This window comes from Vipera berus, assembly GCF_964194415.1.
Source record: "Vipera berus genome assembly, chromosome: 4".
In the NCBI taxonomy this organism is placed as follows: Eukaryota; Metazoa; Chordata; class Lepidosauria; order Squamata; family Viperidae; genus Vipera; species Vipera berus.
Genome location: NC_138206.1, coordinates 19,155,434 through 19,299,612, shown reverse-complemented (window position 1 = coordinate 19,299,612; position 144,179 = coordinate 19,155,434). Strand labels below are relative to the sequence as shown.

Below are 144,179 nucleotides of genomic sequence, written 5' to 3'. Positions count from 1 at the left end.
TGATCTTGTTAGAGGTACGAGATTCACTTTACGAGTTTTCGAGTTACGAGTGGAATGGGCTGTACTGGTTTTACGAGAGGACTACCTGTACTGGTTTTAGTGATGTGACACACGTTTGATCACCAGGTAAGAGACATTAAATGGGACTTTATTCAGTTTGATTCTGCCATGGGTAGAACTTGATCTAAGGGATATTTTTTCACAAATTACTGGGAGATAACAATGAGGCCAGGGATGTTCTCAGAAGCATCAGTACAATCAGAATGTATGCTCTGATACATTCAGTAGATACATACAAAATCCTGAGGAGATATGCAATGATTTTTAAACAATTCTCACCTGTCATTCAATAAATCTTCAGCTGGAAGTTGTGCAAAGTGCTGGTTATAACATCATAGGAACAAACCAACCACCTTTCCTTCAGATTAATTTTGCAGCATTACAAAACATACTTAAAAAGCAATAGACAACCAATGAGCACTTAATTTCAATAAATATATGTGGGCTGATTCAAGAGAGGAAAGTAGGAAGTAGAAAGCTTCCCAGAATCTCCCAATTTTCCCTTGTTCTAATAATTGTTACCCAGGCTATGTTTCTACTGACTCTGTTATTAGTATGCCTTGTCTTCATCTGAGATAAAACCCTGCAAATGGAGCCTATGAATTCGCTCAAGGTAAATACATGAGCTGCTTCTGTCCAGGTTTTAAATAGTTCGCGTGTCTTTCTCATGGCCTTCCCATACTTGTTAAATAGAAAGCAGCCTGATGAAAAGTTTCCAAAAATGTCATAGCAATAATGCCTCAGAAATGTTTCTCTGAAGGTGTTACTTGGACAATGAATATGATTCTAATGTGACAGAACAATTTATCTGCTGCAGCTGCCTTTGCTCTTCTTCCACAGTTATTCCAAAGATGCTGTGAACACTAAGTTCATAGAAACAAACAAAAAAATGTAAACTTGGAAGGGATCTTAAAATCACCTAGTCAACCTTCAGCACTGTGCAGGAAAGAATCCATGAGAGTCCAGCCCTTTCTTAAAAACCTCAAGAAAAGGAGAATGCAGACCCTCTATACAGTGTTTGTCAACCTCAGCAACAATAAGATGTGTGGACTTCCAACTCCCAGAATTCCTCAGCCAGTATGCTAGCTGAGGGATTCTGGAAGTTGAAGTCCACACACCTCAATGGTATCTCTTTGCCCAGCATAACCTAAAAGGATTGTTGTGGGAATAACATTGCAAAAAATATTCCTAATCAAGAAAAAACTGGAAAATGCCACCTTTCCAGCTGCACAGTCTGAACTTTTTACTATGTCCCTAGTTACTAAAAGATTGTCCACTTCATAGCATTATGAGCAATTGCATTGCAATCACATAAGATTACTAGTAAGGCCGATGTGATCCTTGAGGGGTGGTCTAAAATGAAATTGACACATGTATGTTGATGATAAATATAGACTGGTGTCTTAAATTACGCTATAAACATGAGAAAGGAATTTAAACCAGATTTTTTAAAAAGGTTAGAGGATTTAAACTGATTTTAGAAACAATTATAATTTGCAGAGTCTGATAATGTAGCAAAAGTATATAATTCCCCCAAGAATCTGGGGTATCTAAGCTTTGTTTTAAAGAAACTTTGGTAGCCATTGGTAAGCAGATCCTACCAAGACCTAGAATCCCCAAAGGTTCCATGTCATCAAGCAAATATATGACTTTGTTTCTTGGTGTTGGATAACAAGGCCAAGCTACTATATCTGTAATAGTGGTTGGGCTTGAAATTTCAAATGTGAGCTTATTACAAACATGCAGAAAGTTTGCAAGTATGCACAGAAAGCCTAATGACCACAGCTATTAGAGCTGGAGGACAAAAATCTGGAGAAATGCTAGATGGTAGCAAAGAGATGCAAAACAGCCTTGAATGTTTTGTTACCATCAAATGAATGTGTGGGGTTCTAAGCCCAGAATTATTAGCTCTGCACTGTATATATATATATATATATATATATATATATATATATATATATATATATATATATATATATATATATATATATATATATATATATATATATATATGTATGTATGTATGTATGTATGTGTGTGTGTGTGTGTGTGTGTGTGTGTGTGTGTGTGTGTGTGTGTGTGTGTGTTTTCTGAGGTTTTCGCGGGTGTTTGTATGTGGATCTTTGGTTATTCGGGTTTTTCCCCGCGTAGAACTAAAGGTGTAGGCGCAACGTTTCGACGGAATCCCATCCGTCATCATCAGGCTGGTGGCTTTAGCTTCCCTCTTCTGGGAGAAGCATGTGGCTGTTTGTTCCTCTTTTTTAAACTGCCAGAGAGGGTGTGTTCTGTGGGTGGAGGTGTGCTCTGATTGGGTGGGGGACCAAGTGTGTTCTGATTGGGTGGGAGTGTGTTTTGAATGGTGGGTGTGTTCTGATTGGGTGGGGGTGTGTTCTGAGTGGATGGGCTGGTCTCAGCTGCCAGCCCCAGACCTGAGCTGGTGAGTTGTGCTGCTTTTGTTCGGCTTCGTGTTTGTGGTGGTGCCATTTTTTTATAGTGGGTGTCAGTTTGCTTATTGTGTAGTTTGGAGGGGTTTAAAGTGGCTGATGTTGCAGCTGTAGTTAGGTTTCTGTTCTGTGGTTGTGCCTCGTTATCATTGTGGGTTCGGATTTGCTTTTTGAATGGTTGTGTGGTGGTGATGTCATGTGATGTTATCATGAGTTTGGGTCTGGTATCATTCTTGGTGGTTGGGCCTCGTCTGTCATATATATACATATACATATATATACAATTATATATATATATATATATATAATTAATTTTACTATACACTATTTTTTTCAACTAGCATTAAATGATGCAGACTTTATGTATTACATTATATAAAGGAATTAATAAAAATGGATATCAATAATTCCCTTTGAAACTAAACTTCTGCAGAGTGAGATGGGCAGCATCTTAACAAATAAAAAACAAATAAATAGAATCTTGCTTCTGCACGTCTCTTCTTTCTCAACCAAGAAAATTTGCTAACTAGGGTAAGATGAAGAAGAACAGGTGGCAGGAAGGTGAGGAGTTAGCATCAGCCTCCCCATTCACACATTAAACCACACCCTCATGCCATGCTGGACATAGTGGATCATGGGGCAATTCCTCATTCACATATAGCAACAGCAATGGCATTGAGGCTTATATACAGCCCCATAGCATTTTATAGCACTCTCTTGTTTGTTTACAATGAAGAAGCATTATTTGCTTATTGCCCCTAACAATCTGGGTCCTTCTTTTACTGACTTTGGAAGGATGAAAGACTGAGTCAGCCTTGACCCTTGTCAGGATTGAACTCCAGGCTGTGGACAGTTAGCCCACAATACTGCATTCTAAGCACTGCACCACCAGGGCTCCCATACAAACCTTCTAGCATTTATAATATTACCTAGTTGGGTAATGAAATGTCTGCAAGAAAACAACCAAGCTCAGAGAACATCAAGGACCCAAAACTAATTAACTTTGGCACTGAAACACAGGATAAAATAATCTTGTTGCATACATTGATGACCTTTCAGTTATATTTATCTTTAATATTTTTGTTCTTCTTCTAGGCTTGCCGTTAATGCTTAGTTGGCCAGAGTGGGAATTAGATGCCCTATTGTCTTGATTTAACATGGCTCTCCTTCAATGTGTATTTTCATTTCATCTTATGCAAGCTTTCTCTCTATCCAACATTGATTTAGTATTTCTGGCAGGTTTTTATCTCTCAGCACAACACACCTCAGAACTGTTGCCAACAGAAATTAGAATAGCCACCTGCTCTTTTTTTGGATGAAGGATCAAAAGATATCCGTATGGTATGAGATTTAGCAAATAGGGTGGCTGTTTCAAATACTTGTGTAATAGCAACAGTAATTAATACATCCCATATTTCAAAGAGCTCAGATACTTTCTTAGCATTATTAAGTTGTTATCAAAGTAATGGATGAAACCATTCCATTTGAAATTGGTTTGAACCCCCCCCCCCGGCTTTGAAAATTCCATTTTGCACTTAACAGGAGTTTTCTGAGGCACATTTTTGACATTTCAATTCAGTTTCTACACAATTCCCAATTCCAGAAGAGAATATTTTTTATATACAGTCATCCAATTTTATTTGCCTTCCCTGGGAAGACTAATATGTAGGCATGTCCACATGGGAAAAAGGAGTAGAATGCAGAGTTCTAGTCTTCTCTATTAAACAACTTTCTGCAACATCATTCTTTACATTCCACATTCTTTATGTTCTACAGAGCACTGAGGAAATGGCAGCCAGTATACACATGGATTCCTCTACAGCAGACATGTCAAACACAAGGCCCGGGGGCCGGATCTGGCCCGTGAAGTGGTTTCATGTGGCCTGCGAAGCCATCCTGAAAACAGTGAGGGAATGGCCCCCACTGCCTTGGCCCTGGCCCAGAGACCCTCCTTCTGCCAGAGACCCTCAGATCTGTCCCACTCCTGCCCAGGCCCCCATAGGCACCCTTGATGTGAACGATGTAGAGCTGGCCACGCCCACCCAGTAGGCCATAAGCACTCTAGCCACGCCCACCCAGTAGGCCACACCCACCCGGGCCATACCCACCTGGGCCCCTGAGGGCAACGGCAATGCTGATGCGGCCCTCAATGAAATTGAGTTTGACACCCCTGCTCTACAGAATGGAAACTTCATTGACACAGAGCTACTAGTCAAGTGGAAGAACATGTTTCTGGTTTCACCAAAGATGCAGAGATGAGAACCAGCTAGGAAAGTGACATTGGTGTGGAATAAAAAGGTGCCAGATATATTCTAAGTCAGTATCCATATTAGCTGGAAGAGAGGTTATCCAGCACATTCTGTCTTAACCATGTTGATACTCAATGACAAAATGTGCATCATGTCATGATGTGAATGCTACTCCTTTGAGTGTTGCAACATTGGATGCAAGTATCGAAGAGGTGTAATTTGAGTAGCAATGACATGATACACATTTTTCCACATTCCTACCCCCATGTGGATGCTTGTTGGAATAGCCACCCAACAAGCTCCTTGCACTTATTTTGGCATCCTGCAGAGCCCCCTCTGATTCAGAAGATAAATGTTAGTGCCTCCTCTTTTGGTATACAGTCTAACTGTAATAAACATGTAATACATAATGCCCCCCCCAAAAAAAGACCCACAAAAAACCCCCAATACCACCTTCCAGGAAAGATAGCAGAAAATCTTGGCCCAACCACATCAGGACTTGGTCCTTCTCAGTTTACTTCATTTTTCCAATTCCTTACCCCAAAGTAGCTGTCGGAATTTTTAAAGTTACTCTTTCAGGATTTCACACCATTTTCAGTAAGTGGTCTAACTGTAAAGTCCTTTCTAAGCTTGATTGCTTTCTTGCAGATGTTTCATTATCCAACTCAGTAACATCAATGGCCTAACTCTGTAAGACAGATTTGATAGCCATCATCTTTTTTATGAACAGTCTCTTGAAAACCCCTTTCTTCTGCATGGAACTCTGCACATATTGGTAGCCAGAGAGGTCCATGAGAAGTTCCGTTGTACTTGATGTGCAATGTTGTCAGCTTTCAAATGTGAAAAAGGAACCTTCATGTTAAATTAAAAACAGAAGCACCATTTTCTTGTCTTTCTGCTTGTACAAATACTATGAGATGGCTTACAACAGTGAAACAAAATACTAAACATAAACTCAATACAGATAAAATCAATTAAGAATTTAAAGCTTGCCAAAATTGCTAAAGGGATCCCACCAGGAGTCTTGTTATTAGGAATTTAACACCAAAGGCACTATATTTATGAATGAATTTATATTCCAATAAACTTCTTGAGAAAATGAATTAGGAGATGAAAGCATAGGGTAAACTTATGAATAACTAAGTCCATATGACTGTCAAAATTGGAATCTCTTGGTCTTCAGTTTATAACACTTTAGCTAGTAATACAAAGAAGGGTTTGGCACCTGCTGTTCTTTCTATCTTGGACTCAACCTATAGGAATATGAGAAGCGAAGAGATTACTCTAATAAGAATGTGGGACAGGACTGGAACAGGTGGCTGCGCTTGTCAAACAATTTGCACAGAACCTGGAATTTGGAAGCTCATTTGTCAAAAGATTAAGACTTCTTGAGCCTAAATAACATTGAGAATTCCAGGCAATTACGGTACTTGCCTTTCTTTCTCTTTGCATTGCAGACCACTATATAGCGTATATTTAGAAGCAGAATCAACTTTCTGAAAAATATATATAGAACTCTCCTCCCTGATTCAGAATTCTTGGGCATTCTTATAGCCAATTCAGATCAGGATCTGAAAATATGTAAATCTAAACATATTCTTGCCTCCCTACTCCCAATACCTAAATAACCTCAACTGAATTCTGCTCATCGGCTTAACCCCACTTAAATAGGAAGCCTGTGACATCATGCTTCTGTTGCCAATGCTCTCCTCCCTCAGACTACTTTAGTTCCAGCAGAAGAATTCTCGCCCAGACAGCACTGGACGATGAGAAGAAGCTGAGAAACTCCGGTCATCACACTCTGGGGCTCCGTCCACCTTCTCCAGGTAGAGCAACAGATGCATTTGAGATGCGTAGATCTTATTTCTTCTTCAAAAAAATTAAAAAGAAAACTAACATTCCAAAGCGGGAAAAAGCTGAGGTTTAAAGTTATAGCAACTTCTAACTTTTCCATTGTTTTTGTGTAGCCAGAAACCTTTTAATGATGTCTAGTATTGACTTGCTTTGCTTCTTATTGTGGTACCGTTACTAATTGTTGGACATAATGCTTGATAATAAGGACACAGGATTATCCTTATGTACATGTTTGGAATGGGGGTTCAGGGAAGCTGAATCGATCAGGGACAGGGTCACTAGAATTCTAATATTGCAGGGCTGTGCGGATTTACCTTTCACAGAATTAGCTTAACATAGAAGCTGAATAATAACCCGCATGTCCTAAGGAACCTGAATGCAATCTCAGCTTGTTGGTGAACCAGTTCAGGAGCTTTAGGCAAGCTACCATTTCTCAAACCAAGACTTTGATAGAACAGAGAACATTAGTTAGCGTTATATCGATGAAGATCCTCAGACATCCAAGTAGAGTTAGAGGGAAACCAACTAACTTGCTCAGACTGTAGAAGCTACTTCGATGAGCAGCGAAAAGTTTCAAACCAACAAGAAAGAAGTCCAGTTGCCACAACTCAACTTTCAAACATTAGTTAGTGATGTCCCTTGTAAGAATCTCAAACATTACTATAGAAATTAGACCTTGCAAATGTTTATTGTGTTTACAGCTTTGCGCTTTGTTATATTGCTCCCCACTTAATAGTACTAACGTAAAAATCCTATTATAACATTTTGTCACGTTAACCTATACCTGGGAGATACCCTCTTTGTGTATCCTTTCCTGGATACATGGATCAGTCCCTGTGAAATCAGGGTAGGGATTCTGCGGAACTTAGTCTCATTTATGGATCATGTAGAAAGTTTGAAAATTACATAAATCAAGCTCAAGACCACCAAACAAAATGAAAGCATTTGATGCTCAGATCATTTTGCAAGATGTAGCCTGTAGCCTCTTAATATTCTTTAGTTCCCAAAATGAATGTACTAAACTAGTATTAGGGCAAGAAAGTATGGAAAAAAGAATTGCAGAATATCTAACAAGTTTCTCTTAAACCTGTTTTTCTGAATGTGGCACTAAGAATTCCTTGCTTCCTGCAGATATAGAGCTATAGTCCTGCACACAGAAAACAAATACAATACATAAATATAATATATAATATAATACATAAATGCAAAAAATAATAAATAACTTGTGGTCTTCAAACATCAGAAAAACTCCAGGTCAGGAATGCTATTTACAGGGTATTAATCAGGGAGAATAAAAATGGTTAGTGAATCTTGAATAATAGCTATACTATTTTTTGAGAATTGTTCTTTTATCTGTCTTTATATGGCCTAGAGCATATCTCAAAATGAACAAAGGAGAGGGAGAGAGAAAGAATATAAAATTCTTTTTTAACTACATGAAATATTGCAACTTTTCCAAACAATGGCCACTGACAGTTCTTTCCAAGATAGATTTCTAACCCAAATTTATGAAGAGAAACAAAAGAGAGTATGCAATCACTGCACTAATTTACATCCAATCAAGAAATCTATATGAACGATGGCATGAAATTTAATGCTGTCTATTTTGCCTTGATTAAAGTCCTTTGCAGACACAGCTATGCATATCAAATATTCACTGTCCTATATACCTAAAAGGCTTAGTAATATGTGCTGTAAATTTGGACAAAAAAAATATAAAAGGCAAGGTTACCGTTCGATCATCTACCATTTAACTATACCTTAAAACAAAACCGACATGTAATAAGATGATAAAATCAGCACTTATAGGATATCTGTAGGAGAACCAACAAGGATCCTCTAATTTAAAGACGATCTTGTTGCAAGACTGCTGGCTTTTTCTAATATTAATTTCTATATTAACTGAGCGGATCTCTTTAGACCAAGATGAGACCAAGATGCTTGGAAAAACCCCAATATGCATGGAATTCTCTTACATCAGGAGGGTGGTGGGATTATTATCCATTTCATTCTTTATTCTACGAGGGGGTCACAACAGCAATTTGATCAAAGTAGGGAAGGATCAGAATTACTGTTTCTTTTTTTCATTTGGGAGTTATTTTTATATTTTGGCTCATGTCAACAGTGCAGTGGGTGGAGGCATCGTCTTTGAAGACCATTTTTCCTCCCCAGTTGTCCTTCCTTAGGAAGGAAGGGAGGGAGGGAGGGAGGGAGGGAGGGAGGGAGGAAGGAAGGGAGGGAGGGAGGGAGGGAGGGAGGGAGGAAGTCCTGGCTATACCTAGCAAGACCTAGCCCAAGAGTCCTAGCCATGACATTGCCAATGTTCTGCCAATGTCCTTTGGAGGATATCACATAGGGGAAGATGGCTTTAAGATTTCAGGTGCAGGACCTTCACAGCTTTGACACTTATTCTAAGAAATTAACTTGAGATATGTAAATCTCCAGTTGAACTGCCGCAGCATCTGCATGTACATTTGTGGTCAAGATTATTAGTCATAAATCCAAACCTAGATTTATACTGTTGCTAAGAAAAATGACTTTGGGAAGAAAATCTTTTTTTGTCTTATGAAATGTCTGTTTATCACCTTGTAGGCTTTTAAAAGTAGTGCTATGTTTGCTTAAGAATAAGTTACATTTAAGTGCAATGAGACTTATTCTTAGGCAAGTGAGTATTAGGTTGCAGCCTAATATTTCCAGTAGATACTTAAACATGCTTGCTCAAAAATAAGGTCCTTTGAATTCAAGCAGTTATGAACTGTAGTCTTATTAGAAACATCCTGTTAGTTTCCTTGGAGGGGACCTTCAATAATATATGCTCTCATCCTCTCCAATTTAATTAATTGGAGTGTCTGCAACTTCCACATTTGAGGAGAGAAAAAATGGCCAGATCTCAGTAAATCTTAAATCTCATGAGAGTTTTGCATTCCCATGCAGCTGTTGTGATGCACTGAAATGATATGTAATTTTGGTGTACTCAAGAGTTCACATGAGATTTTGGGGTTGAGACTGATCGGGAAGGATTTGCACAGGAAAAGAATGATGCAATAGTTAAGACTTCTGTGCAGAAGTAAGATCCCCCTTCTACAAAACCATACATCGTTTTATTATAAAGCTCATTTGGCTCAGTGGAAGAAAGGCTACTATATTTTCAAATATAGTTGCCCCACAGTTTGGTGATGGATTATATTTTCATTTTGCATGGACCTCGCACTAATACAGGATTCACATCCTTGAAAAAAACTGGCCTTACAGAAAGGTGATGAAGGAAAGAAATGTTTATCTTCAGATTCCTCTCTCCTCTCTTACAATAAAGAATAAAATTCAATCAATAACTGCTCAGTGTCTCTAGGTGCTCAGCTTTAGTATCCTTATTGTCAATATCTTTATCTGAATTACTGTTTTTGATTGCTGTTTTGTGTTCGGTTATGCTTGTGTATTGGTTTCATTATATTCTATTTGTGTGCATAGCTTTATTTGGATTTTTCTCCCCTCCACTGCCCTGGAGTCCTCTAGATAAAGGGTGACTAAGAAATATTTTTAATTACTCCAGTGCAAACCATTTATAGCCCTGAACATGCATACAGATGGATTAAATGTCTAGGTAATTTCATCTTGGCAGTCTCTATGCAGGGTTCATTTGTTCAAATCAGATCCTATCACAATACATTTGATACAACGACCTTTTTAATCACCCTGTTTATCACAGGAAATCTGAGAGTCTAAATCCATTAATACAATGGGCAACAGGTTGGAGATGGTAGGTCCAAATATAGAGAGAGATACTCGCAACTTTCTGCCATGTGTCAGAATTAACATAATAACAGAATGACAGAGTTGGAAGGGACCTTGGAGGTCTTCTAGTTCAACCCTCTGCTCAGACATGAAACCCTATGGTATTCCAGACAAATGGTTGTCTAATCTCTTTGGCACACTTATAATTTCTGGAGTCAAGTCGTTCCACTGTTAATTGTTCTAACTGTCTGGAAATTTCTCCTTAGTTCTAGGTTGGTTCTCTCCTTGATTACCGTAATTTCCATCCATTGCTTCTTGTCCTGCCTTCAGGCGCTTTGGAGAATAGGTTGGCCCCCTCTTCTTTGTGCTGTTTTCTCTATTTTCCAAAATGTTTCAGGAAAAATTGCAATTATTGCCCAGATGAATAGACAGTAACACTTTGCTACCATATCAACGAAGTATTTAAAGGTGATACATTGTGGATCTTAAGTATATTAAACCTTCGAGTTACAGTATCAATCCTATTACCTGAAAAATCACTGTCTTTTCATTTGACAAATATTTACATGCAGTTGGAATCCATTTTGTTCTTAAAAAAAAATCAAAATTGAGGAAATAAGTGGCATGGGATTATAACATGCCTTGTCATCTTTCTAATCTCAAGGAAGAGGCAGGACAAGTTTTCATGCCTTCTATATGGTTCACTTGATTTCTTATTTGAAATTTCACCAATTTGATGTAATGTCACTCCTTTCAAAAACACTTCAGTAGTGCAATAAGATAATATGAAATGAGACTGACATCCATGTTGTTTTCTTGGCAACAATACAGAAATGATTTTCAAACACTCAATCTATTAGATTTTCTGCTGGTCTCTCATTCATTAGATTTGGCATTGCCTTGCTGTTTGAAGTTAGCCAAGGTCAATTAGGTATTTCAATTTAATTATGTTTTTATGAAATTTTTCAAAAAAAGGAGAAAAGAGACAAGTACGAACAGTTAAACACTAAACAAATAGAGAATTTACAGGTATCATGGAATTGGGTAAGCACCCAATTTCATAGGTTTAAAGAAATATACTGCATTGCAAAAATTGCACCTAATTATTAAAAGAGCCTTGGTGGAGCAGTGGGCTAATGCCTCCTTAAGTAACACCAGCTGCCTGCAATTAGTGCAGGTTCGCATCCCACCAGGCTCAAGGTTGACTCAGCCTTCCATCCTTCCGAGGTAGGTAAAATGAGGACCCAGATTGTTGGGGGCAATAAGCTGACTTTGTAATAATGCCACTTGGGGTGGGGCCAAAAGCCCTAATAAGCAGGCATATACATAGAATGAAGGCTATTGCTAAGCACATTGATTTGTGCTTTAGATTGTAAGCCGCCCTGAGTCTTCGGAGAAGGGCGGGATATAAATTAAATTAAATTAATAATAACAATATAAAAATATATCCAAATTTCAATGATCTTCTTCCAAGCAGGATTCAATTGGAAAGTGGACATGTCCACATCTCAATAGAAATCACATTAAAGGTAAACTAGTTCTAGTATTTGCTTGTTGAGAACCAGTTTCATGCAGTAGTTAGGGCACCCAGCTAAACCTGGAGACTGTGAGTTCTAGTCCCATTTTAGGGACAAAGCCAGCACAGTAATTTGGGCCAGTCACTCTCTCAGCCCTAAGAACAAGGAAATGGCAAACTACTTCTGAAATCTTGCCAAGGAAACTGCTGTTACTTATCCAGGCAGTCGCCAAGAGCCAACAATGACTTGAAGGCATGCACACACAGACAGATACACAGATACACAGATACACAGACACACATACATTCTAGCTTTTGGATAAGCAAGGCATTAACCATAATATACTTACACTTTTGAAACGGCTGATCTCAAAATGCATGGAAGGAAGCCTGTACTTCCCTTTTGTTTTAATGTTGACAAGCATGTAGGCACCAGTAACTTTCCCACAAAATACAATATGTTTACAAAACCATCATCATCATCATCATAGCAAATCTAAATAGCATTCTCATGAAGGACCTCTTTGTTGGGGCAGTTGGGTGATGTTGACAAGAAGGCTTGGGGCTTGATAGAAACTGAAGAAGGTGATAAGCTGTTAGAGATATCTTCTGCCTTTTTTAATATCTGTTGCTTGCACAAAGGTTAGCAATAGAAATAATATTTACTTATGCTAGTTGTGTTATAAATAGGCCTGGAAAATGCTTGTGATCCTCACACATCTAGTTTTGTTGGGATCTTTCTTGTTCTTTAGGTGAGGACAAGGTCGACCACAAGGACAATTGAAACAGGAGCTTCCACGTCCTATTCATCCCACAAAGTTTCTCCTTTTCGTTGATTCCTCCTGACCATGGATAGATCCGCTCAAGAGCTTTTCCTCAACTTTATGATAGTCCTGATAACAGTACTCCTCATGTGGCTTCTGGTGAAGTCTTATCAAGACTGAAAGACTCATATTCCTGGAATCATGGAAGGATCTGCTTCTGGTGAAGGATAAGAATGCTGTTCCTCAGAAGTGCTTCTCTGTGTGCTCCAAGTTTTAATGTAGAAAAAATGTAATGCATTTTTTTTAAAAAATCAAAATACCTCATTTATATGTATCTAACAATTCAAATGGATCTAATAAGGTGTACGTTAATTTCTCTTCAAAGCATGGCTTAAGATCCGTGATGGTGCAGTGGTTAGAATGTAGTATAGCAGGCTACTACTGCTGACTGCCAGCTGCCAGCAATTTGGCAGTTCGAGTCTCACTGGCTAAAACTTGACTCAGCCTTCTGTCCTTCTGAGGTCAGTAAAATGAGGACCCAGATTGTTGGGGGCAGTGTACTGACTCTGTAAACTGCTTAGAGAGGGCTGTAAAGCATTGTGAAGGGGTATATAAGTCTAAGTGCTATTGCTATTGCTATAAACACTTTTTCTTTTTGTAAATGACAGTTATAATGATAGTAGCTACAAACATGACAAACCCATTAATACATCAGCTTATTGTGACTTAGACACTCATGAAGTCTTCATTATTTCAGTTTTATGTAATCAACTAATGGAAATATGCTGCTCTACCATTGTTATCATCTGGATAAATAATAACATTTGATGCACTTCCTGTTCTTTTTAATTGTCTTCTTGATGTTGCAAGCCTTTTCTTACAGGATAACAGAATGTTATTGTATTGCAAGAACACTAAACTCAGATCTTTAATATTGTTGTATGCATTCTAATTCAGCAGTATATAAAAGTAGGAATTGGGCAAAACAACAATTTTACTGAAACACCTGGATCAGGAATGGGCCAAGATACAGAGTTTTGATAGGACAACAGGTTGAAACATGAATCTTCAATGCCTGGAGGTACCATGAATCCATGGCCTTCAACCATACAGATCCTTTATCAGTGAGCTATGTCACTTTCCCCACAAACATAAACATAAAAATCTTGCATTTCTGGAGTTCCAGAATAGAATCTGGACAAGGATCTTACAAAGGCAGAAGAAGGGTATTAGATTAAATTCCCTGTAGACCTTTTTCTAGACTACACTAGAAATAGTCTGCTCATTTCTCCTGTTGTACCGAAATGGACTTCATCTTTTAAAACCCTGTTTAATGAAACTTAAAACAAATATGATGAGTACTATTAATCCTCAAATCCTCACCGTTTTCTTGCTTTTGTCACATTGGATACTGTAGTTTTTAAGTCTTGAGGGGTCTCATTCAAAGCTTTCAGGGCTGGTCTTAGGGCTGTCCAAATGCAGGTCACTAAATCAACTTCCGCCCCTACTGTTAGAGGACCCATTGCATCAGATCTTCTTGCACCCTCTCAGGCTTCTTGTTGCATATATATTGCCAAGCATTAATGCATACCACACCTTCCATTCCAGTAAGGTAACCTTAGAAGCTGGTCAATGAAATTGACTTATGCTGAAATAAATATTATACATAGCTTTGACATTTAGCATCTTCAATCAAAAGAAGCACCAACTGTTTCACTAATTTGTACATTTCTATTCCACTTCATGGCTAGAAACACCAAACAAAGAACACGTAATCTGTATTTTTTAAAAAAGCTGTGAATTTCCTGCCATTGGATACATAGGCATCTCAGTTTTATATACCATGCCTCTCCTGGTATCCTACTTGAGTATGTGTGTCATCACATATTCTCAGATCTCCACCCCAGTTTAAAAATATCCCCTCCCCCTTGGGAATATACATATGAAACCAATGCTTTAGAGCTTCAACAGCTGTTGGGCCAAATTTCTCCCCTTTGCTCAAGTGTACTTGAGAGATACTTCTCATTAATTCAAAGGCCATGTTTAAAGGTAAGCAGAAAATGTGATTCAGCTGCTTGGCACACATCTCAGAAGCCAAGGGAAATCCTGTCCCGTGGTATTTTTTTCAATTAATGAAGAGTCACAGGACACTTTAGGCTTAAGCAAAAAAGCTAGTGAGAAGCAGAAATACTTTTTTTCCTCTAGCTAATTTTTCTCTCTCTCTCTAATAGTGAAAAGACATGACACCTTTCAAGATGTGCATATTTAGTTTTTTTTAAAAGATATTTTTCTTATCCTATCTTTATTATATCGTTTCTAATATTTAAGGTGGTGAACATATGTAATACTCTTTCCTCCTATTCTTCCTCAACCATCCTGTGATTTGGATTGGGCTGAGACAGAAGACAGGCCCAAAGTCACCCAGCAGACTTCCATGCCTAAGGTGAGACTAGAACTCACTGTCTCCTGGTTTCTAGGCTGGCCAGCACCTTAAGCACTTCACCAGATTGGTTCCCTATATAAAATATATCTTTTTGCACCCTCTATATTTTATCTTTTAAAAGGTCCCTTTAGAACAGGAGTTGGCAATTCTTGGTGAATGGTAAAATAATATGTACACTGGAGATGACCTCTTTTGCTCTATAAAAATTTCCTTGGTAATGGAATGCCTTTTTCTGGGATTTCTTTTCTTTCCTACTGGGAAGACATGAAGCTACATCGGCCAGTCGAGATCAACTACAAGGAGTCTGTCATTTTACCATGTCCCATACATTTTGAAATTCCAACTTGGTTCCCCATCCAAGTTCTAACCAGGAACTTTGCTGGGCAGTGGCTAAATGGGCTGGGTGGGGTTACTCCAACATCACAACCCCTTTCATGGACAGACCACTACCTCCTGCGGTTGGGCCTCCGTCACGTCACCCCCCGATGTCAGGAAGCGGAACCGACCAGGTGGTTCCGCCCCAGGCGCCTGATGGACCCAGATAAATTCCAGATGGCGCTTGGACCGATTCCCTCCTCCCTCTCCCACAACCCGGTCGAGTCCTTAGTTAATGCCTGGCAACAGGCTGCTTCGGAGGCGCTCGACCGCGTTGTCCCTTTGCGGCCTCTGACCCGGCGCAAGTCCCGACTCGCTCCTTGGTTCTCCAAGGACCTGCGGGAGATGAAGCGCCAGAGAAGGGGCCTAGAGAGCATTTGGAGAGCCAGTCGGTCCGAGTCTGACCGAACACAGTTAAGATCCTTTTCTAGATCCTATCTTGTGGCAATGAGGGTGGCAAAGCGCGCCTACTTCACCACCCTCATTGCGTCCGCAGATAATCGCCCGGCCGCCCTATTTAGAGTGGTCCGCTCCCTTTTAAGTCAAGAGACGGGAGAGGACCCCCTACATGGACGGGCTGAGGAATTTAGTAAATATCTGGTGGACAAAATTGCTCAGATTCGGGCTGGTCTGGACTCTGACTGGGCAGTATCGAACGAGAGGAAAACGATGAAGTTGGCCAAGTACATTTGGGAAGAGTTCGATCCTGTGACTCCGGATGAAGTGGACAAGATCATGGGGAAACTAAGTGCCGCCACATGTTTGTTGGACCCGTGTCCCTCCTGGCTAGTCTATGCTTCTCGGGAGGTTACACGAGGCTGGCTCCTAGCAGTTATCAATGCCTCACTGAGTGAAGGGTACTTCCCCGCTGCCTTGAAAGAGGCGGTGGTAAGGCCCCTCCTCAAGAAACCGGCACTGGACCCAGCTGTTTTAAACAACTTCCGTCCTGTCTCCAACCTTCGCTTCCTTGCGAAGGTCGTTGAGAGCGTGGTGGCACGACAGCTCCCTCTGAACCTGGAGGAAGCTGAATATCTAGATCTGTACCAATCGGGTTTCAGACCGGGGCACAGCACGGAGACGGCATTGGTCGCGCTGGTGAATGATCTCTGGCGGGCCCGAGATAGAGGTTACTCTTCTGTCCTGGTCCTATTAGATCTATCAGCAGCTTTTGATACCATCGACCATGGTATCTTACTGCGTCGTCTTGAGGGGCTGGGAGTGGGAGGCACCGTTCTGCGTTGGTTCTCCTCCTACCTCTCGGACCGTTCGCAGACGGTGTTGGCAGGAGGGCAGAGGTCAAGCCCTAGGCCTCTTAATTGTGGAGTGCCTCAGGGTTCGGTACTCTCGCCCCTCCTGTTCAACATCTATATGAAGCCGCTGGGAGAGATCATCCGTAGCTTCGGGGTGAAATATCATCAATATGCTGATGATACCCAGCTATTCATCTCCACCCCGAACCAACCCAGTGATGCCCTCGACGTGATGTCCCGTTGTCTGGAAGCGGTACAGATTTGGATGGGAGAAAACAGGCTTCGACTCAACCCGGCCAAGACTGAGTGGCTGTACATACCGCCATCTCGTTTAGTCCAAGAGGTTCCATCTCTGACTATAGGAGGAGAGATGTTACCTCCCATTGATAAAGCACGCAATCTGGGCGTCCTCCTAGATTCACGACTCAGTTTTGAAGATCACATTGGAACCGTGGCTAGGGGGGCATTTGCCCAGATTCGTCTTATATACCAATTACGCCCCTTTTTGGACCGAGATGCCCTACGTACAGTCACCCACGCACTCGTTACCTCCCGTATTGATTACTGTAATGCTCTCTACATGGGGCTGCCCTTAAAGACCACCCGGAGGCTTCAGCTGGTGCAGAATGCAGCTGCGCGGGTTGTGATGGGAGCTTCCCGATACTCCCATATTACACCCCTCCTACGGGAGCTGCATTGGCTACCAGTTGCCCTCCGGGTGAGATTTAAGGTGCTGGTACTTACCTTTAAAGCCCTACATGGCTTAGGTCCGGGATACTTGCAGGACCATCTGCTGCCGGGAACAAATTCCCATCGTCCAGTACGCTCACACAGAGAAGGCCTCCTCAGGGTACCGTCAGCTAGGCAATGTCGGCTGGCGACCCCCAGGGGGAGGGCCTTCTCTGTGGGAGCACCAACCCTATGGAATCAGCTCCCCCCTGAGCTTCGGATAGCCCAAAACCTCCAATCCTTTCGCCGCGGCCTCAAAACACACCTGTTCCACCAAGCTGACCTAGACTGACAGGCATCTTAATTAATTTATATTTAGTATTTTTAATTCATTTTTAAATTCTCTAATTTTTTATTGCACTGATGTTCTCAATTTCATTTATCTTGATTTATGCACTTATTATATGTTTTATTGTGAGCCGCCCTGAGTCCTTCAGGAGATAGGGCGGGATATAAATCCCATCAATAAATAAATAAATAAATAAAGTCAGCTAGATGCTACCTCCTACAGATGACACCCTGTTTAATATATTGGGGGAGGGCTGCATTATTTCTTTTAAAACAATGCCAATCCTTATTCTTTTAAGCAACATCATTGGTGGGTGTTTTTCCCTCTGAAATGATGGGAAAATCAGCTATTCAACTTTAATTGCTGTGATTGGAAGAGGTGCAGTGGACATGCCAACTGGCCTCAGTGCTCAAACTGCCTATAGTGCCTTAGAATTTCTGCAATTCAATATTGCAATGATAAAGCAGGCATACATGAAATGGACACTCTCTCTACAGCAGTGCTTGGTAATCCTTAAAGATAACAAAATCCCATCCATTCCCAATAAGGAAAGACTGAAAGGGCTTTGTAAGGTATGACTTGGTTTTACCATAAAAGGTCAGTGAAAGAGATGAAATTTGACAAATAATTACATCTCCAAAATGTGTCCCTTGAAGAATCAATAAATCATTCTTCACTTTAGCAGCTGTGATTGGTCAGCTTCGCCTTAGGTTAACTTTAGTATGCTTTGCAGAGCCATTCATCCCAGGGCAGGGATAGAAGCCAATCAGCTCTTTCTCCATAGCTTTTATCTTCAGGAATTTCAGGAGGTAAAAATCTTCACACAGGCTTCGTTTGTCTTCCTCAGCATTTATTCATTCTAATCATCTCTACTGAGAAATAAGTCACAAAAGGGTTGAGTTCTAAGTAAATATGGCATGTTGTAACTGGAAGGAGCTGGTTGGGCTGAAGACATGCACAATTATCACTTGATGATTCATAGATGAATGAATGGCCTCTGCAAGAGCATATCATAGTTGAGGTGATCTTGGTGATGTGGAAGTTCTTCCTATGGACCTGTAATTCTTCAACATTCATTTCCAGGTTGTTGTAATTGTCAAAGTCCATCTAGGATTCTTAGTTTAGAGGAGGGGGTCTTCAAACATGGCTCTTTTATGACTTGTGGACTTCAACTCCCAGAATTCCTGGCTGAGGAATTCTGGGAGTTGAAGTCCACAAGTCACAAAAGGGCCAGGTTTGAAGACCCCTGGTTTAGAGAATGGTTCACATTGAAGAGGCAAGAACTTCAAAGAAGGGATGATGTAAATAGTCATTGTTAGGATTTTCCTTTATTCATTTTTTTGAGGGGGGGATTTGTTTTCTTTTTTAACTCTGCTAAATGAACAATTTTCACGTGTTTCTTGCAAAACAGCAAATAAACCAGAATTAGGCCATGCAAATAGATTTTCAGCATGTTTGTGCTGAACCATCTTGATGGTTCCCATACCATTAAGTTTCTCCATGGGTTTCAAGATCTTTCAGCCATATTTTTTTCAGTTTTGCAATGCAGGGCAGGCATTATGTAAGTTAACTTTCTTCTTACCTTGTGAGGAACGGAACTACTTGAGCACTATGGGTTATAGCAAAAGATCAAGATGTTATTTGGAAAAAAATACCTGGGATATCCCTAAAAACATTGCATAAATTATGACTTTTCTGCCTTAGAGGTCTTACTTATTCTACATGTCAGTCCAGTGCTTTGAATCTGTCCTTCAATGCTTAGCATCAATTATGCTATTTATGCTGATGTCTGAACCACTCTACTGCCACTTAAATCCTAAGGATACAAAAGGCTGTGCTTTAACAAGTGCTCTAACAACCTGCTAGTGCCTATAAGAGGGTGTTTCCAGACATTTAATCCTTAACAGAGAACTCTGGGATCATCTCCCTGTATCAGACTCTATTCCAGTTGGACGAAGGACCCTCAAGAGAGGAGTATGGGTGTTTCAGAAGAATCAATCTTCATCTCATTGATGTTTGCGCCGAGTTTTAAAAAATGGCAATGGAAAATGTGGCAGGAAGATTTATTTATTTGATCCACTGCACTCAAGGGAATATAGGTCCGCTATACCACATACGAGCTACTAAAATGGGACAAGCATTAGATGGGAGGACAAAAGAGAGAACTCTCTTTGTTGTCTTTCAAAGCTGATCCTTTTGCCTTTATGAATTTCCTACACACTCTGAAATGAGCCATGTTAAAGTGGGTTCCCCAAATTTGGGGGTGGTTTTAAAATCAGCTAAATCTGGATTCTACCATATCGTTAGGAAAGAAATTATACACCATTTCTCCTTAGTGGACAGAATTGATTAAGATGGTATCATTCTTCTTCCAAATCTTTATCTTGGAAATACCTGAGCAGCAACACTTAACACTGCTTCATTTTAAATAATGAGCCCCACACACTTTTCCTGTTTGGAATGATGTCATTTATTCATATAATCCACAAATAATTAGGCAATACCTCAAATTCAATCTTGCTATGTAAGCAATTTCATAACCTACCCTATAACAGTCAGAAGGTAAAAAAGAAAAATCATGTTACTATGACATACCATGGTAAATACAACTGAGTGTAGATTATCCAGGGTGTCAAAGGGAACTGACGACAACCAAAATGAATTTGTTCCTCTGAAATTCCATTTTTTTTTAAAAAATGAATATTTGCATGAGCTTCATGGAAAAGGTAATGCATCTACCAGTCATTTCAGCACAATTTTATGAGAATGTTCTATACAGAATGTGCACATTTCTTCCCTTAAATCCCTTTAATTGCTTAATAACCAGTTACCGTATGTTTACTCCTTTCACACCTCTTTGTTAATTCCTTTCAGCTAGGAACAAAGCTGATAACCCAAGCCCAAAATTCAGTAATTGAAAAATGAAGAAAATATAGCTTTGTCCCCTTAAAGCAATCAAAAACACACTCTCTCACAATCAAATTGCATTCAGACATGCAGAAATACAACCAGTGAATTCTGCATTTTCAAAGTTTAGCTGTATACTGAGACCATACTCCAGTATAAACCATTAATGAGATAAACCTCCTCTGCTCCTCCTCTTGAAAAGGATATTTTTTTTATAATCATGGAGGTTGGAGATGAGAAGAACATCTAATGAGAAGAGCAGTCCGGCACGTATGAAGGTAACCAAGTTATATAAAGTTGCTGGAGACTTGCTTACATCCATGAATTCTTATCAATTTAATTCATTCCCTCACATTCATTCAAACTCCCTGCCATCATAGCCTCATTATAAATTCTTTATGTATGATAAAATTATTCACACATTTTTATTACAAATCTTACTATTTTTTTTCCACGAAGCATGCATGTCTGCATGAGGGAGAAATTGTTACATTTAATGTCTTTTGTCAAGTTTAGGCTTTATAAATGATATTCAAAAGCAGGAGACCAGTTGAATGCTAGCATTTCTCAGTTCCCTTCACTTCAGTCCCATTGAGTTAAACAGAACCAGTGGCGTAGCGTGGGTTGTCAGCACCCGGGGCAAGGCAAGTAATTTGCGCCCCCTAACCCGTGGATTTTAGCACTCGAGTCTCTTCCACTAGATTAGTTAAAGAAACCCTGACCCCCTAAGCACATGTATTGTTTGTTATGAAAATACTGATGTAATTAAAGTAAAATGCATCTAATGCGCCCCCCCAGATGTTGCGCCCGGTGCGGCTGGCCCCCCTGCACCCCCCACGCTACGCCACTGAACAGAACTGAAAAAAGTTAACTTACAACTGGATCGTGCCCAGTTTTTAAAGAAAACAGTTATCATAAAACAAAATGAATACGTTAAAAAGTCCTCACAGTACAAGTTTCCAACTAAACTATTCTGTGTATATAAACAACAACAACAAAAAAATCCCCCGCCCAGCTACAGAAATACAGTTCTTTAATTAAATGAAATATACAGTAGCAAAGGGAAGAGATAAGAACCTAAAAAATGTTTTCCAATCATGGCAGCTTTCAGATGTGTGGACTCCAACTCCCAGAATTCCGCAGGCAGCAAGGGCTGGCTGGGGAATTCTGGGAGCTGAAGTCTGCACATTTGAAAGCTGCCAAAGTTGAGAAACATTGGCCTTAAAAGGAAGGGAAAGAAACACAGGACATCAATTCAAAATGTTTTTAACACTGCAAAATATTGCAATATGAGCTCTCTTGGACAGTGACCAAACTCTCCATTGGAGCTGTGGGAGGCGGTTGCTGAAAGAGAGCGCAAGAAATGAATACTGCATCAAGAAGCAGGCATGCACTTGCCGTGATCATTCAATACATCAGCAATTTATCTCTAGATGGTGGTGTAACACAAGAACCAGGCAGTGTTTCCAAATCAAACCAGGGGGATGGCTACAGGTTGATTAAGCTTTCCGAGGCAGCAAAGTGAGGGCATAATGCCATATTCGGATTCTGCAGCTGCCTGATAATCCGTTTGTGAAATTTCTCTCGCACCCGATTGAACTCCATTATGTCCAGGGGATCCTCTTCAATCCAGAATTTATGAAATTCATGCATCAAGTAGCCTACGGGGGCAAAAAGTCAAAGGAGTTGAATTCAAATGAATCGGGTTTTCCTTCGATGCATAAACAGTTTTACTATTCCTCTTCTACATGTAACCTAATCCAAATGTCATTTAATGCTATGACTTTCTTTGGCAATAGTATGGATGTGGGATAATACGAACCGCACGGAGAGAAGGAAGTGCTGCTGAAGGCAGGAACAGCCCAGATGGGTTCTCATAAATCTCTGCCATCGTGCATGCAAGACAGGTAAAAAGGACTAGTTTGGAAAAAGCCACTTTTTTTTTAAAGCAGACAGAATTAGAGACATTTTAATGTTGCAGTATTTTAGTGCACATGATTACTTTTTCAACTTTTCCAAGTGCCCTTTCTTTTTAATCAAAGGTATTTTGCTTCATCCCAAGAAATATGTTTTTCCCCCCTTATCATTCTTATTATCAGTATCTCTTCAAAAGGCCTTGTGTTGCCTCTTCAGTTCAATCTTTCTAGGTAAGAACAAAACCAAAACTAAACAGCTAAGTTACCTGTTTTAAACAATCATTTCAAACTGTGCATATGAATACTGCAATTGCACTAACCTTTAATCCAAGCATATAAACTTGGAAAAGTGAAGTATAAGTCTGTGGCTGGCATGCTGGTAGGGCAAAAGCTCAGAAGGTACAAGGATAATTTAGAAAATTAGTTTCTGGTAAAATGAGGCTAGGAAAAAAAACAAAGCCTTTCCCCCCACCCCTCAAAGTATGTTTGCAAAGGTATTCCCCAGTTTTACCCAAACAGCCTTTAAAGAACCTATATCGAACTAACAATGTAGGAAGCCTTCAAAAGCAAAGCAGAAGAACCATCTTTTGGGTAAACTATATAAAACCGACGTTCCACATGGCAATTTTCAGTTCAGATATTGCAGCCATATATGTGTGTGTGTGTGTGTGTGTGTGAGTGAGAAAATTTTTTGGCTTGCTAACAAAGAATAAAGGGAGACCGATATTCTTTGTTAGCAAGCCAAAAAAAATTTACACAAATATGAGCTGCCACTGCTGTGGCTACTGCCTGTAGATGGCCTTTGGCTAGGCTGAAACAGGAAATAAGATTTGTCCCATGTCTGGGACTAAGCAAGTGTATTCTGAATCCTTAAACATTTAACACACACACACACACACACACACACACACACACACACACACACACACACACACATATAAGCAAGTGTATTCTGAATGCTTAACAAACATTTAACATATACATACATACATATATATATATATATTCTTTGTTAGCAAGGCAAAAAATTTACACACACACACATACACACACACACACACACACACACACACACACACACACACACACACACACACACACATATATATATATATATATATATATATATATATATATATATATATATATATATATATATATATATATATATATATATATATATATATATATATATATATATATATATATAGTTTCTCAACCTTGGTAACTTGAACTTCAACTTCCAGAATTCCCCAGCCATTACTGACATTCAGTGCTCACTCACTCTCACATACACACACAATTTTTGACAGGTTTATTTATAATTAGCTATAAGTATTCTTTGACTTATGATCCATCACTTAGTGACTATTTGAAATACTGTCAGATCCCGAAAAATCTACTTACAACCCAGATTCAAAATTCTGATAGCCAGCCCCGCCTCTCAGAACCCTTAAACCCTTCTTTCCATTAACCCCCTTTTTGGGTTCTGCCATTCTATGGCAGGGAGGGGGCATATGGGGTTTCTGCAGTGTATTTCCTTTGCTTTGTTCTTTCTCTTTGAAATGTCCCATCTCTTTCTTGGGGTGAGAAAGGAATGTGCCTCTGGCCCCTCTGTCTTATCTTCGGATGGAGGGAAGACGGTATGAAGAGACTTGACAACCTTGAGAGTGGCACCTTATTGGTTCGTTCCCACAACAATTTGACACCTTTGGATTGGCTCTATTTGAACGGACCAGATGGACAGTTGAGGTGGGGTTTTGGTTTTCTACTTTGAATGTAACCAAGGAGCAGAATTAGAAGACAAAGTTAAAAATGAGTGTTTGATGATGGCAGAAATAAAACAGCACCATCTGCTGGCCTTGCAAATCATAACAACGTGTTGTCCTGAATAATGTTAAAAATTATCCAATGCTCATAAAGGATTTAATCATCAAAAAATACACAGAAGAGTGGAATCTGGGGGACGTTTCAAAACTGTTTTCCTTTGGAGACAAGTTTACTTTAGCCAACATGGGGAAAATGTTCGTTTATTATGAGATTTTGCATAAAACAGACTGGCTTATTTTTCCTGAAACGGATCTATTACTGCCAAATATAGATCATTCTAAGAACCTAATATTTTAATATAAAGCATATATTTAGTCAATGGAATGCAACAACATTTTGTATAATTGATCCCTTGTGATTTCAAGAAATTACATAAATGCAGTCATTCTCTCTTACACAGAGAAATCCTCTCTCTCTCTCTCTCTCTCTCTCTCTCTCTCTCTCTCTCTCACACACACACACACACACACACACACACACACACACACACACTAATACTCACAAAATGTTTGCTGGAAATGGGCTAATGTTGGAGCTTCTGGAGCAACATTGTAGCAATGTGTCTTCAGAGCACCACTCACAAGCAGGTTGTATGCAAGTTCTGTTATGTTGATGCCAACAATAGCAAAGGAAAATCTGCAAGAAATACAGAAATGAGATTACAAAGAATAAAACTAAAGCTGAAGGAACTATTACATCTAGAAAATTCACAGTCATTTCTGTTTCCAAAAAGTCATGTTAAACAGTTTGATTTCTGTGTTTCTTTTTTCAGTTGCACTTGCATGCCATTATGAAAGTCTGAATTTGCCATCTTTTGTTGAATGTCTACATCCTGTCTCATGCTTTTTTCCAATATCACCGCATGACTGACAAAAGAGTATACAGGTAGTCCTCAACTTAAGACCATTCATTTACCAACTGCAGTTATGACACTGCTGAAAAATGGACTTACAACCTGTCCTCTCATTTACGAACACTTCAGCATCTCTGCAGTCCCACGATCAAAATTTGGGAGCTTGGCAACCAACATGAATTTATAATGGTTGCAGCATCCCAAGCTCATGTGATCACCATCTGCATCCTTTTTTTGGGGGTTTTGACAAGCAAAGTCAATGGGGGTGGGTGGGATTCACTTAACAACCATGCTGATTCACTTAATGACCATGGCAAAAAAGGTAGTAAAATTGGGTGAAACTTGCTTAAAGCTGCCTTACTTAATGGGAGACGTTCTGAGCCCAAACGTGGTTGTACATCAAGAGCTACTTGTACTTGTTAAAAGTAGAAAGAAATACACCTTAAAGGAAGGTGAATAATGCATGGGTAATGAATGATTAGGGACGCGGTGGCTCAGTGGGTTAGGACGCTGAGCTTGTCGATCAGAAGGTCGGCAGTTTAGCGGGTCGAATCCCGAGTGCCGCGTAACAGAGTGAGCGCCTGTTACTCGTCCCAGCTTCTGCCAACGTGCAGTTCGAAAGCACGTAAAAATGCAAGTAGAAAAATAGGTATCACTACGGTGGGAAGGTAATAGTGTTCCGTGCGCCTTTGGCGTCTAGACATGCCGGCCACATGACCATGGAGACGTCCTCGGACAAGCGCTGGCTCTTCGGCTTTGAAACGGAGATGAGCACCGCCCCCTAGAGTTGGAAATGACTGGCACGCATGTGCGGGGGAACCTTTACATTTACCTTTTTAATGAATGATTGTAACAGTTTTCTTTTGCTCAGTTTATTCAATTGCAACTTTTACAAGAGTTGTTTAATATGGGACTATATCCCATAAGAATACTGCAGACAGCCAAGAAAACAAATAGATTGTCAGACAAATCAAGCCAGAGTTCTCACGTCAGGCAAAAATGACCACACTTAAATTATCCAACTTTGGATGTATTATACAAAGACTTAACTCTTTGGAAGAGGCTCTAATTTGTAGGAAAGGTGGAAGGAAAGTGAAGAGATTGACCAGCAAGAAGGTGCATGAACTCAGCTACAGTGGTGATGAGGGCACTATTAGAAGACCTCAATGACCTTCCAGGTCATCATGAAAAGATATAATCACGGAGGAATATTTACGCAGATCCGAAGGCTCAACAACTTGATGGCACACCATCAACCAACCTACTACCAACCCACCAATCCTGAAGAACTATAATAAATCTATTTCCATTACTGGACTGAAACAAACCTAGTAAGTGATTCCTATTGAAATAACAACAGTTGTACTAATGGACATGCCTCTATTGAAAGTTTTCTTGGTAACAACTAATCCTTATTGAACAAATGTTTCTCCCAAGTCATAAATAAGGAGAAGAAGTCTGATTTCAAAGAAGGGATAGGTGAGAAACCCACGCCATCAAAATATATGGGCAAATATATACTAACAGACTCGAACACTGGGTGCTATCTAAAAAATGAAATTCAATGGTGAAAAAAGTAAGGTTCTACATTTAGGCAGGAAAAATCAAATGCACAGGTATAGTATAGGGGGTACCTTGCTCAATAGTAGTAACTGTGAGAGGGATCTCGGAGTCCTAGTAGACAATCACTTCAATATGAGCCAGCAGTGTGCTGCAGCTGCCAAAACAGCCAACACAGTGCTAGGCTGCATTAACAGAGGGATAGAATCAAGATCAAGTGAAGTACTAATACTACTTTACAATGCTTTGGTAAGGCCACACCTGGAACACTGCATCCAGTTTTGGTTACCATGATGTAAAAAAGATGTTGAGACTCTAGAAAGGGTACAGAGAAGGGCAACAAAGATGATTGGGGGACTGGAGGCTAAAACATATAGGGAATGGTTGCTGGAATTGGGTATGTGTAGTTTAATGAAAAGGGACGCGGTGGCTCAGTGGGTTAGGACGCTGAGCTTGTCGATCAGGTCGGCAGTTTGGCGGGTTGAATCCCGAGTGCCGCGTAACAGAGTGAGCGCCTGTTACTCGTCCCAGCTTCTGCCAACGTGCAGTTCGAAAGCACGTAAAAATGCAAGTAGAAAAATAGGGACCACTACGGTGGGAAGGTAACAGCGTTCCGTGCGCCTTTGGTGTCTAGTCATGCTGGCCACATGACCACGGAGACGTCCTTGGACAAGCGCTGGCTCTTCGGCTTTGAAACGGAGATGAGCACCGGCCCCTAGAGTCGGAAATGACTAGCACGCATGTGCGGGGGAACCTTTACCTTTAGTTTAACGAAGAGAAGCGTGAGGGGTGACATGATAGCAGTGTTCCAATATCTAGGGGCTGCCACAAAGAAGAGGGAGTCAAGCTATTCTCCAAAGCACCTGAAAGCAGGACAAGAAGCAACGGATGGAAACTAGTCAAGGAGAGAAGCAACCTCAACCTAGAACTAAGGAGAAACTTCCTGACAGTTAGAACAATTAACCAGTGGAACAACCTGACTCCAGAAGTGGTGAATGCTCCAACACTGGAAGTTTTTAAGAAGAGAATGGACAGCCATTTGCCTGAAATGGTATAGGGTTTCCTGCCTGAGCAGGGGATTGGACTAGATGACCTCCAAGGTCCCTTCCAACTACTTCTTCTTCTTCTTCTTCTTCTTCTTCTTCTTCTTCTTCTTCTTCTTCTTCTTCTTCATTATTATTATTATTATTATTATTATTATTATTATTATTATTATTATTATTATTATTATTATTATTATTATTATTATTATTATTATTATTATTATTATTATTATTATTATTATTAGTCATGTTCCCTGACTTCTGCCCTTCCGTGAGTGTCACAATGCAGGGGACTTTGGTGCTCTCTGAGCTTGGTTGTTTCCTTGCAGATGTTTCATTACCCAAACTAGGTAACATCAGAGAGCACCAAGGACCCCTCATTTCAACCCTGAGCTACAAATATTCTCCTTTATTTGTAATGTCACAATGGAATTTCTACAATGCAATGTACAATGCAATTTTCCTGAAATATTATCAGGAAAGAGGTGTGTGAATTATATGTACTCTGGCAATTACGGTAGTTCCCCTTTCCAAATTCCGTGCCTCTAGCCCATGCCACGTATTTCAGGATCAACGATCAAGGAAGCCACATGTTGGTGGCATTTGCATCCTTTCCCTCAAACCTCAGAATAAAGATGAAGTTGCTTTCAAGCTGAATCTGACTCCAGGAGACGGGGCTGAATCCAGAATCTCATAAATGGTTTGCTGTGGCCCTTTTCCAGTTTAACAATTCTAGGAGCCTCAGAGACTTCCCAGCAGGCAGCACAGGATTCTTCAACAAACACTGGTTTATTTACAGGTGGTCCTCAACTTACATTTAGTGACCCTTCAAAGTTACAACAGCACTGAGAAAAAAAATGAGTTACGACCATTACAACCATTGCACCATCCCCATGGTCACGTGATCTAAACTGGGATGCTTAGCAACTGATTCATATTTATGATGCTTGCAGTGGCCCAGGGTCATGTGATCACTTTTGTGACAAGCAAAGTCAATGGGAAAGCAAAATTCACTTAACAACGTGCTACTAATTTAACAGCTGTAGTGATTTACTTAACAACTGTGGCAAAAATGGCATAAAATGGGGCAAAATTCACTTAACAACTATCTTGCTTAGCCATAGAAATTTTGGGCTCAATTGTGGCCATAAGTCGACGACTATCTGCATTAGATTTGCACGCTAATCTTTTAACCTGGAGGTAGTGTTTTCCTTCATTGTAAACCTCCCACAACTGTGCAGTGGGCTGAGAGTGAGCAACTAACCCAAAGTCATCTAATGAATTTCCTTTGCAGAGGGTGGACTTATATTTGTTCCAGTCCACCATGATAACCACTATAACCATTTCCCAATAGATGACAGCATGGAGCTTATTAAAATCAACAGCTAAGCAGAGCGTTCTTACCACATCGCACATCTTGTCTCATCAATGCCTTCAAAAAATAAAAATAAAAACAAAGCAGAGGTATTTCTGAAAGATAAGACATCTCCTTCTACAATTCTATGACAAGCAGAGTGAGCAGGGAGCAGGGATTTAATTACAAAATTATCAGCAAACGAGGATGACTCTAATGGGATTTCTGGTTTGGAATGCTGCACTTACCCAATAGCTTTATCAAACTTTTTCTTCTCCCATTCAGTCTTGCTATATTTGCTGAAAAAGTTAAATAAAAGGATGGTTTACAAATGAAAAATGTTTTTCCCCTTCCCTATAGTATGTCACCTCAATGGAAAAGCTAATCAATCTGATAGCATTTTATTCTGTCTTTTGAGATGGGCTTTTAAATTGTTTAGGGAGGAACCCTTGCAGGGTCGAGCCGAGGAGTTTAGTCGATTTCTGTCGGACAAAATCGCTCGGATCCGGACCGGTTTGGACTCCGACTGGGCAGAGTCTGACGAAGAGGATACGGGCGGTCTTGTCGATTTAATCTGGGAAGAGTTCGATCCTGTGACCCCTGAAGTAGTGGACAAGATCATGGGGAAGCTGAGCTCCACCACGTGTTTGTTGGACCCGTGCCCCTCCTGGCTGACTTATGCAGCCCGGGATGGGACACGAGGCTGGCTCCAGGCAGTGATTACTGCTTCTTTGAGTCAGGGTAGTTTTCCCGCCGCCTTGAAGGAGGCGGTGGTGAGACCCCTTCTCAAGAAGCCTGCCTTGGACCCAGCAATTTTAAACAACTATCGTCCGGTCTCCAACCTTCGCTTTTTGGCGAAGGTTGTTGAGAGCGTGGTGGCGCATCAGCTCCCTTTGTTCTTGGAGGAAGCTGACTACCTAGACCCGTACCAATCGGGTTTCAGGCCCGGGTACAGCACGGAGACGGCATTGGTCGCGCTGGTGAATGATCTCTGGCGGGCTCGGGACAGGGGTTGTTCCTCTGTCCTAGTCCTTTTAGACCTCTCAGCGGCTTTTGATACCATCGACCATGGTATCCTGCTGCGACGTCTCAGGGGGTTAGGAGTGGGAGGCACGGTTCTCCAGTGGTTCTCCTCTTACCTCCTGGGACGTTCGCAGTCGGTGTTAGCAGGGGGGCAGAGATCGACCCTGAGACCTCTCATTTGTGGAGTTCCTCAGGGATCGGTTCTCTCGCCTCTCCTGTTTAACATCTATATGAAGCCGCTGGGTGAGATCATTCGTGGTTTTGGAGTTGGGTATCACCAATATGCTGATGATACCCAACTTTTTATTTCTACCCCAAACCACCCCAGCGATGCCCTCGACGTGATGTCCCGTTGCCTGGAGGCGGTCCGGGTCTGGATGGGGAGGAACAGGCTTCGACTCAACCCTGACAAGACTGAGTGGCTGTTCGTGCCGGCATCCCGGGAAATTCCGATTATCCCATCATTGGCCATGGGGGGTGAGCTATTACCCCCCGTAGATAGGGCCCGCAACCTGGGGGTCCTTCTAGATTCACAGCTCTCCTTGGAAGAGCATATTGGAGCTGTGACTAGGGGGGCCTTTGCCCAGGTTCGCCTGGTGCGCCAGTTGCGGCCCTATCTAGACCGGGATGCCTTGCGCACAGTCACTCATGCGCTCGTGACCTCTCGTCTAGACTACTGTAATGCTCTCTACATGGGGCTGCCCTTGAGGTCCACCCGGAGACTCCAGCTGGTGCAGAATGCAGCCGCGCGAGTCGTCTTGGGAGTTTCCCGATACTCCCATGTTACACCTCTGCTCCGCGAGCTGCATTGGCTACCGGTTGCTCTCCGGGTGAGGTTCAAGGTGTTAGTTATGACGTACAAAGCCCTTCATGGCATGGGTCCGGATTACCTACGGCAACACCTGCGACCGGCGTCAACGTCCCTCCGTCCAGTGCGCTCCCACAGAGAGGGCCTCCTCAGGGTGCCGCCGATCAAAGAATGCCGATTGGTGACCCCCAGGGGGAGAGCGTTCTCTGTGGGCGTGCCAGACCTCTGGAACAGCTTACCGGTTGAGCTCCGGACGGCCCCCGACCTTCGCTCCTTCCGGCGCGATCTTAAAACATTCTTTTTCGAACAAGCTGGCCTGGTCTGACGGGATGGGGTTGGGTTTTTAAAATTAGTTCTTAACTTAATTATGTATTGATTTTATGGGCATGATGTTTAATTGGTTTTTAATGGTTTTTTAATTTTTGTATCTGGTTTTTTATTGTGTATTGCCCTGTTCACCGCCCTGAGTCCTTCGGGAGAAGGGCGGTATAGAAATCAAATTATTAAATTAAATTAAATTAAGTTTATCTCTGAAGCCAATTTAACTTGTTTGGCTATCAGTGTAACATACTTCTCCTTGTTAAAATATTTCTGAGACTGATCCCTCTTGTGTCAGAGACCCTGACTCTCCAGGCAGTACACTGAGAGAGAGAGAGAAAAAAATCCGTGTTCTATATTTCTTTCGCATTTTTACAAGTCTGACTGCAGCCTAAGGCAGGTAAGACAAATCACTTGAAAAAGTAAGAGAAAATAACATTACTTATTGGAAGGAGAAAAGAAGAAAATGAATTGCCTTTATCTGAAAACTAGTGTACCTGTGATGCCCCACATTCCTGACAATGTATTCATTTGATTTTGACAAGCGAGTTCCCTAAATCTGGATGGAAAATGGCAGCTCTCAGTATCATTAAAAATAAACAAAGGGACAAATAGCCTATCATCCCTTAAGCCTTCAAGCAAGACAGGTTGTGTCTCAGGAGAGTTCTTATGTGAGAAGGTTGATAAAAGAGAAAGGAGTGATTTTGGATCTATTTTCCTCCCCTCTCCCCCATCTTAACTTGCTTCTGTACAGTATGTACAATATGTATGTATGTACACTATGTAATTTAATCACTTTCTCTGGATTACTGGAGGAAAGGGGGGGACACTAAGATGGAGAATGGTGATTATATTAATTGCATGACAATTATTCAACACCTTCCTGGAAGAAAAAGTAACCGGGAGTGAAGAAGGAAAAGCCTGACATTGGTGAAATGGTAGCAACTACACTAAGACATTTTGGATAGTTAGAGTTAATATTAGAAAAGCTCAGCGGTGCTTCAGCAGGGGGTTGGGCTCCAAGGTCCCTTCCAACTCTGTTATTCTGTTTCTAGATTACTAAAATTTCAGTTAGAGGAGATGCATTATACCATTTCCTTTAACTTTTAAACACCAACAATCCCCAAGAATATTTGCAACTCAGGATTGAACTGTGAGGTTCTTGGTGCCCTCTGAAGTTGGTTATTTTCTTGCAGACATTTCATTAGCTCTGATGATATTCCCTAGTTTGGTAATGAAATGTCTGCAAGAAAACCATCAAGCTCAGAGAGCACTAAGGACCTCACAATTCACTCCTGAGCTGCAAATATTCTCTTCTGTCAGTTTGATTTTAAGTCATGAGATGCCCATAATCAACTAGAGTTAGGTGCTCTGCCTAGCTTCTCTCTCTCTCTCTCTCTCTCTCTCTCTCTCTCTCTCTCTCCCTCTCCCTCTCCCTCCCTCTCCCTCCTTCTCACTCTCCCTCCCTCCTTCATGGATGCTTTTTATTGGAGAATTACATGCATGGCTATAAAACTAATTCTGAATTAAAATATCTAGGACAGAGTCATTTAGACAGAATAATAGGAAGATGTGAAACTCCTGTTTGTCATTTGGAAGATGGAATATGACTTTGTCTTGCTATGTGGAAAGGACTATATTCTGATTTCTAATAAAATCTAATTTATCCTCTAAAATAGATAAATAGGCCAGCATCGTCCCTTAAAAGCAAAGTTGACAAGTCACATTCAATATTCAATATATTTCTCCAATATAATTTCTATATATTCTATATAGTAGGATTACTAATTGGTATATTAAGAGCCTTGGTGGAGCAGTGGGCTAATGCCTCCTTAAACACCAGCTGCCTGCAATTAGTGCAGGTTCGCATCCCACCAGGCTCAAGGTTGACTCAGCCTTCCATCCTTCCGAGGTAGGTAAAATGAGGACCCAGATTGTTGGGGGCAATTAAGCTGACTTTGTAATAATGCCGCTTGGGTGTGTGTGAAAACCCTAATAAGCAGGCATATACATAGAATGAAGGCTACTGCTAAGCTTGTAAGCAGCCCTGAGTCTTCGGAGAAGGGCGGGATATAAATGGAATTAAAATTAAAAAAATATTACAATGCAATGTAGTAGTTGTGGGGATATCTAAGATAGATATTCTGAGGAATCCTCTCTCCTGCTATGAACCTGCTTGATTATTTCTACCAATAAGAAAGATCCTTTTGAAGATGTCGCTGCTGCCCAAAGCTTGCTGATCTAGCACATGGAGAAGAGGGCCTTCTCCTGTTTAGCTCTCATCTGGTCCTCAGGAAGTGCCCCAGAAATCAATCCAACTCTGGGATTCGAAAAATGTACCCTCCCCACCAGGGGACTTATGAACAGTTGTGAGAGAAGACCATGGAATCTACTCAAATCTCATAGATGAACAAAATCCTGAAAGAGAAGGATGTTGAGACTGTTGAGACTTCTGTTAAGAAGTTTCTCATATGATTAAGACAAAATCTAGCTTCCTATAACTGAAGTCTATTAGATGAAGACCTGCCCTCTTGGAAATACGACTTTGCATTTTTTAAAAATCTGGGAGATCTTCAGAATATTTACACTTTTACACTTGCTTCTGTACAGTATGTACACTATGTATGTATGTACACTATGTAATTTAATCACTTTCTCTGGATGACTGGAGGAAAGGGGGGACACTAAGATGGAGAATGGTGATTACATTAATTGCATGACAATTATTCAACACTCTCCTGGAAGAAAAAGTAACTGGGAGTGAAGAAGGAAAAGCTTGACATTGGTGAAATGGTAGAAACTACACTAAGACATTTTGGATAGTTAGAGTTAATATTAGAAAAACTCAGCGGTGCTTCAGCAGTGGGTTGGGCTCCAAGGTCCCTTCCAACTCTGTTACTCGGTTTCTAGATTACTAGATTACATGTCATCACCTCAGTCTTATCTGTGGTCAACATGCCCATTTCTTTCAATCTTTGTTTCTTGGTTCTTTGTATTGCCTGCCTTTCTTCTTTGTCCTCATATGCAATCACTCCTTGCTCCTTCACCAGGATCTTCTTGCAACGAAGCCTTCACAGTCTTTAATAATATTAACAATAGGCACCTTGGGTGCAATTCCAAAACACACAGAGAACCACCTGAACACCATCAGCATTGACAAAATCACCATTAGTCAATTGCAAAAGCAGATTTACTTGGAACAGCTTACATCCTGGGACAATACTTTTTACATTATTAAACAAAATGGGAGTGACTCGATAGGTGAACAAAAATGCCAAATCCAATCTAAACACCTTGTTGGCTACGTGACCACCGCCACTATCACCAATAGCGATTAATTTATATGATGTCTGAATCCAAATGACTCTAGGAGCCAACTTCTCAGATTTTGTTTTAATTTATCCCTCTGGATCTCCTTTATGTCAGTTTCCAAACTTTAGTGCAAAGCTTATAAAATAGAAAAGGAATATATGTATATATACCTTATTTCCTCTTTAGTGATTTCCCTTGATTGTGAAAGATGAAAAAAGAAAGGAAAATAAGTAAAAAAAGTCTAAATGTGGATTAATGTTCATGATTTGTTAATGAAATAAATATGTAAAAGCAAGGCATTTTATCCCATCCTCACCCCAACCCCCAAGTAAAAGAATGCAAGAAAAATGCAAGAGCATTTTACATCAAGAATAAAAGGGATGCAAACTGATATTTCAAATGATTTATTAGATGCTGCTGCTAATTCCAGCTTCAAACATTACCTATATCTTGGCTGAAGAGAGTCTAAGAGAATTTGCTGAGCTGCAGGACCATCATGCTCAGCAAAGTATCTAGAAGGGAGAGAGAAAAACACACAATATGTGTCAATATTGAATGACATCATTACATCACTTCAGGTATATTTTTCAACATCTGGAACATCTGGTTATTCTTATAATGAACAGACAAACCACTGTGTGTAAGAAACGGAGACCTATTTTTTCCGCTGCACCACACATAATGGAATAAGTGAGGTATACACACCTGTTAAAAATGATCTAACTTAGTAGTTCTCAACCTGTGTTCTGCAGGTCCCTGGGGAGCCATGATGTCATCATAGAGGGTCCGCAAAGGCTTGAAGAAATGTTATGATTTACATCTTGAATTAAGTCTTGGGGGGGTGTCCGTGGCCACAAAAGGTGTTAAGGGGTCCATGGTGAAGAAAAGGTTGAGAACCAGTCGTCTAACCAAATGCATACTGGGAAATATTCTTAATTTGCCCAAAACATATACCAACTGAAGAATCAAAGCATGATATATGACCACCACAGGTGGAAAAGACAAGAGATCTGATACTCCTATTGAAAACTTGCTGACATTGTAATTGATGTATTAAACAATTTAAACCCTGTTTTCTTCCATTGTAGGCACTGTAGTGTTGATTTAAAGAAATTATTGTCTACGGGGACAGATAGTTGCAATGAACCCAATTCTGAATACCCAAGTGTTTGAAGAATAATTTTCTTGACAAAGGTTGGATATTTTTTTAAAAAAACAACAATTTGTGCTTTTAAATTCATTACGTGAAAGAAAGAAAAATATACTTACAGCAAGTTATACAACCCCAGGAGCCCCATTCCTCTAAAATCTGTTTTAGGATCATCACCTTGGAAACCAATTTCACACCACTGCTTGGAAATCCGAGCTTCCAAAGGAGAATCAGGTTTCAAGCATTTCCATAGCTTTGGAAGTAAAAGAAAATCACAGGTCTATTATAACACAGGGCATGTGTGCAATGATTTTTTTTAAAAAAAATCGGTCCTTCTTGGCTTTGCCTTTATTGTTATGCGTGGTGTTGAAGGATCCTGGGGCAAATGTGCCAACTAAAAATCAGCAAGGCTTTCTCCTTGACACTGCATACATTTCAAACATGGCCCCTGGGAAATCTGATTTGCTTTAATACAGAAATGATGCAAGAATCCCGATCAGGCCTCCATAGTTATTTTCTTTAGCTTGGCACAAACCTCTAGGCAAAGCTGCAAACCATAGAATGGCTGTAAACACCATTAGCCATAAAGGGATTTTTTCTCCTTTATACTAATTTTGTAAGAGCATATCAGGGCTTGTCATACTGGAGACTCTTCTGCTCAAAAAAATGGATATCATGCCTCAGCCAGGGCTTAAGATTCAGATCCACAATGTTGCTAGAATACCAGGCAAGCAAATGGCTATAATGATTTCAGTTTCAGAGAACTATTATGAAAAAATATTTGGTAAGTTTTCATTTACTTTGGAACTTTGCTGAAGCTATTAATTACTAGCATTTGAATTGTGTCCAGGAGCTTGTGGCAACAAGTGGACTGGCTGCAAAATAGGCGTTAATCTGCTAAACCAATTAAAGGCAGGCAGGCAGCCACAATCTGTGCCAATGGGAACCTCTGAGTCATCTTCAAGTCAATCCAGTGTTAGTGGAATTGTAGTTATCTAATTGTGAGATGACAAGAGTCTATGTCATCATCATCTTCCATGCCTATTTTTACTTATTTGAAAATTGCCCCAATTAACTGAGACTCCGAGTAATGTAAAACAAAGTAAGAATAAAACAGAGAAAACTATAGAACAAAATTAGAATATCATAATAATGGTTCTCTACAGTTGTTCAAGGTCAAAGATCCAGTGGCATAAAGGAGATGTTGGAGATGACTAGGCTGAGCCTGAGGGCAGGGTCAAATGCATCATCAGTTTGGAATCTCTATGCCCCTATTAAGAGACGTATGTCCAGCTCCCCCTTGAGGTCCATTGATTTTTATCTGGCACCAATTTGCCCTGACCATTAGTAAATCAGAATTTTGTGTCTAGGTAGCATGAAATAAACTTGTAGTACTTTTGAACTCTATCCTGGTTCTGACTTCTTGCACCTGACAAAAACTCTTAATGGCCTTAAGAAATTCAAGAAGGGATGGAGCCAAATGTACCTGTGCGGTAGCATGTTCCAAACTGTGGGGGTTACTAATGAAAAGGCCTGCCAATTGACTGTTGCCCTCTCAAAGAGGTGGACCCATGGATGGTCATCTCTGGAAGTTTGGACTGGTCAGAGCTAGAGTCAATTCTGGCACAGAATATATTCTGATCAGCACTTTGAATTCAGTCAGTAAGTCTACTGGCATTTGAGCAATGACTTTAACATTGGTGTTCTTCTGCAAAAGCAGATTTGGCCCATATTCATAAATTAAAATAATTTATATATTGCTCTCTTTAAGAGAAAACTTTGTTTTCAGTGAAATTTTCAGTTTTCAGTAAAAGTTGATCAGTTGTGGAGTCTCTTTACTATGAAAAGTTGTGGTCCTTGGAGAGACTTTTAAATAGAGGAAGCCATATAGAATAGAATAGAATAGAGTAGAGCAGAGCAGAGCAGTGCAGAGCAGAGCAGAGCAGAGCAGAGCAGAGCAGAACAGAATATTTGTATTGGCCAAGTGTGATTGGACACATAAGGAAGGAATTTAATGTAGGATTCTATATTAAAGATCTTACATTGGGGAAAGAAGCAGGTTTAGCTCATGGGTGGATAAGTCACAGCATATGCAGTTCCAGAGCCCAATTTACAGAACTCAGTGTACCTCAGTGTTGATAAGGTCCATTTTTTCAAACATTCGTGGTTGATTCAGAGATTTAGGACACCATACTAATGCTCCCAAAACTCAGGTTTTCCCATTTTATCCTTTGTTTCCCTATTGCTCATAATATCAGATTGAAAATCTTGGTTATACTAATTTTAAAGATACCACATTGTTGCCTGCAGTTTTTGGAAGCTAAAGAAATAAGCAAAAAGCTATACCTTCCCACTCAGTTTAGCAGCTTTCCAATCACTCTATGAGTTTAGGAAGTTTAAATCTTTTTATCAGTACTCTAAGCATGTAACTTTATTCATGGCCTTCTTAAGAGACAAAGCTCAATTGTAAACACAGGTCTAGCAGGTACCTTCAGAAGCATTTCTTCGTGCCGACCCTCTTCAGAATCATATGGCTCTCGACGCAGCTTTTCCACCTCAGCAATCAGATTTCTGTATCCGACAATCTGCAAAAGGCAGGCTTGCAGGGAGACACTTAGCCTAGAATGAAAAGATCACAGCAAACTCAACAATTCAGCTTTGTAGGACTGATATTACCTTAGTATAGAATGGTGGCCTATTTCCTTTTTTTTTTCTTCTAGATGATCAGCATTTTTTTGAGACAGTGTGTATTGCTCAAAAAACTGACTTTCTAGGCATTCTACATCAAACTGCCTGCTTACTTCAGCAGAAAAGAAACTTTCTGTAAGGAACTTGTGGACATACCATCTTTACTGATTTCCTTGATGTTTGTCCTTACAGCTGATTTGCATCCTTCTTGTTTAAGAGGTGGCTGAAAAGAAATTTTTTTTTTCCCTCTTTTGCTGGGGGCAAAAGAATATTTTGACTGATTAAAATAAAAACGTTGCTTTTTAAAAGCATTGCTTTGCTTCGTGAATAATTAAGAACTGAATGTGCATGTCAAGCATTATATATGGAATGATCATTGGATAATAAAGCAGATTGAGATGGTAAAGAATTGATTCCAGGGAAAGAGGCATCTCTGCCCACTGTCCATCAACAGCTTTAGTAGAGAAATTATTTACCCAAATTTGTGGCCCTGGCACTCATGTGGGATCATGTCAAAGGATTACAGGCAGCTCCAGTTTTAAGTTGTTGCAGTCACAAGTTGAAGGAACCTTGTGAAGGACCACTTTTATGACATTTTCTGTGGTAGGCATTAAGCAAATCACTACTGTGGTCATTAAGTGAATAATGCAGCACTTAAGCGAATGGTAGAGTTGTTAAGGAAACTTCTGAATGGGATTTTTTTTTCATGGAAACTGGCCAAACTTGCACGATGCCGCAACCGGTCATAAAGGTAACCGTTGCCAAAAACACAAAATGCAACCACATGACCATGGTCAATTTGCAGGCCATAAAGCACCTGTTCTGAGGCTGTCTTAACTCAGAACAATGGTAAGTCGAGGAATACTTGTATCTTTCACAAAACGTTTGCCAAAACCTGCACTATACTGGGAAATGTGTGGTAAAATCAACTTTAAAAGAAATACAAAACAAAGTCTGAAACATTCTCTCCCCCAATGCCACATATTTAAAACTTACTGAGGGTTTACATCTGGATTAATCTTTTTGAGTTCTATGATGGCATCTACCGTTTTTTCAATTGCATCAGGAGGAACGCTAACGGAATTTTGGAGGAACTGAAACAAAAGAATGATCACATATCAGTTTTCCCAAATACACTGGAAATAAATTATTGAAACAATTATGAGATGTCCTAAGAGGGATATTATCCTGATTTACTTAACTCTGATTAACTCTGCACTGAGACATTTCTGGGCCTATTTTGGGCGGGGGGGGGGCGAGGAACGAGACAGGCAAGGGAAGTTTCAAAAAATCAAGATGAGAGCTGTACCACACAATCAAGGCTTCACCGCTTTTTAAGTCATGCATGATGCATGTTATAAAAAGGCAGCCTTCATCTTCTTTTGAAAACCTCCTCCTATATAGACACTTCTGCATCATGGTGTCTAATAACAATGATCATCTGTATTATCTTTAACTGAATAACAATAAAAAAGAATAGCAATGAAAATGCACAAGGAAGTTTCAAATTTCCATCTCATGAATATTCAACAGTTGTCAAAAGGATAAGGGTGAAAGACCCCTATTTGTTAAGGTGAATCAATGAGCATTGATATTACCAGGCAATCAATTCCTGAACCTCTAAATATGTCAGGTAAGTATCTCAAAGCCAGAAAGATATAGAGGTTATATTTCAATTCCTTCCTTTTTACAGTATCGTAAATTTCAGGTATCTGAAGATCTTGTTTCCAATGCTGCTGTTGCAGTATAGATCGCAGAGCTAACATTGTTGCGCCTCTTTTTGGACTGAGATGCCCTATGCACGGTCACCCATGCCCTTGTCACTTCTCGCCTGGATTACTGTAACGCTCTCTACATGGGGCTGCCCTTGAAGTACACCCAGAGGCTTCAGCTGGTGCAAAATGCGGCTGCGCGGGTACTTATGGGAGTTCCTCGATACTCCCATGTTACTCCACTCCTGCGTGAGCTTCATTGGCTTCCGGTTGTCCTCCGGGTGCAATTCAAGGTGCTAGTAATTACCTTTAAAGCCCTACATGGCTTAGGCCTGGGGTATTTGCGAGACCACCTGCTGCCATTGTCAACCTCCCATCGCCCGGTTCGCTCCCACAGAGTCGGCCTCCTCAGAGTTCCGTCGGTTAAGCAATGCTGTCTGGCGACCCCTAGGGGGAGAGCCTTCTCTGTGGGCGCGCCGACCCTCTGGAATGAGTTGCCTCCGGAGCTGCGGATGGCCCCCGACCTTCGGTCCTTTCGCCGTGACCTGAAGACATGGATGTTTCAACAATCGGGCCTGGACTGACTATGGTTTTAAATTTGGTTTTATGGGGTTAAATTACTATGTATTGAACATATCTACTGTTTAATTCTTTTTTAAATTTTGTATTTTCATGTTCTTTTTTAGTTTTTATTGTTGTGAGCCGCCCTGAGTCCTTAGGGAGAAGGGCGGCATATAAATATAATCAATCAATCAATCAATCAATCAATCAATCCATCAATGAAATGAACACAATACAGAGAAACTTTTTACCCACCTTGTTTTTTGAATTCTTCAATGATGTCTCTGTTGGGAAAAATATTTTTGAAATTTAAATTTTTTTATTACATGTTAGCATTTTTAACAATGTGGCCAATAAAACCATGTAATATTTTATCAATGGGCTTTCACCAGTGAGGTAAGGTGAAAAAGGAGGGATTTTATTAGGAAACAAAGTGGATTGAATTTTTATATGTATGCAAAATATTTCGGGGGAAGTTAAAGATTAATAAAATAAGTTTTTTTTTAAAAAAAGCTGTCTCAGTAACATAAAATATATTTTTATTTAGCAGGACAATCTGTCTAATCTAGAATTTCTAAAGTCTTGAGGTAGGATGGCGAATCGGGACCCCTAAATCACCAAACATTAGAAAATACAACCAAAGTCATATTTAGGGTGAACATCAGAACAAGCCAGAAGCTATCGCAGTTATCTTCAACTTACCACCAGAACTGCGACGGAATTTCCATTGTAAGTTGATACAGTTGTAAAACATAATATCATGTGAATAGACTCGATTTTACGACCAATTTTACTGGGGTTGTTAAGCAAAGCACATGTCCATTAAGAAAATTAAATGGTCATTAAGCAAATCCAATTGAGGTTGCTTGCTGGAAATTGGCTGGAAAGATTTTAAATGGCAGATACTACAACTTGGTTGTAAATGCAAAGTGGTTGCCGACTGCCCAAATTGTGATCATGTAACTGTGGGGATGGTGTGACAGTTGTAAATGTGAAGATAGGTTGTAAATTGCTTTTTCCCAGGCTGTCATCATTTTGAACCATCCTTAAATGGAGGATTGTAAGTTGAGGTCTGCCTGTATTAGATCACGTACTATGAAGGAAGAGAACTAATGATACGAAGCTACACGCTACGCCAGAAAAGAGAACAAGCGGCTTTTGTTTCATTTGCCATCTAGTTAAATTCTGCAGGAAACCACCCCCCCCTACTATGTGTAAGTCCAAGGAAAATTTGTTTTTTTTCCCTATATCAACCACTGTTGACTCCTAATAAGGAAACTGGTGTAGTACAATAAATGAAACCCAACTTGATAAAATGTTTTCTTGCTTGCTAACTTTTGTCTTCTGTTGACAACTGTCTTCTTGCCACAGATAATCAGAACTTTATGAGACTCTTCAGTGGCAAATTTCATTGCCTTTAATTGTGATTAAGGAGGCAACATTTTCTTAAACCAATACCTCAGGAAGACAGCAGGATGGGGACGTCTAGGTCAGAAAAACATGCTTTCCAATAAAACACAGGTAGTCCTCAACTTGCGACCACCATTGAGCCCCAAATTTATGTTGTTAAGTGAAATGTTTGTTAAGTGAGTTTTGCTCCATTTTACGACCTTTCTTGTTTAACAGTGGTTAAGTGAATAATTGTAGTTGTTAAGTTAGTAACACGGTTGTCAAATGAATCTGGGCTCCCCTTTGACTTTGTTTCTCAGAAGGTCACAAAAGCTGATCACATGACACACATACACACACCAGGGATGCTGCAATAGTCATATATATGAGTCAGTTGCCAAGCATCTGAATTTTCATAGTGTGACCACGGGAATGCTGCAACGGTCGTGTGAAAAACGTTTTTTTTCTTTTTTCCATGCTGTTGTAACTACTAACAATCACTAAATGAACTGTTGTAAGTTGAGGACTGCCTGTATTCTGAAACGTCAGTTTTCATGATGATGTATAATAAATCACTTTAAATTAGATTCATATACAATAAATCAGTCTAATCAAGGCTTGAGCCAATTCATGAACTGTCAACCAACCAACCAAATAAGTCAACCATTTTATGATTATCACAATGAATAAAAATAAATGTTAAGAGTTGCCCTAAAGGTGCTTACCAATTTTCAAGGTTCTTTCAGCTCCAGACTTGATATTATAGCAGATCCTTTGCAGCTCACATCGTCCGGTCAGTTTCCGCACCACAAATTTCAGGCAGCGCCATAAGCATTTGCAATAGAAGTACAGGCAAACCTGGACAAGCATTCTGTCAAAAGAATCCTTAAAATGAGAAACCAGGAAAGCCTTTTTTTTAATCAGCAAAATGATCCTTGGTGAAAACAACATGCCTGAACTTTGCTGAATTTAAGAACAATATTTTTACGACACAGCTCTAGATAAGACTTTTTTTAAAAAAAGTTTAGCATGGTAAACAATGAACCACTAACACGAAATAATAATTCTTGGGAATTGCTAGGGCTACAGAGTCTAAACAAGATAGGGGCACTAATTGCATTGTTTATCACACCCATGACTTAATTTCTGCAGCAGTGCAATTGCTCTATATTATGGAGGAAAACTCTTAGCACATTCATTTATATTTTAGAGCAGAATGGGTAACTCATGAGCTATATGCCGTTCCTAAAATTCCAAGAACTCAAAAAATAATATTTTTGCTAAAACGAAGAGAAAAATAAGATTGTTAAATCTTCAAAAGGCTATAAATAAAACCAGCCCCCTAAAAGCTTCTGCCAAAGCTTGAGCCTTATCTCTTCTGTTTGTTTCATCAAGCACTCTTATAAAATTGTACAACTTTAGGGACTTAAAAGGTCACCAAGTCCAACTTCTTGCATGCTGCAGGATTCTCTACACTGATCTGTCTGACCTTGGAAACTTTAAGACTTGAGGCCCCTGACCTAGACCAGAGATCCCCAACCTTTTGGGCACCAGGGACTGGTTCTGTGGAGAAAGGTTTTTCCACAGACCGGAGAGTGTGTGGTTTTGTGTGCTGCCTGCATCCCACAGATGGGGCTTTGCTTGTTTGTGAGGACTGGTTGCTGGCATGTCGCAGCCCGGTACCGGTCCATGGACCGGGGGCTGGAGACTCCTGATCTAGACTACAGAATGACACTATTTCCCAGCTATATTTGTATAAAGGTAAAGGTAAAGGTTCCCCCGCACATGCGTGCTAGTCGTTTCCAACTCTAGGGGCCGGTGCTCATCTCCGTTTCAAAGCCGAAGAACCAGTGCTTGTCCGAGGACGTGTCTGTGGTCATGTGGCCGGCATGACTAGACGCCAAAGGCGCACGGAACGCTGTTACCTTCCCACCGGAGTGGTCCCTATTTTTCTACTTGCATTTTTACGTGCTTTCGAACTGCTAGGTTGGCAGAAGCTGGGACGAGTAACAGGCGCTCACTCTGTTACATGGCACTTGGGATTTGACCTGCCAAACTGCCAACCTTCTGATCGACAAGCTCAGTGTCCTAAGCATGCTTAATTTAACCACTGTCTTTTCAACTCATTGTTCACATGGTACAATGGATTATGTAATTAGTGGGCTGTAGAAACACAGTTCCAGTAAGGGAACTGACCTCAATTACCCTACTATGCACCCATATTGGATGTGTTCATATCACATACTAATTCAGAAGTCCCCAAGCCCTGGTCCGCAACCTGGCACCGGTCCGCAGCTTGCCAGAAGCCGGGCAAACAAGTGAAGCCCCATCTGTGCATGTGTGGGATGTATGAAACCACACCCCCTCCGGTCCCAGGAAAAGCCTCTCTCCACTGAACTGGTCCCTGGCACCCAAAAGGTTGGGGGCCACTGTACTAACCAACCAATAGTTTGCCTAAGTACATTATAGTGATTAAACCAGAATGAAAGGGGTTCATTAAGCTATAATTACACTATAAGTGAGTTTGTCAAAATCCTAAACCTCACAAGGGAGTTCCATTTTGTCTTAGTATATTGTAAGGGTATTATGGTTTGAATAGAGGAGGAAAGGAGCATTGTGCCTTAATCAAATGACACTTATCGCAAGTGTTACGTTTGATGTATTCAGTTAATGCTATTTAAAAAATGCTGAGTACATAATTTATGGTTTCATATTGACTTTTTTTTCAAACAAACCACAGTCAAGTCTAATTGTTTATTGGTTTCAGACACACAGTGCATGTAGCCAATCCTTACCCTCATGGTCTTCTGTGTTCTCTGGGTGTGTGCACAATGTGTGAACTTAAGATTTCTTTGGTTCAGGGTTTGCAGGCTCAGATGAATTACAGTTTGACAAATGAACACAAGATCTGGGCATATGGAGATGCTGTACATGCAGCTTTCCCCTTTGTTACATCTTTCACTGCATATTGCTTCCACATGCTGTCCTTTATAAACATTAAGTGGCCTCTGTCATTTAAAGACGTTATGAAGCTTGCTTACATAGGAACTCCATGGACTTTAGAAAATAAGCTTGAGGCAAGGATCCATCATGTTCTATTACTGCACTATATTTACTACACTACTTATGAACTACACAATCCTTTTCTCACAAGTCTCAGTCTTTGTTTATACAACATATTAGGTTAAAAAAATGGTTTGGATCATGTATATTCTTTGGGTGAAACCAGACAGAGTGGTTAATTTATGGATCAGCATACTGGGCATAGAGATAATGAGCTACATTCAGTATTGTATGAACATTGCCCTACAGTATTTACTGAGGCTGACGCCCTGGTAAAGTGCTCAAAGGGTTGCAGTCTACATAAATTAAAATAATGTGTACACTTTAAAAGGCATGTGCCAACAAGGAATTCGTTTATTCTTTCTATCTACATCCTCTTCTATGGAAGTAGAAAAACGAACGTTGCTTAGTTCTTAAGCATGTGATTCTCAGGGGACATATATGTTTACCGCAATTATCAAGAACACATTCATGTGAATTGATCTGTCTGCAGTGGGTTAAGAAACCTATGTGATCAGTGGTTGTGTTTTTAAAAGAACCCGGTACAAGCAATCTGCACCCTGTAATTATTATTCCTCAAGATACACATTCCACTATATATCCAATCACATTTCCTAAGACCATTTTCTTTCAAAGCTAACATCCGAAGGACTGATATTTTTGACCTTAGTCAAACTGCAAATTAAACTAAACAGAATTAGTAGGAAAGACCACATCACAGCTGTAACACCAAAATTGATGGTGGAACATATAACTTTATCACAGTGGGATACTACAAAGGAAATGCTACGTCTTAGAAAGGTTAACTACAGGAAAGTGAACATTCATTTGATGGGTACCTTTAAATGATACACTACTCCTCCATCTTAAACTTATGGCATTGGAGATCTTCTTTAGGAGCAAAATGGTATTGACCTAAATACAATTAAGGCTGTTATCATTTCAATGGTTTATTTATATACAGTGTAAATTCTTGCTTGTAGAAATCCTGTAATAAAAGCACACTATGAAATGGATTAGGTTTTTAAGATGATCTGACTTTCCTAATTTTACCAAGATAACAAGATAATGTCCCTCTCTTAAAAAACAAAAACAAAAAACAGGAGTACAAGTTTAGTGCCAAATAATTATATTTGGAAAGGGACTCCTACACCATATGTGTATGGTGTTGTTTTAACCATTTAGTTGTGTCTGACTCTGGGCAACTTTATAGACAGGTTCTCTCCATGCTACCCTGTCAAGCACAGCTTCTTTCAACTGTACGTTCATGTTTGTGGCAGATGTGATGTTATCAAGCCAGCGTGTTCTTTGATTGTCCTTTTGATTGCCAGCCTAATTCTACTTCTTCTACTAACTACATTTGAATAGTTAAGACTGATAAGTCCCGTCCCCCCCATCAATATTGAGTTCTTTTTGCCTGGATGCCACTTCCTAGGAAAAGAATAGCTCTCTCTCTTTTTTTTATTGCAGCAAATAAAACTTCAACCTTACTATTTGAGGAACTTTTTAACTTGGGGTGGAAGGAGCAATGTGGTTGTTTCTTTGCATGTTAAAAATGGATTTCACTAAGTATATAAGTAGTCACGCTGCAAATAACGCAACTTAATTTATTAAGGCCCTGAAAAACATTCTCTGAATATGTAAATGCTGAGCATGGAGACATCACGGTGCTTTGGAAATGGATCCATTTGTCTCGGAAATATCTCTAGGACTCAGGCTTGACTCAGATTTTTTTTAACCTTTTATGTATCTGTTATGACGTTATTCTGATTGGTCCTGATAAAGATATTATCCAGCAATAGATTCTGGATTTTTCCACCTTCCCTATTTAATTTAGAGGAGGTCTACCTACAGAAAGAAGCATCTGCTTAGTGTCTAAAGCAGGGGTGTCAAACTCAATTTCCTTGAGGGCGCATCAGCATTGCAGTTGCCCTCAGGGGGCCGGGTGGGTCTGGCCTACTGGGTGGGCGTGGCTAGAGTGCGTATGGCCTACTGGGTGAGCGTGGCCAGCTCTACATCGTTCGCATCAAGGGTGCCTATAGGGACCCGGGCAGGAGTGGGACAGATCTGAGGGTCTCTGGCAGAAGGAGGGTCTCTGGGCCAGGGCCAAGGCAGTGGGTGCCGTTCCCTCACTGTTTCCAGGATGGCTTTGCGGGCCACATGAAACCACTTCGCGGGCCGCATCCGGCCCCCGGGCCTTGTGTTTGACATGCCTGGTCTAAAGCATAAGTGAAGGTAATCTCTAGCGACATAATGATGGACTCTGGACTGAATGCAAAGGCACCTGTTAACTCAATACACCAGGGGTGGGCAACTATGGTAACTTTACAACCAGCTGGCTTAGGAATTCTAGGAGTTGAAGTCTACAGGTCATAAAGTTGCCATAGTTGCCCACCCCTGGATTACACCCAGCCTTATGGAATACTAACAACAGTTGCTTTTCACAGTTACCAAAATGCAACATATAAATGCAAACTTATTGCCTGCTAATAGAACCACACATGGGCAGAGACTAGAAACAAGAAAAGTTACCAAGGAAGAGATAAGGGGCCTGAACATTTGTTCAGCTTGGAATACATATTTTATAATACTTAACTGACACATAAGCTCAGTAAAAATCCTAACTTGGATTCATTAAAAGGAAACTGCCACCTTTCTCTGTCTTTGTTATGACTCAGGGCCAGCCGGTGGGTCCGGCAGCCGGTTCAGATGTATCGGATGACTCAGATGAGGGGGAGGAGGAGGGTGTGGAAGACGAACCGGCTGATGATGGCTTGGAGGCTTCGCAGAGCCCTCAGCCGGGGCCCTCTTCTCAGCTGCGTGAGCCCGATAGTGCGGAGGATGATGACCCACAGCTGGCCCTGTTCAAGGACGCCCGACGCAGGAGGCAGTCGAGCAGGAACAAACAAAGAAAGGCTGTGGGACTCCTCGGGAGGAGGCACAGGGAGACCACGCCCTGAACTCTAAATAAAAGGAGTGTTTGGGGAGGGGCTGGTTGCTGAAAGCAACCCTTCCGCTTGAGGATTCAAGTTCCTGTGTTTCTTGTTCTGTTGTTTTGCTTGTGAATTAAACTTGGCAGACGCTTTGCAACCTCAGACGCTCTCCAGTCTCTACTGCTTGAACAGGGGTTTGCCTTATTACAAGGCCGGTAGTTGGCTGGTTCAGAACAGTCTTTCACTGATGCTATTTTCATTTTCCTTGGATTTTCCCCAGTAACAGCTAGATCTTTCAGATTAAAACAAGACTGATTTTTCACTTTATCCATCTGTTTAGATAAAAAAAGCACCATGGCAACCAGAATTATTATCATAATAAAGCGTTGAAAAACACTGCAGACTCTGCAGATAGATCTCACAATTCAGCAACCTTTTGCGTTTCATTTCTCTAGATGTGAGTGGAATAAATATCACACTCACCACAGATATTTGCTGCCCCTTGTAAGGAATGTATAAAATAGGTGTACAGAATGATAGTAAACAATGGTTCTATGGATTCTAAGCACAGGCCCTCTTGAAAAAAAGCACAATTTAAAAAAGTAGTTGGGTAACGTGGAATGTTATTAATTCCACCCATCAATTCCGTGATGAGCTTAAGTGCCACAAATTTCCCACCAAAAATATGAAGCTATGTGTTATCACTCCAACAAAATGGATGTTTTAGGAAACATTTTACTGAAACCATAACCTAAAAGTGCTTATTTAATTATTGAGCTTCGGCTCTAGATATATCCATAGCATTTTAGCTTCAGATCATTACCATTCCCTTTTAAAATGCTTCATTGGCTAGAATCTGCTTACCCCCCCCATGTTTCTTAGAACAACATAGCTCAATTCTCTCCAGAGTAGTCTCTAGAGAACAAATACAACTCCTCCACAACCTTAAGACTAAATTCTATTTAAAGCTTCTTGACACCTGATTATAAGGTAAAATGCAGCTATTAGCTCTTGTATTTTAATTTCCTTCCCTTTCTAGGCAGTTTTGTTCTGCTCTGACTGCTTTTTAAAATAAGTTACGAGGCCTGATGGAATAGCTCTCATTTGGAGCTAAATAGCTCTTTACTGTAGTTGGCAACAGGACCTTGGAGAGTACCAGAGAGACAGATCTGCAATGAGTAACTGACTGAGTCTGTTTTGCAAGAAAATCTAGGAGTCGTGGTTGAACACTCTAGACTAGGGGTAGGCAAGCTCAGCTCTTTTATGACTCGTGGACTTCAACTCCCAGAATTCCTGAGCCAGCCATGCTGAGGGGAAAGGAAGAGGTTTCCTAGTTGAACCATGCTGGCTCAGGAATTCTGGAAGTTGAAGTCCACAAGTCATAAAAGAGCCGAGGTTGCCTACCCCTGCTCTAGACAGAGGAAGGGTAGGCAACCTTGGCTCTTTTATGACTCATGGACTTCAACTCCCAGAATCCCTGAGTCAGCTCTAGAGACAAGGAAAGTATTTTCTTCTGATGATAGATTGGGATGACCAACTCAAATAGCAATCTCAATTTATAGTCTTCATTTCCAGCACTGCCATTCTCATATATATCAAATCCAGGATTTATTTCCACCACACCCATGCCAGACCCCTGCGTGGCTTGGATTTTGCTAAAAGTATGGAGTTTTCATGAACTTTTGATATCTATTCTGAATCCGCTCCCCACCAACTGCAGACAGCTGTGTGGCCCTGAGGCCACACAGCTGACACAGCTTAATACTTTGCTTTTATAATTTAGGTCATAGCATCAAAGTAGAAGGTTATGTATGAGCAGATCATTTTAACATACCAGAACAAATATTCTTGCCTTGAGAAACTTGGAAAGAATGCAGCACAGAGGGGAATGTTCAAAAAAGGAATATTATAACTTATTATAGGAATAATTCATAGATACATTATTTACAGTAATGTAAATCATCCTCGATTTACAACCACTATAGGGAACAGTTTATGTCTATTGCTAAGCAGGTGGTTATTAAGTGAGTTGCACCCATATTTATGTCCTTTTCACCATGATCGGTACATGAATTATCAGAGTTGTTAAGTAAATGAGATGGTCACTAAGTGACTTCTAATACTGACTTGTTAGAAGTCATCTAGAAAGCTTCCAAATAGTGATTGTATGATCCTGGGATGCTGCAACTGTCATAAATATATGCTGGTTGCTAAGTGCCCAAATTTTACTCACATGACTGTGGGGATGCTTCAGTGTGAGGACTGGTCATAAGTCACTTTATGGGTGAGATGGGCAGCATATAAATTTAATAAAATATGTTCATGAATGAAAGCAAATTTTTTTCCAGTACCATCATACCTTTGAATGGCCACTAAATGAATAATAAGCGAGGATCACCTGTAGTATATTAGAGGTGGTTTAAAGACAGAATGAGATCACTGAACTGACACTGGGACATTGACAATAATTTTGTCCTTTTAAGCAATAGCAACGTGAGTTCTCATTGAAATGAAAATAAAAATTACCAGAAATGAGCATGTATTAAAAAAAATAACTACTGAGTTATGGTGCAAAATATAAATTCCTCAGCTCTAAAATGCCCAGTTCGAACAATAAGTCTTTTCTATCTTGCCCTGCTCACTGGGCTTCTGCATTCTAGTAAGAATAATCTCAACAACCCAAATTAGATCTGATGCTTGTATATTTAATGGTATCTTTCCTCCAACTTATCAAAGATTACAATAGCACAAAAATGACCCATAGAAAACAAACAAAAAAAACCCCTACTTCACCAGAAGCATTGAGCTGGATTCAAGCTCAAAAAACATTGTATATCAGTATTTTCATTAGTCTAAAAAACACAAGTTGCTTCATTTTCTTTCTTTCCTTTTTTTGTGCTTGAACAGACTAATTTGTTGTTCCAAATATCCAAATTATGACATGCTTTGAGAATATCTTAAACTGAGAAATCTACATCCTAGGAATTTTACAACCATGAAATTACTTTAAACCCAGTGGTTATTTCCAATTAACATCTTAAATCAGCGATATGTGTCAATTGTTTAAAGATAAGAGAGACAGAAACAGTATTTTACTATGCAATTTTTAAAGACTACTCAACCATCATTATACAATCCAACAGGTGCACACAAAGACACAAAAAAATCAGAAAGACTGAATTATGACCTAAATATTTAAGTGACTTTATTCCTTCATAATGGTACAGATCTTTTTCCATTATTTTTGTTGTTGCTTTCAAAATTGTATATTATAATGCAATGCAATTTGTATGGTGCAACTTTAATTGTAAACTGCTTAGAAATGTGCCTATATGGGAAATGGTATAAAATACTGTGCATTAAAAAAAATAAAACTAGAGAAATCTTGGAGATTTGGAAATCATATAATCAACTTGCTAATATTACACAACCAGATTTTGCTGCATGCAAAATTCAAAGTAAAAGATATTTGAAATTTCCAGAAATTTTGCCTAAGGTGTAAGGCCCAATCAGTATCTTAATTTGATTTGCTTGCTTTTAATAACTGATAAGAGTCTAAACTAAACAGTAACTTCAGAAAAAAAAGCAATGCTTCTTGAGTTCATCATGTTATCAATCTAATGATAATGAAGAGCCTTGGTGGAGCAGTGGGCTAATGCCTCCTTAAGTAACACCAGCTGCCTGCAATTAGTGCAGGTTCGAGTCCCACCAGGCTCAAGGTTGACTCAGCCTTCCATCCTTCCGAGGTAGGTAAAATGAGGACCCAGATTGTTGGGGGCAATAAGCTGACTTTGTAATAATGCTGCTTGGGGGGGGGGCGATAGCCCTAATAAGCAGGTATATACATAGAATGAAGGCTATTGCTAAAGCACATTGTGCTTTAGATTGTAAGCCGCCCTGAGTCTTCTGAGAAGGGCGGGATATAAATGGGATTAAAATAAAAAAAAATATATCTGAGGACAGTCGTAACCACAAAATCTCTGACCATTTTCATTACTTCTAGCAGCATTGAGTCATTTCTCCCCTTCTGGTTCAGTCTTAAATTTTTTAGTCTCTCAATCTTCGTTCCTCAATGTTCAAGGTATTAAAACTCAAGGCTGCAATGATCATCTTGAAGATAAATAACCAATGCTTATAAGGAATTAAAGGATGAATGGAAGAGTGAGATTAAGAATTGTTACTGATTGGGAGAGCAGTGCTGCAGTATAAGTGTATGAGATAAGGAAATATAGCCAAGCTATGGTCAGAATCAGGTTAAAATCCTCATTCAGTCATGAAATTCATTGGGTGACTGCAACTCTCACAGAGAATTGTTTTGAGGATAAAACGAGCAAGTTCAGGTAGTCCTCGACTTATGACCATAATTTGAACCAGAATTTTCATGGTTAAGCAAAGGAGTTGTTAAGTGAATCTCATCCGGTTTTACAAACTTTGTTTTGCTGTGGTAGTATAGTGAATCACTGCTGTTGCTATGTGAAACACGTGGTTATTAAGTGAATCTGACTTCCCCACTGACTTTGACTGTTGGAAGCTGGCTGGGAAGGTGGCAAATGGTGATCGCAGGACCCTGGGATTTGGCAACCATCGTAAATATATGGTGGTTGCCAAGCTTTTGAATTTTGATCATGTGATTGTGGCAATGCTGTGATAGTTGTAAGTGTGAGGATCAGTCATAGGTCACTTTCTCAGTGCTGTTGTAACTTGAGGACTACCTATATGTTGCCTTACACGCTTCACAGAAATGTTGGAGAGAAATAGAACTCAACATCAAACAATGATATAATCCAGATTTTCTTGAGCAAACTGATTCCCTTGATGAAATATTTTAGAGCAGTCTCAAAGTTCCTCAACTGGAACTTTGTCTTAATCAAGGGCTTTCTATAAGCAAAGGGAAGTTACCTGAGAAAGTGCTTCATGATGGCGATTTGCTATAGCGATGATCTTCAGTTAGGCACAAGCAAACAGCTTCTTCAGAAGTAATTGAGGCTACAAAGTGAACATATTTGATCAATGAAAAATAAACAGTGTCCAAGCACAGCTGAATCTTCTTTTCAAACATCATCCTACTACTGAAGATCAAATATATTTTGCAGAAAACATTTACCTAGAACGTGAGGCACACTATATTAAATGAAGTTCAGTGTCAGATACATGAAGAACCTAAAATTTTTGTGCCTTTGAGTCATCTTTGACTCCTGGCAACTGCCTAGATAAGTCCCTGAAGCTTTCTGGGCAAGATTTTTGGAACTGGTTTGCTATTGCCTTCTTCCTAGCGCTGAGAGACAGTGACTTGTCCAAGGTCACTCAAATGGCTTTGTGCCTAAGGAGGGACTAAATCTGAGAGTCTCCTGGTTCCTAGCCTAATGCTTCAGTTCCCAGAATCTTTCACCAATGTGGACTGATTTACACCATTAGGAGTAGCTGGCCTCACACTATTAATCCCTAATGATAAATAGCTGTCAGCTATGATAGCTAAGTGGAGGCTCCCTAATTCGACCCACTCTACTTCATGAAAAAGAAATAATGGAAGGTCCTCAATTTTAGGTGCAACTTGTGAACTTGCTTCCCAGAAACATTTAGCTAACCTAGCCTGAAACATAATTACTGTTATATGACCTTACTATTAACCTTACCATTAATCTTATTATTGTTGCTCTTCTCTGCACTCTTTCCAGTTACTTGGTGTCCTTCAGATATTGTAATAACCAGAACTGGATCCAACTCTGAGCAGTGTAACATAGCCAGCACTATCATTCCCAAAATCGTGACACTATATTTCTATCGACGCTGCCCAAAATTGCATTAGCAGTTGCAGCATATTGCTATTTTATGCTTAATCCCTGGCTTACCAAAAACTAGATCTTCCTCACAATTGCTCTTGAGCGGGGGCAATTATTTTTATTTTATTTTATTTTAATTCCATTTATATCCCGCCCTTCTCCGAAGACTCAGGGCGGCTTACAAGCTTAGCAGTAGCCTTCATTCTATGTATATGCCTGCTTATTAGGGCTTTCACACACACACCCAAGCGGCATTATTACAAAGTCAGCTTAATTGCCCCCAACAATGCCGCTTGGGGTGTGTGTGAAAGCCCTAATAAGCAGGCATATACATAGAATGAAGGCTACTGCTAAGCTTGTAAGCTGCCCTGAGTCTTCGGAGAAGGGCGGGATATAAATGGAATTAAAATAAAATAAATAAATTACAGCCGTGGAGGTGCAGTGGTTAGAATGCAGTATTGCAGGCTAATTCTGCCGACTGCCAGAACCTAACCAGCTCAAGGATGATTCAGCCTTCCACCCTTCTGAGGTCGGTAAAATGAGGACCCAGATTGAGAGCAATATGCTGCTTCTGAAACTGCTTATGGAGCACTGTAAAGCATTATGAAGCAGTATAAAAATCTAAGTGCTATTGCTATAGCTATCCTATCCCTGTGTATCTGGTTTTCTGTCCCCAAGTGCAGAACCTTACAGGTTAGAAATCACTTAGGAAGGTGATCTATAACTTCTACACAGGTACAAATAAATGACATGGTTCAAGCCACAGAACTTTCATTTCTTATTCATGAGAGAGCAGCATCTCATTCAGGTTTTCTCTTGTTCTATACATGTAGTCCTTCACTTACGATGTGTCACTTAGCGACTGTTTGAAGTTACGACGGCCCCCTACAAAGTTATTTACAACCCGGTTTTTAAGTTTTCCTATTGTCTTCCTCCCATGGTCACATGTTTGCATTTTAGATGCTTGGCAACCAGCCTGCATTTCCAGGTGTTTGCAATGCCCCTGGATCACTTGAATGCAATTCACAATGGCTTTGCAAAAAAACAAAACAGCATTTACTTCTGGTTCGGGCAAAAACCAGCCCATGACAAACAATGGGTTTGCTTAATGACCACAAAGGTGATTTAATGAGCGCCATGAAAAACACTGTAAAATTGGCTTGGGTCATGTGGTCACCTTCTTTACGACTATCATGAGTTAAAACCATAACTGCCAGTCTCAATTATGGTCATAAGGACTACCGCCATATGCTGCTTACAAAAATGCCATTCTAAAAAGAATGGCTCAGTACCAAATGTAAAACTGGATTCAGCTGAGTGCGACTTTCTGTGAAAATATTACCTAAGTAAGACATTAAAAACCAAGTTCTAATCTATGCAGTGTTAATCTATTCCTTCTTTTAGAATCAGTAACAAGCACAGACACTTTCTTCTCAGGCACAGTTTTATTTGAAGCAAGCCGAGACCAGCTTTTATCTTGACACGATTCCATATCCACTAGAATACATTTCTGTCTCTATCAAAACTTCTACATGCTTTCTCCTTATTACAGTGCTGCAATTAAAATCATTTGAATGTGATAACTCATACTTCATAGATGCATTTTAAAGATCGGTTCAGGCAGAGAAACATTTGGCCACACTCACTGCTAAGGACCCCATGTCATGAGCTGAAACTCCCAGTCATTTAAGATTGTACAAACCGAATATAACACATAGCTCAATGACGCATCTCATTGCTCTTTTCAGAGTGTTTTAAAAGATTCAATACTCCTGGGGAAATTGCACAATCAGACTGTGCAATCCAACAAAGTGGGAGATTAAAGGCAAGCTTTTGTTCCACCTACCGATGTCTTTTCCTTTCATATTTTTTTCAGAACATCTGTGAATGTATCAATTATAATGTCACCTGCTAAAAGCAAGCATTCAAAAGACACTTTCCTGTTGGCAAGTGGTCATTTAAAAACTAAGCAAGTGGAGCGATATGGGCAGTTTTGGGGGCCCCAAGAGTGGCCCATGTAACCCCAATGCTCTGAGGGCTGCGCTGGCTGCTAGTTTGCTTCCACGTGTAATTCAAAGTGTTGGTAATTACCTTTAAAGCCCTTCATGGCCTGAGTCCATGTGACTTGAAGGACCATCTCATCCCACCTGTGCCAGCAGAGGAAGCATAGTATTGTGCTGCCCTGCTCCCCTCATACACAACACTCAAGTCCTCGGGGTGGGATTAAGTAGGCGGCACTGATGCAGCCCTTTAAGAAAGGCGAGGTTGCCTCCTCGTGAGTAGTTTAGTTCAGGGCTTTTCAACCAGTGGTACGGGTGCCACCTGTGGTACATTAGCACCTAGCAGGTGGCATGCGACTATCCTAGAAAAATGGTAGCGGGGGAGGGGAATGAGGTGAACTGGTGGCAGCACTGCACAAGCCTGAGTGAGAGATGGCTGGAGCTGCAGGGCTGTCAGGGCTCAGTGGAAGCACCAGGATCAGCACTTCTTTGGGGCTGTCAGGGCTCAACGGAAGCGCCAGGATCAGCGCCAGGCTCCAGCTGCAGCTCAGCGCTGATCCTGGCGTTTCTGAGCCCAGAAGAAGCACCGATCAGCTGGAATGTTGCAGCATCTCCAGGGTCTTGTGATTTACATTCAGATACTTGGCAACTGATTCATATTTATGATGGTCACAGTGTCTCAGGGTCATGTGAAGTGACCAAAACCTGCTGCAACCACCCATCAGACAGGGGGAATAAAAACCAAACACCCCCCACCCCACCCCCACTGCCAATCCTCAACAGAAATGCTCACAACAATGAAAACCTCGGTCAGGAGGAAGAGTGCTGCCGGGCAGGCAAGCAGATGTCCTGCTCAGCTGTGGCTTGCGGGGCACTTTTTTCAGTGCCATTATAACTTTGAACAGTCACTAAGTGAACTGTTGTAAGTCGAAGACTACCTGTACTTCATCACTTTTTTCCTTTTTTTTTTGGTCATCAAGTTTTTGACACCTTGCTAGGCGACTGGTGGTACTCGGATGCTGCCATATCCTAAAAGTGGTACAATGGGTGAAAAGATTGAAAAGCCCTGCTTTAGCTGACCAGCGTTGTGCCTGTCTCCTCTCTGGCCGACATGTCTTTGGATCGGAAGGAGGTGTGGACTCACTTCCTCTTCATTGCTAACAGGTGGCAGCTGCTCCTGGTCCTCACCCAGAGCCTCCTTGCCAACTTGCTGCAACTGTGGCTCACCCTACTCAGCCTCAGCCTATCACTCATCCAATCAACCCAGCTGAGGCTGCTCTGTCAGGCTCCGCTGTTTTTTCTGCCAACTCAAACTCCTCCTGCTCTGAACCTGTGTCCAAAGAGGAGTCTGGGGGCAGATCCATGACAGATATGGGCCCCATCAGCCGGGGTGTTCTGGTGGTGAGCCCAGGAGAAGAGCCTTCTCTGCCATTGTGTCTGCCTTTTGGAACAGCTTACCCCACCACCATCCTGAATGAAGTCAGCTCCAACCCTCTTTACCTTCCATAAGACTGGCTCTGCCAGTTGGCTTGGGGCTCCAAAGCAGGGGTTTCAAATAGGGAGTGGTTGACAGATTAACCACAGATCCCACCCCCTTCTCATCACATTCCCTCCCTCCCTGACTTTGTGAAAGCCAGGAAGAGGATAACGATGACTGCTCCATAAAAAAAAGTATTTGCATATCCTTCTCAACTTATTTTGACTGTCCCTCATTCTTTCACTTGGACTCTCCACACTACACAAGTAGAGAGGGCGAGCTGTCTACTTGTATCCATCTGGTTTCAGGTTATTAGACCAATTCTATTAATAAAAAGTTGGCAAATCTCAGAAATGTGAATTTTAAATAAATAAATTTATACCCCACTTTTTCTTCAGAATCTCTTCCAGCAGCAGCTGCTGCTTCTCTGTCCCTGTTTCCCGCCCCAACTGCCGGCTGACCTCTCCTTCTCTTTCCCTGTTGTCTTTTTCCCCTTTTCCTACCCAAACCACCTCCTTTTATAGCCTCTCCTCCCCCAGCTTTTTCTTCAGTTCATCTCCAGCTCTGCGCTGCTTCCAGAAGCGCCAATCAGCTGGAGCCAATCAGCGGAGCCCAGACAGTCCTGCAGCTGAAGCCGCCTCTCCCTCAGGCTTGGCTCGCTTCTGCTCATTCCCTTCCCCCGCTACACTTGGCTAGCAGTCGTGTACCACCTGCCACGTGGCAAAGCACCACAGGTGGTACACGTACCGCCGGTTGAAAAGCCCTGATCTAACATCACTTTGTTTAGGTTCTCCAGGTCTTCAAGCTACAACCAATGTGCCACTTTCTACTATTTTCTTTAAGAAATGTAGCTACAACCCAATTCTTTGTTTGACAATGTCCCCCCCCCCATCCCCAAGGAGTGAGAATGCTAGCTGAAATCCAGCATTTTTATTTATTACACCAATAATGCCCTTCTGTTTATTTCAGGGAGGTGGGTTGTCCTAGTTCTAGAACAGAAATTGGGAGGAGGAAGGAAAGCAGCAAGAAATCACTCCATTTCAAAATCATTCCACCTCTCTCAAAGACTTCGATTTTTCATTCAACTGTCTTATTCCAGTACAATCTCACAGCAGCCCTTGACACACATAGATAAGAGTAAGCAATGCTATTTGGAAAGGCCATTAAAGTTCCACATTTAGCAAAAAAGCAGGAACAATGCCAAATATCTGTACAATTTTTAGATGAGGTACTGAAGATACTCCAATTGCCAGCTGGAACGAGGCAAATAGTAATGCTCCCCTGTAAGCAGAAGGTTTTTGAAAAAGTGACAAAGAGGGAAAAAAACACCCAGCCAACTTATGTAGCAACACATTAGCATTTTGCAGCTAGAATGCAGCTTGGCTGTCTATTCCTATTGTATCTGTCAGCCAACTCCCCAGGCACAAGCAGTAAAGAAAAGGTATCTTGTCATTCAACAGACTTTCTAATTCAAATAAACATACTTCTCTGGATCTTCTGGTGTAGCCTTATTTATTGCAGGCTCTGGTTTGTAAAACCAGATTTCTATGTAGTTCAATTAAAAGAAAAAAACTCCCCCCCCCCCCCGTAAATATATATCTCCATGCATTTTGAAGGTGTAACAATCTTGTGTGTTTCCCTAATAAACAGCACTGAACAATTAAAAAAAACATGTGGAATATCTTTTGGGAGGACAGAGTAGTTTCAATGACCCTAAGAGTGATCTTATTGGGAATGTAAGTTCCTGAGGGGTTCATCTTTATTGGTAAAGAGAAAGAGGGGAACCCAAAAGTGCTTTTCAAAAAGGCAACTGGGCTTTCTGGTTTTTTTCCTTGAAAACATTTCACTTCTCATCTAAGAAGCTTCTTCAGTTCTGTCTGAATGGTGGGGAGTTATATTCCTTATCAATCACCTCTGAAGGTTGTTAGCCCTCTGAGAATCATTGAGGCCACTTGGGGCTTTATCTGTATCCTCAGAGCCACCTGAATTAGAGTGTAAATGGGTGTGGGGCCTTCTTGGGACTGCTGAAAGGACTGTGTTGTAAACAGGGGATAGGTGGTGTTGTATTCCTCCACCTCTGTTGTTTAATTTTAATATAGATGGCCTCTTTGACCCTCTTTCAAACCAGTGGTCCTCTCTGTCCAAAATGAGGACTTTGCTGTCTTTAAAAGTGTTACCTTTGCTTTTCAGATGCAGATGGACTGTTGAATTTTGTCCTGATGGATCTGTCATCCTGTGTCAAGAGGGGAAGGGCAAAGTTATCACAAAGAGACTGTCACAAAGGTGACACCCCCTCCCCTAGACATTGGAGAAGCCAACCCACTTAGGACAACAAACTTCAAACTTAAATCAAGAAAAAAAAGGAATAGCTCATTTCTCATTTAGTTATGCTACAGATAAGCCTTCCTTAATTTGACATGTTCTAGGGCAGGGGTAGGCAACCACGGCTCTTTTATGACTCATGGACTTCAACTCCCAGAATTCCTGAGCCAGCTGGCTCAGGAATTCTGGGAGTTGAAGTCCATGAGTCATAAAAGAGCCAAGGTTGCCTACCCCTGTTCTAGGGAAATACAGGTTGCTTTGAGAAATATTGATTTGCAAGAAACCAAGTAGTGGTCTTGTCTTACAGATAAATGGGTGCATGCGTGTTTGTGTGTATAGTTTTTATTCACTCCTAGAACTGGAAAAAAAAAGTACTATCCACCATGGCATCAAACTCCTCCAACTTCTCTTTTGAACTTTATGAAAAGGAAACTTAAGGTAAAAGGTAAAGGTTCTCCCGTACATGCGTGCTAGTCATTTCCAACTCTAGGGGCCGGTGCTCATGTCCGTTTCAAAGCCGAAGAGCCAGCGCTTGTCCGAGGAAGTCTCCGTGGTCATGTGGCCAGCATGACTAGATGCCAAAGGTGCATGGAACGCTGTTACCTTCCCACCGTAGTGGTCCCTATTTTTCTACTTGCATTTTTACATGCTTTCGAACTGCTAGGTTGGCAGAAGCTGGGATGAGTAACAGGCGCTCACTCTGTTACGCGGCACTCGGGATTCGACCCGCCAAACTGCCGACCATCTGATCGACAAGCTCAGCATCCTAACCCACTGAGCCACCGCATCCCTAAAGGAAACTTAGCAGCTCATAAATTCTACCATCAAGAGCTACAGCAAAATGTGAAAATTTTTCACAGGATGAAAAAATTGTTCTTGTTCTTAGAAGCTCCTGCTTGCTTGCTTCCTCATAGGGAGACAAACTCTCCCTAGAAGTGGAGCTCAAATTTGGTATTGTTATAACTTAGATGGAGGCTGGTTCCATTCTATCTCACTGGAGCTTTTGTTACACACCCACCAACTGTTCCACTTAAGCTTGGAGATGCCACACCATCAGCACGCCTAAACACAGCACAACCTAAACACCATCAGCACAACCTAAACACAACCTAAACAAGATAACCTGGATACTGCCTTACTTACCTATTGCTTCTCTAAGGAACTTATGCAACTGTGGCTAGGGTGACCTTTGCACAAATTCATCTGATGTACCCAATTATGCCCTTTCCTGGATTGGGAGGTCTTGGTTACATTCACTAATGCCTTGGTCACCTGCCAACTGCAATGTGCTCTATATGGGGGCTGCTAGGTTTGCCCATGTAACACTTCTGTTGCGCTGGCTTCAGGTTTCCATACATGAGCACGGGGGGAGGCTCAGCTAATCTCAATGTACACATGTTGTACTTTGACAATAAAGGTTTATTATTATTCATTATTATTATTATGTGCAATTCAAGGTGCTGGTCATCATCTTTAAAGTCCTGTATGACACAGAGCCAGGATATCTACAGGACTGCCTTTCCCATCTACCCGTCCTATCAGGTTAGATAGGATGAGCACAGTCCGAGTCCCTTCCACTAAATATTGCCACTGAATGACGGCTAGGAAGGATGCTTTTTCTGTGGCAGCCCCTGCCTTATGGAACACTGTCTTCTGAAGTTTGTCAGACTTCCACTTTTTTAGCTTTCTGTAAGGTTTGAAGATAGGGACGCGGTGGCTTTGAAACGGAGATGAGCACCGGCCCCTAGAGTTGGAAACGACTAGCATGCATGTGCGGGGGAACATTTACTAAGGTTTGAAGACCTGACAAGCACTGGGAGATTAGATGATGGCACATTAGCACTGACTGGCACCAGGTTTTTATTGTTTTTTAATGTTGTATGTTTAAAGTGGTTGAGTTTTATAGTTTTTAAAATGATTTTTGACTGGGAACCATCCAGAGTTGGCTGAAAGATAGGCAACTTAAATACATACATACATACATACATACATACATACATACATACATACAGGTGCATATTGACATTATAATTCATGGTGGTGGCCTAGAGATGAAGATGCTTTCCTCCCACTCATAAGGTTGTGAATTCAATCCTAGGCAGTGACAAATGTTTCTGTAGCAGGCCACAAAGAGGAAACTCCGCGTAGGCATCAGGAAGGGCATCTGGCCAGTAAATGCTCAGCTTCATTCAGTTGCCCCCAACTCCACCCCGAATTAAGGGATTACAGGGTTGTAAAAATAAAAATAAAAATGACGTTATATTTTAATTGGTGTTTGGGGAGAAATATTTCTTCACTATCCTCATCCACAGATCAAGAGAAATTCTGAAGATCTCCTCAGGTCTCCTCATCAACAGATGTGAGGGAAAGCACCTGTCAAAACTCCCTGTAAGACAGACATGTCAAACTTGTGACGTCGCGAGAGGTATCGGGACTATTTTGCCATTGCCGGCAATGGGGTGGGAATGGCTTCCAGATGATGCGTCTGACCCGTGGGCTGGCAGTTTGACACCCCTGCTGTAAGAGGAGCAGCTACATCTCTCCTGGGGACACTGAACTGTTGTAACTGAAGAATCCGCACAGCTTGATACCCAATTTAAATAACTGTAATGTAAATTACATTCACTTCCCATTAAGGTTAATACTGGAGTCTAAATTATTTAGGAATGGAATGCTTATAGCGGCTTAAAAAGAAGGAAGGTAGAAGCTTTGGAAGCATAAGTACAGAACCACTGGCACCTTGCTTCCTGCCTATTCCTCAGTCCATGTCTTTGACAATTCTGGATCTGCAGGGTTGGCTGTGGAATCTGAGCCCAAAACATCTGGATAATCACTAAGGTAAAGGTAAAGGTTCCCCCGCACATGCGTGCTAGTCGTTTCCAACTCTAGGGGCCAGTGCTCATTTCTGTTTCAAAGCTGAAGAGCCAATGCTTGTCCGAGGACGTCTCCATGGTCATGTGGCCGGCATGACTAGATGCCAAAGGCGCACGGAATGCTGTTACCTTCCCACCGTAGTGGTCCCTATTTTTCTACTTGCGTTTTTACGTGCTTTCGAACTGCTAGGTTGGCAGAAGCTGGGACGAGTAATAGGCGCTCACTCTGTTACGTGGCACTCGGGATTTGACCCGCCAAACTGCCGACCATCTGATCGACAAGCTCAGCGTCCTAACCCACTGAGTCACCGCGTCCCTATAGGATAATCACTAGATGATAGCAAAGAAAATTCTCCATTTCTCTTTGTTTCCTCAACATAATTTTATTGCAATGTTTAAAAATAAATGCAGAGAAGATCCTCAGTCATACAGTAACACAGTTCAACACTGTGAACTGTGTACACTGTATTAGTTAATAAGTAGTTAATTTCAGAATAACGTTGCAATGTATATTTTCAGGTTAGACATGTCAAAATTATCACGGTTATATCATAGAATCAAAGAATCTTAATTATGGAAACTAATCGAGGACAGAAGCAACCTGGAATTAAGGAGAAACTTCCTAACAGTGAGGACAATTAACCAGTGGAACAGTTGGCCTTCAGCAGTTGTAGGTGCTCCATCACCGGAGGTTTTTAAGAAGAGACTGGACGGCCACTTGTCTGAAATGATATAGGGTCTCCTGCTTGAGCAGGGGGCTGGACTAGAAGATCCCTTCCAGCTTTATTCTGATTGATTGATTGATTCTCTAGGACAGGGGTCTTCAAACTTGGCCCTTTTATGACTTGTGGACTTCAACTCCCAGAATTCCTCAGCCAGGCATGTTTGAAGACTCCTGCTCTAGGGTCTTGTTCTGTTTTTATTTGCTCTGGTATTATGTTACTTCATAAATAAGTTACCTCTTAGTCACCTGGATTTCTGCACCTCATATACTTAGTGCTGGAGTGAATTATGGAGCAAAGGAAACAAGTGGGAGTAAAGCTGCAGTTGGTATTACTTTGCCATCCACAGCTGTTCTCAAGTCTGCTGCTGTTTCAGCAGGCAGAGCTCCAGCAGAGGCCAGGGAGGCCTTGACATCTTCCCAGGGGGATCACTAGTATTGGCCACTCTCTTCTTTTGTGTCGGTAAAAAGGAGTTAAAACCAGGCACAGCAAAATTGAGATGTTAAGCAAAAAGACATATTTCGCACTGCTTTGGGGCCAATGCCAGGCACAAGGAATCAGAATCACATGTTAAGTTCTAGTTTAGAAGATTTATTGCTCAAGCCAATACACAAGAATCTGGTCAGCTAATGGTCAGCACTAAATTGGTGCTAGATATGAGTCAATGGAATTCAAGGGGTGTTGGACTTGGATTGCTTGTGGCAATATAACGATTCCAGACTGATAACTCTCTTAACTCCACCTGTAGACTCTGCCTCTTCTACACAGAATCTACCACCTCACAGAATTATATTTTATAAGTCCCATTGAAATACATAGGATAGATATGTAAGTTTGTATTGTGACCAATGTGGGATTTAATTATGAGTAAACCGCCATAGGATTGAGCTGCAGTCCTGCACAAACTAGAACTCTAATTGACTGAACACCATTGAGCTAAGTCATATGTGGGATTTGACTGATTTTGGTTAAAATTATTGAGTGAACCCAGTATCTTGACTAGTAGCATTTTCAACCATGGTTTAGCTAACAGTGGCTTACTGCAACATATGAACTCTTTGTATATTGTAAATTCAACCTATGTGGTTAACATGTAGTTCAATGTGTCAATATAGTTCAAAGCCAACCCCTAAAGTGGGATGTTACTTATCTGAACAAATCATGGTTACATTACACAACAATGTATTGTGAGAACACAGCCACCATTTCAGTTCTACAACAGAAGCTCTTCAGAGCCACTGCATACACAAACCACCCAGAAATCTTGAGATAGCCATTTCACAACCAGCTATGGTATCAAACTATAGTTTAATTAGAACAACTGAATCTGAGATGCAAAATCCAGGAAACTTTAGATAGAAGCATTTATTTTGCTATCAAAACAAATTGCCATTATTGGTAATCTAGATTTTTGCACCCCAGATCTGTTAGTCTTAGAACCTTTTCAGTGTACTGATACAAAGTAAATTCTTTCTCCTAAATAATTTTATGCAAAGCATGTCTCTTTTTTCTCCTATGGCAAACAGGAGGAGGAAGAAGAAAAAAAGATACTCTCCTTTGAGCACTAAAGTCTTTTTAAAAATCGGTTGAAACAAATGTAGTCAGGAGTCAGAGAGCACCTTAAACCCACCTGCCTTATTGTGTTCCTGTCCCACTTCTCTGCCATACTGCGTTCTTTCTCTAGATGGGTTTTTAAGTCAGATCTGCTTTCTTTTATTCCTATTTTATTTCGTGGCGATCGAGTGTCACGTTATTTATTTCACAACCCCTCATCAGAATCAAGAGGCAATCAATAATAAATGAAATAACGTCTTCATGATGCTCTAACCTCCCCCCCCCCGGGCTGGAAGAAAATATTTACGCCACAATGCCAGCACAGTCCTATCCACAGCTATCCAGAAGCACCTTGCATTGAAGCCCAGGGATTTTCTGCCAGGTAAAAAAAGCACGCCTAGGATCGCCTTGCTAAAACGGTCAGTTCTGACAGCGCCCCAGAAACGCAACGTGTGAATTAGACGGGGGAAAAAAAAACCAACCACCAGCAAATAATACAAAAAAAAAGGAAGGTCCGTTTTCTCTCGGTACTCACCTTCCTCGACGCCTCTTTCCCACCTTTGCTAAACAGTGAGGGGTGTCTTTTGGAGGCAAAGTGCAACCCCTTCTCTTTCCCCCCTCCCCTCTCCCCCTAAGCACGGCCACGGTGAAAATCCGCCAATATTCCGGAATCGACTACTAGGGAAAACCACTCTGCCACAGCGGGCCGTGCAGGAACGACGGATGCCCCAAAGCCACAATCAATAACCGCAATGCCCCCCCGCCCGCCCCCCCGCTTCTTCCCTTCTGCGGGCTCGGATGTCCAGATGGTGGAACCGGGCGCGGGGTGCACCGTGTGCGCCCCAGGAGCTCGCGCCGCTCCTTATGATTAATTGATTGCCGGTCGCTAGGCGACCAGCGCTGGGGTTTAAAGATCCCCCCCCCCGCCCAGCCAGCCAGCCAGCCAGCCAGCCAGAGATCAACAGCAGCCTCAGCCCGCTCGGCCGCTAGAAAGAAAAGGAGGCGAAAGCCCCCCCCCTCCCCCGCCACCAATGCAAGCAACGCCAGCTGGGGTGGGGAATGAAATAGCTGGCGCTGCCCGCTGCAATAATGCACGCATCATTTCTACGCAGCGCTGAGATGCAAAGATGCAAAGAAAAAGGCTTGAAGTGTGTGTGTGGGGTTTTAATGCCCAGGGTCTGCAATCCAGGATTTAGACATTTCCGCAGCTGCAACGAGAAAGAAGGGAGGAGGGGGGGACGGGAGGAATCCGAAGGAAAAGTGACCCTACCCCTGCCGCTTACTCACCCTCTCCTCGGCCACCACAGCGCCACCCCACCGCCGTCTCGGGAAGCCGCCTAGCCGAGTTTTCCCGCCGCAACGACGAGAGCCCGGTGGCGCCGCTGGAATGTGGGTCACCCGCAGGCTTCCAGGAGGGAAAGAAACGGCCGCCCCGCGGACAAGAGTCGCCGCGCTGGGCCAGGCAGGTGAGGCGCAATCGCTGCCAGCCGCCTGGGAGAACGGGAGCCTCGCCTCGCCGCCTGCCGGCCAGCGCGAAGAAGTGCGAGGTCGGGCGGGGGGTGGGGAGCGCAGAGGGTGCCCGGGGAGCAAGGGTCGGGCCTGCTCTGGTGTGAAGGCGCCCTTGCTTAGGGTTAGTTATAGGTTCGCTGAGGTGAACGGTGTTAGCCAAGGAGAAGCCGGTTGTGCGAACGCAGCCTTTGCTGCCCTGGTTCTGAGAAGAGCCTAAGCTTGGGCTTCTGTGTTTCCGTGCTTCTTCTCTCTCTGAAAGAAATTTAGGGCTGGAAAACAGTTTGCCTGGGAAATGAGTTGTGCTTTGGCCTTTTCCTTCACATGATAAGTTATCCAAGCACCAGATATTTTCATCCTAAAAGCTAAACAGCCTACCTTTCCAAGGATTGAACTGAAAATTCCCTTTCAAGGAAATGTCCTTTTCCTGTATTACTTTACACCACACAAGCTTGCCCTGTTGGGGTTGTATTCCTTTCCCTGAATACATTTATTTTAAAATGTCCCTACAGGCAAGAATAAAAGGCACATCTATAGTCTGTAATGGGACAGACTCAAAAAATCTGAACTTGGCAGACTTGTCATTGAACTTGCCATGGTAAAACTCTTGACTACATTCACACATGACACATCTGGAACCACCATGTGAATTGTTTACTTATTACAAATGCTGGTGCAGTTATCAAAGCTCTAAATGACTCACAGCAGCAACATAATGCACAATAAAGCAGTACACATGCAAACCATAATAATGTAATGAATGGCACAATTAAGCAATCATAATATTCTGATCATAAAACCACAGAACATGAATTGTGATACCTGGAACTCATTACATACCCAGATCTTTCTATATGATCTCTGAATGCCCTTCAAAAGTGACAAGTCTTCAAAAAATTTCAAAATTCCAGTAGTAAGAGTGAGAAGCTTCTGTCCAGTTGTGCTTGCTGGTTGGACGCAGTTAATTTTAGTATGGCATGTGAACAAAGTGAAGGATAATACAATGTATGAATCCAATCACTGAATCCAACATTCTATTACTGCAGCAGTGAATGTGAGTGCATTATGAAAAGTCCTCAATTTATAATCGCAATTGCAACTAGAATTTTGAGTGTACAGTGATGCCTTTATTAAGCAAGTCATCATCTGACTGGACTTGGCTTTATGACCATTTTTACTACAGTTGTTAAGCAAATCATGTTAGGTGAATCCAGCTTCCCCAACTGACTTGTTGAAAGCTGACTGGGAAGATCATAAATCTTGATTACGTGACTGCAAGATGCTGCAACTATTGTAAAGGTGAGCTGGTTGCCAAGCACTCAAATTGCACTCATTTGGCTATATAGGGTTGTGTGACCTTCAGGACAGGTCGTAAGTTGCTTTTTCTCAGTTTGTTATAACTTCAAAATTTCAATCCCAATTTTGATTAGAACTTGAGCACTACCTATAATGGGCTCATGTTCACTACTGCAGGAAGAAAATATTGGCTTTAGTAGTTGGGTTCACACATTGCATTAAGCCTCCACTCTGTTCATACACCATATTAAACATTACATTTGTCTATAAAGAAAGCTCCACTTGACATATGCTTCTCAACTACCGGAATTCAGAAATTTTCTTGTTAATACCCATAAGCATTCTTCTGTTGAGAAATTTAGCCTACATGTGCACATTTTTGTTAAGCCATAATGTAGTTTGTTTTCCCTAGGCTTAATGCTGTCTGTGTGGCTTATATCTTTGCATGTGATTGACCATATAATATTCCACATATCATGGTTTAGTTTAATGCAGCACGATGTATGAATGCAGGCTTATTCTCCATCAATTCACAATCTTGCAAAAGCTTGAAGCCTGTTCCATATACCCATACTTTCCTTTTAGTTGGTCCTTTCATTCTGGTCTTAAAAATCAACAAGACTCTCATCCCCATTGCGGTGTTTAAGTAGGAATGCCCCAGTCCTTTAAGTGCTCCACTTAGTTTTGCAGGGCTTCTGCCAACAGAACAGGACTGGGCAACCAATTTAGCACCTTAGAAGAAAAAGCAACGAGGGACTGCTTAAATTCTTAATTAAACTTGTAAGTAAATTAAACTTAAATGCTGCCGTGGACTATAGCCAAAAGTACATTGCTCCAATCAATGGGATGTAAGCCAAAAGCCATCTAGGCTTTCAGGATATTCAGCACTTTACAGTGCCTTAACAAGACTCACACGTGCGGGAACACAAGATAGGAAGGGCTTTCGCTGAAACCCACTCGATTACTTGTAGTACCCATGATGTTGTCTCTTGTGTCCTCCATGATATCCTTGATCTCCAACTGCAGCAAGGAATCAGCTGCTATATTAGTAATAAATGCTGCTATGATAGTTCAAATACAATGTTTCTTTGAGTTTCTGGAGACATGGTTTGTCACAGCGGAAACAAAATAAACATAAGCAAAAATAGATCGATTATTCCTTATTTTACCTTAAGCTCTTTATTGTTGTTTTATTAAAGACACTCTGCAGGTGAATTTTGCTACAGGGTGAAGGATATAGGGCAGGATTGCAGGAGGACCTGATTCCCTTATTCCATCTCTGGAGTTTCCTCTAATCCAGTTACCCAAAACCAACGAGATGATCAGAACTGAGAACTATAGTGTAAATCCTAAAATAGCTTTTTTTTTAAAGAAAAAAAATAGAAACATCCTAGTCTCATCCATTTTGCACCATCGGTGTGCTCAGCTTCCCCCAAAATGTTGTATCAAACAGGTAGCCCATCTTTTTGTGAAGGGAAGAGCCAGCCCTGTCCTTTGAATAAGGAAGCTGCTTAAGGTAGCAGGAGTTAAGGTATAGAGAAGGTATGTAAAGTGTTAAAAGAAAGGCATGTATAATGTGTAGGATTTGATTTGTTACCTGTTGCCATCACGATGTCAGCCTTTTGAGATTGGCTAGGTCAAGAAACAGACACATTGGGATTGCAAGAATGCTATTTTATTTCAAAAATGCCTTTAACAGAATCTTAAAAGGACAACTAGGTTAAGGTGGGGCTGATCTGAGTATTTTTCTCATGCTTTCTACTTTCCCATGATTAATGATTTTTCCTCTCCCATCTCTTTTTCAAGGCCAGAGCCATTCCTCCATGCAGATGTAATGAAGAATGCTATTCTTTTGCTAGCATTGAAGTAAAATTCCATCATCAGTTTGATTAGTTTTTTTCACATGGAATTGGGGAAAATCATGTGTTTCTTTTTCTAGAAATGCACAATATTGGGTTGGTCTTATTTAGGTTGGTCCCTAAAAGTTCTTACTTCATTACACTTTTTAATATCACAGAAGAGGGCATTTTAAAACACTTTATTGGAGAATACTTTTAGTACTGTAATTACATTTAATTTTAACTACATTTGAAATAAACGAAAACTTCTTTATTCAATAGAATTCAGTCCATGAACTTAGAAAAGTTGCACATCTCGATTTTATTCCATAAAAAGGACAATATCTTGATTTTTCATCTTGTGTGGGTATTAACCACAGATCACTCTGATTGCCTAGATATCACCAAAGTGCTGTGAAACGGGATTAGTTTAACTTGCTCCCAGAAAGCAAGAAAATTGTAGCTATGCACACTTCTTAGGATAAGATGTTCCCTAGAGTAGAAGTCACCATCAAAAGCCCTGTTGACTTGCCCATATCTCATGTACTTACCTCATGCATTTTTTGCCTTTAGTTTCCTATTTTTGTACCTAACATTATTATTTTAATATTTATTATTTTACTTGTAAGCCTACCAGAGTCACTTTGCAGAGTGAGATATGTGTCATATAAATTTAATAAATAAATAAATTTATTTAAATAAATATATTTATTTATTGAGAGGAAAGGGGCCCTCAACAGCCTCTCTAGATGTCTGCAACAAATAGGCAGATTTTGTTTTGGCAAATAATAATATATCATTTTGCCAAGCTCATATAATTGCACAAATGACACTAACCCATTAGTTTAACTGTGGTTAATTGACTAAATCAGAGATGGTTGCTAAACATACATTTTTTAAAAACACACACTGTTAAACATGCATTTTTTAAAACAACACACATTGTAATTTTTAAATATGTAAATCTTGTAATATACTTAGCATTTCTATCAGACGTGTCCTTGAATTCAGATGGCATAGAGAAATATATATCTATCTATCATTCAAATACTTGTAGATTATCTCTCCCAGTGCTTTTTATAGATTTAGTTTGTAGTTTGAAACATCAGATTTAGAGTGAAAATGAGTCTGAAACATTTTGAATTGTTTTATATTTCTATAGAAACCTTCTATAGAATAAGTCATGCAGGCTTGTATCTATTGACTGGTGAGGTCAAGGTCAATGGAAGGAAGCATTGCTCTCTGCCCATTTTTTTGGTGTGATAATATGAGGTGAAAGCAACTAAACAGAAGGTCAACAGACAAAGAGAGAAAGAAAAGGAAGGGGGCCAGTTTGACTGTAGTCCAGAACAATAGAAAACAACACATTACTGCCACACATCAGGAGAGCAACTGTTGGAATTAGGGCAGCAGTTTGCCAGGTTCAGCTGGGCATAGGCACAGATCACAAAGCTGTGATATTCACTGGTCCATCACAGATGCTGAGACCATTGGCTCTAGACTGAGGAGAAATTGGGACTGTGTTCCCAGAATGAATGGACCAGGAAGTATCTGCACTTGCTTGAAGTCCTGCATTTACCTGGAGTCACAGACAGGATGAGGGGTGGGACCAGCTCTTTATCATTTAGCTATTACCCTATCATCACACCAATATGCTAAGTTTAATTTAGAAGTAGTCCAGAAACAGGTGACATAGAGTCCTCCCTCCATCCCTCCCCATTCTTAATCATGATTTTATTGCATTAACCACTCCCTGAAATTACACAGTCCACTCTGAAGCATCAACTCCAGTGACTGGACTTGCATAACACACTGAACTATTAAACTAGACTATTTTCGTGTGAATCCATTCACATATTTCTAGCTCTCCATTAGTATGTTTTATGTTAGCCACTCATAACTTTGCTTCAGGAAAACTTCTGTCGTAATAAATTTGGATATAAACTGTCACATATCTACTTCTTTAGTAATGTGCTCAATTGATTCGAATAAATCTAGTTTTGAATAGATTCTTAGCCCTGAAATTCTTTATTCTTACCATAACTAAGAGTTCTTATCAGGCAGAATGTATTGTACTGCAAATACTGTCTGGTTGATGTCAGAAAACATACCAGTTACTATCCATGTCCATATCCTGGGGTGGGCATGGGGGGGGGCAATTGAAAAAAACAAGGTTGGAAGGAGACAATGGATGAAACAAGGTTAAGAAACACTGGACTAAAAATACAAATTTCCTTGCTCTTCCTTATCATGAGACAATGTGACACCTTGTTTCTATGATTAAAGAAGGTGAGAGACTCTCAAAATCCCATATAGTTCTTACATAATCTTGAAACGTGAAAGACAGCATGATGGAAATGTAAAATCAAGTGCTTTATTAGAATGGAAATTATTGGTATTATTCTTTCTGGTATTCATTTTCTTTTTATCTCTGTGGACTTTGTATGGAGAATTTGCCTTTCTTTCCTTCCTTCCTGGAAGCAGAAATATAATTTAAATAGGTCACTGCATATTTATTAGACCTGCTTTCTGCCTAGAACATAACTGTACTCCATAAAGAATTCTGTTACTTCCCATAATTTACATAATCCTGTAAAGTAGTTCAGGGAACCATTGATTTTAATGAACTGTACCTGACATTACCTTTCCCAATTAAATTAATGTAAATCAGTGGGTTTAAAATAGATAATTTGAGGTAAATCATGCAGGGAATTCAACTGTTTTTGCAATCAAATTGTTTTAATGTGAAGTTTTAATGAGGAAGAACATCTATCTCAGGTGGATTTTGGATGCTGTAAACGTTAATATACACATTTACAGATAGACTGTGTTGGTAAGAACTTTCTAACTAGGCTAAAACAGGTTTTGTGGTTCATAGCAAAAAAGGGTCTTGAACTCCCTTGAGTTTAAAATTCAATAATATCCCCATATTGCTTGTTCAGACTTCTAATCAGAGTTTTCTTTTCTTGCAGCATTTAATCATCCTTAAATGTTATGCCCAGAACTACTCGGTGTATTTGAGATGGGGTCTGAATAATGTAAGATACAATGGAGTTCTGCATAATCATTTCTGCTTTGGGCTCACAGCTCAATGCAGCTTAAAATGATAATTTCCTTTTTGGTAGGGATATCACACTTTTGAAACATATTAGCATATGATTAACCACAATTCCAACACCTCCTTTACACCAAGGTGAGATAACACCATATTGTACCTATACATTTTGATTTCTCTCTCTCAAATGAAAGAATTTCACATTTATATGTGGCAATTTCATTGTTATTTTTCATCCTAGATTTTTGATTTGTCAGTTTTTTGATGTATCAGACTTTTTTTTGTTTACCTGACACAGATCTATAATTCTTTTGCTTTTTTGCTTTTTTGACACAAGAATTGAGACGACGTGATATCAAGTTTAGATGGCAGATACCAGTGGGTATGGTGGTGACCTATGAAGGTACGAGGCATTGTTTTACCACGGTGATTCAGGCACGTGATTTCTACAGTAATGTTTTAAAAGCAGTCCCCATACCTTTTTTGGAATCTACAAAGAAAAAAGGTGAGAGAGAGTCTCAACGTTCCAGAGAGAATCTACAAGATGCTGAAGGGTTAATGCAGACAGATGTGAAAGCTACAGGAGTCGGTCAAATTTCAGTACCACTGGAGAAGGCCAGAAATTGGAAGAGGCGTGCTGCTTCTGGACGAATGAATCAAGCCTGAAGATTTAGTTGCATAACTGCAGGAGATAATAATGTAATAAGGATTATGGGAATTGGAATTGCTAGAAGGACTAAATATTTGGGGATATATTTTTCACCCTTATAAAATAATTATGTAATATTTTATGTTGCTTTAGTTTTAAGATGATTATGAAAATTTAATTGGGAAGATTTGTAGTAGTGCTTACTGAGATTCTGTAGGTTATGATTTGTTATTTGGATGGTATGTATAGTTACAGTGTGATAATAAGGTGGATATTGTGTGTTAGGTATGTACTTTGTGATATGCTTAGGTGCAATTTTGGGAAAAATTATAGATGAAGTTAACTTGTAATTTTTTTTATGGGTAATAATGAAACAGGTAATAGAAAATATAAGAATGATGTGATTATATAAAAATTTTTAAGTTTGGAAGGTAATGTATGGTATTTTAAGTTGTATAATACATTAGGAGAAGGGAAGGTTGTATAAACCTGGTTTTAGTATGAATTTAAAGCCTAGTTGGATAGAAGAATAGTTTTATAAAATTGATATAAATTGTTTTATCTGTGATTGAAGCTAATTTGTAATATTTTTATGGGTAATACTGGAATAGGTAATAGAAAATATAAGAATGATGTGATTATATAAAAAATTTTTAAGTTTGGAAAGTAATCTATGGTATTTTAAGTTGTATAATATATTAGGATAATATGAATTTAAAGCCCAGTTGGAAAGAAGAATAGTGTTAGAAAATTGATATAAATTGTTTTATCTGTGATTGTTTTTATTGGGTATTAGATTGAAAAGTATTATTTTGTATTTGAATAATCATTGATATGATATATATATGTTTGGAGTTTATCTATATGAGTTAAAGTGTGATAGTTTAAATAGTTTAGGATTGTTTGCGTAAATTAGATTATGATTGTTTGTATTTTTATACCCTGTATTTTGCTCTGGGAAGTGGGGGGGAGGGGAAAGGGAGGGAGGGGTTGGGGAGGGTTGGGGAGGGGGAAGAGGGTGGGAGGGGAGGGGGTTGGGAGGTGTTTTTTTTGTTAAAGATAAAATGTATTGTAAAACGTTTTAATAAAAAAAAAAGAAGCTTGCTTGCTCCTGCTGCCTAGCTCAACACAAGCAGAGGAAGTTTTCTAATCCATCAGATGCCAAGTGGACTTTCCATATGGATAGCTGCATTGCAATAAACAGAACAAAGAATTTTGGCACCTTAAGAGCCAATAGATTGATATGGCTTAAATTTCCACCTGGCTATTTTTATGCCTCACAGAAAATAGGATAGGTGGGTTAGAAGGGCCAATTGTTGTTCTCTTGTTAAGTGTCAGAATAATTTATTTTATTCTTTATTGGCTAAGCGCGATTAGATACACATGGGATTTGTCTCTGGTGCGTAAGCTTTCAGTAATATACAGGTAGTCTTCAACTTACAACAGTTAATTTAGTGACCATTCAAAGTTACAACAGCAGTGAAAAATGTGACTTATGACTGTTTTTCACACGTCCTTTGCAGCATCCCCATGGTAATGTGATCAAAATTCAGATGCTTCACAACGGGTTCACATTTATGACCCTTGCTGTGTCCCAAGGTCATGTGATCACCTTTTGTGACCTGACAATCAAAGTCATTGGGGGAGCCAGATTCACTAAACAACTGGGTTACTAACTTATCAACTGCAGTGATTCACTTAACAACTGTGGCAAGAAAAGTTGTAAAATCGGACAAAACTCACTTAACAAATGTTTACTTAACAACATGAATTTTTGGGCTCAGTTGGGGTGGTAAGTCGAGGACTAAGTATAATCATGTTACCAATAGTAGACGAGAATAGGAAAGATGAAAAGTATAATAGTAATACAGCCCTACTACATGGGTAAATATCCTGAGACATAACATAGTGCTGTGGGAATTAGGAGTTAAATGTTAAATTACATATTAAATGTTTCATTTAATTTTAGTTGGGGAAATCATCTGTCTGTCTGTCTGTCTATCTATCTATCTGTCTGTCTATCTATCTATCTATCTATCTATCTATCTATCTATCTAAAATTTATATAGCTATCCATCTCACTGAAGGTGAATCTGGGCAATGCAGAAAAACATATACTGTACATAAAAATGTATAAAAATCACATTAACAGTAAATATAAAAACAGATACAAATCTTAGACCAAGAGGAAATAAAAACAGATGGTTCAGCAATGGAGTTATCTAACAAAATAATTTTGTTTCTCTGCTGTGGAAATAGACAATTCCGTTTCCAAAACATGAAATCGGAACACTGGATGTGTTTAAATCCAAGCTGAACATCCATCTCTTAAGGCAGGGTTCTCCAATCCCTGGTCCGTGGACCAGTACAGGTCTGTGGCATGGCAGCAACTGGTCCACACAAACAAGCAAAGCCCCATTCGTGGAATGCAGGCAGCACACAAAACCATGCCCCCTCCGGTCTGCGGAAAAACCTCTCTCCACATAACTGGTCCCTGGTGCCCAAAAGGTTGGGGACCTCTGTTTTAAGGGATGCTTTCATTAGGATTCCTATACTGAGTTGGACTCAGGGACCTAAACAGTCCTTTCCAAATTTGTGCTTACAACATTAATTGGAGATAAACTCTATTCGGTAGCAACATTCACAATTTGGGTACGATGTGGGATGTGGTATGTAGTATGTTAATGGTTTTATTGCTACAGATAGGCAAGAGGTTGGCAGTGTTATGGTTACTAGATATGAGCTGGGAAAAATAAGATGAGCAATAGAGATAGTAGAGATATGCAAAAATGCTCAATTTTAATCGTATGGATTTTTACAGCCCAGATTTGATAGATTTGGTTAAATAGCTTTTCAATTTCAAGTTCATGATTTTTTTAAAAAGGGGCAATGCTTTAAGTATATTATTAATTCAACTGCCGTGTCCTTAATGATGTCACACTAGAAGATCGAGATTTAATTAAGGTATATTAAAAATTTGCAGTTCAACCAACAGAAGCAATGGTTCAGTAAATGAAATGTGTGGGAAACCCACTTTGGGTTCTGCCCATTTGATATAAAGAATTAATTAGAATATTCAATATTTTAAATGGAGCTTTCTCCCTACATATGAGGCCCTACATATGAGGGCAGCCACAGCGATGTAAGCACCGGCTGTAACATGTACTTACTTTCATTTGATGCTAATTCCAAGTGCTCAAATAGAGTGCAAAGATAGGCCTAAGGGCTTGTATTAATTTTTTTTAATGCAAATTTTATTTACTGTTGCTAGCCATTCACTAATTTTAAAGATATATACAAACCATTGAATTTACAGGAATTTCCTTGCATTATGGTGTAATTAATAAAATACTCAGCTATTTCCGAGAAGATTCTGGTTCAAATCCAACTTCAGCTCTGGGTACCTGATGACTTTCAGTCTTTTAGGCCAATGTATCTTAAAGCAGGGGTCTCCAACCTCAGCAACTTTTAAGACTTGTGGACTTCAACTCCCAGAATTCCCAAGTCAGCACGGAGACCCCTGCCTTACAAGGCTTATTGCAGGGTGAAAAGATCTTGTGTAAGCTGCCTTGAACTCCTGGTGGAAATAACAAATTGTATGTTAAGTTCTAAACTTAAGCAAAAATGTATTTCCATCCATCCAATAATCCTGCGGCCAGTTAAGAAAACAAAGCAGTGGAACATCAAATAAATAAATGCAATGTTCTTATTTGATGCACAAATTATCAGGCTCAAATTATCTTATTTTGGACACATTATGCTAAGATCTAGCTTTTTTGGAAAAGGCTCTAATGCTGGGAAAGATGGAAGAAGAGATGTCCAGCAGCAAGGTGGGTGGATTCAGTTACACTAGGGATGTGCACTATTGGAAGACCTGAAAGGCCAGGTTAGGGATAAATCGTCATGGAGAAAATTTACCTATGTAGCTGCTGAGTTGAAAATGACCTGATGACAAATAATCAATTAAAGTCAATATTTTGACAGCAACTTAGAAACTGATATACGGGAGAGGTAAGGAAGGATAATATCTTATTTTTCTCTATTAAAAATGTTACCTGTAAGTCCACTGAACGTATTAGTACGTTTTAAAACCAGGATATCCAATGAGCATTGTACAATATAAGCTTAAGGAGACTTCTACTAAGGGGTTAAATAGCTGAGCGTTCATAAGCATGATGGGAAATGTAGGCAACGAGGTTCATGGGAATTGCAGTTCTGCCCTCCAACATGGCTGCCTTCAGCTAGGTAAGGGGATCCTTATGTGCTGTGCTCCCTCTTGAATATTTTAAAAATAACAGAAAATTTACTTTTTTCAGGATAAGGGGATAGAATTTAGTTTAGTTTAGGGAGATTTCTGTCTCTGAGTAAAAGCCTGTAATTGCATCGGAGCTTTTGCACAATATATGTTGTATTTCATTTACTGGAAATAGAAATATTGGCCAAAGCAGTTCCTCGAGATATCTGTCCAAATTTCTTAGCTCATCTAATCTGGTGTGGTTGAAAATTGTAATCCACTGGATCTGAAAGACTGAGAAGAAATAATCTAAGACGAAATAGTGAGTCTATCGGTACTGTGCTTGTTACAATAGTTGCGCTAAGCATATTTATTTACAGTAGGTAGAGAAAAAGTTTCTCTTCTTTCCTTATTAAATACCCTTAAACAAGGATAGGGTTTTATATGGCCATGGTAAGGCACAAAAATTGAGAATCCTTATTAGCAGTCATAGAATGCTTGCAACATAACGTCTAATCTCATGTGTTGAGAAGGCATGCAAATACATCCCATGGATGTCTGGAGCCCCTTGAGTTTGTGTATGTTTTCTGACATTGGCTGGGTTTATTGTATTTGTTCTTCTTTAGCTTGTTTCTTTCTTTATTCACAGTGCACTGTTTTGTCTGTTTTATTGAAAGCTGTTGGGAGTAATTGAGAAGTTAGGTGGTGCCTAAATCAAAACTGATGATGTTTGAAGAGAAAGGACTGAAAAGTTCCTGAAAGGCACTTTTTTGCCAGGTATTATTTCATCAGGGTATTTTTAATAATATATTAAAGTTATATGCTGCTCAACCTCCATTAGTATGATCTTAATCATGTTTCCCTGAAAATCTAGTTATTATAGCAGAGGTCTCCATTACTTTACCTCACTGTACATTGTGTTAATGATATGATATATAAAGCTAAGGGTTGGTCTTTTCCCCAGGGGAAAAAAAAGATCCTGGAATTCAGTAGTGGCGTTCTTTGATTAAAATGTGTTATTTAGGCACCTGTACATAGCAACATGCACTATAAATTTAAAAACTTTTGTTCAATATGTGTGTTGACACACAAATAACACTCTTGAACCAGATGGCAAAGAAGCAAACTGTATTTATTGTTCTTATCTGAAAAGGGATCAGTCAAAATTTTATAACCAGTATTTGCTCTAACCTCGTTTGAAAATAAGTTTTTAAAATCTGATAAAAGTTAATAAAAGGCTGTGTTTATACTGAATTGTTTGTTCTCTCCAATTGTCAATTGCCTCTTCATAGTTCTGTGTAGTAGTCTTTTCCAGAGCTGCTACAGAAGAAAGAACATACTGGGCACTGAGTTGTTTGTGTTATGTTTTTATATAAGAATCTAAATGCTAGTTACGTTTTCCACTGAAAATTACCTGTTTATTCAACTACACTTGCCTTACTTATTAAATAATAGTGAAGTATAACAAGTAAAGCTTGAACTTGCTAACAGAAAAGTTACAGAAGTGTGTATGTTTAATCATATTTAATCTTGAAACTAAACGTGCAGAAATGAAATTGAAAATGGTTAAGTGAGAAATGATAAATAGTGGCATTGCACCATCTGCTGGTACACAAAAACAGTCTTTTAAAATGCTTTGAAGAAAAAAAAAGTTACTTTCCTAGTGTGAAACCTAACCATATATGCATTTGTTTAGTATTGAAAGACAATTAAAAAGATTAAATTATCCTTGAAAATAAAAACCCCAGTTAAAAATTCTCAGCCTATGTTCAGTGAGTCTTTCTCACAGGTAAGCAAACCAATTTTACTGTATTGTAAAACACCAGTATTATAAAACACCAGTTTTATAATAGGAATGGCATTCCACAAACCTAAATATTTTTATAATAAAAATGATTTTGGATCCTGAACATATTGCATAAATTAAATATATTTGATTCTTTGAATGATTTATTGAGCTTTTATAATTTGTGATCAGGGAGAAAGCAAGGAACTGGCATTTTCATCATCTGCAAAAAGGTGTTCAGAGCTAATATTTTAGTTTCAACAGATTTTGTTTATAAACATAACTTTTTGTATGTTTTATATACATACATAATTTGTTTGTTGCAGAATATATTCAGTTTTGATAAATCCTAAGGTGTAAAATTCCTTAATAAATACTAATTTATAATTATGTGCACATTAATCCTTATAACAATTCTATAAAGTATGCTATTATTTTTATAAATATGAAACTTAAGCAGTGATGAATCTTGTAAAAAGATATCTGAATCAGCTTTGATTTCTAGTCACTTCAGGGAAGAATCCACTTTGTTTTCTTAACAACAATACAGGAACAGTTTGTCATTATGTTCTGGGATGATTTTTCAATTTTCCAGCCTAGGAGATAACTGTAGAATTTCCAGGGGTCTTCTATCCTAATGCTAACCTACTTGGCTTTTTAGAATTAGCCATGATCAAACCTGCTTCATTTTTCCAGATAGATCCCTGGTCTGTTTGGTCTTACAGAATTGTTATGCAATAAAGGTGAATAGTTGAAGTTCAAGGTTGAAATGAGGGCCCTTGGATTTTAGAGAACACCAAGGATCTCTTATTGTTTAGGTGTCTTGGCTATAATCTATATCCTGAGTGGGGCTATCATATGCATATTCTGATGTCTACAAATTCTGTTTCAAGTAGAAAAAGGTATTCTTATCCCAAAATAGTTAGCCACTTGTAAATCAAAACTGTTATTACAATATATGGAAATAACCTGTGTTCACAGTATGGTTGAGTTTTCAGTAAAAAAAATTTTTTTTCTGTGCTGTTTCATTTTTTTTTAAGGAATCCCAGTTTTGGCTCTTCCTACTTGTTCCTTTCAGCATGGAACTAGATGACATCACTCTACAAAACAAGAAACTAAGCAAAGTAGAAAAAAAGTTGCGACAAAAACAGATGAAGGCCAGATACACCTTACTAAGGCATGAGGGTATTGAGTGTGTATCATACCCTACTAAGGTGATTAGAAACTGTACACTTTATGAGAGTGTGCATTCTTTGATTGAATTCACATATTGCATTAAGCATAGCTTATGATTTTACACAAAATAGGATTAAAGCATAGTTAGCTAGGTTTGTATAGTATCCTAAACCAAAACTCAACAAATCACTTTACTTCTTGGAAGTTGCATGAACCAAGTCTGGAGCATGGTTTTAATTGTCTATTTATATGCCATTATCTTGGTATCAGGGACGCGGTGGCTCAGTGAGTTAGGACGCTGAGCTTGTCGATCAGAAGGTTGGCAGTTTGGCGGGTTTTGAATCCCTAGTGTCGCGTAACAGAGTAAGTGCCTGTTACTCATCCCAGCTTCTGCCAACCTAGCAGTTTGAAAGCATGTAAAAATGCAAGTAGAAAAATAGGGACCACTACGGTGGGAAGGTAACAGCGTTCTGTGCGCCTTTGGCGTCTAGTCATGCCGGCCACATGACCATGGAGACGTCCTCGGACAAGCGCTGGCTCTTTGGCTTTGAAACGGAGATGAGCACCAGCCCCTAGAGTTGGAAACGACTAGCACGCATGTGCGGGGGAACCTTTACCTTTACCTTTATCTTGGTATCAACTCTTATCAAATACATGGTAGATCTACGGAATTATATTTCTCCAGTCTGATTCTTAAGGTCTTTCAGTACCCATCACCACTGTAATCAAGTCTATCCCCCTAGCCTATTGTGATTTATCCAACAAACTATAGCTTATACTTTGATATGTGACCCCAGCTGATATGTGACCCCAGCTGATGGTTCAAACTGATGCATATTAAGCCATTTGTAATTGAACAAGTGATAGTCTTGTTTGCATAGAACACTAAGTTGGAAAATATGAGTTTGCATGAATCAATGTCTGAGAACCAGTGTGATGTAGTGGTTATGATGTCTTACTAGGACCAGAGGCCACGGGCTGATTTGGGCTGATTTGAGGTGATTCTTTCTCAGTCAAACCTATGTTCTAGGGTTGTTGTAGAGCAGGGGTGTCAAACTCACAATATCACGTGACGTGTCGTGACATAAATGCAATGGGGTGGACGCGGTTTTGCCATGACACATCCAGCTCGCAGGCCGGCAGTTTGATACACCTGTTGTAGAGGCAAAAATTGTAGGAAGAACAGCTATAAATGCTGCCTTAAGCTCTTGAAGAAAAGTGAGTGGGATACAAATCTAGAAGCCAGAAACCAATAAACCATATTGTGATCATGTTATGTGTGAAGAAGGCCAGTAACTTAAAAGATGCCTACGTAGATGTGTGCACAAATTTCATTGAGTGCATGAATATTAATTGTAATACAAGACTATTTCAAATCTGAAGATATTACCGGTATATAGATATTTAGAATTGATCAGACAGGTGCAGTGGTCTCTTTTTCATTTTTAATTGCTGTATTTACAGGATGCTGTTTCCAGATGAATTAACCAGTGTTATTCATACCTGTGTCTCTCTTGTTCTCTCCTTCATTAGAGTCTGGTTATTGCCAATGGAGGTCTGGGTAATGGTGTTAGCAGATGCCAGTTGCACTCTGTGGTAGAAGAATGTGGACAAGTAGAAAGCCTCTTAATGCCTCCAAATAAACCCTATTCATTTGTGCAGTATGGGAGAACAGCTTACTCCAAGCAGGCCTATGACTCCCTGAATGGAAAGGAACTAATATTAGACAACTCCAGCCAAAAGGTTGTTCTCTACTTCAACTATGTAGAAAAAGGTATTACTGAAGAAGCTTGCTTTTCTACTCTGTTTTTTTCAACGTATTGTTCATGAACTTAGTTTGTACCTCATGAGGCTCAGGGAGGCATTGGTCAGTTCTGAAAAATTAGCCTGATGAAGCCAACATGAACACTTCTAAGGGCTATTTTATTGTGAGATTTTCTGCTAAGCAGATCATAGATCTTCTTCACAATCAACAGTGAAGTAATAAAAGTTAACTTTGGCCAGCTTTCTTAACTTTTCTCCTGCAGATGTGTTGGACTGCAGTGCCTACAGCATGGGCACTGGCAAGGAATGATGGATCTTGTAATCTTCCAAGTTTGACTCAACTTAGGCTTAATTAATGTTATAATTTTCCTCTGTATGGATATTTTTTTCTTTCTACCTGCATTACTTTACAGTATTTGTTGCCTGTTAGCCACAGACTATCAACAAATGTTATGTGTAATTGAAAGAGACCATTGATTGCAGTTGATTACTCATCTGAAACAAATGCCCCAAGTAAGGAACTTTGCTTTGAAAGAATGACCACAAAATCAATGAGATCTTTGGGCCCCAAACAGAGAATATTTTGTGTAGCACAGCAATGGAAACCAGTCTTGTTTCCCGGAGATCTTTAGTATGTCAAAAATTGTTTTGGATATTACTATTTAACTCACTCAAAATTAAACAGGAATGTTGTTTTCCTGAATGTTTCTAGTGCCTTGGGAAGAAATGAGCCCTCCAGTCTTGCCCCCTGGTTTGAGAGTAATTGAAGAATTGGTTTCACCTGAAGAAGAAAAGATGCTCCTGGAAAACATTAATTGGACAGAGGATGAGGTCATTCCCCTTGGTATGTTGTTCTAACCAATTCTAACAGTAACTAAGCCAGACAGTGTGTTTTGCTTGTGCCTTAAGTTCTTGAAAGACAGGTGTGTGTGTGTGTGTGTGTGTAAACTTATAGCACCTGTCTTTCAAGAACTTAAGGCACAAGCAAATCACATAATCTGTGATGTATTTATAATAATCTAGAGAGCCTTGGTGGAGCAGTGGGCTAATGCCTCCTTAAGTAACACCAGCTGCCTGCAATTAGTGCAGGTTCGCATCCCACCAGGCTGAAGGTTGACTCAGCCTTCCATCCTTCTGAGGTAGGTAAAATGAGGACCCAGATTGTTGGGGGCAATAAGCTGACTTTGTAATAATGCCGCTTGGGGGGGGGGGCGAAAGCCCTAATAAGCAGGCATATACATAGAATGAAGGCTATTGCTAAGCACATTGGTTTGTGCTTAAATTGTAAGCCGCCCTGAGTCTTCGGAGAAGGGAGGGATATAAATGGGATTAAAATAAATAAATAAATAAAATAATCTATGATGTATTTATGATAACCCTGATGTATAAACTTAATAAATACATCATGGATTATCATGTTGTGTGACCTCAACAGCAATTGCAGTGAATGATAAAGTATTCTTAGGCACAGCAGAATACCTCCATAAGCAATCCACATGATTTAGTCTAAAGTCCTACATTACAAAATAATAATAATAATAATAATAATAATAATAATAATAATAATAATAATAATAATAATAATAAAAAAAAATAAAAAATAAAATAACAGCCTTGGGTATTAAACCATCCAGAAAACGAGTTGGCATCAGGGCTTTCCAATCTATCTAGGTTGCTTAAGTGTAACCTTTCAAGTGCAGCCAATAACTTGGAATAGTTGGTCCCAGCCAATTGGAGAGTTCTGACTTTGGAGACGCTTAAGTGGCCAGGTGCAAGAAAATAGATCAACAGTAGTTGTGTAAAACCAAGTGAATAGGGAGACATTGCAATTGGGCTGAATTGGATTGGAATCAACAGAAAGAGATGGTGTCATTCCATAGCTTTTTTAACTCTTTCGTAGCAAAGTCGAAGACTTTGCTATTTGGCCAGAGGTAGGTTTAGCTTTTTTAGGGTCAAAAAATTCCTTGCTGCCTCTGGCTGTTATTAAAGTTGTAGTTTTAGCTGCTTTGGAGCTAAAAAGCAGCAATGTGAAGCAAACATTGGCTCAGGCCATGCAAACGGGATGATTGGAATAATTGGGAAAGGAGGTCAGAATTATTGCAAGGATGAGGGGAAGGTGGAGAGAACCAAGTATGCTATCTTGAAATAAAGGGCAGGAACATAAATACACATGTAGTTTAATTTTTTAAAAGTTTGTTTAAATGGAGGTGGTCTATAAATATTGCAAAATAAATATACTTATTGTGATTGGCAAATGTGAAATTCATCTCTGCATCTTCTACCTGCTAGTAAAGCAATTTGCAAAAATCACTGACTTTTATGATTTTAACAAAGCTAGTTTACCAGGTCAACAGAAGTATGAGTCCATCTTTCCTGTAGGTCCATGTGCCCAAATTTATCCTTTCAGATGCTTGGAACATGCTATATGCGTCTTTATGGCAGATAAATCATTCTGCTGTTTAAAAGGCAATGTCCCCCTTGAACTGAGCTGACCCTTTGTATTAGCACAGTGTTTCTCAACCTTAGCAACTTTAAGATGTCTGCATCTTAGTGCCCAGAATTCTCCAGCCAGCAAGGCATTCTAGGAATTGAAGTTCAGACATCTTAAAAGTTACTAATGTTCAGAAACACTGCATTAGTACATGCATTTAGCTTTCTTGGCAATAATATGAAAAGGGTTTGTTGTTGGCTTTGGGGATATTTTCTGTTTTCAGTTGATGATTATACATTACAGTCCTGGGATTTCCTTGTTGCTTCCCATCCAAGTGCTCTCAGATCTGACCCTACTTAGCTTTTTCAGATCAACTGAAGTCTGCCAGTGTTGATGTTTGCTATAATAAGCAGGCAGTTTCCAAGGATCTTTCAAGGATTACTTATGACCAAGAAGCAGGTTATCTATTCATATCTGAAACAGTAATACAGGTAGTCCTCAAGTTACAACCATTTGTTTAGTGACCATAAAAAAGTGACTTATGAATATTTTTCACAGACTTTCAACCATTGCAGCATCCCTTTGGTCACATGATCAAAATTTGGACTGTTGGCAACTGGCATGTATTTATCAATGGTTGCCTTGTTCTAGGGTTATGTGATCACCTTTTGCCACCTTTTGACAAGCAAAGTCAAAGGGGAAGCCAGATTCACTTACCAACCATGTTTCTAATTTAATAACTGCAGTGATTTACTTAACAAGTGTGGCAAGAAAGATCATAAAATGGAATACTTATCAGCTGTTTTGCTTAGCAACAGAAATTTTGGGCTCAATTGTCATAAATCAAGGACTATCTCTACAAGTCAGGATAGGGTAAAAAGGAAAAAAAATGGTCTGTGTTTTCATCTCAGGTTCCTTGGGGACAAGAAAAGACTTTTTGCTGGAGAAATCAGAATAGAGTAATCTGTAGTCCTCCAGCTGAACTGTAGCTGTTAATGATCCTAGTTCATCTACCCAATAGAAGGGGAAACTGCAAGTAACTTCTGAGGAGCTGTTGTTTACCCTTAAGGGTGTTGAGAGTATTCAGCTCCAAGGATAGAGCAATCAGCATGCAATTCCACTTTTGCACTTATTACTATAACAGTAATGTTTACCACCAATGTAGTACGTTTAAATATTCAAAGCATCAGTTCAGTTTCACTGCAGGTGTTGGAAGCAGGAAAACATGACCTTCCTGAGACTACATTGTGAGCTTATGGCAGAAGCAGGATTTGAACTGAGCACTGATTCATAAGCATAAGATTACATAGGCTCATAACCAATAACCAATATGTCCTTTACAATTATATTTTAATCTCTTGTTTCTATTTCATAGCTCAGAAGTCTTTAAAACATAGGAGGGTAAAACATTTTGGATATGAATTTCGATACGATACCAACAATGTTGATCGAGACAAACCATTACCTGGAGGTGGGTATCTGATCAGAACCTCTTTATCAGTCTTCCTGTTTCTGTGAAATCGTTTTCATGCCAATGAGTAATAATTTGATTATACAAATGTGGCTGCATTTCTTTACAGTCCCATTGAAATCACTGAAACCTACAGGTAGTCTTCGACATGTGACTGTAATTGAGCCCAGAATTATGGTTGTATATTGTACTGGTTGTTAAGGGGGCTACCACATGTCCACATCTAATTTTATGGCCTATTTTGTGGTAGTCGTTAAGTAAATCCATTGTTCGTAATGGGCATTGTTTGTCGGAAACAGGAAGTAAATGCTGGTTTCTGGAAGAACATTGTAAATTGTGGTCATGTGACTGTGGCATACTGCAAGTGGCCATAAATGCGGGTTGGTTGCCAAGTGCCCAAAATATGGTCATGTGACTGTGTGAGAATGTATGTGTGGGTGGCCATTGGAACTTTGAATCTGAGTTTTAAATAGTCATGGGATAGTATGATCATAAATCAAGGACTGCTATACTTAAAAACATATGAAAAATGGGGTTGTGTCCCCAAGTCTCATTTCAGTTAATGAGGACATGCGTAAGTATGTTATGGATGGATGGTTCTTGATCAAACCCTAGAATATGGAACAGAAGTATCATATAGTACAGTGTTTTTCAACCACTGTTCCGCGGCACACTAGTGTGCCGCGAGATGTTGCCTGGTGTGCCGTGGGAAAAATTGAAAAGTAATTATAAAATACTTTCTTTGTGTTTATTTGATTCCTATTCAAGAGAATTACTTTATATATAGTCAATATAGGCACAGAGTTAAATTTTTTAACATTTTCTAATGGTGGAGTGCCTCGTGATTTTTTTCATGAAACAAGTGTGCCTTTGCCCAAAAAAGGTTGAAAAACACTGATATAGTATATAATTTCAAAGGATCATACAAATTCATGGAGAATGTGGTTATCCTGGGGAGCAACAATGAGAAAAGGTGTTGAATATCACTGACTTGTTTGTGGGATTATTGGCCACTGTGAAAGCAAAATCCTGATGTAGAGTGGTGCTTGGTCTAACCCAGCTTGAATGCTTTGATTAAAATGACCCACACCTCATCAAACTACAATTCCCAAGATGCTTTGGGGAAAGTCATGGCAGTTTAAATGTTATAGAAAGCTGTAAATAATACCTGAATACATTCTGTTTTTCAACTCAAACTTTATTGTATGTTTATACTGTATGTTGTTTCTGTTATGAGGAATTTCTGAGGGGACAAAAAAAGTGGCAAAAATTTATCTTTGTTTTGAAATATCAGGTCTCCCGGATTTTTGTAACACAATTCTTGCAAAATGTCTGAAAATGGGATACATTAAACAGAAACCTGATCAACTGACTATAAATCAGTATGAACCTGGACAAGGTCTGTACTGGGGTTCTATATCATTCTTACATGATCTTCCAAGTTCAGGTTTTTGAGCACTGTAAATGCAGCGTTGGGGAAAAATATTCAGTGTGGAAATGTGAGAAGACTTAGCAGAATTGGCAGTCCTTAGATATAAAGGAGAAGTTCCCAAGACTGCAACATAAAAGCAAGTATTAATAAGATCATAGGAGTGCTACCTTTTATCAGTTCAGATCAGCCAGCATGGACCTTGAACCGTGGGAGTTTTAATGCTGTACTTTTAGGCTGCCCATTGATGCTAGACTTCATATCTTTTACAAGCCTGCTCGTTCTTTACTGCAGAGCTAGAGTTCTTGACCCCATAGAAAGAAGAAAGAATAAAACAAACATATGCTCTGCATTACTGGATGCTAAACATATGACTATATAATCACAATAATGTGCTGGTTTGAGTGAGAAATCCATATCTGCTCTAGAAGATCTATTTCCCTATTTCATTTTGTGTAAATTTGTTCCACAAATAAATGTCATCAGAGTGCTGTAGAGAATAGCAGTATATTCTTATGTACTACACTAGTTATATTGAAGTAGGACTAATGATGAATAAAGGCTGATTGATTTCACGTATTTTTATGCGTCTTTTTTATTTATGTTATAGGAATCCCTCCTCATATTGATACTCATTCTGCTTTTGAAGATGAAATAATATCTCTAAGTTTAGGAGCTGAGGTAAAATTTTTTTAATCTTTTAAAGACCAGATGAGTTGCATTTCCTCTAGAAATTGAGAGCATGTTAATTTGTATTTGTGGCTTTATCTTGTTACCTCTTCTTTGCAGAGTTTGCACTTCCAATGGGTAGACATTTTTCTTGAAAAGACATTTTCTTCTAGGCTTGATTTTTCTGGAGTGAACACGACAACTAGAGAAATAATTTAACTTATACTGAAGTGGTGTTTATAGTAATTCAGGAATGTTCTTCCCCAGTGTGGTATCTTTTGCAAATTGTAGCCCCAGCACACCTGGAAAGAGCAGGTTTGGGAAAACTGCTGTGAAGAACAGATACTGATTTCACATCTCTTATTTAGCTATGGTTTCTGGAGCTATTGTGAGCTATTGCACCATCATTTTTACTAAGGGCAATAGTGCTTTAAAGTAGGATTTGGATACCCACATATATGGAAGTTAGCCCTTTTTCAACTCAGTGGGATCTTCTTATAATGTATATTACTGTCTGTCTGTCTGTCTGTCTGTCTGTCTGTCTGTCTGTCTCTCTCTCTCTCTCTCTCTCTCTCTCTGAAATATATATTTGGAACTTCTACCAATGTCTGGAAAGGACTCGACTAAAAGACGGCACTGAGGCATTGATTATTACAGCACAGGAAAAGGCACTAAGCACCAGATCCATAGAAGCAGAGGTCTGCCATGCTAGATAGGACCAGAGGGGCAGTCTGTGCGGATACAGCCCAACACATAGTGACAGGGCGTAAGATGTAGGCAGGAACAGCATACACTGAAGGGTACAATCAAGTAGCTGGCATTGTGCACTTTTCCTGAATTTTCTTGTAAGACATGGTTGTCCTAGTTTGAAATGAGAGAGCAAACCCAGATTGCAGTTCTTGGATTTGCTCTCAGGACATCAAAGAATATACAGCTTTCTTAGCTTAGCTGCTAAGCTATCATGGTCCCATAGCAGATTAGGAATTCTGTAAGTTGCAGCCCCAACATATACATAGTGTATTCTATTGAGGCAATATATTTCTATTTCATATATTTGCTGACAGCTCATTTATGAGGGGGGAAAAAGTCCTGCTGTTCTTAAAAATAAGTTGCCTAAGGAGGAAGGAAGATTTTGCTTTTGCTCTTGTCTTCACCCAGGAGCCATCCTGCCTCTGCTTGCTGAATTTTTAATGCAAGATGAGAATTTCATAGAAGTAAGTCTGCTGCCAGCAGAGCTCCTGCAGGAACCCATGCCTAAAAAGCCTTTCTAAATGAGAAGTTATTTTATTCTGCTATTTTAGTTATAAAATATTCCTGGCATTGAAGCATTTTCCCTCATCTTTGTTCACTCGGGTCAGAAACTTTTGAATTTTTTGTCTTTCTACAGTACTTCAGTTAGGTAGGCTGACATTGAGGTATAGAAAAAAATAACTTGAAGTGGAAAAGAAGGAAAACCTGAGTATTTCAAAGATGAGGTACATTGCAGCCAAGCATAGACTTTAAGTAGAGTAAGTCTGTCAAGTTCCACTTCATCCTGTCTCCAACCTACCCTTTTTGGGAAAGGTTGTTGAGAAGGTAGTCACACTATAGCTTCAAAGGAGGAAATGGATTATCTAGATCCCTTTCAATTGGGTTTCAGGTCTTGATATCTGATAGAAATGGCATTGCTCATGCTTTCTGATCTCTGGCGGGATTGAGAGAGGAGTAGGGTGGTTTATGCTATTCATGGTCTGTTTGACCTTTCAACAGCTTTTGATACCATCAACCATGGATTAATTAGCTTTGGGAGTTGGGAGTGAAGGGCATATTGTTGTCTAATTTACCTCTTTTTCAGTGGTGATCAGGAGCGAGAGGTCCAGTCCTCGGCCCTTGCTTTGTGGGGTTCCACAGGAATTGGTGCTCTCTCTGCTCCTGTTTTAACAGATACCTGAAATTGCTGGGTGAGATCATCCATCACCACTGGATGATATAGCATCAGTATGCCAATGGTATTCAGCTATACATCTCTGAATTAAGCAGTGACGTGACTGCGCTTTCCCAGTGTTTGGAGGCAGTTGAGATCAGGACGTGGAACATCAGTTTAAAAACTGAATCCTAGCAAGATGGGAGTAGCTTTAGTTGTGTGGCTCTTTAGTTCTTGAGGAATTACCATCTCTGGTCATGGATGGGGTTACATTGCCCCAGATAGATCAGGTGCATTATTTATTTATTTATTTATTTATTTATTTATTTATTTATTTATTTATTTATTTATTTATTTATTTATTTATTTATTTATTTAGATTTATATACCGCCCTTTCCCGAAGGACTCAGGGCGGTTTACAGGGCATTTAAAAGAAAGTCAATACAAACGTTAAAACAAATTAAAAAAGATTAAATAGAACCCTGAGAAAATTAAAACCCAGTTAAAATTAAGATTAAAAAAAAAGGTTCTGCTGGACTTACAACTCCTGCTTGAAGAGGAACTTCGTACAACTGTGTGTTGTGCACTAACTACACCCATTCCTAGACCAAGGAGCCCTTCTCCCAGTCACTATACCCTGGTCATCTCCCAGTTGAATTAATGAAATGTGGGGCTGCCCTTGAAGGATATCTGGGAGCTTCAATTGGTCCAAAATACAGTGGCTCACAGTTCTGCGCAAACCTGGATCTGTGCATGTGTCACCTCTTCTGGAGTAGCTGCACTGGTTTCCTATTTACTTCCAGGTGCAACCTGGTCATAAATATGGTTGTTAAGTGTGAAAAAGTAACTTTTTTCAGTGCCATTATAACTTTGGTCACTAAATGAATGGTTGTGACTTGAGGACTATCTGTAACTGATGATTTAAATTGAGTTTAAATAAAATGGCTTAACGCTGTATTCAACTCTTAATTTTGGCCTATATGTGCAAGGTTGAATAGAAAGCAACCTTAGACCAGGTTAGACTGTTGATCCATCTGCTTTGGATGCAGTTCAGGTTTTTAACCTGACTTCCCTCTGTGATAGTAAACAAGCCCTTCCATTAAAAGGTGGTAAAAAGCACTATTTTATCCCCATGTCAGAGAAAAGGAACATGAGAGTAGTTCAATAACTTTGAAGAAGTCTTTAGGAAAGTAGCATATTATAGCTAGACTTGTCTAGCTGGTCATTATGGCACCATCAGGAAAAGCAATACAGGTGGAAAGAGAATAGCATTTAAAAAGAAACATTCAGCTTTAAATTAGTGGTTTTCAGACCATTTGCCTTTAGGAAAGCCTTTATAAATTCATTGGCCTGTCAAATCAAATAACCTCTTCAAGCCACAGTCTGTTCTTAGGAAGACTGCTCTGGCATTTCAGGTTGATTATTATCCTCGGGGAATTGGGTTTGTCAGTGATGAGCAGGGGTTTAAGTGCCCTTGTCCAAATTATTTTCAGTGTGACATCTTTTGTAAAGGGATTAGAACATGCTGATTAAGAGTTCTTGCATGGTTCCTGCTAACCTCATATAGGCTGCATGAAAAAGAATAAGCCCGTTCAGAGCAGAGCGCATAGTTTTCAGAGCAGAGCGCATAGCCCTACTCAGCAGTCGATGAAACTAGCTTTGAAGATGAGATTCAAGATTAGTTGCATGAAATATTTTTTCCATGGCAGCACATAGAGTCCATGGAACATATGAAGCCCCTGGAAACCTTGCTTGAATAACACAGTGTTTGAAAACCTCTTCAAATGTGTTACCAAATTGTAATTTTAATACAGCAGCAGAAGAAAATGACAATTTACATGCATGAGAGTAACCGCATTAGCCACATTTAATTTTAATTGCTTTTAAAAGTATGTTAAGTTAATGTTAAATTCTGCTAATTGTTCAGCCAGAGAGGATAGCTCCAGACACGTACTCAGTGCTGGATGCATCTCTGTGTCCAGAAAAAAGATGCACATCCCTTTGGTAAGAGTTGGTAACTCTTTCAGGTCGACAACTCTTTTATATCGCATAAAATAACGTCAAGATTTGTCATTCCATGTACCACAAAGCAAGATGCGAAATAATGCATTTAAGTTGTAGGAAGGCAGGTTATAGTATTTTTTTTCTAATAGAACAATTCATTCATAGCATCAACTACCGAGAAATGTAATGGGTTTCTTTTCATTGGATATGCCCAAGTGAAAGTTAGACAACCACTTAGGAGCTTCAAGATGGGTGGATTTCAGCTCCCAGAATTCCCTACCCCACAAGCAGGAGTCCAACCATCTTAAACTTCCTGAGGTTGAGAAATATTTATATAGTTACTGGTTTCTTCCTTATTTCCATGATGCCACAGAATTGTAGAATTAATTAAGCCTAAGAAAGAGACTGAAAATACTTTTATTTTTCTTCCAAAATTTCCATTTTATTTTGCTATATATTTTAACTATTTTTACTACAGTGTAGGTAAAAAGTAGTTTTCTGTTGTTTTATTTCTTGCTGAAATGGGCAGAAACAAATCTACAAACGGTTTGGTGGATTGTATTCTGTTTGTTTTTTTTGGGAAATCCATAGATTGCTCTTTGCATGTTTCCAATTGCACATTTTCCAGAAGGCCAGAATTATTGTACAAACTCTCAGATCAAGGCAACATGACTCACTGAATTCATTGAATCTTTTAGCATGCTGTAATTAGAAAGTCTACTTTTTATTCATGTCCCAAACCAGAATATCAAATATGAAGCCCATTTTTTAAAAAAAAAATAACCTTGAAATATTTCAACAATGGGTGACCTTCTGGAACCGAGAGACCATTTTGTCCTTTTCTTTTCCTCCCTGCCTCCAAGCTGAATAAATGTTAAGTAAGCATTCACAGATTAATTGACTTATTAGCTTAACACAATGTTGCCTTTCACTCACTGTGGATTTATTTCTGTTGTCCACTTCCACTTACTACACCGCTGTTAGTCATATTGTTGATTCATTCTTAAAAATAGGGGGTTTTATTAACATTCATCCTGTGCGTGGCTTCACCTTCGGTGACGCTAACTGTATATAATGAATATACATCATATGTTAATTGCAAGCTTTTCTGCTGCCAGTGTTGGGGAAAAGGAGCAGAAAACATTTCTAGTTTTCCAAAGATAATGATATTAGAAGAATTGACTACATCTTCATTCATACTTGTCACTTTATCTCTTGTGGTGGGTTTGTATGAGGAACTCTATCTTCTTTTGACTGAGATCTATCCTGGGGTAGAAGAAAATCAGGTATCAGTTGCTAGGCAACTACTGGATTCTATAGTAAAGATGGGTATCAAATGTTTCCTAGCAACCATAGTGTGATTTCTCCTCCTGTTCATCCAAGACATGTGTTTGACTGAGGGTTACCTTTATTTGTTACCTCCATTTTGTTCCTCCGAATGATTTCTAAAAGTACTTCTAACTTGGGTGGGGAATCTGTGACCTGCAGATGTTGCTAACCTCCAGCTTCTCACATCTTTTACTGTTGGTACTGCTGATGGGAGTTTTTTTAGCACCAACTGAAAGACCCACCGTGTTGGTCTAATACTTCACCAATTAACATTTAATTGGCCTCACTCTTTTCTTCCTTTGGTTTCATTTGACATTTTAAATTGCTCTCATTATCTCTTTCCACATTACTTCTGTGTTTGCTTTATTCTTAAAATAAAAGCCTAAAGTTCTGATATCTGATAATCTTATTTCTAATAGATAACATTTTCATTTCTTTGTCCTTCCAGTCCCAAAAGTTCTATACCAATGCCTCTTCAGTTGTGTAAACTGTTTTTGCAAATGAAGGGGATTTTTTTTTAAAAAAAATCAAAAATAATTTTAATACATTTTTAATTACAATCCCTTTTTGCCATCTATTTTTGGAAGATCAATACATGGAGCATGAAATGAGACTGCTGGTGCTTGTCATTAATTAACAGCTGCCAAGGTGAACTGTGGTGCTTTAGCAAGGAATTGTTGCATTTCAGTAATAGATCTACTCAGGAGTTCAATAAAGGGGGAGTAATTTCATTTAGCCTCTGATGTCATTACCCTTTTGTTATAGGAGTCTATTTTAAAGCTTGCAAGTCTCAGTCACAAAGTTTTCTGCCTGTAGATGAAGCTGTGGTATAAAAATGCCAGTAGGAGGCACAGTTGGTCTTTCAAACAGTGCAGTCAGAAACCCACCAATTATTGCAGTTCACTGGTAGTCTCTCTTCTGGATGCAAAATAAACCTTGTTAATATCTCAGCCCCCCAAACTGGCTATTCCTATTGCTGCATGATAGAGAGTCCCACAATTTTTTTAAAATTGTATGCCTATTACTCTAGCGCATCAACATATTTGTATATGCATCTAACTGTTCTACTTTCTTTGAAGTACTTCTCTACCTGAAAAACTGCTATTGTATTTTCTTGTTTTTCTATATGCCATCACTTTTACTTGTATTAATTGAGAAAGGAAACAAGGTTATATATACGTAGGTGAACACAATGCACAGTTCCAGAACTCATTTTACCTTACAAAGACTATTGTCTGAAGTTGCAGAGATCACTTTGTACCTTCATGATCGTTACAATCAATGGTGGGTACCATTTGACTCTACTGGACAGCAGCAAAACACAATGGATTCAAAAGACTGGACAGCAGCAAAACACAATGTTGGCATTAATAAGAAGTAGAGTCATTACAGTGTACTTTTCTTTGCATTACAAAACTTTGCCCCAAGGTGCTCAACACATTTCAGTGTATTATCATACTTTAAGAGCAAAAACAGATTGTTTCAAACATGGCATGATAAGGAATGTGGAAATGAAGTCTTATGTATAGGGACTAAGTGGTATTTGATATGTTTATCCTTGAGAAAAGGCAACTGAAGAGCAATATGGTAGCACTGATAGAGTGCTACAGAGAAGGTTAAAACCTGTTATTTATTACCCTGGAGTGCAGGATATAGATAGAATAAAGACCTTAAGTTGCTGGAAACTTCCTAATAGTAAGATCTATTGAATGGTGGAACTAATTGTTGCTGCCAGGGTGGTTAATTAATATTTCAAGAGCTATGGTAGGATTATTTCTCTCTTGTAGCTTTTTGAGCTGTTTCTGTTATATGTACCACCAAACGCTGCTGTGGGGATTAAGTAGTTATTAAATAAAATCAATTATCAAAAGAATTGGTGAACTTCCATTAGAAGCTGGTTGATGTTGGATATGCTTTAATTTGGATTCTTGCACTGAGCAGGTGGGTGGGTGGTCTGTATAATCCCTCCTGATTTTCTGATTCTATGATTCATCTAATATTTAATCAAAATTTGCTTCCCTGCAGTTTGTACACTCTTTTTAATCCTGCTCTTACGACAATAATCAAGAGGTCTGTTCCATTTTTGTGTGAAACTCTTTTAAATTTTTCAGAATTGTAAGTTTAATTTGATTTTTTTTACCCAGGTAGAGTAATAATTAAATAAATTTATTTCTAGAGGTTTAGCAATTTCAGTTTCATAAATCATAAAGGAGTGTTGTGAGATTATAAACAGGAATAGCTTTATTGTTGCTTTTTGGATTGTATTCTAGTCATGCTGATAGGAAGGGGTAGGAGTTATTGTTCCTGTACAGATTTGTTGAAACCTTTAAAATATCAGGTCAAGAGAGAGGTTTCCTATCTCTCTGCTTAATTTACAACTCAATATGTGTTCCAGTGTTGTTAAAGCTTTAAAAAGACATCAGCCCAAAAAAGAGACTAAACTGCATTAAATAGTTCTTGCTTGTAGAAATAAAGTGAGTTAGGCAACTATGAGAGTCTTTTATCTGGAGCAGAGCATGGGCAGTTAGTGAAATCTAATAAACCAGACTATGCTGGAAGCCTAAGTGAATCATTGGTCTTGTAATCATAAAAGGTGCCCACGGCCTGCATTACTTTTCCTAGAGGGATTAAGTTCCTGATATACCAATCAGCCTGAAAGATCAAGAGACAATGAACACCATTAAGTTCTCTGCCCCAGGAACTGAAAGTTCTTGGCAATACGCTTGCAATAACAAATATTTTGCATTGTAGGGAAACTAAACTCATTCTAAATAGGTTGGGAAGGGAAGAAGGAATAGCTCTTAGCCTGGCATAATGGAAATTTTGGACAATGGATAAAATAGTAAACTGTATTGAAGTCATGTGGAGGATTACATTCCACTGGCAGATATAATTTTATCCTTCCAATTGGGAACTATTATTTAATCAGAAGGAAAGCGATAATGCTTCAAAAATACATAATTACTGTATGGAACAGTCCCTAGAATGACCGTGTTACTGTGAAAGGCATTTGATTAGATCTTTCTACCTAAGATGATTTCTCTTATGCCTTGGAACTTGTAATCCTAATTATCTGATTTATTGCATTTATACCCACCTTTTCTTTTGAGCACAAGGAAACACTCAAGTAGGTAATACAAGCATGCCAAATGTCCTCCTTTAGGTTGGATTGTGATAAGCCCAGAATCACTTTGTAAGATAGATGGTCCAATGGAATCTTGCAATTCATATCCAATCCCCCAATTCATATCCAGTTCCATATCCACTCCACTTCACTCTGCTGGATCTCAGAAACATCATGCTATACCTGTCTATTGAACTTACACCCTCAAGAACATTTTTTGGCCTACTGAGTCTTTTACTTTAAACCTAGACCCCCAGGTCCTTAGCACAACACTTAAAACAAAGTTAATGGGAAAATATAAACTGGATTATATTTTTCTCTTGATCAAGATGAATATGTAGTGCAATTTCCAGGAGCAGGTACATCTCTATAGAAACTACCTATATTAGACTATGGTTGAATTATTTGATTGCTATATGAGTCTACCATTTTATATATTACAAAGATTTGGGGATTTTTCTTGGAAAATGCTTCCATCCTCTATTTTAAGCTCATTGTGATAAGTGTTCTCTCTCTGGGTTGCCGCTAGTTCCTGAGGACAAAATGTAAATTAGAATAGCATTATGACAAAATGATTACATACAGTTGGAAAGATATGGTAATGAAAGAGAATTGGAGAACTTTTGGATAGTTAGCTCTTTTGAGAACAATCTAAAGGCAATAATAAGCAATGATAGAAAATGGGAAAGATTTACATATTTTCTGGGTTTGTGTGTGTTTTAAACTGTGTAAAAGCTATTTTAAGACTTATATATATTTCCTGATTCAACATGGTTGGAAATATATGCTGCTGTATTTCAGAGGCAGGTGTAATTCTCATTTACTGACCATACTTAGGAATGGTCATTAAGTGAAGTGCTTGCTAAGTAAAACCATGATTATGCTTATGATCTTCGGTTTTCTGTTGTATATTTGCAAAAGTCATAAATATGAGGATTGGTTGCAAAGTTTCTCATTATTGTCATAACTGAATACTTCCTGCATGAGGCAGCCTGTATTTCTGTATTAAAACTTGTCATTGTGTGTTTTTTTAAAATAAATCTTCAAGTTGCAGTTGGATGAACAAATACTATATACCGTAAACTACCAAACAGATAAAAATTTGAAAGAGCATCGCATCTAACTAAACTAATCATTAACTAAAACTATTTAAGTTACATTTAGCCTGTCATATCATTTAGTGTTATTTATCTGTTAGATTTATTCCTGGCCTTTCTTTCAGAGTTTAAAGTGGTTTACATAATTCTCCTATCCTGTGATAGGAGAGAGAATAACTGGCCCAAAGTCATCTAGTGAGTTTTTAAAGGCTTATTATGGACTTGAACCTGGGCATCCCCAATCCTAGTTCAACACTTTAGTTGCTATACTGCATTGTTAGTATTCCTAGTCTTATTTTTTTCTATCAGTGATTGTGTAGGGAGGAAGAAGAGCCTTGGTGGAGCAGTGGGCTAATGCCTCCTTAAGTAACACCAGCTGCCTGCAATTAGTGCAGGTTTGAGTCCCACCAGGCTCAAGGTTGACTCAGCCTTCCATCCTTCCGAGGTAGGTAAAATGAGGACCCAGATTGTTGGGGGCAATGAGCTGACTTTGTAATAATGCCGCTATGGGGGGGGGAGCGAAAGCCCTAATAAGCAGGCATATACATAGAATGAAGGCTATTGCTAAGCACATTGATTTGTGCTTAGATTGTAAGCCGCCCTGAGTCTTCGGAGAAGGGCGGGATATAAATGGGATTTTTTTTTAAAAAAGAAGTGTGCATACATGGATGTATTGTGTGTAGGGTGGGGATGAGAATCAGGCTCTAGTTCTGCACTTGAAAAATTCAATTGAGCATTACTGTATTGAGGTCTTCCTGTGGTTTTCTATAGACTTGGTTGTTGCAGGAATTTAGAAGCGTTTGAGCACGATCTGGATGATGGGACGTTGCAGTGCTTCCCACAATTTAAATGGTTTTCTTTTGCAAGTTTTTCATACTTGTTTTAAGGGCCTTGTATTGCTTATTCTCTATGCTAATATTGCAGTGACTGTGAACATCATTAAACAATGACTCACTTTATATAGCGTCTTTATAGCCTCTTCAACAATTATTTCTCTGCTGTCTCTTCTGTGGCTCACCAAATCTAATTTCATCTCTGAGCAAGCAGCCTTGCCTAGCTTTCATACCTTTAAGAAATATCTCTTGTTCCCTCTGTTCTTGTTTGTAAAGTGTCCCTCCCACCTCCCCCAACAGATGCTCACAGTTTGCTTGCATTATTTGGGCTGTGTCTCACGCAGCAGGAGCAGCATTCAAAATGCAAGCGGTGGCTTAGCTGTCTGAGCATTTCTGAAAGACCCATCACACAGTCCCTCGTCACAAACATCAGCTCCAGCGTCATGTTTTCCCCGCAGAGCGATATTATTAGCTTCATGTGTGTTCTTCCCCCTACTTAAAGTTGCAGGGAAAAAAAAACAAGATGGCAAAGGATTGTGTGAGAGTAACACATCAAACTTCTTTCTTTTCCCCCCTGTTTGTTTTTCTTTTTAAAAAAGAATTATTATTATTGACTGCAGTCCCTGATGATGAATTATAAGCAAGGTAGAAATTTGATCTTTATTGACTTTGCCACCTCTGGGAATAAAGAAAATGGATAAGAACAAAAGTAGTAATTGGAAATAGCTCCAGTGGAGGGAGCCTGTCATGAGATGAATTGATTCAGCAGTGGCAGAAGTAGCGCTATTGATTGGGAGCCTTTGGTAAATTAAAAAGAGGGCCAGGCATCTAGCATGCCTCTTTCTTTTCTTTTGAATCTATGGGTGTGCAAAGGAATGAAACAAAGAAGTGGAAATATTAAAAAAGGCACAACAAGGTCATCTCTTTCTCCTTTGGCACCTGATTTTTAATAGGAAATGGGACCAGGACTTTTCCCTATTGAGGCAAGATGATGATGATGATGAATGATGGCAGACGTCGTTTGAAGATGAATGTAGAAGCTGTAAATGCTGATTTTCAAGCTGATATTTAAAAACATGTTTAAAAGGGGGATGGAGGTGGGATTAAAGAAAACAGGGAAAAAAAGTTTTGGCTCAAGAGCCACAACTTGAGGTCTCACTGTGAAAGCTTTGAATTCTAGGCTTGTAAAGTTGGAAAGGATCACAAGAATAATCCAGTTTAACCCTTTGCAGTGTGCAGGAAACCAGTTACACCATCCATGAGGGATGGCTTTCTATCTTCTTCAAAGCCTCCAATGATGGAGAACCTACAATGTCCTAAAATAGACTATTCCATTGTTGTAGTTTAACAGTTATGCAGATTTTATATAATAAATCTTTTGCTTAAATTTAAATAAAATACAGGCTGTTGCAGTTTAAACCTGTTACTTTTGGTCCTCGTTTCTGTGACCATGGACAGTAGTTCCTGACTATCTTCTTCCCTTTTGAACCAGTGCATGGATATTGTGATCCCTGCTCCTGTGGATACCAATGTGTCTCTCAGGGCTATTTACTTATGATATGAAGCAGAAAGGGCACTAGTGTGTCTCTCACCAAGTGATCTGAATGGTAAACCTTGCATCTTGCAAGTACACATCTTGACAACTTTCCATGGCAAGAAATAACTCTGGATTCCATTCCTTTTCTGCAGATTGTTATGGATTTTAAACATCCTGATGGACACACAGTTGCAGTGTTGGTGCCTCAGCGTAGTTTGCTAGTGATGTCTGGAGAATCCAGATACCTCTGGACCCATGGGTAAGAGCTGGTATTTCCTTGCAGTCAAATTATAAATTGTCAGTATATTATAGCGAGCCTTTAATTTTTGTTAGCAGTTAGTAATGCAAATAGCCTGTTTAACCTGTTAGTAATATGCATAAGAGACAACTCATCACCTTAAGGTACCTATCATCTGAATTTTGATTGACTGGGAGAGCAATTAATGAAGGAAGAGGTGTTATACATATTAAGCTCAGTTTTCTGTTCAATTGACAACTAAAGAATTAAAGTTTTTGTACAGGACTTATTGAAGGGACGCGGTGGCTCAGTGGGTTAGGACACTGAGCTTGTCGATCAAAAGGTCGGCAGTTTGGCGGGTCGAATCCCGAGTGCTGCGTAACAGAGTGAGCGCCTGTTACTCATCCCTGCTTCTGCCAACCTAGCAGTTCGAAAGCACGTAAAAATGCAAGCAGAAAAATAGGGACCACTACGGTGGGAAGGTAACAGCGTTCCGTGCCCCTTTGGCGTCTAGTCATGCCGGCCACATGACCACGGAGACGTCCTCGGACAAGCGCTGGCTCTTCGGCTTTGAAACGGAGATGAGCACCGGCCCCTAGAGTCGGAAACGACTAGCACGCATGTGCAGGGGAACCTTTACCTTTACCTTTTACAGGACTTATTTGTCGCAGAAGAAAGCAAACAGTGATACCACATGGGTGAAGGTGCAGGTATTTATGATTTATGACATTTCTTAACCCTACCCTTCATTCAAGGAGCTTCTCCAGATGTACATTTCATTTTCACATCAACTCTGTGAGCTCATGATTTTAATCATCTGCAAAGCTTTATGGCAGATGAATGATTTGAATTTGAATCTCCTTCAACTCAACTGAACCTGTTAATCAGTAGAACACCTGGATTGCAGAGGGCATCAAAAAGAGCAGGATATGTTAGCAGTTCCTAAAAACCTTAAGAAGTAGGAAACCGATACAATTAAAGCAGCTTCCCTCAGTTTATTGTAAATAGCATGCTAGCTGGGAATTTAGAGTGTAATTCCAACATTTTAAGATACCAGCTTAAGAATAGTGGGCTAAAGGAATAAAGCAGGCCATGCTGTATTCATATGTAACAATGGACCAGGAGATTTTGAAATAGACATTGCAAATGAAGAAAGTAAGCACAGATGATTTGGTCAGTTCTTGAGTTTTGGGTTTGTTTCTTTGTTTTTGTCAGCTTGTATCCAGAAAAGAGTGAAACATAAAAGCAGGCTAGAAATTATGATTCTGGTAAACTGCTTTTAAAAATAAGCTGTGTTTTGTGAACTAACAAACCAGGGCTTCCATTTCTATTTTAATCCATGCATCATGTCAAATTAAAACATGCCACTTTGTGGCTTAATAAGATCTAAGAATGTACTAAATCTGACTGCAATCTAGTACAGGTAATGCTCAGCTTACAATTCATTTAGTGGCTGTTCAGAGTTACAGCGGCACTGAAAAATGTGATTGACAACCAACCTCGTACTTATAACCAATATGTTAACAGTCACATGTTAAAAAAATAGGTTGCTTTTCTTTCAGATGGTTGCAACATCCTGGGTTCATGTGACCATCATTTACAACTTTTCCCACTGACTTCCTACAAGAAAAGTCAGTGAGGAAAGCCAGATTCACTTAAAGACTACGTGATTCACTTAACAACTGCAGTCATTTTCTTAACAGTCATGGCAAAAAAAGGTCATAAAAGGGGTGCAATTCACTTAACAACCACCTTGCTTAACAACAGAAATTCTGGTCTCAGTTGTGATTGTAAATCGAGGACTGCCTGTAACGCACACAAAATGTTCATCAGTTTGGTCAGTTTACACCCATTTTGCGAAAAGCAAAGATTATGCTTCTGACATTTATGAAATGTGTACACAAGTGTATTTGTGTTTGGTTTTTCTTTGCTCGCCAGTCACAGCCACTCGTTATTTGCTCTCCAGTAATATTTTTTGTCTTGTTATAGCTCAATTGACAAGAATAAACTCAGGTCTCCAGCATAGATGTCAATAACGGGCAGAAAGCTTTTCTTGTTGGAAATGAAATGCTGATGACCTTGAAGGTTGGAATTGTGAGGGTTTTTCAATACAAGCTGGTCCGTGCAAGACCAGGCTAGTTCCCAGAGGCAGGTTCCACTCTGAGGTAGCTGATTATCAAGCCGGATTATTCTAAGCTCCTTCAGTATTATTCAGTATTCCCTCTTTCCTGCCATCTTTAATATAAAAGAGATGCTTTGGAAATAGCCTTTTGCCGCTTGGTTTCTGCCACCTCATCATCTTTGTACTGTCCTTTCAAGATTGTCTTCTGTTCATGATCCTCTCTTAAGCTCATGCATTATTTGCTATTCAGCGTGTATATATATATATATGCACGTGGACATATTCCTATGAGGCAAGCTTTTTTATTTTTATTATATTAAAGAACTATTATTATTTGAAAAAATACCCAACTTGCTATATTAAAAAGCTATACAAGAAAGAGAAACAAGCTCTGTGGTAAACAGGATCAAAGAGAGAAAAATGGCAAAAAAAAAATCTAAAAGCAATAAATCTAAGATTTAAGTAACAAAAAAAACCCCCATCTGAATCTTGTCTGAGCATATAGCAACACAACACTCCACTGTTGTAAGGAAGAAAAGCAACACTTGGACAATTAGATTGACCTTTGATTTGTTGTGTGCTCTCAGAATTGCTTTACTTATGAGAAACCCCACTGGGGAGGGTACTGCAATATAGAACTTGTTCTTCTGGTCCCAGAGACGTCTAACTTTTCTGCTTGCCTACCTTTTTTTCCTTCCTTCATGCTGGCTCTTTTGATTCTTCTTTTGACTCTGGATCTGCTCCTGTAGGGACAAGAACGGTACTAGCAGGAATGCCTTTGCAAGTGTTTTGCATTTACGGTAATAGAAAAGCACTGCTCTCCTGTCTTTTTAAACATCCCGATGAACGTGCACCACAAAACAAATTTGAGGATAAAAAAAAAAGATTGGACAAAATGGACTGCAGAGATGTCGGAAAAAACACTAGAACTGAAGAGACAAAAAATGATAAGAGAAACAGAGAAAAAGATTTTCAACAACACGAATGGGCAAATGCTTGTACTTGACTTACCTTTTATATCTATAGTAACACTTACAAGTATATGGAAAGATTCTTTGATTCAGCATTCATTCATCTGCCATATTAAGAAAGGTACTGGGCAAAAGAAAAAGGCTAAAGTGAAAATTAAGAAAATAGATGATGGGACCTATCAGAGAGAATATTTAAAAAAGAAACACCTGTTTGAATATGGTTAGAAAGATTGATAGCAGGATGCCAGCAAGGCGCCAAGCCAAAGATGGCAGACATGACATAGTGTCAATGTTGAAGTCTCCAAGGACCTCCATTTAAACTTGCTCACCTGTGGATGGGCCCTGAGACCAGCCTATGCCTGAAATTCCTTCAGTAAAGGATCTCTCTCTCTCTCTCTCTCTCTCTCTCTCTCTCTCCCTCCCTCCCTCTCTCTCTCTCTCTCTCTCTCTCTCTCTCTCTCTCTCTCTCTCTCTCTTTCAAATAATACACACGTCTGACAATCAAGGACATGACTAAACAAGTACACACACATACAGATCCAAAGCTAAAACCTTTAGGTATCTGGATTCTTCATACATCACTAGCAAACTATATTGAGGCAGCATAACTTCTGTTGCACATTCATCGGGATGTTTAAAAAACATCCATAAAGTTTCTTTGTGGTTTGAAATCGTTGTTTGAATTAGTTGCAACTTATCATATGTCTCCTCTTGAAAGTTATTTATTTTTTCTTGATAAGTTCTTTCTATAAGTCTCTGATTTTCTATGATGACCAAGAATCCAAGTTTTCTTTTCTCTGCAAATAGTCAGAGTTAAGTAGATACTTGTAATCCAGAAAGTTCAAAAAAGTTTTTTTTGTTCCCTAAAGTTTATAAGTCCCTCTTTGTCTGCAGCCCAGATTGTTTTCTTTTTTGTCACAGCTGTTCTCTATTGTTAGAGCTTTGAAGGTCACAAGTAGAAATTATGAAAACCATAGCTGTCAGAGTCTTCATCCACCACTAGATGTCAGCACCGGTTTAGGGTCCCTTAACAGGAAGAAATTCAGCCAAAAGGGCATGGAGCCCTGAACTCCTCAACTGCTGTGCTACTGCGCAGGACCGGAAGTCAATCTTGAGCCCCATCAGGATTGAACTCCAGGCTGTAGGCAGAATGCTACACTTTAACCACCATGCAACTACAATGTTGTTAGGTAAAGGTAAAGGTTCCCCCACACATGCGTGCTAATCGTTTCCGACTCTAGGGGCCGGTGCTCATCTCTGTTTCAAAGCCGAAGAGCCAGCGCTTGTCCAAGGACGTCTCCATGGTCATGTGGCCGGCATGACTAGACACCAAAGGCGCACGGAATGCTGTTACCTTCCCACCATGGTGGTCCCTATTTTTCTACTTGCATTTTTACGTGCTTTCGAACTGCTAGGTTGGCAGACGCTGGGATGAGTAACAGGCGCTCACTCTGTTGCGCGGCACTTGGCATTCGACCCGCCAAACTGCCGACCTTCTGATCGACAAGCTCAGCGTCCTAACCCGCTGAGCCACCGTGTCTCCGTTGTTGTGTATATGTTGGACCTATTGAAAGGGCAGAGAAAAAAGTATGTGTTTGGGCTTTCTGTGACTCCTCATCATGTCCAGATCACTTTCCTTTGAGGTTAATATTAGTCTTAGCAGACTACTTAAAGAAAACCCATTTAGAATGATCCATCTGCCATGTCTTACAAAATGTAAGATTCCTTTGCAATTAAAGCCCTGAATTATCTTTCCTGAAATGTACAGTATCTGATTTTTTTTACTCTCTTCAGGTGGCAGAATAGGTATTGTATAATAAGAGGTCTTCAAACTTGGCCCTTTTATGACTTGTGGACTTCAACTTCCTGGCTGAGGAATTCTGGGAGCTGAAGTCCACAAGTCATAAAAGGACCACGTTTGAAGACCCCTGGTATAATATATACAATTCTATGCATAATATATAACATCATAACATCCTGTATGAGTCCATCCAGCAGTAATATCATTTAGCCCATATTTTACCATATAATGGAGAGTATCATGAAGCACTCTGTCAAAGGCTGTGTGATACATTAGTCTCAGTCTTCCCCTTCTCCTAAGCTAGGATCTCTATTAAAGGAGGTAAGCTTAGTCCAGAATGATTTGTTTGCTACAAAACCCATCGTTACCCCTGTTAATTAAAGCATGCTTATCCAAATCTTCATAGGTGTGCTGCTTGATAATGTTTTTTTAAGATCTTGCCTAATATAGATATAAAAGTAACACAACTGTTGTTTCCCAGATCTTCCTGCTTCACCTTTTTGAAGATGGGAAATGACATTTGCTTCCTTTCTTTTGGGACCTTCCCAATCTTTCAGGAGGATTTCAAAGATTGGGATTTAAAAAGTGATTCTGTGATCATATCCTTCAATATCTTAGGATGTATTCCTTCTAGTCCTACTTAAATTAATTTCAGTTAGCTAATTTCTCTTATCTTTTCCTTACCAATCATAAGGCATAGTTCCTTCCTTCAGTGGCATCACCCTGAACTGGTAGAGCTCCATTTTTCTCTTGAGAAGACAGGTGGAAAATATTTTTATTTATATATGAAATTCAGAGACTGCCCATCTCAGTCACAGAGCAAGTCTTGGTGGCACACAATAAAAAACATTAGAATATAAAATATTATATTTCAATAAAAGGTGGCAGTTAAAACAAGGATAAAATGAGTTAAATGAGTTAAGAAGTTCAGCCTTGTTATCACCAACTATTACCATTTCACCATTTTCTCCTTGCAGTGGTCCTGTACTCTTTTTAGTTTTCTTTCTGATTCTAATATTCCCAAATAATACATCTTTATTGATTTTGGTATCTCTTGCAAGCCTTAACTTTTTCAGAGCTTTAATTTTTTCCCCTCCCAGACTTCATACCATTTCTGGATACGATTTTGTATTCTCCTTTGTTTATGTTCAGCTCTTTCCATATCCTATACATATCTTTGTTAATACTTATTGTATATTTTTAATTAACATATTATTTATTTTATTTGGGTTAAATGTTTTATTGTTATACAGGATATGGAAAACTCATAGATTCAGAAACAGATTATGAAGTTCTTCAGAATTTTTTTCTTGAATTTAATGTAGAGTTTTGCACATTCCTTTTGTTGTAATACTTTTCTTCTATTTAACATCAAGCTCTGAAGTCTAAATATTCCCCATTTTGTCCTTTTTATGGTATTATAAGGGCATTTTTTTTGCTACTTCTGAATACAAATGGGATCAAAGATTTTGTTATGGAGTACTATTTAACCTTCCCTCTTTGTCATTACCCTTGTTTGGGTTACTCTCCTTTGACAGTCACCACCTGAATTAATTGGGAGGAAGAATTTAGAGGCAGATAGAAAAGATTCTGTCTTTGCTGAAATTGTTTTGGATATTCATATAATTCTTCAATATTTCACAGACTTTTTAAAATCTAGCTTGAAACACGTGTGCCAAAATGTGACATTTAAGAAATATAAAAATAAAATCTTGATCTCTGTTTTATTTTAAAGCATTACACCAAGGAAATTTGACATTGTTCAAGCATCAGAAGGAGAGAATATTGGAAGCATCACTGCTGACATCAGAAAGTTAACCTTAAACAAAAGGGGAAAGAGAATATCTTTCACTTTTCGGAAAATAAGGAGAAGTCCTTGTTGCTGCTGTAAGTACCGTGCTACATGCCTCTTTCATTGGGAATCTTTTTTTAAAACAGTGGGATTTTCAGTAATCATTTTATCTTTTGAAAATGATAATTATATGTTCCTATTGCAGAATTTTATTTTAAAAAATTCCACCCAACGCTACTCATAGAATCGATATTGAATTAAAATTAGTCTGGTTATTTGTGAGTTACATCATAGCCTCACTCTACTTTAGTAGAGACAGGTATGCTACTTATATAGTCATCCACCTCAGAGGTGACTCTAGACAGGCCACAGAGGGTTAACATAAAACAACAACATAATTATTGAATTGAATTGAATTTATTAAATTTATATGCCGCCCTTCTCCCTAAGGACTCAGGATGGCTCACAACAATAAAAAGTTAAAAAACATAAAATACAAAATTTAAAAAAGAATTAAACGATAAATATAATAAATACATAACAATTAACCCAATAAAACCAAATTTAAAACTATAGTCAGTCCAGGCCCGATTGTTGGAGCATCCATGTCTTCAGGTCACGGCGGAAGGACCGAAGTTCAGGGGCCATCCGCAGCTCCGGAGGCAACTCATTCCAGAGGGTCGGTGCGCCCACAGAGAAGGCTCTCCCCCTGGGGGTCACCAGCCAGCATTGCTTAGCCGACGGAGCCCTGAGGAGGCCAACTCTGTGGGAGCGAACCGGGCGATGGGAGGTTGACAATGGCAGCAGGTGGTCTCGCAATTACCCCGGGCCTAAGCCATGTAGGGCTTTAAAGGTAATTACCAGCACCTTGAATCGCAACCGGAGGGCAACCGGAAGCCAATGCAGCTCGCGCAGGAGTGGTGTAACATGGGAGTATCGAGAAACTCCCATAAGCACCCGCACGGCTGCATTTTGCACCATCTGAAGCCTCCGGGTGCACTTCAAGGGCAGCCCCATGTAGAGAGCATTGCAATAATCCAGGCGAGAAGTGACAAGGGCGTGGGTGACCGTGCATAGGGCATCTTGGTCCAAAAAGGGGCACAACTGGCGCACCAGGCGAACCTGTGTGAAGGCCCCCCTGGTCACAGCAGTTAGATGATCCTCCAAGTTAAGCCGTGAATCCAGGAGGACACCCAAGTTGCAGGCCCTTTCTGAGGGGAGCAATACCTCCCCCCCATCAAAAGAGATGGAACATGTTGGACAATACGAGATGCCGGTATCCACAGCCACTTGGTCTTGGAGGGGTTCAGCCTGAGCCTGTTCCTTCCCATCCAGACCTGCACCGCCTCCAGGCACCGGGACATCACGTCAAGGGCATCACTGAGTTGGCTCGGGGTGGAGGTGTACAACTGGGTATCATCCGCATATTGGTGATACCTCACCCCAAAGCCACGAATGATCTCACCCAGCAGCTTCATATAGATGTTAAACAGGAGGGGGGGAGAGAACTGACCCCTGAGGCACCCCACAAGTGAGGGGCCTTGGGGTAGATCTCTGCCCCCCTGCCAATACAAACTGCGAGCAGCCCGAGAGGTAGGAGGAGAACCACCATAGAACAGTGCCTCCCACTCCTAACCCCTCAAGCCGTTGCAGCAGGATACCATGGTCGATGGTATCAAAAGCCGCTAAGAGGTCAAGTAGGACCAGGACAGAGGAACAAACCCCTGTCCCGGGCCTGCCAGAGATCATCTACCAGTGCGACCAATGCCGTTTCCGTGCTGTAACCGGGCCTGAAACCAGACTGGTGTGGGTCCAGATAGTCCGCTTCATCCAGGAATTGCGGGAGCTGACGCGCCACAACACTCTCAACAACCTTTGCTACAAAGCGAAGGTTGGAGACAGGACGATAGTTATTCAAGGAGGCCGGGTCCAGGCAAGGCTTCTTGAGAAGGGGCCTCACCACCGCTTTTTTTAAGGCGAAGGGGAAGACACCCTCCATCAATGAAGCGTTGACAACTGCCTGGAGCCAGCCCCCGTCACCTCCCCGGCGGCCGAAACCAGCCAGGAGGGACATGGGTCCAATAGACAAGTTGTAGTGCTCAGTCTACGCATAATCCTGTCCACATCATCCAAAGACACAGGGTCAAACTCACCCTAAATGGTATAACCAAGACCTGTCCTCTCCACTCCGCTGGATTCCACCCAGTCGGAGTCCAAACCAGTCCGGATCTGAGCGATTTTGTCCTGCAGATACTGTACAAATTCCTCAGTCCTACCCTGCAAGGGGTCATCCCTCGGTTGCTGATTAAGCAGTGAGCGGGTCACTCTAAACAGGGCAGCTATCTGCGGACGCAATGAGAGCGGAAAAGTAAACACGCTTTGCCGCTTACATCGCCACTAGGTAAGACTTAAGATAAGTTCTTAGCTGTGTTCGGTCAGATTCGGATCTGCTGGACTTCCAACAGCTCTCTAGGCGTCTTTTCCGGCGCTTCATCTCTTGGAGACCCTCAGTGAACCAGGGGGCCACCTGGGATCTGCGCCGGGTCAGAGGCCGCAAAGGTACAACTCGATTCAAGGCCCCAGCAGCCGCCCTCTCCCAGGCTTCTACTAGGGCCTCGGCAAAGCCGTGGGCAAGGGAAGCAGGAAATGTTCCAAGCTCCGTCTGGAACCTCTCAGGGTCCATCAGGTTCCTGGGGCGGAACCACCTGGTCGGTTTCGCCTCCCAGCGGCGGGGGGTGGCGTACTGAAAGTCTAGCCGGAGAAGAAAATGATTGGACTATGACAGGGGTTGGATGGTTAAATCCCCCCTACCCAGATCATTAATCCACTGTCCAGAGATAAAAACCAGGTCGAGTGTGTGCCCTCCATTATGAGTCGGGTCTTGAATTACTTGAGTCAGGTCCGTGGCTGTCATGGAAGCCATGAACTCCCGAGCCAACTCAGACGCCTCACCTGCAGAAGGCAGATTGAAATCCCCCAGAACTATAAGCCTGGGGAACTTAATCGCCAACCTGGGCAAGACGTCGAGGAGCTTGGGCAGGGCCGATGAAACACAGCTGGGAGACAGGTACGTAATCAATAGGCCCAACTGAACTCCAGGACCCCACTGCAAAAGGAGAGACTCACACCTGCCTATCTGAGGGACAGTGGCCACTCGCAGACAAAGACTCTCCCTAATAATAACCGCCACCCCCTCACCCCTGCCCTGGGCCCGCGGCTGGTGAAGCACCCGGAAGCCCGGTGGGCATAGTTCTGAGAGGGGGACCCCTCCCTCTTGGCCCAACCAGGTCTCCATGATGCAGGCCAGGTCTGCGTTCTCTTCCTCAGTAAGATCATGTATGAGGGGAGCCTTGTTCACCACGGACCTGGCGTTGAAATAAACCAACCTGAGCCCAGGGTCCTGCAATCCTATGCCCCCGGGGGAGCAAGAAGAGCCACGGCGGGAACAGGCAACCGCTTGAAGACAATTAATAATTAAGACAATTAATAATTACCCAAAATAGTAATAATAAAATACAGACCCAGGGCCTAAAAGTCATTCCCTTTTCAATCAGTGGGTATAAGAACAAGACAAATCTACTCACAAAACTGGTTTAAGATTCCAGCAGCTGAAATGCATGAGAGAACATCCAGAACTTTAATACCCTACAAAAGGCCAAGAGCTCTAAAATTCTGAAAAACTAAAAATCTACTTTTCTGTGTTATTAGTTCTTAGCTCGGGGGTCCCTACCCTCATTGTCCTGATGGACTCATTTGGAGTTATGAGAGTTTTACTTATTTTATTTATTTATTTATTTATTTATTTATTTATTTATTTATTTATTTATTTATTTATTTAATTAAATTTCTATACCGCCCTATTCCCGAAGGACTCAGGGCGGTTTACAGGGCAGAATAAAATACAATATAAAAACAATATAGAATTAAAATACATTAAATTAATTAAGCCCAATTAAAACATTTAAAAAGCTAAAACCCCTTCAGTCCAGGCCTGATAGATCGAAAAACCAGGTTTTCAGGTCCCGGCGAAACGAACGCAGATCGGGGGCGGTCCTAAGTTCCACGGGTAAATCATTCCAGAGGGCAGGCGCGCCCACAGAGAACGCTCTTCCCCTAGGAATAACCCACCGGCATTCCCTAACCGGCGGTATCCTGAGAATGCCCTCCCTGTGGGAGCGCACGGGACGAAGGGAGCTTGATGCCGGCAGCAGGTGTTCCCTCAGATAACCCAGACCCAAGCCATTAAGGGCTTTATAGGTCATCACCAGCACCTTGAATTTCACCCGAAGGGCAACCGGAAGCCAATGCAGCTTGCGGAGTAGAGGTGTTACATGGGAGTATCGGGAAGCCCCCATCACAACTCGCACGGCCACATTGTGCACGAGCTGAAGCCTCCGAGTGGTCCTCAAGGGCAGCCCCATGTAGAGAGCGTTGCAGTAGTCTAAACGGGAGGTCACGAGCGCATGAGTGACTGTGCGTAGGGCATCTCGGTCCAGATAGGGTCGCAACTGGCGCACCAGGCGAACCTGGCCAAAAGCCCCCCTGGTCACGGCTCCTATATGATCTTCTAAACTGAGCCGTGAATCCAGGAGGACGCCCAAGTTGCGAGCCCTATCAACCTTTATTATTAAAGGTATATCTTGTTTTTTGTTTTTTTTTACAACTCCAGGTGGTGTTCATAAGTCACTGTATTTTCCTCATAACAGCAACTTTATGAGATGAGTTGGTCTGAGAGAGAGTGCCTGGCCCAAACTTACAGCCAGGTTCCATACCTAAGAGTGAATTAGAACACATAATCTTGGTTTCAGCATCTTAATCTCTCTAACATATTGTGAATATATAGGAAGTTCTCAATTTATGACAGGTCGCTTAACAAAGTTACAACCTATTTGATAAAGGGGGACTTAGGACCCAGATCTGAAGTTCAAATGGTTGCTCCCCATCCCTATGATTTAGTGACTGCAATGTGGCCTCATTTTTGGCTGTTTGCAGCATCCCAAGGCCACATGACCACACTTTACTATGGTTTTGCTGAAAACTGGCACTTACTTCTATTTTTTGGCAAAGCCATGCCATAGCAAACAGTGGGTTATGACTTCGAAATGGACAGGCACCATTATGGTCATAACTCGAGGACTGAGAAACTTTGCCAAGGTTGAGAAACGCTGTTGTAAATGTTCTCAGAGAAAGGGTCTTGGGGAGGGATCTCCAAACTTGCTTTAAGATTATGGACTTCAACTCCCAGAATTCCCCAGCTAAGGGATTATGGGAGGCAAAGTTCACAAGTCTTAAAGTTGCCAAGTTTGGAGACTCCTGTTCTATGATGAGCAGCTGCCTTGAGGTAAATTACCAAGCATCACCCCCAGAAGGTTTCCACTGCCCTTTTTCTGTGCAGATGGCACATTTCCAACAAAGCTAAAAGGCCAACTGTCCATTCTTTCTATCTTCCAAGAAATGTAGATGAGGCTGTAGGCTTTGCTTTCCAGCATATTAACTTCCTATAATAGAAGTTAAATTGATGCTATATGAATGTTTAAAAAAACAGTCTGTTTACCATAGTCACTTGTAACAAGAGTCTCGGGATAATAGCTTTGTTTTCCTCTTTCAAATCATGTACATGAGATTCACAGGCAGATTTCTTAGTAGCCTAATGTACCATCACGGAAATAAACTGATGAAAAATTTTGTATAGAAATGAATGAGTTATGTTGAAATACACTGTATAGAGTCTGGGCCATTAAGGCTGGTGTCATTGTGGAGTCATTATACATAATTATTAGCCTACACCAGGGGTGTCAAACTGCCTGCCCGCGGGCTGGAGCGTCATGGAGAAACCGCACCCATCCCATTTTCGGCAATGGGAAAAAGTTCCGATACGTCACACGACGTCACGTGACGTCGCAAGTTTGACATGCCTGGCCTACACAATAAAGGTCAGGTTCCCCCCCCACACACAATTCTTTTTCTGTTGTTTGGCCTTGTATAAGCTGACTAGAAATTCTGAGTACCGTATTTTCCGGCGTATAAGATGACTTTTTAACCCATGAAAATCACCTCAAAAGTTGGGGGGTCGTCTTATACGCCGGGTCGTCTTATACGCCGGAAAAAAACCATAAATCAGTCGAGTGTCCCCGTTCTTGCAAAGCAACTTCAAGCCTCCTTAGTCCAGTCCCCCCTCCATCGTGACTCTCCCTTCCCACCCCCAAGAGCCTCTAAGCCCCTTCCCCTCCCCCTTGCAAACGCCAGACCCCGGGAGCGGCAGGAAGCCCCTCCTCCTCACCCAAGCGGCATCTGAGCATAAGCAGAGCGTGCCCTGCTACCCGCTATCTCTCCCGGCAGACGCCTGCATCCGGCCTCGCAACCATCCGCAGAAGCCCACGCCCGGCTTTCCTTCCCCCCACCCGCACCCGGCTACCGGTTCCTGGGCCCCGGCCCTAGCCACGGGCCAGGTCGCCAGCGACCAGGCCGATGGACTCCCGGCCGCCAGAAGATGCACTTTGGGAGACGCTCCCCGGCGGATCGGGGAGGGAGCGCCCGCCCGCCGCCAGCATCCTCCTCTTGGTTCCGGCGAGCACGGAGACCCGGCTCGGTCCTGACACGGGGAGGATGGAGCGGGCCCGGGGCCCTTGGCTCTCCAGGACCCCGCCCGGGCCAGGCTGCCCCGCGCAACTGAGCTATTTCCGGCGCGGCTCCGGGACACGGCTGGGTGGGAGCGTCGGGCGGTTCTCCCCACACGAAGGCGGCGCTGCCTGTTGGCTCTTGGCCCGAGGGGAGGGCCTCGCACCCGCCGGACTCACCTGTCACCAGCACCGCTCTCCCCCCTCGGGGATGCGCTTCCGCCGGGCGGTGCTGGCTGAAACGAGCCAGCAGGCAGCCGCCGTGAGTGCGGCGCTGAGGGGCAGCGGCAGGACGGCCTGGCCCTGCACCTGCAGGACGGCCAGCAGCCCCACGCGCAGCAGCAGCCGCCAGCTCAGCAACAGGTCCGAGCGCAGGAGCCGCACCGCCAGGCTGCCCAGGAAAAGCAGCCACACTGAGAGGCTGCACGCCCAGTCCAGCTCCATGAGGGGCAGGGCGGGAAGCCAGCCGGGAAGAGGGACCGGGAGCCCAGGCCGAGCGCGCCTCGGCCGACGGTGAGAGGGAAGCGGCACGAGTTCTAAAAAAGAGGCTGCGGGCGGAGCTGCCCCGCCCTGCGCCCAATGGGAGAAGTTTAACTTCAAGGCCTGGGGGGGGAAGCAGGAGGGGCGCCGGCCATGGCGGGGTGGCGGCTGCTCTCCGGCGCTGCCTGCCGCCCAGGAAACGCTGCGCCTCGGGGGCTGGCAGAAGCACGGGAGCAGCGGGAGCAGTCGGGCCTTCGCCTCCTCTGCGACGGACAGGGAGGGCAGGGCATGTAAGTATTTTCCGGCGTATAAGACGAAAAACCTTGAAAATCTTCTTAAAAGTCGGGGGTCGTCTTATACGCCGGGTCGTCTTATACGCCGGAAAATACGGTATTACAATCCTAACATGACTTGTTTAATACCAGGTTACAAAAAGCAAAGAAAAATATTGTTTGCCTTCATTGTGCCTTTCTCTCTTCCTTCTGAAAATCTGAAAAGCTCTGAAAATCTTGGATGAAATGCAAGAAATAAATAATCCCCTCATCTCATTGACCATTTTTTTCTAATTAACTTTCTTTTTAAAAATATATATGTGTGCATCGGTAACGAAACTATGATTAAAATTGACATTTATAAGTGCTAGGAAACAGCGAAAATGAATAGGCAGACAGAGGGGACTCTTTGAACTCTCAGAGAAGGGGCTTCTCTTCAAAAGAAACCCTTTGATGTCTCCAGAAAGGCCATTCCAGAAGGTTCTAAGCCGCTAGAGGATTAACAGGGACCTGGAAGTAGAAGAGAAGGTAGCTCCAACATACAAGTGTCCAGTAGATGGCAGCACCAAACTAACTTTCGCCATTCTCAAAACAAGCTAAATATTGGATCTGTTTAATCCTTGGGCAGGGAAGCAACAAAAGATACTAGAGTTGTAGTCTAGACTGGGAAGTTGAAAAATATCCTAGAGGGACATAATGACAAGCTTCATCCATGTTGCTGGCCGCATAAATGTGTGAATGTCACCAGCCACCAGCCTGACTTTTTTATTTTATTAATAGAGAAACGCTTGGGGTAGATTGGATCCTGGTCATACCATTTACTGCATATCATTCCTGGAATATGATTTTCATAGCAGCTAATTCACAGTAAATTGCTTATTTACTTTTATAGCAGGGCTAAGCATATTGCCAATTTTGGGAGCGTACTGTAGGGAATTTCCCTAAAAGGTGTGGTCAGTTGCATTGCCACTTGCCCAGAATGACAAGCTGGCAAGATTATTCTTTAATTTCCTCTTTGTCTCCTAAATTTGTATGTCCTGCAATATTTTCAGTTTTTAAGAATGCCTAAGACATCTATTTGAGGTTCAGAGGCAAATAAAAAGGCTTTGGCCAATTGGCTAAAATGATACATATTGTGTTTAACTTATAAAAAAGTATTAGGTGGGACAGGAAGTTTGTTAGTTGCCAAGAGAGATATCTCCAGACTTGTTGCTTACTCTAATCCTCTTTCATAATGTCCCAGTTATTGATGAATACCTTTTGAACTTAGCAAATATTCTAATTTAGGAGGAGGTCTGCTCTTAAGCAACAGACATTCTTATTATTGAACTATGGGTGAACCTCCCTTAACAACTGTTCACATTTAGTGTGGTACTGAACAATTGGTAGTTACAACTGGTACTTGTACATATATTGGTTGCAATGTTGTGTAGTCATGCGATCACCATTTAGGACGTCTTTTCTGACTTCCTACAAGCAAAGACAATGGGGAACCCTGCAGGACTTTGCAAATAGCAACCACATGACTGCCGTCACTTAACAACGGTGCAGGAGTCATTTAATGTCAGCAGTGCCTTAATTTCTTTGCAAAGCAGCACGATCATGTGATGTCACGCTTCACAAATGCATCACTTAGCAACAGAAATCACGGTCCCAATGGCTGTTGTTAACCAAGGACTATCTGTAATTAAATTTGCAAAAAAAATTAAGTTTGAAATTTACAGTTCAATTTGCAACTGTCTGTATTCTCTCCATTAAGGCAATAAAATAAAATAAAATGAAAAGATTGTTCTGGGTCTAAACCTAGCATATTAAAAATAAACATGTCTTCTACCTTTCTTCTCCCAATCCCCTTCCCCTAGCATTTCCTTCTGTATGCGACAGTCGGCATAAAGAGAGGGTAGCCTCATTTCACAACAGCGACAAAGATGCCTCTGTGCTAGAGCAGAAGTATGTCCATGAAGTGTATGAAGATATTGCCAGACATTTCAGCAACACCAGGCATAGTCCATGGCCGCAAGTGCTTGAGTTCCTTAAAGGTTTGCCACGTGGGGCTATTGTGGCTGATGTTGGATGTGGCAATGGAAAGTACTTAGGCATCTGCAAAGACTTGTATATGGTAAGATGATATATTGTTTGCATTTCTGTAAGTTTTGTGTATGTGAATGAAGGCAAATATACGTGTCCCAGGATAATGTGGCAGGATCCAGAGGTTTAGTCTTCCGAGTTTTCGGAACTTCTCTCTACCAGAATGTGTTTGTTTATGTGCTACATTCCTGCCTGAGCAGGGGGTTGGACTAGATGACCTCCAAGGTCCCTTCCAACTTTACTATTATGATTATATGCCATTTTAAATTTAGAGCAGGTAGTCACTTTTAATTGTTGGAGTCCTTACGGCCATCCCATCAAATCATGGCAGTTTACTTTTTTGCTTTAGAGGCAAGAAGCAGATGAAAATTATAGTGCAATCCACAAATAATCAAATCACATCTAAACTGAATGAATCTTCAGAGAAACCTCACAAGTTGTTTCAGTGCTTAAACTAACCCAACTGCAAAATAGTTTTGGCTAAGTTAGATATATGAAAAAATCCCCCAAATCTTTTTATTCAGGCAGGCTGTAGAGGAGGACAAGAAGTTCTCAATTCACAACCATTTGTTTAGTGACCATTCAAAAAAAGTGACTTCTGAAATTTTTGGACACTTATGATTGTTGCAACATCCCTGTTGTCACCTACAGAAATTTTGAGCTTAATTGTTGGACTAACTCTACTGAGTTGGCCTTGAAGAAGGTATCAGCAACTATTAAATAGCCATAGCTTAGCCCCAAAAGGTAAGGGGGAATGAAAAAGAAGCTGAATATCGACCAGCCTTGACTCTCTTCGGTACAAGATCAGGAAAATATAACCTCTGCCAGGCCTTTAACCTTATATTATTATACGCTTTAACAATAAAGTGGAATTCCATAGTTCTTAAAGGTAAAGGTAAAGGTTCCCCCGCACATACGTGCTAGTCGTTTCCAACTCTAGGGGCCGGTGCTCATCTCCGTTTCAAAGCCAAAGAGCCAGCGCTTGTCCGAGGACGTCTCCGTGGTCATGTGGCCGGCATGACTAGACACCAGAGGCACACGGAACGCTGTTACCTTCCCACCGTAGTGGTCCCTATTTTTCTACTTGCATTTTTACGTGCTTTCGAACTGCTAGGTTGGCAGAAGCTGGGACGAGTAACAGGCACTCACTCTGTTACGCGGCACTCGGGATTCGACCCGTGAAACTGCCGACCTTCTGATCAACAAGCTCAGCGTCCTAACCCACTGAGCCACCACGTCCCTTCCATAGTTCTTACAGTGTTTATTTTCTGATCTGGCCATCTTGACTGATACATACCTAATGTATGCTTTTAAATCTAACCATACATAGTCCTGGATGGATTTTAGGCCTTTTCTTAATATTAGATTGCATAGTTCCTCACAAGGAATCTTCTGACTATATTTATTAATCCCATTTGTTTTCTTTCTGTGACTTTCACATTTTCCCCTTGAGTGTGTCTGAAACTGCTAACTTTCATTTTCATAGAATAAATCAGGCCACTGCAAAAAGAATAGATAATACAATAAATCAAACCACAGTCTGGCTTACTGTTCAGATTCACATTAGTTGTAATATCAAATAATGTCTGCTGGAAGCATCATGTAATCATATCCAAAAAAAAATCAGGAAAACATGAGAGCACAGACAGTGAAGCAATAGGTCTTCAAGCTAAAATCACAGGAGAATTTGCTTAGCTTCAGACTAATTATTTTTTTACAATTGCTGTTCAAACTCTTAGGGCTGATGGATAGTAATCTGTAAAGCAAATGTATTGTCCTCCTTGGCTTCTCTATAAGTTTATCCTGCCTATCAGGTCAATTTAAGAGGTTTTAGTTGTTCGTTACCACATTGCCCAAACCAAATATTGATGGTGGGGTCATATGTTCAAGTCATTACCATCTAGGTGTAAGAGGTTAGGTCCATACGGTGGGTATAATCAGGAAATTACATTGTTCTCAGTGGTATATAAAATTAATTAATGTGAATTAATTAAAACTGGATAGCATTTTTGGAGCTAGATGAAATTACTTTCAGTTAGGGGCTGCTAGAGCTGAATAATTGTTTCACTGAACTGCAGGTTGCAACACTCCTAAGTCATTTTCCATAAAGCCTCTGCCAATTTCAGATGATTATTGGATCTGTTCAGATAGAAAGAGTTATAAAGGACTTCTTATTGCAGCTGAACATTTTCTGATCATCAGGTTCTACTGACTTTAAACAAATGAGAAACCCCTGATACCTTGAAATGTAATTAAAAATGCACAATAATTATTTTGCTTTTGCGGTTTCAGACTTATCATGGTTACCAAATTAGAATTGTTTGGGTTTTTTGTTTGTTAGAATTATATCCACCACGATTTCTTGGACCATCATCTACATTAGCAGTAGCATGGAATATTGTCCATAATATGGGGTGACAGGAGATGTGAAAATAAGTTTTGAGAGAAATAAAATGTAGGAGATACAAAGAGTGAGGGATATAGGAGAGAGTTTACACTATCAGCCCATAAAGCAGTTGTGAATATAGCACAGTCTTGCTTGGTGATTAATGTAGTGTGATAAATGTCCTTTGGCTCCATATAATCCATGGGTACAAGAATGAAAGAATTTGTTGACTTTTAATACAGCTGTTCCAAGAGGAAATGTGGCTTTTTAAGCTATTTTTCTTGAGAATGGCCATGTTGAAGTGGTTTAGGGACTTTCTTAGAAGAAAAATCTTATTGCATGAGAATCTATCTTGTTTTCCCTCTGTCTAATCTATTTTCTTTGAAGGTAAATTTAGGAAATGGGATTATTTTTGTCTAATGAATAATAAATCTAGATTGCTTGCATTGTTTGAGGTAAAATCCATCAGGAATTTTAAGCTACAATCCAGTGGGTGCTTTACCTGACTGTAGATTCTGTCAAGCACAGCAAATGGTATTTTTTAGTGAATATACACTGAATTTTATTGTCAGTCAAGCATTGTTCTCTCATCACATATTGTGACTATAACAAACAACTGGCTGTATTATTATAAAACCTGTTACACATTATAGTCTATGGATGATGGCAAGCTTTAGTTTTGACTCTTATGCTCATGGCTGAATCAGAGGTCATAGCCTGAAACATAGGTGCACCCTCCTGAACATATACCCCTATATATCATACATGAACATGGATATGTACAGTGCAGAAATAATCTTTCCCTCTCCCTCTTTAAATGTTTTCCTACTTTTACTGGAAGCGGGAAATCAGTATTCTGGAGTCTCAAATGATCAGCTAGCTGGTTTGAACTACATTGCTAGGAATCTCTACTTGTGCAGTTGACAATGTTGATCAGGTGACCATCTACATGAAGGTAGATGTTCCCCCTTCCAAGTCCAAATTCAAGAACTGCATTATTTTATTCAACTCCTGGATCTTTAACAGAATAACAGAGTATGAAGGGACCCCGGAGGTGCTCTAATGATCCAACCCCCTACACAAGCAGGAGATCCCACACCATTCCAGACAAGTGGCTTTTCAAGCTCGTCTTAAAAACCTCCAGTGATGGAGCACCTACAACTTCTGAAGGCCAGCTGTTTCACTGGTTAATTGTTCTCATGGTTAGGAAGTTTCTCCTTAATTCCAGGTTGCTTCTCTCCTTCATTAGTTTCCATCCATTGTTTCTTGTCTTGCCTTCTGGTGCTTTGGAAAATAGGTCGACCCCCTCTTCTTTGTGGAATCCTCGAAACTAAACTTGTTTTCTTTGTTAAATTTTGTTAATGTTTGTTAAATCCTTGAAACTAGAAAAAACCCTTATTATTAGTTTCTATAGATATTTATTCTCAATAAATCAATTTGATTTGGCGATGCCAAGAAATGAATGGAATAATTACAGATTTTTATATTTTGTAGACAGTGGGAGAATGTTTTAATTTCTATAGTAAGTGTGTCAAAGGATCTCAGGTTAACTTCTCATATTTTTCTTATCTTTTCAGTAGATAACTCCACTCTAATCATAGGCATCCACTGTGATGAGTGGGGGGAGAAATTTACATTATCATGCAAGCAACACAAGTTACCTGTTTTTGATGTCATGATGCAGCTGCACAATTGCATAATTTATGTAGCACTGTCCCGATGCTCACAATATTTTAATATTATTGTGGCGTGTTATGGATGCCTGCAGCCTGAGGTATTGTGGTATTTCTTTGTAGCAAATCTTACATTCAGTCATAAAACCAATCAACATCCCCAACATTTGTAGGTAGTAGGCATCATTGCATGATATTGCAGTAGCCAAAAATCAAAATCAAATTAATGTGTAGGCTGAAATCTTATAAGAACAAAAAGGCAGATGTTCTAAAATCTTATTAGATGAAGATCATCAAAAAGGATAGAATATTTTTAAAATGAGTACATTAGTTGTCAATTCTCATGTATAGGTATTGTCAAAGACAGATTCCAACAAGTGAAAACCAGGTTTACAACTTCCCAAAGAAAAAAAATGGCCAATCTTAATATCAACTTATTTTTGAAGGAATCAAGGGTATATTACATCTTTTAACTTTCTTTTTGTGGGAATCTATCATTAAGATTCTCTGATTTTTCAATCCAGTATGTTTTGCTCAAAAATTGGAGTCTGGGCTTCCGGTGGTGATGCGACGCTGAAGACAGCCATCTCCGGGCTGTCCGCTCCGCAGCTTTGTTGAATCACTGAAAACAGCGTCGATCAGCTGTTTTGGTGATTCGGAAGCCCCCTCCCCGAGAGAAGAGGAGGGGGTGAGGCCCCAGGTAGGGGTTGAGCTCTCCGGGGCCGCCTGAGCTTTAAGTTTGGGCGGCTGAAGGATCGAGCCCCCCCGAAGCCTGGGTTTGCTCCGGGCTGCGCAGCGTCTCTGCTCCGTGATTTTTGGAGCAGAGCCAAGCGTTAGCAACCACCCCTGCCAGAAGGAAAGACTCTTGAGTATGAAGACGCAGGCAGAGCGGTACAGGAGGTCAAGGTGAAGTGGACTTTTATCTTTACTCTCTAGCTCAATGGATTTTATGGCCTTAAAGTGAAAGTGCGCAACAAGTGAAAGTGGGGGAAGATGGTGACGAAAGCCTCCAAAGTTCTTCGGAGTGCGGGGGCTTCCCCGGTGCAACAGACTTCGTTGCAAGCTTTGCTCCCTCCTGCACCTGCTCCGGCATTGACGCTTAAGGATTTACAGGATGCCTTCGAAAAGCATTCACAATTAATGTCAGATATGATGGAAAAGCTGGAGGAGAAACTGGAGGAGAAGATGGAAGAGAAGTTTAGAGCAATGAGGGCAGACATCTTGTCTACAATTGAAGGTGTGGTTGTATGTGTGCAACGCTTGGATGAAAAAGTGGAGGATCTTAGTCAAAAGAATTCTATATTAGAAGTAAAAGTACTAGAGAATGAAAATATAAGGGATAAAATGGATGGAGGCTTGAGCCTCGTCCAGTACCATCAGATGGAGTTTGCTATCAGAATCAGGGGCTTAAAAGAGAATCCTAAAGAAGATTTAAAGCAGCTGGTCTCCGAGGCTTTGGAAGTGGTACTGGGCCAGTCAGCAGCTGAAATTGAGGGAAGTATAGATAAAATCTTTCGTGTGAACTCATGGATTGCAAGGCAGAGGAAGCTACCTAGAGATGTGGTGGTTTACTTTACAAAGAGAGCAATTAGGGATGAAGTTATTCAAGTTGCTTATGATACTAAGTTTGTGGTTGCTGAGCAAGAAGTTTTGGTCTTAAAAGAGATTCCTCCCAAGATTTTAAGGAGAAGGAAAGATTTTGCCTTTCTAGCACAGGAACTTAAGAAATGTGACATCAAGTTTAGATGGGAGATTCCAGTCGGCATGGTGGTGATGCACGAAGGTAAAAGACATCGTCTGGTTACAGTGACTCAGGCACGTGATTTTTACAGTAAAGTTTTAAAAGCAACCCCTCTACCACTTCTGGAATCTGTAAAGGGAAATGGCGAGGGAAAGCCTCAAGATGCTGAAGGAATACAGATAGAGGAGAATGGCGCTGGAGGGGATCAAATTACAGTTTTATCGGCAGCTGTTGGAGAGCAGAGGATAACGCGTGCCGCCTCAAGACGAGTGAGACAAGAGCAAGAGCAAGATCAGCAGAAAGTTATGGAACCTCCAAAGCGTACTTACAGTGAAGCTGTGGGAGGGGCGCGGCCTAAGGAAGTTAAAGGGGTCATGGCAGACGTGTTCCAGAAGCTTCGGGATGCCAAGAATGGCGACTAAGTTCCTAACCTGGAATGTTAATGGATTAAATTCACCACAGAAGAGAAAGAAAGTTTTTCAATATTTAAAACAATTTAAGACTGATGTTATTTGTTTGCAAGAAACGCATATTAGGGTTATGGACCAAAAGTATTTGTTGAACTCAAGGCTGGGCACGCAATTTATTGCTTCTGCAATGAATAAGAAAAATGGAGTGGTTATCTATGTCAAGAGTACTCTGACAGCGGAACTAATTGAAGTAGACAAGCAAGGAAGATATGTTATGATAGATTTGCTGTTAGAAGCCAAAAAAACGCTTTTAGTTGGACTGTATGCTCCTAATCAACAACAAACTGATTTTTTTAGTTTACTACATACAAAGATTACCCAGTTGGATTATAAATCTTTTATTTTTATGGGAGATTGGAATGGTGTCCTGGATGTACAGCTGGATAAAGCTGGTTTCTTTAAGCGTGCCCCGAGTCATGCTAGATTGCCTAAATCTTTTTTTGAAATGAAGGACGACCTGGAATTGCGAGACATTTGGCGAGATACACACTTACATGAAAAGGATTATACTTTTTTTTCTGATAGACATCAATCTTTTTCTAGGATTGATTTTATATTACTGACTAATGATTTTTTTTCTAGGACTAAGAAGATAAAGATTTGTGCAAGAACTATATCTGATCATAGTCCAGTTTGGTTAGAGATCAACAAGGACAATAGAGATAGGCGCTCCTGGCGCGTAAATGAGAATTTGTTTAGAAACCAGAGAAATGTGGAAGAATGTAAAAAGCAGATGAAGGATTTTTTTGAAATTAATATGAACAAGGATACCTCTATGGACATGGTTTGGGATGCTAGCAAAGCCTATATGAGAGGGGTGTTAATATATATGAATAATAAATATAGACGTAATTTGGAAGTTAGAAGGAAAGAACTGGAGAATGAAATCAGGGAAAAAGAAAAGGCCCTAATTTTGAATCCATCGGATGCGAAGATTAAGGAGGTCATTAACCTGTTAAGAGGACAATTTGATAAGTTGATGGCTGATCAGGTGGCAACTAACCTACGGTTTGCTAGGCATAATACTTTTTGTAATGCCAATAAACCAGGTAGGTGGTTAGCCTACAGGTTAAGGAAAAAACAAAGGGCTTCTAATATAGATAAAATTGAATACAAAGGAAAGGTTGTGTTTCAACAGGATCTTATTAAGGAAGCCTTTGTGGATTTTTATTCTAAATTATATGTTAAGGAGAAGATTAATGAAACAGATATTGATGTATATTTGAAGAATGCTAGCATCCCGGTTCTTACACAAGAACAAAAGGAGGAGATTAATCAATTGATAACAGAAGAAGAAATTCTTATAGCAATTAAGGAATTGAAGGTGGATAAAGCGCCAGGTACGGATGGTCTGACTGCGGTCTACTACAAAAATTTACAATTGGAGCTGATAAAGCCATTAAGGGAATTGTTTCAGATAATTCAGAGGGGGGGAAGGGTGCCTCCGTCTTGGAGAACTGCTTTTATTTCTTTGATTCCGAAGGAAGATCAAGATGCTACTCAAGTAAAAAACTACAGACCAATATCACTTTTAAATACAGACTACAAGATATTTGCTAAGGTGTTAGCTAACAGATTGATGAGGGTTTTGCAACAGATGATTCATGGGGATCAAACTGGGTTTATTAGTGGTAGACAAATGAAAAATAATGTGAGGCATATAGTTGATGTGGTGGAGTTTTTGGAAAGGAACAACCAGATCCCTGCGGCGCTAATTTTTTTAGATGCTGAAAAAGCTTTTGATCAATTGGATTGGCAATTTCTGATGAAAGTTTTAGATAAAATGAATTTTGGGGATAAATTTTTACAACCAATTAGGGCATTATATCAAAAACAAACTGCCCGAATAATAGTTAACAATAGCCTGACTGAAGTATGCAATATTGAGAAGGGCACAAGACAAGGGTGTCCGTTATCACCTTTATTATTTGTTTTAACATTGGAGATATTATTGATAAAAATACGGAACTCGGAAAAAATTAAGGGTATTCAAATTAGAGATCAGGATTATAGATTGAGGGCGTTTGCAGACGATCTGGTTGTTACAGTGACCCAGCCAGAAAACTCTGTTGTGGACCTGATGGAGATAATAATGCAATATGGGAAGGTTTCTGGATTTAAGGTTAATGTACAAAAAAACAAAAATTTTGGCCAAAAATATGACAGCACCGCAAAAGGCCCTTTTAGAAGGATTAACTGGATTTGAGATTGTTAAAAGGGTTAAATATTTGGGGGTGTATTTGTCACCCTCCAATGCAAAGTTATATAAAAATAATTATGAAAAGTTATGGGGAAAAATTCAAAAAGAATTGGAGAGCTGGGAAAAACTGCAATTGTCTTTTCTGGGAAGAATTGCAGCAGTGAAAATGAATGTCCTGCCTAAATTTTTATTTTTATTCCAAATGATACCGGTCCTTAAAAAAGACTCTAATTTGGAAGAATGGCAACGGGGTATCAATAAATTTGTGTGGGCAGGGAAAAGGCCACGAGTTAAACTTAAGATTATGCAGGATACTCGTGAAAGAGGTGGTCTTAAAATGCCTAATCTTAAATTATATTATGAAGCTGCTGCGTTGTCAGGAATAAGTGACTGGATTAATTTGACACAAGGGAGATTATTAAATCTTGAGGGCCACGACTTGTTATTTGGCTGGCATGCATATTTGTTGTATGATAAGAAGGTAGATAATGTGTTTAAAGTGCATATTTTAAGACAGGCATTGTTGAGAGTTTGGAAGAAGTATAGACATAAGTTGGACTACAAGATGCCGTTGTGGGCAATCCCGAAACATGCAATAGAAAACATAAATGTTGGCTTCAAACATGATGTGACTACGTATAAGGAGATCTTAAGCTTGGAAAGGAACGTCTGGTGTTTGAAGCCGTACAATCTCTTGCGAGATGAGAAGATCGTTCAAACTTGGTTCCAATATACTCAATTACGTGCCAGGTGGAAAGAAGATCAGAAAATTGGTTTCTCAATGACTGATGAAAATTTGATAAAGCAAATTAGAAACCAGGGTCCAGCACATATCAAACGGATTTATCTTGCATTGATAGATATTGACTCAGAAACAGAACTTGTTAAAGACTGTATGATAAAATGGGCCCAGAATATTCAAGAAGTTATTACAATGGACACGTGGGAAAAGATCTGGGTGAGGAACGTAAAATTTACACAAGCCCAAAACCTAAGAGAGAACTTTTATAAAATGTTTTATAGATGGCATTTAGATCCTAAAAAGCTTGCAAGTATGTATCCGAATTATCAACCTAAATGTTGGAGGTGTGGTGGCGAAGATGCAACGTATTTTCATATATGGTGGACCTGCAAAAAGGTTAAGGCTTTTTGGATAAAAATTTGGTGGAATATGCAGAAGATCTTTAAGCAAAGGATAAAGTTTTGTCCGCAATTGTTTTTGCTGGGCATAATTACAGATGCTACTGTTGTGGACATTAAGTTGATGTTGAACTTAATTACAGCAGCAAGACTCTTAATAGGTCAATATTGGAAAAAGGAGGAACTGCCGACTATAGAAGAATGGACTCTAAAGGTTTCTGACCTGGCGGAAATGGCAAAGATTTCGGCTTACTTGAAAGATCATTCGCAAGAACGTTATATTATGGAGTGGAAAAAGTGGATTGATTATATCCAGAACAAATATGGGACTAAAAAGTTTCATTTAGCATTTGAATAAGTTTTCTTTTCTTTTTTCTTTTTTTTTCTTTTTATATGTAATATTAGTATTGCTTGTAGTCATTTTATATGAGCTAGAGGGCGATAGAATTAATAGTTTATTGTTGTTAGCATATGGATGTTTATGATTGTTCTTTGTTTTTATACCTAGTACTTAGCTCTGGGAAGTCGGGGGGGAGGGGGGGAATGGGGGGGAGGGATAGGGAGGGTTAGGTAGGGGTGGGGGGAGGGGGGATTGTTAAAGATAAAATGTACTGTAAAACTTTTCAATAAAAAAAATTGGAGTCTGCAATGTAACTAATAATTATTTCCAAGCTACATCTTTCAGATATAAATATGCCTATTCATAATTCAATAGTTTCCTCATGATTTAAAATAAATTGCTGAAAGCAGATGCATTGTAATAGCAGAGATTTTAATAGCAACTTACATTTTGTAAATGAATGGAAATGAGATAAATGTATCTGCCATGGATGATGATGATGACGATAATAAACCTTTACTCTGAAAGACTCCAACATTTTTATAATATCAATATAGAGAAAAAGTGAAAGAAAGGAAAAAAGGAGTCATGGAGCACCCACAATTTCTGGAGGCAAATCATTCCACTGATTAATTGTTCTGTCAGGAAATTTCTCCTTATTTCTAGGTTGCTTCTCTTCTTGATTAGTTTCCATCCATTGCTTCTTGTCTTGCTTTCTAGTGCTTCATAGAATAGGTTGGTCCCCTCTTCTTTGTGGCAGCCCCTTAAGATATTGGAACACTGCTATCATGTCACTCCTAGTCCTTCTTTTCACTAGACTAGACAAACCCAATTCCTGCATCTGTTCTTCATATTTTTTACCCTCCAGTCCCCTAATCGCATGGACTTCAACTCTCAAATTCTGGGAGTGGAAGTCCACACATTCAAGGTCTAGAAATACTGCTGTAGGCTGTGTCTCTTTATCAGGAGTTCTATTTTTTTCCCCCTAACGAAGAAGTTACGTGGTCTAGAAATGTTTGAAAACCCTTAACATAAATATCCACCATGTACAGAATGAATCTGTAAGGCATGTGAAATCACCCCAGCCCATTACGGTTTATTTGAGAAACCATGGCTTAGTGCAATATGTGAATTAGCTCTGTGTCGTCAACATACTGTAGAGGTCCTTCAGCAAGACTCTCAGTTCCCTGTCCATGAGCTGATTCACCACCATCATCTCTCTTTGTTGCTACTTGAAGGTTCAGCGATCCTTTCCTCCGAGTTGATTTTGAATTGCTTTGCAGTAGGAAAAGTCAAGGCAGTTATAGCTCCTCCTTGCTCCTCTGCAGACGGCAGATGCAAGTGAACAGGAGACAGCAGAAGAAGGGGGAAAATACCCTTACGTCCATAACAGGAGCCTTGTCAGGTGCCCAACACTTTTGTAATGCCCTTCTAAGCACCTTGAAATACCTCACTTTTCAGATTTGATGAAATGAACCTGGATCCCCTCCTCCCCGCCCCATCAGTAGTTGTTTCGAAATGCCTTGGAGGCATTCAAGGCAGCCATTTGTAGTAAAAACCGCTGATGGATTTCATCTCTGCTCCACAGAATACCAAGGGCTTGCTTGTGGGAAGCTTGGATACTCAGATTTTATTAGCAGTCAAGAAGCTAAAGTATCTCGGAGATTAAAGACTAGAAGCAGCAAACAGCAAAAGCTTAAAAGTATAATGCAAGTTGCTGGAAACACATCTGCCAGCGAGAGATAGGCTTCTCATTTTCAACATAGCATCTTTTCCCCCAAAAGGTGATACAGCTTTCTCTATGGGGAAAACAAAGCTTTACGTGAAGCAAATGTTAAAGGCCTGATTCAGAACAAGTAGACCAAGGGAATTACTCTCTCTCTCTCTCTTCCTCTGCATGTTGTCATCCTTCTTGCTGTGTTTGTATGCGTTTGCCAGAATTTAATTTGCTTTCTCAAGACTCTCATGCTATTAGTTATAGCTGAGATATTTCTCTGGGGAGCCACGTAATTTCATTTCAAAATTAGATGTAGTTCTCTCTTCATTAGTTTTCTGATACATTACATCAATCAGATTTCAATGGACTTAAATGATTTAATTCTACCTGATGGAGTTAGTTATTATGAAGTAAAGCTAAATGCCCACAGCATCTCATGTTCCTTTTTGTTCCCTGAACTTGGATAAGTAATTAATCTCTCCTGGGTTGCATGCCCCCTTACAATTACTCTCTTCTGCATTTTCTATCTTAATTGCTACTTCGATAATAGAAATAAATGGGGCTACTGCTGAAATATGGCTACTGTCTAGGATGAAACCGTAACATTTTGACTTCTTTCTTTTCTGGTCTAAAGAAATGTAGTCACTTGATATGGAAACCAAAAATGGGGCAGGAGCTATTCTTTTATATATTCTATTCTCTATTTTATTGAAATCTAAGGAAAAGGGCTTTTTCATTAATTTTTCATCTCAAATTCATTAGATTATTTTTAGTAGTTGTTATCATGTAGGGGCATGAGTTCTGAAACTATCTCTTTATTGATGAGATTCATCACCTGGAAAGCGATTGAAAATGGCTCTTTACCGCTATTTAGTAAATGCTGCTTCCATCATCTGAGAGGTAAACTAGAAATCACTTTCTCCTCAAGATTGTATTTTAATGTTGTGGTTTTGGATGGTCATTTTAGAGCCAACTTCTTGTGGTTTTGGATGGTCATTTTAGAGCCAACTTCTGTATAGATAAAACACAGGTAGTCCTCGACTTACAACAATTCATTTATTGACTGTTCAAAGTTACAATAGCACCGAAAAATGTGACTTATGACCATGTTTCATAGTTACGACTTTTGCAGCATCCTCCTGATCATGGGATCAAAATTCAGATTCTTGGCAACCGGTTCATATTTACGGCCTTTGCTGTGTCTCAAGGTCATGTGATCACCTTTTGTGACCTGACAAGCAAAGTCAATGGGGAAGCCAGATTTATTTAGCAACCAGGTTACTAACTTATCAACTGCAGTGATTCACTTAACAATTGTGGCAGGAAAAGTTGTAAAATGGGGCAAAACTCACTTAACAAATGCCTCACTTAACAACAAAAATTTTAGGCTCAATTGTGGTTGTACGTTGAGGACTACCTGTACATGAACAAGATTCAAATGTTAGTCATAAAATAATAATAAGATGACAATGAAGCAACAGTATTACTAATATCAGTAGCCAGCCCAAAATATCAATGTATAAATGAAAACATATCAGAGAAACACCAGTCTATCTCAGGATTCTTAGCATGGACAGTAATGCAACATCTGGAAGCAAGAGTACTCCTAAAGACACATCTCCAAATTTCACACTATGTAGTTGATATTTTTGCCATGATCGAAAAAGAACACACACACAATTTAAAACCTTTTCTTGCAGCGGTTGTTAAGGAAATGCATCAGTCATTAGGTGAACCCATTGTTTACTGTGGGTGGGTTTTTGTTGCAAAGTGGAAGTAAGTGCTGGTTTCTGGGGGAAATGTCATAAATTGCAATCATGGGACTGCAAGGCGCTGCAAACGGGTAAGTGTGGGCTGGTTGCTGAGCACCCCAAATGTGTTCACATGACTAGGGGGCTGGCTGTTGGAACTTCAGAACCAGGTCATAAGTGGCTTTTTCAGGAGGGTCTGTTGTAAATTTGAATGGTCGCTAAGTGACTGGTTTAAATCGAGGATTATCCACACTGAATTCCCCCGCAGAGGTTGTGCTAAAAAGTTTCTCATTTTTCCCTGCTTGGGGGGAGGTCTATACCTCCTTGTTTAAAAAATGAAATTCTCTACTATTCTTTCATCAGTTGCAGTGTGACCTTTTTCAGCTGCTGGTTTCATCTGTCCCCGTTACAAGTGGCACTGTTATCTGTCCTGCATCTTCCGTAATCTCATAGCCGAAGTGCTTTTGCATTCTATGGACTTCTGCTTTTTTGTTCTCATTTGTTCAAATGGGCTGGTTCAAGGTTGCATCTGTCCCTTCTGTCTTTGCCATACATCAAGGGTATGAATACAAATAGCACATTGAATGCAGAAGATCTTGTTGGCAAGCCGGGTGATTGTACCACTGTTGGAAAAAGCTCATCGGTATTCATCTGCATTATTGCACATGCCCCAAAGTTCAGCCTTGGCATTCCAAATCGGTTGCTGGGCTGAAGTTCGTCTCTGAATCAATCCTGATCACAGAAGCATGTCGAGAGAGGAAGAAAGTTAATTAGTTAGAAAAATGTTAAAATAACCTCTGATAATCTGAATGGGATCACAGCACTAGTTGAGAAATGATAAAATGCAAGTTTGCAGTAATTATCTCTTTCCAGTTTCCATGGACATGCATCCAGTGTTCATCACATTTATACTAAAGGGAAATTTTCTCTGGAGCTGCCATATCCTTTGTATTTTTAATCACACTTGAAATACTTGATGCTCTGAAGTATTTTTATTTTATTGCAAGATCTAATCTTTTTGCAACGGATTCACTTTGCTACATAGGACGTTACAACTAAGCCTGACTTTGCAATTATGTGATATAATTTAGATGCAAATTAGGACTTCATATTCTGGCTGTCATATGCTTTATTCCTCTTGGTTAGCTAAGCTGTTACTCATTACATTTTATCACAGTAGGGTGTTGTTGTCTCTTTCAAGGTCGTTTCAGGGTTGTCTGATTGAATTCCTGCTTCTCTGTCCATTTTTACTGTTCTTGGGACAACAGAAAGTGATTGCAGTGACTGGAATGTTGTCTCTTTACAAGAGAACCAAGTTTGCCTCTTGAGTCTCTATTTAGTTGCTGAGATGTTCGTATGAAGGTCCAAATTCCATCCCTTTCTCCCAGCTTTAAAGTATCTAACAGGGCTCTTTGTTAGAAATTGTTTTCATCACTGTTTTAACATTCTTTTTTTCACCGAGTCATGAAAAATTCTTTTTTAGTCCTTGTAAACACCAGAATGGACCAATTTGTTTGTTTGGAGAGCAATCTGTTCTGCAGATGGTGGGCTCTGGTGCTGTAATGTTCTTAATTAAAATCAAAGTCTTTATGATCATACCCAGTAATGAAATTGGCACCATTAGCAATAAAGATTTCCCAGTTACGGCAAATCTATAATATGAATAGCACTATGTGCAATTGGTGTACACTTTACATTTATCCTAATCCAACAAAACTGAAATGCGGGATATATTTTTTTCCTTAAAGCTCTTTCCCTTTAATGAAATGGAGCAAATTTGCTTTGAGAATTAGATCTGGCATATATTCTGTCAATAAACCACTTTGTAACTGGCAGCTAAAACTGACTAAATTGAGAATTTCGTCTGTCTTGGCTGGAAACACTAAAATAAATAACCTGTTGTTTAAAAATTCCATTTATGTTAACACAAATGAGTAAATTGTTAGAGTTACCAAAGGAAACTATTTATTGGTTTTTTTATGCTCCATCTTTTGACTTTACACGCCATTATTTTCATTTGATATATGCAAGTGCACGAATCAAACCTAGTTTATAGCTTTTGCATTCTCTTTTTATTGTTTTCTAGTAGCTAATCCATCAACTAAAATTAGTCTTGTAGATCAACATTCATATTCATAGCAAGCAAGCCATGGTACAGATTTGCATGATTCCCTCTGATGTTGGGTTTTTTACTGTAATAAACTTTTTATATGTAATTTATTTCTTCTTTGCAAATATCATATTTTGCCTGTAAGCAGACCGATTCCTGGATTGCCATGATGATTATGAATAGCCATAATTTTTTATAATCTATGAATAGAAAAGTATTTCACTCATAAAATTGGGCTTTACCCGCTCACCTTGGCAACCTCTGAAACATCCTTGTAAGGTGTGTAGGTGTGCATATTTATATGTTACCTTTCTGTTCAGAAAGCCTTGTGGGATTCTTGGAAATAGCGTGATATATTGCAGGAGAGTATAAACCAGGAGTCACAACTGATGGAGAATTTAGTGGATGTTCCTAAATTTTGAGATCATGTTATATATGCATTTTCACAATAGGCTACCATAGGGGATATGCTTAGTCACAAAATACCTATTTTATCCAAGGGCAAAATTTATCCAGTCTCCCTTTCCAGCTTTTATGGGTCCATGTAGAATGAACATTATCTGAAATAAAGGTAATGCTTGAGCCTGACAGCTTGCTTTGCACAACGTTAGCTTTCTGTCATTTTTCAAAAAAGAAACTAAAAAGTAATAAAACCAGATCGTGCATGGCACCCAGCAGGCATTGCAGGAGGTATCCCTGAGGACCAGACTAGAGTTTTAAGCTGTAAGTGTGGGGCAGAAATATCAAGCTTGTTTGTTTCTTGCACCAATGGAAAAACTACTTGGGATTCAGTCTGGGGTTTCTTTTTCAAATCTCCTTCAATTTGTAGCTGCTGCTGTCAAGTTGATAGTAGCAATACAGTAGAAGTGCTTCTGCCACAATCCTGCTGGATTTCCACAAAGTCATTTGATGCGATCTGAAGGTCAAATGAGAGTGCTACAGTGCTCCTTTTGTTGAGGTTGAAAATTAAATTGATCTCTCCTGCTGTGTGTTTCCATGCTATTTGAACTGGGCTGTGATAGGAAACATACATAGACTTCCGGAGAAAAAAGGAGGAACCTGCCCCACTTTACATCGGGGAGGACTGTGTAGAAAGAGTTTCCTCCTTTAAATTTCTGGGAGTCTACCTCTGTGAAGATCTGACCTGGAAAGTTAACACAACTCAGGTGGCTAGAAAGGCCCAACAGAGGCTTCACTTTCTTAGGGTCTTGCGGAAGAACAGGGTAGAACAACAGCTAATCACCCTCTTTTACCGGTCTACCATAGAGAGCGTCCTCTCGTATGGTATTGTGGTTTGGTATGCTGGTCTGACAGCCACGGATAGGAAAGTATTACAGAGGGCAGTGAGCACAGCACAAGACATTGTGGGCTGTTCCCTGACACCACTGGATGACATCGCCACGGCTCGTTGCCTTGGAAGAGTGAGGAAGATTCTCAGGGATGACTCACACCCTGGACGGTATCTCTTTACTCTCCTACCATCCGGTAGGAGATATAGGAATATAGCCAGCCGTACCAACAGGCTGAAAAATAGCTTTTATCCGTGGGCTGTTAGGCTTTTAAATGGGACATAATCTTATGCAGAATTGACTTGGGAGGCTGGTGTGTGGTGTAGTTGGTTCACATAGTGTGGTGGGATGGAGGGTTTGTTGTCACTGTGTGTAGGGGGGAGAGAGCACGGGGGGAGGCTCAGCTAATCTCAATGTACACATGTACTTTGACAATAAAGGTTTATTATTATTATACAGTTGGTAGTAAATTAATAAACCCAATCCGGACTGTCTCTGAACTTCTTACTGATTGGGAAAAAAAGGGAGGGATGCAACTATATAGCTGTCTAACAGCAACAGTATAAATGCCCTTTTCATGCCACAGATTATTTTTTTTTAAAAAAAACCCTCTGATTTCAGACCAAAAGAAAATGTCTCAGTGTCTTCTATAGATGGACTGCTCTGCCTGTTGAGACTACCTCGTTCCAAAATGTGGATAAAGTTTATTAGGGGTAGGAGTTCTTCAGTATTTACAATTACTGCCAAAAATTGTAATTCTAGTAATTAGTAATTCTAGGAACCATGGTTTATATTCCTCATAAACCTGAATACCACCCTACCCATGAGGACAGTCTGAAGGAACTTGTGGTTGTCAGCAAAGAAGATCTGTATACAGATACATTGCCAGTGACAAATAGTCTCTATCTGAACTTGTCTCCTATCACTTGGCTGGTAGCTAATTATTATATATTCAGTTATCAAATAGTCTTGTCAAAAGTAACATTAGAAGGTAGGCAGTAAGAGCAGCTAAGTGGCACCAGTGAAAAGGTAACCTCGATACTGTTCTCATGAAAAATGCATTAAGGCCATCTGCAGTGGAAATTGGATAAGATGGTGGGTGGAACTATGCTCAACCTAGACTTTCGCGTTCAGCCTAGCCTTGTATTCATTGTAGTTCTGATGTCTTCCACTTAATAACCGTACATGCATTGATTTTTATTCCAAGCTGTTTTGAGTGTCTTATGGAAGAGACGTGGGGCAGCAGAATGTATTTCAAATATACAAGGTCAGGGCTAATATTGCTGCAAGCATTCCTAAGTGAATTGTCTAGTTGGAGAAAAAGAAAATTAAAAGGAGCAGAGGTAGCTGTCCTTCCCCCCCACTTTTTTTTATTTGGCAAATTGACAGGATGTACAGTGGCAATGCAATAGATGGAAGATGTGACAAATACTATCTTTTCCTGGGGGAAACATGGAGCACCGGATCAGTCAGGATCCATTTGCTGTTGCTTCTGTGCATATCAGATGATAATGTAATGGTATTCAAAGTAATGGTATTCAAAGCCCTACATGGCAGGGGTCCGGAGTACCTGAGGGAACACCTGCTGCCGGCATCAACTTCCCTCCGCCCTGTGCGTTCCCACAGAGAGGGCCTCCTCAGGGTGCCACCGGTCAGAGAATGTCGACTGGTGGCCCCCAGGGGGAGGGCCTTCTCTGTGGGCGCCCCGGAGCTATGGAACCAGCTACCGGTTGAGCTCCGGACGGCGCCTGACCTTCGCTCCTTTCGCCGCGAGCTAAAAACATACTTTTTTGAACAAGCTGGCCTGGCCTGATGAGGGGATTGGGGGGGGGGTTTGCTATTGTTATTTTACTAGGTTTTATAGATGTATTTTAGTATGTGGGCATTTATTTAATCTAGTTTTAACTTTTGTAATTTGTATTTTTATTCTTGCCCTGTTCACCGCCCTGAGTCCTTCGGGAGAAGGGCGGTATAGAAATATTATTAAATAAATAAATATTATTAAATAAATAATGGAAAGTGGAATTAAAGTGTAAACCCTATTCGTTTAGGTCAGTTGGATCCCAGATGGGGTGTCTTGATGGCAGGAATGTGAAAGAGAACTGATTCTTAATAGTACTGAGGGATCAAGCAATAGGGTTTTTTTTGATACCATTTAGACAGAGTTGGCAAGCTCACCTTCTATAAAATGCAGCTAATATTGAACTATCCCATAAGTCTTGGTGGGGTAAAAAAGGAGGTTTATAAATCAAGGCAGTGGTTTGTGTTAAAAGAACAGCATAAAAGAGAGAAACTTAAAAGCTCTGATGCCTGCAGGTGCAATTTGGAGTTTACAGTCCTTCACATCTGGGCAGCCAGCTGTTACCGTTCCTTTCACTGAAGACGTATGCGTGTATGTTGTTAATTCAGCACTTAGATCATTATTTTGGTTCTTCCCTAAAGAGATAAAAATTAATCAACATTTCAATATTGGATCTAGAAAACTGGGTCTCTGACTGTTGCTTATTTATGAAAAGCCGCATAATTTTAATGTTCATTCTTGGTTTCTCACACTTTTTTTATTTAACAGTTTGGCTGTGACCGTAGTAAGACTCTAGTAGACATCTGTGGAGAGAAGGAATTTCAGGCTTTTGTATGCGATGCGCTCACTGTGCCAATACGGAGCGGTTCGTGTGATGCCTGCATATCCATTGCGGTCATCCATCATTTTTCAACACTGGTAGGTTAAAACTGCCTAAAAGTGGAAAGATTGTAATATAGTTTGTCCTTCTGTTTCATGGCTGTTGTTGTTGCTGTTGTTTTCATTCCAGGGATTAGTTAGCTTTGATTGTCAGTTCTATTTTTGCAACTCCTAAAGAACTTCCAGATTGCTTCTTTGATTTTCACATCACAATTAGTGGCACCGTTGAATTAAGGCTTACTGTGCTTATTTTTTCTATCTATAACTATTTTCTGGGGTGGGAGCGGGGGCAAGAAAGTAAATGGAAAAGAAATTCTGGAGTACCTTCCCATCCTGTGAAATTCCTGTCCCGCTCAACTTTTCTAAATTTCTTAACGCCCCAAACAGCCTGCAATACAAATTCTTCAATTCGGTCTCTCCTGATTGGCAGTGGTTCTTCATATTCCCTGGCATATTATCTTAAGTTTTTGTTTTCTGAAGATGCTGCTGTGAAATCTGAAACTTTTTACACAAAGCACATATTGGACCACTTAGCAGTGATCCTGATTCAACTTCACTGGAGATGGGTCTATTGAAACAAATTATGAATCCAGTGTTGCCTTGTGATGAGAGATTCTTCTGAATCTTCTGAATCTTTTTTGCAAGACTTTGCTCTCCACGTTAGCTTTCGTAAGCTAGGATTTCACCAACGTGGCATTAACCTTTTCTATTCTGGATGTGAACAAATCATAGAACTTGCATCCAGTGGTTCTCAGTTTTGCTAAGTTACAACACAACCAATAGGTTTTTTTAAAAAAAGTGTCAGAACAGAGGATAAAGGATTTAAGCTTAGCTGCTGGAAGACCTCTTTTGCCTAATTAGACCTGCCGTTACTTCCCTTTCAAAGGAAATTCAGTTACGTGCCCTGTTAACATTTCTAATACAGTTAAGGAAGTTCATGTGGGCTTCCTTACTGTGAGAGATCTATTTTGTTATGTTCTACAGGTACTCCTCGACTTACATTGGTAATTAAGCTTGCCATTATGGTCATAAGTTGTGTCAGTCATTAAATGAATCTTCATGTGACCGCTCCTGGTTTTATGATCTTTTTTGCAGCATTTGTAAAGCAAATGCCACAGTCGTTAAGCGAACTATTATTCGCTATGGGTGTTTTTTTTCTAGAAACTGGAAATAAATGTGCTTTCCAACAAAAACATAAATTGTAGCCCCTTGGCTGCAGGATGCTGCAAACGGCGGTTGATGCGGGCGGTTGCTGAGCACCAGGGCATGGGCAGCTGTCAGAGCTTTGAATGTGGGTCCTAAGTCTATCGTAACTTCAAATAGTCACTAAGCAACAACTGTTTGTAAATCGAGGACTACCCATAATTACAGTGGTTCTTAGTTCTTTCTTTCAACAAAGTGCTCAGATGTTATGGTAGCAGTTACTTGTTCTGCATATTTAGCTATTTTATTGTTTGCTGTTTTTTTAAGAAAAAAATCATTGTATATTAATTATGTTAATTTCATTGATATATAATTCTGAAAGGCCTGAAAGATGTATAATTTAAAAAAAGTAGAAATGTACAGACTAAAGAATAGTACAGTGTTTCTAATTCACTGAGCTCTGTTTTGTATTTTGTTTTGTTCTGAAGTACAATTTTTAGTTTGTTCCCTTTTACCCTTAGAATGACTGACTGTGTTTCTCCCCCTTGAGTAGGAGAGGAGGCTGGCTGTGCTTTGTGAACTAACTCGGTTGCTGAGACCAGGTGGGAAAGCACTTGTTTACGTTTGGGCAATGGAACAGGAATACAAGGAGCGGAAGTCGAAGTATCTGAAAGGGAAAAAAGCTAGTGATAAAAGTCTTGGCAAAGCTGTCAGCGACACACTAAATAAAACAGGCAGCACCGAATGCCAAGGTTTAGCACAGCCCATCAAGGACTGTAATCAACCTAAGGGGATGAGCAACAGTCCAAACCAGGTGGTTCCTGCCAGCTTGCCAATTCATACAAACAGAACTTCCTTTGAATCCCAAGATGTCTTGGTCCCTTGGCATCTGAAAGATGGAATAAAGAAAAAGACGAGACATGCCAAGCTTTGTCAGCCTCTGGATGGCTCTACACATGTTCCAGAACCCAACCCTGTTTTTCACCGCTATTACCACGTCTTCTGTGAAGGTGAACTGGAACAGCTGTGTAAACAACTAGATTGCATAAAGGTGCAAGAAAGTTATTATGACCAAGGAAACTGGTGTGTGGTTCTTGAAAAGCAGTGACACCCTCACAGTTCCATGGAGGCAGCTGTGTCTTTGATGGATTTATGGATACAATTATTTCTAAAACATGATTGGCTACCTTGGCATTTGGCTTTTGGTGTTGTGTTTATATTTTTAAAAAAATAAATAAATATCACTTCTACATCCTCCAAGGAGAGAGTGCCTTGTTTTTCCCCCCGATTTATGAAATTTTATGATGATCCTTTATGATTTCATGATCATCCTTGCAAATTACAGATCTGTTGGTTCAAAGAGATGTGATCAAATTTTGAAAGTTTCCGATTTGATGCTCCCAAATGCAGAGGAACAATAATTTCTTGAGAAATGTCAAACCTATGGAAGGATATAAACAACTATTTTATTTAGCAAAACTAACGGGTTACAGTGAATTCTAGTCCTGTGCACCTGGGGCAAGCCAAAACAAATATCGTAGGAATACCTCAGACCATCTTAAGGATTTGATCAAAGAAGGACAGAGCATGTGGTCAATATAATGAAGCAATGAAATGTATTTGAAATTAATGCAGGAACAGAAGAGAAGGCCTGGAATGGTTTCAGAGTAGGAGAGGCAACAAAGGGACATTTTGAAAGGTAATATAGAATCTTTGGTTCAAGGCAGTGCCAGCACTCTATTATTGTTCTAGCAAGCTTGCCCATTGTCTCCTTCACCACAACTGCAGAAAAAGGGAAATAAGAGGCCAACTGGCACATTCCCATGTACTTAGCAATCTCCCACATCATTAAATTTGGTCATAAATTCTGAAAGTATTTGCAAAAAGGACCTGTGAATCTTTTAATTATATACAGCCCTGCACTTATACTTGGTTGGTGATTCTATAAGATACAAACATCATTGGCATAGAAATCAAATTAATATACAGTGAGGGAGAGAGAGAAAGGGACTGATGCATAATATTTTCTAGCGAATATTCCACTAATTTTCATTATTAAAAATGATTCTGTGTAGAGATACCAAAAAGGTATATAAAGATACAGAGTATCAAAATTTAAAGTTTCAGAATACAGTTTCTATTCGTCAGCTTTATGTTTCCATTAAGACTTCATTTTTAATTGATAATAGACAACCTGTGACCATTGGGTCATTGTTTCAGAGACATTTCCTTAACTAAACAGAGAAATAGAGTAACTATGGCAGGCAAAAAGGCAATTGGATCGACTTCCAATTTCCTTTCTTTTGAGTTTCTTGTGGGAAGCTGGCAGGTAACATGGACCTTCCCTTCCCTTCCTTTCCCTTCCCTTCCCTTCTTCCAGCAGGCAAAAAAAAATAATTGCACAAGTGACCAGGAAGGTATCAGGGAACATTGGAAATGAAGATCACATAATTGTAGTTGAGTAAGTTGGTGCTGAAGCAGCCACAACTTCCCCAAATTTCATTCCCTTAACAGTAATAAGTCCCGGCATTCAGAAAGTTAGTCTTTTTGAGTTACCTCAGTTCAATAATTATTGATCTATACCTTCTAATTTTGTCCAATTGAAAGTTACAAAACAGACATGACAATTTTTGTACAGTACTCTGTACAAAAGCAAAAAAAGCTTGCATAAATAGGAGTATGGTATGCACCATTTAATATTGGGGGGAGGTGGGAGAGAAAACACCACTCAAAAAATAATAGTAGCATCTTTATTACCAAAAAGTAACTTGTAGTAAAATATATTACAAGATGCATAATATATCATTTGCAAAATAAAGTATACAGAATTAAAATCTAATTAGGCCTCAACACAATTCATAGTAAATGAATCTAGTCCAACAAGCTAAATCTAACGGGCAAAATACGGTTAACTAAGTATCCTATCATATCCAAATAATAAACAGAAGTGAATATAATGTAATAAGTTTCAACAATCTTAGCTCCATTAGCTTCCATGGAAATAATAAAAAACAATACCATGTTACTGTTCAATGAATCAGTCAATTATATTAGATCCAGAACCAGACTGCAATGAAGTAAATTATATTATTGGATCCCTGCAAGATAATGCAAATAGTCCTTGCCTGGAATGATAGTCATAGATTGTAGTGGTCGTTAATGCCCATGTGATCACTTTGCTTAATGACCACAATCCTAGCTCTCCCTGTTGCAGTTGTTAAGTGGAGCATGACGTGTCTTGGGGTAGAAAAGGCATTGGGAGGCCTGTTGCAGTCAGCACTGTGACACTTCCCCAGCTCATATGAGGCCTGTCCCCACCCCAAGGCACCCCTTGCACAACCTACCACCCTTTGGGCTCTTTCCCCCCCCATCACACCTTGCTCTTTACTAATCTTTTTTCAAAGATTGCCTTTCCCAAGGAGAAGCAGCCAATGTGCCATGCAGCCTTCCTATACAGAAGCTGTGGGTGCCGTCCTGGAAGTGGGTGCCATTTTGAAAGCAGCCACAATTGTCACAATTTGAGAATTGCAATTGTTCCCCCAATGGCACCCGATATCCAGAGATTGCCTTTCAGAAAGAGAAGCAGTCGATCTGCCATGTGACCATTATTAAGTTTCATTACAAGATAAAAGTAAAGAAGAAAGCGAAGTCAGGAAAATAAGAAAAGGAAAGAGAAAAGTGCAAAGGGAGAGAAAAATAATGACTTCTGGCTTTCTTTAGTGCTGTAGATGGCAAAAAATTAAATAAAAATAAAAATACATCAACCTTTTGCTTTAATTTCACAATTCTATAATTACAAAATCATTCTGATCATCAAAACCTAAAATCAACATTTCATTTTTTTTCCATCTCGAGCAGAAGTAATTTCCAAATAGAAACAAAACTAGATATGTTTTTTTTTGCTTTAATTAAAACAATTTTGGCATCTCCACATCTTCCACTGTGGATATTACTGTGTCTTTCCATCTTTGCTCATCTACAAAACTAGATAAGGTCTTTTCTTTTAATTAAAACAATCAATGTTGCCAATTCTGTTAACTCTTATCGCCTTTAATCCCCATTCTTCCATTGTGGGAATTAGTGTGTCTTTCCATGTTTTCACATATAGGTTTCTTGCCACTGTCAACAAATACAGTATAAGATCAAAGTTAAAAAATTTTTTTCAAGTTCTGTGTTCAACAAAACTATGTTTAGCATTAATATAACAAATATAATAATAATCAACCCAACTTAGAATGGGGTTCAGCAAAATTTCCAAGAAGGAGCAGAAAGCAAGAGAGCCAATTTGGTAGTGGTTAAGGCTCCAGGCTAGAAAGCAGGAAAACCTGAGTTCAAGACTTGCCTCAGACATAAAAGCTAGCTGGGTGGCTTTGAGTCAGTCACTTTTTCTTTTTTTTTCTCTCTGCCCAACCTATCTCACAGGGTTCTTGTAGTGAGGAAAATAGGAGGAAGAAGGTAAGTTAGATATCTTTGCCATCTTGAATTATTTATATAATAAAGGTGAGACAAAAATAAAAACAAGGAAAATGCAGGGTAACTACAAAAATGGAATAAATAAGTTACAAAAATAACACATGTTCCAGGCCTTCAGAAGGGTGGTTTTTTTGGTGGGTTTTTTTGGAACTACTTGAAATTAACCCAAATAATTCAACATGAGAAACTGCATATCTGTAAACATTACAGTACCTCCTTCTTTCACAGCATTTAAAATAGAAATTACATCCAGCTTCTGAACACATTTACTTGGAAATCCCATTATTCTACATTTAAAATTTGTTGAGTTTTTAGATGTAGAAACCAAGAATTCTGTAACTTTAAGGGGTTCTGACACAGGAGTAATATGAGGTAAATGCAATTTAGCAAAGAGGCACCATTAGTTTTAATAGGAGTGGGGATGGGGTTTGGTTGCTGTTCTGAACTCTTGATATGAATATACTAATATGAATAAATAAAGGTAAAAGGTAAAGGTTCCCCCGCACTTGCGTGCTAGTCGTTTCCAACTCTAGGGGCCGGTGCTCATCTCCGTTTCAAAGCCGAAGAGCCAGCGCTTGTCTGAGGACGACTCCGTGGTCATGTGGCCGGCATGACTAGACGCCAAAGGCGCACGGAACGCTGTTACCTTCCCACCGTAGTGGTCCCTATTTTTCTACTTGCATTTTAATGTGCTTTTGAACTGCTAGGTTGGCAGAAGGCTGGGACGAGTAACAGGTGCTCACTCTGTTACGTGGCACTCGGGATTCGACCCGCCAAACTGCCGACCTTCTGATCAACAAGCTCAGCGTCCTAATACACTGAGCCACCTCGTCCCTTAATATGAATAAGTACTAGCTCCCAATCCAACTCCCCCAGTCTTTGTTCCTTTCTTGCAGGAGAGAGGATCAACTTAATTAGCTGAGACCTAAGTCTGTTTCCTTTAATTATGCCAGTCTTGCATTGTATTGAGATTCAGAAGAAGTTGGAAATGAAAGGGAAACCTGTTTGAGAAGTGTAACCATGTGTGCAGAGCAGACTGGCTGAGGACAATGTCTGGTGAAGGTCGAAAAGACAGCTGCAGGTAATGAGACAACATACTAACTAGTTGAAAAGTTGGAGGGCCAGGACAAGATATAAAGTGAAAGAATTGGGTTAATGCAACTGCAGCAGGGGTTCAATGGCATCAGATAAATGAGCACGACAGTGGGAAGCTGAGACAAATGGTAGCCAATTAATTGCAGTCAGCCCAGTGGAATGGGAAGTACGATGAGTGCAATTAAAATAAATGGCCATAGGTAGATATTAAATATAGCACAGAAGCACAGCCATCACTCTGCCTGGCATGGGCAAATAAGAGATCGCTCAAGTCGACAGTTGAAAATGTCTGTAAAGGTTGTAGCTGGGGACTGAAAAGGTGCATTGAGCACTGATTTAGAAAATATAGATATATGTTTGCACAAATCTGAAAAATGGGGTTTTAATACATCCTGTTTGTCAGTGACATAAAATATCCCATTAATTCATGATAACAATTAAAAGCTATGTATGAGCTACATTTAAATGAAGTGAATATCCAAGAAGAATGGACAAAAGGAGTCCAGATCTGTTGTGCTTTTAACACAGCCTTTTGATCTATCAAAATCAACAGCTGAAGTTCTTTACTTAGGCCTTTTATTTTTCAGTGTTAGGCATGCCAAATCTTACTTAAATATTGACAAGATTTAATACTATTGTACACTCCAGAATGTCAGTGCTGGGGGGGGATTTCTATCTCCATGCCCTAATAGAGGGAGATAAAGTGACTCAGAAGTTCATGGATTCATAGCAACTATCTGTTTGTCTCTGTTGATATCTAGCCCAGCCCATACTGATCACTACTTTAGAGCAGATGGAGCATGATTAGAAGGTGGAGGATAGGGCTGTTAGTCCTGTCTCAACGTCAGATAATTTCTGGTCACTACAACTAATCTTTTCTAGAGCGAAAAACTTGAGGGTCTCTTATGGATCTGCCTGGGTTCCAAAAGGTTCTTGGGGATTTTCTTAGTAATTTCACAAGGATGTCAGCTACCAACCTCATTCATTTTTGCCTCTGAAATGCAGAGGAAATAAGGGCATTGCAAGTGACAGAACCCAAGTGATATATCTCTAACCAAAGATCTAAACAGGCCCAGCAGATGAAATAGGAGAAGTGATAATCTAGAGCCCTGGTAGTAGAGGATGAATGATGAATGTGGTCAATCACTACTATGAACCTAAAAAGGTAAAAAGTAAAGGTTCCCCCGCATACGTGTGCTAGTCGTTTCCGACTCTAGGGGCCGGTGCTCATCTCCGTTTCAAAGCCGAAGAGCCAGCGTTTGTCCGAGGACATCTCTGTGGTCATGTGGCTGGCATGACTAGACGCCAAAGCCGCACGGAACGCTGTTACCTTCCCACCGTAGTGGTCCCTATTTTTCTACTTGCATTTTTATGTGCTTTCGAACTGCTAGGTTGGCAGAAGCTGGGACGAGTAACAGGCGCTCACTCTGCTACGCGGCACTCGGGATTCGACCTGCCAAACTGCCGACCTTCTGATCAACAAGCTCAGCATCCTAACCCACTGAGCCACTGCGTCCCTTACACTATGAACCTACATAGTGGCAAAAAGGGCAATGTAAGCAGAAGTAATTCCAGGTGGAGTTGCATTGCCATGTAGTCCAGATA

General features: G+C 40.1%; 3 protein-coding genes across 4 annotated transcripts in view; 2 read left to right on the top strand and 1 right to left on the bottom strand.

The window, feature by feature from the left end:
• Nucleotides 1–13,853, top strand: part of SLN (sarcolipin) — a 14,037-nt gene extending 184 nt beyond the window's left edge. Inside the window, exons 2-3 of one of the 2 annotated variants that reach the window (XR_014026231.1) lie at nt 6,472–6,579; nt 12,608–13,853. Coding sequence is in view for 1 of the 2 variants with exons in the window: in XM_081326222.1 (XP_081182348.1) it covers nt 12,704–12,799 (96 nt within the window). In the remaining variant the exon portion in view is untranslated. Of the gene's footprint in view, nt 1–6,455; nt 6,580–12,607 lie in introns of those variants that run through there. The other variant, XM_081326222.1, reaches the window with a different exon arrangement.
• An 8,247-nt stretch (nt 13,854–22,100) lies between these two features.
• On the bottom strand, nt 22,101–42,999 carry ELMOD1 (ELMO domain containing 1; the record flags this gene model as incomplete). The annotated part of the gene is made up of 10 exons (XM_081326265.1): nt 22,101–22,273; nt 24,861–24,994; nt 29,417–29,467; nt 34,800–34,823; nt 35,073–35,141; nt 35,899–36,032; nt 38,269–38,398; nt 39,464–39,561; nt 40,996–41,024; nt 42,855–42,999. The coding sequence occupies 10 exons, from the start codon at nt 42,997–42,999 to the stop codon at nt 22,101–22,103; spliced, it is 987 nt and encodes a 328-aa protein (XP_081182391.1).
• Nucleotides 43,000–78,078: 35,079 nt separating this feature from the next.
• Nucleotides 78,079–138,266, top strand: ALKBH8 (alkB homolog 8, tRNA methyltransferase). Its single transcript, XM_081326654.1, has 12 exons — nt 78,079–78,208; nt 80,258–80,431; nt 81,927–82,167; nt 82,870–83,001; nt 85,964–86,059; nt 87,354–87,458; nt 88,099–88,169; nt 100,138–100,244; nt 106,853–107,004; nt 116,141–116,397; nt 135,753–135,902; nt 137,560–138,266. The coding sequence occupies exons 2-12, from the start codon at nt 80,297–80,299 to the stop codon at nt 138,112–138,114; spliced, it is 2,001 nt and encodes a 666-aa protein (XP_081182780.1). The 5' UTR covers nt 78,079–78,208; nt 80,258–80,296; the 3' UTR covers nt 138,115–138,266.
• The last annotated feature ends 5,913 nt before the right edge of the window (nt 138,267–144,179 follow it).

What these genes read in the sequence shown, in the direction of transcription:
- ALKBH8 (XM_081326654.1), top strand. Translation starts at nt 80,297, where the DNA reads ATGGAACTAGATGACATCACTCTACAAAACAAGAAACTAAGCAAAGTA. An exon ending in CTTCAACTATGTAGAAAAAG is followed by an intron (nt 82,168 to 82,869) that starts GTATTACTGAAG and finishes GAATGTTTCTAG; the next exon opens with TGCCTTGGGAAGAAATGAGC. An exon ending in GAGAAGTCCTTGTTGCTGCT is followed by an intron (nt 107,005 to 116,140) that starts GTAAGTACCGTG and finishes CCCTTCCCCTAG; the next exon opens with CATTTCCTTCTGTATGCGAC.